Consider the following 123,262-nt stretch of genomic DNA (forward strand, 5'->3'; position numbering starts at 1 on the left):
CGTTTTGTACTCATGAAGTCTAAATTCAATGATTCCAGAGGATCTTCTAGTTTTGTGGTCCCATTTTATGCAAAAGCTTCCAGTGTTTGAAGGGAGGTGAGAGAAATCACAAAGGTATTTCAGGAAAAAATTACAATACTAAGCAATAAATGATAGTATCAAGGATTCCTAAATAGAGGAACCATATAACAAGTTTTCATAACGCTGAGCATAACCCTATAAACTAGTGGGAATCAAAGGTACTCAGTACCTGAGCAAACAAAGAGAAACTGCTCAGTGTTTTGAAGATTATCATCTTCTAAATAAGTTATTTCTCTTTCCAGTTCAGTCTTGGCCTGTTGACATAAAAGGCAATGTTTTCACTGATGTCAGCAACATAGGAACAGGACAAGTTTTTAGAAGAACTATGTACCTAATGAATCAAGAGGTTTGTTCCTATCATTCATTATGATTTTAAGCCACATGCAATGTTTCTTTAAAAAAAAAAAAATTCTTCTGTGATAAATGTCTACTTTTAAACACTGAAATTTCATGAAAAGCTTTGGAGTTTTGTTTTTAATCTTCTTTGATCTTATTTCTTTAATCTTTCACTGAGAACAAAAGATCTGAATTCTTGTTTTGACTTTTTTTTTTTTTTGTCACTGAACATACTCAGATTAATAATCTTCAGGAACATTCCACACTATAATAAAATGTGTCCCGTGTGTCCTACTTCCCCCTTGCTTTTCCACCTTTACAAGGGGAAAAAACCATATTTTATTATGTTATTTTTTGTAAATTGAGTGCTTTTCATAGAAAGGCAATTTTATTGTCATTCAGTCTGGATTACAGACAAACCTTGAGCATGTGCGTAGTTGCTCCAGGCTGCACAAATACCTGTTTTTCCTCAGAAGACCCCAGCGTATCTAGAAAGTCCTACTGCAAATAACATTTTTTGAGATTTAAGACCTCAGAAAATATTTTGGTTGTGCTAGACACACCTATACACATAATTTCCTTCTCTTCCATTTGGACATGCTCAGTATGAATGGTGAAATGATGAAGGGCAGCCTCTCACGTTCTCAATCACTTAAATATTCATTACCCCAAGGAAAAGCCTACCAATTATTAATGAATTGGAAAGACAGACAATCATTAAGGTAGCCATACAAACATTTAGTTATTTGCTAAATTACTCTTAATTAATTCAGTTACTCCTACCTTGAGTATTGCATGCTGCTAATAAAGAAATGTAACCAGTATCCAAAGGCCTGAACTTCAAGAGCCTGGTACAGTAAAGCATCCTTAAAATTAAGATCCTTTGTGTTGAGAATTTTGGTTCAAGTTCCTCTCTGCTCGTCAGGCTCATTACTGTACTCAGAATGAAGGCTCCTGAGAACTGAAATCAGGCAAGAATAGGCTTAGCGGAAACAGGAGAAGTGCTGCACTGGTATCAGTCTGAAATGGATTTCCTTTTCATCCCAAAAGGAAAAAAAAAATACCAAAATAGTGCAGGCTGGGGGTATTGGAAGTTACTAAGAATTACAGAGAATATTTCTGGCTTGCTTGCCTCAAGCTAGTTAGATATTCTAATAGGAGCTTATGCTGTTTCAAGCAACACCAATATTTTAATAAGACCTTTTACACGTTTAATGATTAATAAGGTTATATTAAACACCCTGGAGGCAGAGTTTTCTTTTTGAAAAATGATAAACCATTTCGCGAACAATACCTGTAAAATACTAAAGGCTGTGAGTAGAACAAAGTTCTATACATTCATTCAAAGGAATAAAGATTGTGTTCATATGACAATGGTAATTTATAACATGGGCCAAAGGGGAAGGAATATCTGAAAGCCATAGGAAATTTATTTTTAAAACCTATTAATCATTTTAATTGTTTCTAAATGTTTTAAAAGGAGAACAATGTTTTCCAAACTGATGTTTTCAGCAGTTTCTGCTCATTCTGGAATGATCTGTATTTTATCCTTGGAAATTCCACAAGACTCAAGTATTTTCTATATGAACGGATAGAAGGACAGAAAACTCTTTTTGTGATAATAAAGGTAAATACACAAGTTTGTCTCACCTGAGAGTCTTATTGATTTAATTCTCAAAAATACAATCTTAGAATATTGAACCTACATGTCACAGAAACTATGATATTTTATAAGGCAATATGTTCCTGGCACAGTCTGATTAAGACACACAGAATGTATGAGACTCTGCACTTGAGACATCAAGATTTGTTCCAGTGTGTTGCTTTGGCATCTTTAACCTTCTTCCTTCCTGCAGCAGGAAGGCTCTCTTCTCCTCCCCTCTCCTCTCCTGGGTTGGTGTACTTTAAGAAGTATCCTAGTCCTCCTCCTCTTGCAGAATGAGACCTCCTTTAAAAGTAGTTAGATAGTCAAACACATTCTCCCATATCTGTCTTACCTCTGAAATATGTTGCAGCCTAAACAGCATCATACATCCCCATCTTTCCTAGGGTTTCCTCAACCTTCTTGTAATACCCCTCAACACCTCTATCTTCATATTTCCAGCTGTCCAGGTTTTAACATCTCTCCCAAGATGTTAACACATTTGTAGTCTCTTTCCTCTAGTCTCTTTATAGCTGCACCTACTTTAAAAACTTACAGCATTTCTCAGTCATGTGCTCTATTTGGATATTACAACACCCATAGAAAATTAGCTTCAGTTATAACCTCCATAAAAAGCAAAAGAACAGAAAGAAATATGGGTTACAAGCCCAGAAGTCATCATTATATCACCCGCATAACCCACACCTTACCAGCCTCACTCAGTAACTCATGAAATTACCTACTAATTACTAGTTTAGCAAGAGTGCAACTTCTAGAAGGCTTGGGGCTGCCTTTCAGAACTGCAGTTTCCCTCTCCCACAGAGTCTTTCCTTATAATCAGTATAGAGTCATGAATAAAATTGGTTCATTTCAAATATATATAGACACATTGGTCCCATAAAGGAGAGCACATCAAAATGTTTTTTAACAAATATAATAGCACAATTGCATTTCTAAGAGGAAAAAAAAAAAAAAAAAAAAAAAAAAAAAAAAAAAGGAAAGAAAGAAAAGCCACATTCTTTTCTTGTCTATAATAATTCTGAACTTTGACTTCTGTTAGACTTACCTCCTGATTTATTGGGAAAAGAATTCATTCCAGTAATGAATTGAAGTATTCATAAGTGCACTGGGATCCTTCAGGCTGAAAGACATTTCCATAAATATAATACATACGATCCTAACAAGACAAGCTTCTTGGATATATCCAACTACGAGCACATAGATTTAGATGCAAAACAAAATCTATTATATAAACTATTTAGTAAGCTCCTGTAAGTTAAAAAACAATCCTTGTCTTCTAAACAGAGTTTATATTGGCATTTTTTCAGTAAAAGGAAAATTACCTTCTGAATTTGTCAAGAACAAGAACAGCATTTTTCCAAGGAAGTGGTCATCCTGACTGACTCATTCATCTGAGTAAACTGCTCTGTTCTAAATATTCTTTTTTCTCCTTTTCCAGCAAGGCTAGGAATCAGCTTTAGGTTGATATGCTCTTAAGCTATTGACAGTACATACGTAAGCAATTTGACTATGCTAAGGGTTACCCAGCTCAATAGACACGAGCACAATGTTGGAGACAGCACTAGAAAAGTCACTGGGTGTAAGTAGCCTCTAGAAAGTAGTTTACAAATCATAGAATGGCTTGGTTTGGAAAGGACCTTAAAGATCATCTAACTCCAACCCATGCCATAGGCAGGGATGCCACCCACTAGATCATGTTGGCCGAGACCCCATCCAGCCTGGCCTTGAACACCTCCATGAATGGGGCATCCAAAATTTCTCTTGACAACCTGTTCCAGTGCCTCACTACCCTTACAGTGAAGAATTTCCTTTTAATGTCTCATCTAAATCTATCCTTTTTTTTTAGTTTAAAACAATTCCCCCTTGCCCTATCATTACCTACCTGAGTAAAGAGTCCTCTTCCATCCTTTTTATAAGAACCCTATAGGTATTGAAATTATCCTTTCTAATAGCATAATAGTTTATAACATTGAGTATTGGGGTACTAATTGTGTTCCTGTTAAAAAATAAAAATAAAAAAATAGCATGAATGAAAATCACATTATGGGAAAACTAGAAAATTATATTATCATTAATTTTAACAAAAAAAAAAAATAAAAAACAACTTTTGTGGCTGCCACAACCTGTGACTGCATTAGACAAAATCTTGTCCCTCCATGAAGTTGTTTGTTGAATCACAGCTTAATAGCCGCACAATAAAGACTAAAATTAAGATTTAACTTATAAAGTAAACTATTTATAAAGTATGTGTCTGCAAAGAATAGTTCAGAAACTGAATAAGCAATCAGAAACATAAAACTCATGTAAGACCCATATGAAATACTCCCCCACTTTAAGGAACACAACTTGATGAGGTACAGAACTGTTTTCCACTGCATAAATAAAATAATGCAATTAGAGTTAAAGATGTGAACTGATTGTGAGTAATAGCTTTACTACAAGTCCAAGTATAAGCAAGGCAAAGAAGTGGTAGCATTGGAAAGAAAAAAAAAAAAAAAAAAAAGAAAGAAAAAAAAAAAGAAACCCCTCTTAAAATGCTATTAAGAAGTGATAAGGAGAAAACTTTAAACTAGTACCTCTCTGTATTTTTCCCATTCATCATATGGGCCAGGCAGGAAAACTCCACTGACAACATTATCCAGAACCGTCACAATGTTTGCAAAGACAAGTTACATACAAGAAAACATGCTTACGTTAATGTGTTTTAACAAAGCATTGGAATTATAAATTAGTTCCTTGAAGTAGTCTATTTATTCCTATTCCTGTGTTCTCTACAGTAGCTGGTCAAATAAGGTTCTTCTCCTGATTAAGCTTGTGTGATATATACCTATTTACTAAATATACCTATTTGCAAGGTGTTTGTTTGTTTGTTTTTTGTTGTGTTTTTTGTTTGTTTGTTTGTTTGTTTGTTTTTAAAAGATACTAATGATGAAAACTAGAGTAGAGAATGAATTTTGCTATTTCAGGCTCAGCTCAGCCCCCAAAAACTCACCACAGGAACTTTGCTTTTCTGTTTCTTACAAGCCTTGCATGGGACCAATTAGCTTAAAGCACGTTACCCTGCACAACACAATTCAAATAGTACAAAATATTGAAGCTGAAAGTTAACTTGCCTTTCAAAAGACATATGCCAAAACCTCATGGTTAAATTCCCATCATTTTTTTCCCTGTGTGAGAAGGTGTGCTGCATGAAGTTGTGTTCAGAAAGAGCATTTTTAATAAAGTTTATAGAACCATACAGAATAGAAGTAGCAAAGAATACACTTTCAGTAATAAACCAGACACGTTCAGGGCACACAGTTAATATAAGAGACAAAATATAAATGAAATTGTATTCACATAATTCAGACAGAGATAATACAGGACTGTGCTCATCCAAAGGAAAAAATTAGAAATCTCACGTAGAGAAATATTCTTCAAATTCTACATTGTACATTGTTAGGACATCTGGAGATTCTTTGTTCTTTGCAATTCCCACTTCTCCTAAACATCATTATTAAATTGTCTAATAAAAACTGCTGGCAAGCCCTAAGTATTTCATAACGGATTTGGCTATCTTATAAGATAATAACTTGTTAGGGTGTGAGGCAACAAGAAAACAATACGTGAAAAAACTTTCAAGTCAGAGGAGTCAATACAAAGCAGAATAATAATAGGAAAGTACTCTCTTTACTCAGTTGTAGCATCTAGACAAGTTCACATCACCCAAAGGAAATGGCAGGAGCCTCCTTGTGCTAAACAAAGCAGCAAAGAATACACTGAGAAAAGAACAATCATGAACTGAAGGCAAGATAAACAGACACTAAAGGAAAGGAAAAAAAAAAAAAAAAAAAAAGTCCAGACCTTAGTTTCTGTCTCTTAGGCCAACTCCTGAAATATGAGCACCCATGCCTTGAGGAAGGGAGGGATAAAGGGGAGGCTGCCAATCAATTTTCCAGATTTGTTAATTTTTTTTTAAATGGTCTATGGATTTCAGCTGCTATATCTCATTTGCTGGGCCTTTAAATCATTTTGACACCAGCATGACTCTGTTAAAACCAGCAGGGTTACGTCATAACAGAGTGGAGAGTTAGGCCCGCTAGTGTGATCGTTGGTTGCTAGACTGAAGGAAAAAAAAAAAAAAAAAAAAAAAAACTTTGTTTGCACTTCACATAAGATCTTTTAACCACTACATGGGCTAAACTAATCCAAGAGACATCAGGCAATTCCTGTGTTTGGAGGACATCAAGGAAGCTCCATTTCTGGTTTCCTAATCTGGGACGTTACTGAACAAATAGTCTGGACATCATAGCTCTCAGAAGACACTTCTAATCCCACAGATGTGATCAGCAAACTAATAGAATGTGAAGCCAGAAAGAGCCATCAGGTCATCTAGTCTGCCCTTTCATCCTGGGCCAAAAAATTTCATCCATGTCATCCCAGAATTAAGTAGTTTGCTACAGCTGCTGGCAATCATTTGCAGGAACAGCCAGGCCTGAGAGATAATTAAGTCTGCAGAAATACCAGTCTAGGACCCTTCTTCAACATTAAAATCTGGTGTAGAGGTCACATCATTACATTGTTTGAGTCAACTGCTTTTTTAAAATTAGCATTTACTGTGCTGTTAAACCTATTATTTCTCCCTATGTATCTAAAGACAGTAGGTTGTTCCCATTTACACAGTGACAACGGATTTTTGTACTTCTTGCTTTTTCCAGGCACTCTGACTTGAGATGGCGGAAAGTGCAGCTAAAGACAGTAAGATTATTTAATTGCTGATATACTTCCAATGCCCTGCAGGTTATGTGAAGGATTTTTGTTTCAATTTTTTTGTCTTTTTTTTTTTTCCTTTAGGCTAGAAACTGAAAAAAGCGTTTATCTGCTTGACAGAACTGTTTTCATTTCATAAACTCAGATATAGAGAAACTGTATTGCTAACAAGGAATATATGATAGAACAACAGGAAATCATCACCCTTTCCACTTGATCTGAACACTATTACTGAATACAGGCAGACCTCTCTTCTTTAGCTTCCTTTTAGTTATTGTGTAAAATATCGTGGGAATGGTGACAAGTGGCTTAATGGGACTCATATCATTCAACTGCTTTAGCAAATCCCACTTCTCAAATTTATACAAAAGTCAGGTTAAGGTTTTGCCAGGCTTAAAGAAAAAAAAATAAATTCGACAAAGACCTAAGTAACCAACGTGTACAGCACTTTGTAGGGACTGTGCAACACATTAACTTAAAATGCCTTTTAAAAAAAAAAAAAAAAAAAACTTTAAATTTGCCACATTTACCTTCTATAAATAGAGTGGGTTTAGGAAGGTCCTGAGAAAAAATGCCACAAAAAAAAGCAGCTCAGATTATATTTGTATTTCACAAACCATTTTAGTGGTGGTGTGTGTACTTAGTTTTGATGCCTCCAGTGGGGTGATGGGAGCAGACACAGATCTCCTACAACATCAGGCTTAAAAGATGGGCCCTAGCTTGTTAACACTGGAGACAAATCTGACCTGTATGGCCACTGTCAGGTTTTCCCATAAGACAAGGAAGGAGTCAGAAGTGGCTGCCACTATAGGGTCCAGACCTTTATATTTGGCAGATCTGGGAATGGAGAAGGCCTTCATGATCTTTTCCTGCTCTCCCCTGGTGGCTCAGATGTGGAAACAGCTATAGCTGAAAAAGTAAGGCTGTAACCCTGGGAGATGGTTAATCTCAGTGTCTTTTGGAAACCAATTATGAAGGAATTGATGACATTTTTAAACACCTCCCATATTACAATTTGTGTCCATTCCCCCTTGTCCTGACATTGGGCACCTCTGAAAAGAGCCTGGCTCTGTCCTCTTTGCACCCTCCCTTCAGATATTTATACACAATGATGAGCCTACACATTGATTAGATCCCCCCTCAGCCTTCTTTTCTCCAGTCTGAACAGTCCCAGCTCTCAGAGCCTCTCCTCCTCACAAAGGAGAGGTGCTCCACTCCCTTCATCATCTTGGTGTCCCGTCTTTGGATTCATTCACCAGTATGCCCATGTCTCTCTTTCACCGGGGAACCCAGCACTGGACACAGCACTTCAGTTGTGGTGTCACCAACACTGAGTAGAGGGGAAGGATTCCTTGGCCTGTTGGCAACTCTCTTTCTAATGCAGGATGAGGAAGGAAATGCCAAGGGGCCTTATCTTCACATGCACAGAAACACATATGGATGAGCACAATGTTGTTCAACAATCTTCTAGATTCTTCCTGTGCATTTCAGCACCTATTTTGGCAAAATATCTTGCAAAAGACCATAGTCAAGGGCCTAAACTTCACAAAGCCAAGGCACCTTTTATGTTCAAAAGACAACTCACTCCTCAATATTAGCAACATGAGTTTACTTTACTGATAGTTTACTGGCTCACATGGCTGATAGTATCATCTTTCCCTGGTTATGCCACCGTACAATACAGTTGGATTTTTTTATTATTATTATTTTTAACAACTATGAAAAAAGTCCTCCTCCCATAAGTCTTGGAGAACCTCTGTTCTGTTTTTGGACAGTGAGCCAGTTTATAATTTTGAAATATAACACATTTTTTCTGTTTATCAAGACTTCTAGAGAAGAAGTGACATTTAAGCACCTTTCTAAAACTATATAGCTATATAACAAAATTTTAGCTGTTGATATCATTATACTGTCACCTGATGATAACCAGACATATTTGACTAAAGTTTCTTGATAAAATCATCATCATAATAATTGTAATCCACGTTATTCTCTAAAGGATGCTTTTATCTTTGCCCACTGATTAACAGTAGGAGATTAGTGACTAATCATATTCAAAATGAAATCAATATTCCTCAGTTTACAAAACAGACTCTGAAAGTTTTGTGGGGTTTCAATTAATAAATGTTTTGTAAAGGAAAAGTAAGAGCATCTGATAAAGAGAGGGACCTGAGGCCCTTCTCACTGGCATGATAACTTAAAAAAAAGTATCATTATCAGATCAGATTTCTTGAGATCATCCCAGTATACTGATTTTCTAAGTTAAAATAAGCTCAGATTGGAATCTCAAAAATAAACAAATTTGTAGAAGGCTAGGTGAATATGTTTGCACTGTTTCCTGTAATATATGTTACATTTTATACCAAAGATTAGAAAGAAACCACAGACAGCTCTTCAGATCGTGTCATGTGTAGTATCAGTTCACAGCAGGAACTTAAGATGAAAATCTCTAAAGTCAAAGTTCATAAGGAGCTCTAAGAACCCTTCCAGGTGTTTTCAAGGAAATTGATGCAATAGAGCATAGAGATGAAAGAGCAAATATATATTATTTTAAATCATAGCTTCAGGGTTTAAAGCTAAGCTCAGCAGGTACTAGGAGACCCAGCATGGATTTCAAAGCAAATGTACATCTAAAGAAAGCAATTTTTCATTACAGTCATATTTGACATTGTATTAACTTTTTTCTTTTCTTTTTATTTTTTTTTTTTCTCACAGTTTTCTCTTCCTACACTATCACAATCTTTTGTTCCAATACTTCATTAAAAAAAAAAAAAAAACTCAGAAAATCATTTCTGTTTGTCTTTGTGAACTCTTCATTAATTGTTTCCTGACCATGTGCAGAGTTCAGATATAATTCAGTTTAGAACTGGGTATGCCAACAGGTCATGCTCTCCATTTAAAAAATAATAATAATAATAGTGCTATAACAATAACAACTAATGTAAAATTTCCTATGTCAGATGTGTGTTATGAAAAAGAAAATGAAGAGACAAGTACCATTTATACTTCAGACCTGCCATGACATTCTAGAGCAAATAGGATTCTGAAAGCACCAGTTCTATGGTGATATGAATGCAAGACTGTCATGATATTCTGATAGGCACATATGCAAAACTAATACATTCATCTGGATTTTTGAAAGGAAAACATTTCATCTTTTATACACAGTCTTGCTCCTTACTGTCTACAAAAAAAAGGCAGCAGAATATGAGAGCTGCTTGCACCATTTCTCATACCTCTAGACAGACGAACAAATTTATTATACATGCAAAACTCTTCAAATGCACAATATGCACTTTACATGGCTAGAGAGATAACTCTCACATTTAGGTTGGTAAACTCTTGTTTGTGTGTGCAGATGAGGATTTTATAGACAAATATCTGGAAAAATGGTGGTAATTACGGTTCAATTTGATTTCAGAGAGCACTTTATTGATACTTTTGGATAACCCACTGATATCTTAGATCATTATGAAGACTTCCAAGATGCTTGATGGTTTTCATATGGATGGATAGTATGTGTATATAGTTATGGACCTTTGTATTACATAGAAGAGACATACAGCCTCTAATATCATTTACAAATAAAAAATAAGTGTGTAAAGTGGGTTGTTTGTTTTTTTGTTGTTGCTTTTCCCCTAATATTAGCTCTTTCTTTTTCTGTTATCAAAAATGAAACAAATAACAGTCATTTCACATGAATAGCTTAACACAATCCAGTCCTTTGTTCAGTTACCAGCAAAACCACTTTACAACAGCTCCTTGGAATTTATAGATTTTTCCATTCGCAAATAAACTTTTTAAAAGTTAAAAAAAAAAAAAAAAAAAACTTTAAATAATTAGGAATTGAATGCCTAAGAGAAAAAGTTCTTTGAAAACACACTGAAGACAGAAACTATGATTTTATCACACTTTCCCCTGGGTTTCTGCTACCCTGGATGCCAGAACTACAGCCACAGAAACACTAATATCAGGAAACATCAACTTTGCAACAGGGAACATAGAGCAGTTCTTTTGAATTCCTCTTTTATATGAGTTGAGCACCAATATGGGGAATTCACCCATAGGACACAACACAGAAATAACTTTTTGTGCTCTAGTTGAATGCCAAGTGTACTTCCACTACCATATTCTGCTTCAAATAATTGCAAAGCCATGATGTACATAAAAGATTATTTGGACATAAGCAAAGAAGTATACAGAAACACATTGATTGCTCCCAGATGGATGCATACTGTGTTGTGGCAGACCATAATACTGCAGAGTGTTTAGCAAATGCATCTATCTGCCCAGTAAATTCCATACAGGACTATATGAGATATTGTAGATTAAAAGTAGAATGCATTCTTTACTTCTAAGAGCAATAGAGCTAGTGACATTTTGGATGATGGGGAGCTAAACAGATATGGAGAAGAAGGGAAAACGGAAGAGAGGAAAATATGAAAATGATTTTGTTTAGGCTGAGAAAGCAAGAAATCAGAAACATATACAAGCATGAACTAGATATTTATCATCATTATTACTGCACAGTATAATGCTTCAAATTTCTTAAAACCTTTCAACCAAAGACTCTGAAGCATTAGCAGCCTTTTAGGAATTAATGAAGGTGAAAGACAAGGCCATTGGAAGGAAAATTGAGTTGTACAACAGCTATGGGATTTATCAAAGGTCAGACATTGAATTGGTGACATGAGGAAATAAAAGCATGAAGTTTCCATTCCAGCACCCTCATCTCACAGCAATACTTCATATAAAAGTTTTGCTACTTCTCACGGACATTCTGGCAGAAGCTGAAGGACTTAATAGCCAAAGCAGTACAACTTTCTAGGTTTTCTGAAAACTTATTTGCCTGCCTCAACATGTCCATTTTTTTAGGAAACAAGATTGAGTAAAACTCCCTGTAAAGATCTTCTTGCTTCAGTGCCAGCTGGACAACTATTTACTGTGGATTCTTTAGCCATGCTATCAGTATGACCAAGTAAAATAGAATCTACCCAAAATAAGAGGTATACAAAACCACCTTTTTTTTTTCCTCCGTGAAATTAACTTCACAATACGTATCTGTAAACTTAGGAACAGATGCACGTAGACATAGATGTGTTTTTAATTTCAATATTAGTTAAATTATCTTCTGTCTCCCTCTCACTATGTCTCACTCTCCCATTAATGATCCTCTTTATTGTTCTGATGTGAATTTAAAAGAGGAACAAGTCTAAGTCACACAAACTGAGGCTACTAGAGATGCCAAGTAACATGAGCACTGTTGCAGCCACGTTTAACACAATAAATAAGGTTTGTTCAGATGTAGTGCTGAGCAATCCAACCACATTAGCCATTTCTGCTGACTGCTGCTGACAGGGAGCATTGGACCACAGAGTTACCCCATGAATCTCTCTATGAGCAAGAGAAGTTGCATTCAGAATAGTGAATTGCTGCAGCTGACAGGACAAGGATCAGTGTCAAGGTTTGGGAATAGGAACCTCAAAATGCACCACATATCTTGAAGGTTTACAGAATCATCATAACTTTTTCATGATTAAGTGAGCCAGATCAATTCCTTAACTGTCTGTGGTTTGTCTGTCATCATTTTCACATGTGCCATGATTACTCTGTAAAAAGCTACTCATTTGAAAAGCTAACCCCTCTATTAGGGGGCAAGCCTGCACCACATATTATAAAAGCACATGGAACAAACAGAATCAATTTTCAGCTTTTAAATGAAGTCTAAATGGCCTTCCCCTTTCAAACTGTTCATGTTAAACAACAAGCACAAGGGACTGATATTTTCTCTTTGTATGCTGCCAGGGCAATCTCCAGAAATTTTCTGCAGTATATCAAAGACCTATGTTGCATGTACTAAAGTGTATCTGTTCAAAAAAGGAAGGAAGGAAGGAAGGAAGGAAGGAAGGAAGGAAGGAAGGAAGGAAGGAAGGAAGGAAGGAAGGAAGGAAGGAAGGAAGGAAGGAAGGAAGGAAGGAAGGAAGGAAGGAAGGAAGAGAGAGAAAGAAAGAGAGAAAGAAAGAGAGAAAGAAAGGAAGGAAGGAAGGAAGGAAGGAAGGAAGGAAGGAAGGAAGGAAGGAAGGAAGGAAGGAAGGAAGGAAGGAAGGAAGGAAGGAAGGAAGGAAGGTTGGTTAACTATCTTCAAGACTAATGTATGGTGGGTCTCCATCACAAGGTATCCCACAAGCATGAAAGATAATATTGATTGCATTTGCCACACCTAGGACTCTGGATGAATCTAATTTGTTTTGTTCTCCTAAAACATTAAACTGCTAAACTATTGTGAGAGACTAACTGGCATACGTATTAGGTGTATCATGAGCAGTCTTGCTTTCAGCCACTGGTAATGTGCATCAGCAGACTACATATACTCAGCCTAGTGTGGCTTATTGCTATTTAAATGGGTCTCATATGTGTAGTTATAATGCTTAACTGCCTTCATAAAGTGTTTGGAGATCTACAGGAGGAAAGGCCGTGCAACTTCAGGACTGCTTTCCACAAACAAAAGACCCATTTCATGGCCACCCATGACTGCAGGGTCTGGGTTCTGTGACCCAAAGGATTGCTGGGACTTCTACAAACTTCTGATAAAACATAATCTCTGCTCAGCTTCTCCAGGGAATCTGGGGATCCTGTTACTAAAAGGTAATGTAAAGCAGTGGTGGGTGGTTTAGACACAGTCCTAGATTTTTAGAATATGTAGTTAATGCTTTAAAATTATGTTTCAGAAATCAACAATGGTTAGGCAGCCAAACTCTGATCTCACTGATAATCCAAGTAACTTCAGTGAAGTAATGAATTTACACTTGTCGCAGCAAATGAGATCAGCGTTGGCCCATTTAACAGAGCAGAACCCCACCCAGTGTTATTGTCTTAGCTCTGTAATTATCATCATTGGTTGCTGTTCTGACTGCCTGTAGCTTTAGTCATAAGTCTAAGGTGTTGACAACTCTTTACTGTCCAAATAATTTAGCTGATCAAGACAAACTATCAATCCACTCATACTCTTCTTTACTACTTCTTAGGAAGCTGTGTTTGCTTAGACTGGTGAGTGTAAATCAGTGACATATCCCTATCTGTGACATCACTGCTGATGTCACTATTTACACCAGCGAGGGATGTGTGTGGTGTGCACACAGCAGCAAAAACCAGCTTCTTACAAAAGCACATCTTTACCTCATCCCTTTTCTCACTAGGATTTTCAAGTCAAAATGATAGAACTTCACACAATTGGGAATATTTACTGTGGTTTGTCATCCCTGCAAGCTTACAGACAAGGTGTTCTGCTTCAAAAAAATATTTATTTTGGTTACTTGGATTACTGCCTGGACAGGAAACAATGAAACAGATGTCAGGGAGCTGGATGAGTAATAGAATAATTTTGAAGAGTGATTTGAGCTGCTAAGAAGATGACACTTAAGAGGTCAGAAGCACAAAACATTTTCCACTTTCTTTCCTTCTGAACTCAAAGCTTGAAGGATAGGCTGTGTGTAATTCAGCCTTGTCAAGCTGGTGTGGTCCATGCAGCTATTGTTTAGATCTGTTTAGCCATTGTGAAGGTCTTCAACAGTGCCATTTCAGAAAATAAAATTTAAGGAAAAAAAAAGAAAAAAAAAAAAGCAGAGAGATGTGTTACAGATAACACAACAGTGCATGGAATATTTTCTCTATTACAGACAAATTTACCAGAGAGGCTGGAAAACTCTCGGCTACCCAGCGTGTCCCCAGCAGCACAGCTTTCACTAGCACAGCTGTGCAAGCTCTCCCCTCCCTCCCATTTGGAGAGAAGCCGCAGTTGGGGCTGTCCTAGTGCTAAGTGGATGATGAATCATTATTTATTTTACAGTGATAATGATAAGCTTTCTCTGTCTGGATGAGGAACTTTCCCTCTTGGTGCTAGTACCTGGCCCAATGACAGAGACTTACTTCCTGGCCTCAGTCTACAGCCTAGACTGGCAGGACAGAAGAAAGGTGTGTGGCAGACAGTGCTGTTCTCTCTCCTTCTGAACTGGGGAAGTGGGACACCCAGAGGTGAAGGAAGTGGCCTGAATAACCAAGGGAAGGTCATGACAGGATGGGGAGCCACTGAAGTCCCAATCCCCAGGCACTTTGATCACAGAACCATCTTGGAGCAGAAGTTTGTGAAACTGACAGCTCTTTACCCTTGTGTAATAGGTCTAGGTAATAACTCTACCCAGGTTAAACTTGCTTTTCTGATGTTCACACATTGTGCATGATGACTCTGCAGGAACAGCTACATGTGCCTCTATTTCAGAGTGTTGGGGCCCCATCCAGATCTTTACACTTCCAACATGCTGAGCAGCCAAAACTCAAGGAGCACTGAAGGGCACAGCACAGCAAGAAGAGCACCTCAAATTTGTGTAGGGCCATCGCAGCAGGCATCTTATAACAGAGTACCAGGGAAACTGGTAGCTGCAGTCAAGGGACTTCTGTGACAGTATTACCATGCAAAATGTAAATAGCATATTATTCAGTGTCTCTACTTTTATCACTGTACATTGCAAGTTATCTTCAGACAACTATTAACAAACTTTTAGGGATGTTGTATCTCACAGTGAAACCTCGTTGCTCCAGAAAGTAAACACAGAAGTACATCTCTTTGCGTAGCTAAAAGTTTCTAATGTAGAGAACCTAGAAAATATAGTGATCAGTCTACAACATAACCGAAGACTGAAACTTTCTATTGAAGAAAGTTGCTGCCACCTTCAGACGAAACAGGATTAGCAGAACACCCATGGAGATAAAATACATGTATATTCTGAAAAACTGGAAGTCCAGGGAAAAGACAAGTAGCAATAAATCTCTCAATGCTGTGTCATTAATAGTTACAGGTTTCTATGATAAAACATTTATCCTTGTACTGTAAGAGGTCGGAATAAGTGATGACCATGCCTCCTTTAGCTCTTAACACCTATTAGGTTTGGGTGTTTTTTTCTGTTCTGTACAATGCTTTTTTATTTTAATTTTTTTTCCTTATAAATAAAGGGTTATAAGATGCTTTAAGATACATACATGTAGTTTCTGTGTATTGCTGCTCACCATTGAGAAGAAAGACACTTGAAATGAGATAAGGAATTGTAGATAACTATTTGTTCAGATCAGATTTGGGCTAAAACATGGAGCTCAGAATGTTTTCTTGACCATTACAAAGACAGGATGGATTTCTTAATAGCTATAACTTGAATGAGCAAGACCAAGGAGGAGAAAAACGTATTTTTTTCCAAACGATGGGACATTCGGAATAAATGAAGGGAAAAAAGGCAGCCTGATGATTTTTTTCTTTTCATCCTTACTTCAGAGAAACTCCAAGGATTCCTCTAGTATTTGTAGACATTTTAGAGATCTGGTGGACACTCAAAACTATCAAAGTTCAAAAAGGAAAATGCTGGGTGCTGCTCAGCTTTGAGGCTACAGTGTCCCTTAATGACAGCTTCTTGACAGTGTGACTCCACTGGAGTCAGAATCTCAGCATCTCACTAGCCAAAATCTTACAGAGCCATCTGTAAGATGAGCTTCTAAAAAGTGGAGAAGGCAAGCAGCAAACTTAATGAAGTCTCAGGCTATATTTACTTTGTCAAGTATTTGTGCAGAGCTGTATCTATACACTCTTTAAAGGATAGCCCAGAGAATTTTGACTTTCTGTCCGGGACAACAGGAGACTGGTCATATCATAGCTAAGGCTGTCACCCAGTGAAAATCACTCAAAAAAAAAAAAAAAAAAAAGGGGGCAATAAAAATTGTTTTGGTGGTGTAGATCAACAGAACCCAGCTGAAAGCCACGGGTGATCAGCACCTCAGAGTCCACAAGATGGTACTCACAGCACTGTCCAGAAAGGACCTGCCGCAAAAATCCCAAACACTGCTCCCAACAAACTTCAGGTATTTACTTAGTTTTAAGATCAAAGCAGACAGTTCTGTGGCAACAGTGCAGGGAGCAATCTTCCCAAGAAATATAGCCAAGCACCAATACTGGATTTGTTTCTGAAAATCAGAAATATATCTGCAGCCTCACATGCAAGGCTTTGCAAAAATACTTTTTATGCAGACAAATACTTTTAAGAAATAGAAAAAATCTTGTTATCAGGATTTTTAATGATGATTTTAACTTGTTCTCTGACTTCAGTTATGCTGAAAAAAAAGTTAGCATAGCAAAGATCAGGCTGCATGAAAAGTCTCCGCCAGTCTTTTTATGTACAGGAATACATCAAAGGGCTTCAAGGGGTTTAGTAATGGAACTATGACAGCCCAAAGAATAAACAGAATTTGAGTGGACAGTTGCACAGGACTTAGAGCTTAATCTAGGGAGTCTGCAACTTGCTGAAAGGAGCCAATATTAAAGTAATTATGCATTTAAAACAATTACTATTTATTCTTCAAAGAGTCATACTCGAAAGAAGTAACCCATTTTAAATTATTTCTGGTAATTGCATTGCATCCCCAGATTATATGTCTACATTCTCTTTGAACTAGACTTAAAAAAAAAAAAAAAAAAGTATTTTTGTTTAAAAACTACCCCCCTCTTGAATACTTCTGCTCTAACTTATCATTTCCTACAACTGTAATACAGGGTGTTAAGCCTGAGTAAATACCACTAATTTTAGTTTCTATAACTAGAACAGAAACCAGTTTAATAATGAACAACTGCAAATACCCTGATTGCTCACTTACCATTGACTTTTGATAACCTGGGAGATTCTATAAATGTGTCAGCACATTACTATTAAAATTGTGGTAGTTCACCAGCACTTAGTAAAACGACTGAACACAAACTTAGGAGGAAACATTGTTTTGCTTCAGATAGCATAAAATAGCTTTCCATTTACAAAATTTTCTACATACAAAATCTGATTTAAAGTAATTTCCAATGTCTGCCAGCTCTCCTGAGACATGATCACGTTATGCTTGTGTAGAAGAACCCAAAGAGCATACTCTGTATCTTCTTACTAGCTAGGATGGTAGGGTAATTTTTACTTCAAAGTCTATTTAACAAAGTTAATGATCAGTTTGTGGGGAGATTTCCAGGGCTACATTTAAGAATATATCTTGCTCAGATACACATGCAGAGGTTAATTTTAAACTAGCTGGCTGTTATGTTGCTGGGAGCATAGCAGCCGCAGAACAGGCTCTGTACAGACTCCCCTCCATGGAACTGGGTCATTTGAGGCAGTTGATCTATGCCCACATCCAGCTCACAGCTACCTGCAGTGTGAGCAGTACCCACCCATAGCCAGTTTACAGTTGGTTTATGAGAGTCTAACTGAGCTGCAGTCCCACTCGGAGTTTCATATTTGCAGTGAATGCAGAGCTGATTCAAAATGAAATGATTTGGCTTTCTGTAGATATGACACTCTTTCCAGTCTGCCTTGAGTCCACCAGCTCTTCTCATTCTATACGAAGAATAATTCCTCTCCATCTTCATGCCTTGTTAAACTTTCCATCCTCTTTTGTTCCATTGTACTAAGGCTAGGTTTTTCTCACACAGCTATATGCAAGCTAAGCTAGTTGTCTGTTCTAGCTCTATCTTCTACCATATCAAAAAAGAAAGACCAGCATCTTTCTGAAGGGAGTGTTACCTCTACCTCAGACCCTGTCTAAGGGGAAGGAGCATTGAAGAGTAGCTTCCACAACACAGAAAGTCTTTGAAGCAAGATTAAAGAGACTTGTTTTTGTATCATTTTCATTATTGTTTTCTAAAGCAGAGACAGAATTCCCCTGCCTATAGACAAGCCACAGATGAGCTGCTTAGACTAGTTCTCTGAAGCTGAATTCAGTTGCCTAAACATTGGCATCTAGTGAGATATGAGTTGCCGCAAGGTGTTTAATGTATGCTATGGCTTTGGCAGATATGACAGAGGATGTATAAGAAGCCCACTCCTTTCTAGTGTGGCAGCCAGCAGCCACAGTGGATACCCTATAGCATGCAAACCAGACAGATGCTTGCATTTAAGCAACTGAATTGAATCCCTGATGCTTAAGCATTTAGAGTTCTTTACGACTGTTCCTATGCTTATTTTCTAAGAGCAGATATTCACTATTGGAAGAGTGTGTGATTTCCATTTTCAGGGTAAGTAAAACCTGTGAACTATCCTACACAGTAAAAGCACAGTGAGAAGTGAGCACTTCCATTTTACTATGGGTAAGCCTCCTGATGACAGTAGGAGGACCTAAGGATAACACTAGAGTTACTGGCTCTTGCTCGTTGTAATCTATTGTTGGTTAACACATTGTATTTACACTAGGTAAAATCCTGGAAGTGAGATAAGGCTATCTATTGGACAACTTACAAGATTTTTATATGTTAGTTCTTGATCTATTACAGAATCTCACTGACATGGGCATAAAATATAAATATCTGAAGCCCTGATAAAATGTAGACTTCTTTGGGAGCTATCATGCTCTCATTTGAATTCATTTCTGTAAGTAATTTCCTATTTTAAAATACTTCTAGATCACCCCAGTTCCTTAAAATTTCCTTCAAAAATGTTCTGGGTGCTGTCTCAATTTATCTATTTATTTATTTATTTTTAAGTAAAGCAGGTTTAAGCAATCTGTTACTGCATTCCATAGTACTTTTAGCAATGTGATATCTAGAAGCCTTTTCTACAAATAAGGAAATAAGATATTTCTACATTTCTCAACAGTCTCCTACACTGGTTCACTCTTCCTCTTGAAAGTATTTGGTGTCACCACTGCCTTTATCCTGAGGTAAAAATATTTGATTCATGCTGCCTGAGGAGTTATGCATGGGGCAGATGGCTCTGTAAAGCAGGCTCCTTCTCTTGGTCACCAGGTTTTCTCTCCAGAAGCAGTCTCCCACCTTCCACATCTTTTCTGGGTCAAAAAGCTTGACCTGTCTAATTGCTGGCTGCTCCTGCAGGCACTCCAAGGGTGGGTGGTCACCAGCACCCCCTCCAGGACCCAGGGAACTCCTGAGCATCCTGGTGGCCTGTTCCAGCTCCAGGCATCCAGGGAGATCAGTGGATCGTGCTGGCAGACATGTCTTCCTGCCTGAGGTCACCGCTGATCCTAGAACATCTCTACTCTTCCAGCACTTCAGGCTAGCTGGCTGTGTCTCTGCAGTTCTTTATAATACAAATTCCTCTCTCTCAACAACTCCTTGAGCTGATCTTTCCTGTGCTGTTTATAATTCTTTTTTTTTTTTCCACTCTGCCTTCTGGAAGAAGACGCAAGAAAACAAACATTTCTCACTTGTTTTTTCTTTCAACAATACTGTTTTTTATTAGCAACATTTTTTTTTCCATTAGTCAGACAGTACCCGTTAAAAAAAACAACTCTACTTTCATTTCACAGTGAGAAGAGTTTCATGTGGAGTTCAGAGCTAACCTCCCCTGTGAAAAAGGTGTGAAGCATTTTTTGGGGCCCTGAAAGCACCTAGGTCTTCCCCAGGAGCCCATTTCAGCACAAAGCAGTGCTGATCTCCAGCCATGTGCCCACCAGCAGGCCAGGCCACACCACCCTTCTTTTGGGGGATGAAGGTGAGATGTGAGTGTCTTGGAGGAGTGGGTGGGCACAGGTGAGGGCATCAGTAAATGACTTCCAGACAAGCAGTGTAAGCAAGTCTGCTGCTTCTCCCTTCATACCATGTTGCTTTGCATTTTGTCCATACTTTCCAGCTTTTGGCTGACTGAATAAGAAATAAGACAACTTTCCCTTACTTAACTTCTATCATTAACATGCTCTGGGCAATCAGAGCCCATCACATAGGCTGTTATTTAAGGAGACATTTGAGATGTGCACAGTCAGCTGTATCTCAAACAAACGTGACACTATTGGTCTACCTAGACAAAGGCCAATGTAGTTCAGTGTCCCACCTCTAACTGATCAGTGATGATATCTAGGAAAACAGTACAAGGACGAAGGTAAGTATACAGAGGTAATTAAACTTTCAGCTTGCAGAAACATGTATTTTAAGGCATCATAAGCCAGATATCATAAGCCAGATGAGTATCCTCATCTTTGTATTTATTAGATCTAGGTGAATTTTCCTTCATGAATTGATACAGCGGTTTTCTGAACCCATTTCCGAATCCATTCTGCTGCATTCCCAGATAAAGCTGTATGTTGAAAGTATTGTCTTCTGCTTTTAAACTTCTGTCTAGTGGTTCTCTGTAGTCCTCAGAATTCACAGAAAGGTAGTACTTATTTAACAGTACAGGTGGGAAGTCATAGCTGGATGCAAACTGCCTCTGGCTTGGTCTACATCAAGGAGAGAGGCCATTTCTGCTGTGTTTGTGAGACTCAGCAGCTAACACAACACATTTCAGAGGAACTCTTTTCTTTCTAAAGCAAGAAATACTGAATTTCTTTTGATTAAGCACTCTTTGGGTTCATTTACATAATTGTCTAACAAGACCTCTGTGTGGGTATCAATACCACACCAAGTAAAAAGACTAAAAGTCACAGAATCACAGATTTGTCTAGGTTGAAAGAGACCTCAAGATCATCGAGTCCAACCTCTGACCTAACACTAACCAGTCCTCCGCTAAACCATAGTATTAAGTTCAACATCTAAACATCTTTTAAATACCTCCAGGGATGGTGACTCCACCACTATCCTGGGCAGCCCATTCCAATGCCTAACAACCCTCTCAGTAAAGAATTTCTTCCTAATATCCAACCTAAAACACCCCTGGTGCAACTTTAGCCCATTCCCCCTCGTCCTGTCACCAGGCACGTGGGAGAATAGTCCAACCCCCACCTCCCTATAGCCTCCTTTAATGTACTTATGAAGAGCGATAAGGTGGCCCCTGAGCCTCCTTTTCTCCAGCCTGAACAAACCCAGCTCCCTCAGCCTCTCCTCGTAGGACTTGTTCTCCAGACCCCTCACCAGCTTCGTTGCCCTTCTCTGGACTCTTTCGAGCACCTCGGTGTCCTTCTTGTAGTGAGGGGCCCAAAACTGAACACAGTACTCGAGGTGCAGCCTCACCAGAGCCTAGTACAGGGGGACAATCACTTCCCTAGCCCTGCTGGCCACACTGCTTCTTATGCAAGCCAGGATGCCGTTGGCCTTCTTGGCCACCTGGGCACACTGCTGACTCATATTCAGCTGACTATCCACCAATACTCCCAGGTCCTTCTCTGCCTGGCAGCTTTCCAACCACTCATCTCCCAGCCTGTAGCTCTGCTTGGGGTTATTGCGCCCCAGGTGCAGGACCTGGCACTTGGCCTTGTTGAACTTCATGCAGTTGACCTCAGCCCATCGGTCCAGCCTATTCAGATCCCCCTGCAGAGCCTTCCTACCCTCGAGCAGATTGACACACACACCTAACTTGGTGTCATCTGCGAACTTACTGAGGCTGCACTCAGTCATTGCAGAACATATCAACACTTTACAGACAACCAGGAAACCTATATCGTACTGTCAGCTGAACTGAATAACATGTTTTTTGCAGACTTCTCTCCCTGTCCACAGAAAAACAAAGTCAAAACTGAATTTATGAGTGCTGAGTTGCACAGTTCAGCATTTCTGCTAATATCGAGCTGTCTCAACAAGAAGTTTGCAAAAGGGTTCAGCCAAGCTTATTTCCTATGTAAAGTGAGGTTCAGAACAATCCATGGCCAAAAAGTTTTGCTCTAAGGTCAGTAAGCAATGTAGTTCACTTGCCATCAGTGGATCAAAAGCCTTTTAAATAAAGCCGAGTAATATTCCTACTCTGTGAATCTCGTAACAAAATCTTCATTTGTCTGAGAGCCACAAGACATATACCACATCTTTTGAAGTGGTGAGAAGGGCGGGGGGGGAACTCTCAGAATAGCTTGTAATTGGGACAGAGTAATAGTTCTTCTGGGTACATCCTTCCCTACTAAGATTAGGTTGGGAGGCTGGAAGTGCCCACATAATGTTTGTTGAATAGCATTTGATGACTCATTTCCTCCTTCAGTAAAAACAGAGATGCCCTGGAGAAGCACCTGAAGTATGTGTGAAACGTGCTTGTGCTCAAAAAAATGCAAAGTGAAAACTCCTATTTTAAAGTAAGGGAAAGATTGGATTTTCAAGTCAGCTTTTTCAATGCTTAGGAAATTCTTTTAAAAGTTTAGCTATAAGCAACTTGGAACACAGAGATTCCTCCTTCAAATAATTTTTAAAATCTTAACGGTCTCAATTTGCATTTAATAAGGTTATTTTTTCTGAAAAGTTCTTCTTAAAACCATATTTTAATGGATATATATTTAAGGGACAAAAAATACGCATTCTAGTCAATTTATAGTCAGCTTTCAGAAAAGGTAACTTTCATGTCTTTATAAGCACAGACTTTTTGAAACTAATAAGGTATGATGAGATTATGAGTGAAATACGGTTATATCAGTTGCACAAAGTGTCTTTTGAAAGGTGCTTTCACCAGAAGGCTCCTGTTCACCACAGTGAGTGATCTTCCTTTGCCTGAATTTATAAGGCAGATGAATGAGAACAATTTATGAAGTTTGCCTAGCCTTGCCTTGCCTTGCCTTGCCTTGCCTTCCCTTCCCATCCCTTCCCTTCCCTTCCCCTCTGTGTTGGGTCTGTCTGATCAACAAAATAAGTTATGTCTCCACAAACCATCAAAAAAGAAACACAAGCTTTCCTAGGCCTTGTGGGATTTTGGAGAATGCACGTGCCAGGCTATAGTCAGTTTGTGAGTCCTCTATATCAAGTGACTTGAAAGAGGAACTCTTTCGAGTGGGGCCCCGAGCAACAACAGGCCTTTGAAAAACTCAAACAAGAAATAGCTCATGCAGTAGCCCTTGGGCCTGTCCGTACCGGACCAGCTGTGCAAAACATCCCTTACACTGCAGCTGGGGAGCATGGGCTCACATGGAGCCTCTGGCAGAAGACCCCAGGAGAAACTCAAGGCTGACCTCTGGGGTTCTGGAGCCAGGGCTATTGAAGATCAGAAGCCAGTTACACCCCAACTGAAAAGGAAATATTAACAGCATATGAGGGGATTTGAGCCACTTCAGAAGTTGTTGGTACAGAGGCACAACTCCTCTTGGCCCCACGGCTACCTGTGTTACATTGGATGTTCAAAGGGAAAATTCCCACTACACACCATGCAACCAATGCTACGTGGAGTAAGTGGGTAGCGTTAATTACACAGCGGGCTCGAATGGGGAAACCCAACCGCCCGGGAATCCTGGAAGAGATTAAGGACTGGCCGGAGCGCAGGGATTTCGGAGTGCTGACAGAAGATGTAACCCGTGCTGAAGAGGCACCACCATACAATGAGTTGCCGGAAGACAGAAAGCAGTATGTGTTGTTCACTGACTGATCCTGCCGTGTGGTAGGGAGCCATTGGAAGTGGAAAGCTGCTGTGTGGAGTCCCACACGACAAGTTGTAGAGGCCATGTAAGGGGAAGGTGAGTCGAGTCAGTATGCAGAAGTGAAAGCTATACAACTGGCCCTAGAAATGGCTGAAAGAGAAAAATGGCCAGTACTGTATCTCTACACTGACTCATGGATGGTGGCAAATGCTCTGTGGGGGTGGCTGCGACAATGGAAACAGAACAACTGGCAGCACAGAGGTAAACCTATCTGGGCTGCTACCCTGTGGTGAGATATTACTGCACAGGTAGAAGACCTGGCTGTAAAGGTACGTCATGTAGATGCCCACATGCCTAAGAATCGTGCCACTGAAGAACATCAGAACAACAAAGAAGAAGATTGAGCTTCGAAAATTGAAGTACCTCAGGTGGACCTGGACTGGGGACGCAAGGGTGAGCTGTTTGTAGCTTGATGGGCCCATGAAACATCAGGACATCTAGGGAGGGATGCCACATACAGATGGGCTCGTGATTGAGGGGTGGACCTGACCATTGAGGCCATCACAGAGGTTACCCATCAGTGTGAGACCTGTGCTGCAATCAAACGAGCCATGAGGGTAAAGTCTCCCTGGAATAGGGGGAGATGGCTTGGATTTCGATATGGTGAGGCCTGGCAGATTGACTACATTGGACCACTCCCACAAACCCACCAAGGTAAATGTTACATACGTACCATGGTAGAAGCAACTACTGGGTGGCTGGAAACATATCCAGTAAACCAGAGGCCACTTGGAAGTTAACAGGGGGTCTGACAGCCGTCCTGGTCCTGCTGAAACAAAACCCCTACACACTGTGGGAGAAGCTAAAGTCCCTGTAGTGCATGTGGGAAAGTGGATGGGAAGGGCAGTGTGGGTTGCCCCTGCCATGGGAAAAGGCAAACCCACTCGTGGGATTGTCTTCACCCAAGGACCAGGGTATACCTGGTGGGTAATGCAGAAAGGTTGGGATATCAAGTGTGTGCCTCAAGGAGATTTAACACTGGGAGAAAATTAATCTGTAATCCACGTTATGTGTTGTAGGAGGACACTGCGGAACCAATGACAGGTCAATTTTGCAAGGAACCGGGCAAGTGCAACAGTGATGTGAGCTAAGCTGATGCTGGTGTCAAGAAAACCAACTTTGCCTGCCCTGAGTGACCACTTTGACATATGAAGCTGAAACCATCAACAGTTTTTATGAACATTTTGGGAAAAGACCTATGGAATGAAAGACTTATACAATACTTCAGACATATAAATACAGACATATAAATACTTCAATAGAAAGAGAACAATGGTGATGAGAGCATCTATATACTAAACAGTGTGGTACGTGATTGTGACATAAATGTTATGGAATAAGGGGTGCAGGTTGTGTTGTGTCTGTCTAGGAAAGAGTCACCTTTTCCCTGCAGCAGCCCACACAGTGCTGTGCTCTGCACTCGTAGCTGGAACAGCAGTGATATCACTCAAGTGTTCTGTCTATTGCTGCATAGTGCTGGCCCAGCATCAGGACTCCTTCCAAGGCCCCAGGAGCCAGCAGGCTAGGGGTGGGCAAGTGATGTGGAGGGGACATTGCCAGGGCAGCTGACCTAAACCAACCAAAGGGATATTCCATAACACCTGATGTCACACTCAGCAATAAAAAGGAGGGCTCTCGTGGGGGAGGGGGATGTTCCTCCTGAACAACCACTACACGTTTTGAGGCCCTGCTTCCCAGGACGTGGCCGAACATCAATCGCTGATGGGAAGTAGAGAATACTTTTTTCCCTTCTCTCTGTGCTTCCACGCGGACTTACTGTTTCTGTGGTTTCTTTTTCTCTCCATTCCCTTTCCCTTTAATTAAACCTTTCTCATCTCAAACCTCGAGTTCTCTGTGTTGTATTTTCTCACCCTTCCTCTTTGAGGAGAGGGGGAGTGAGAGAGTGTTTGTGGTGGAGCTCAGCTGCCCACCTAAGGACTGGGCAAATCAACAGCCCTGATGGTTTAAATCCCAGCAGAAGGAAGATATACACCTTAGAGATTTGGAAAGAGGTAACTCTCGCTGTGATTTCAGTTTGAGTAAGTTGGGACAAAGTGCACCGGATCTGCCTGGGTGCCCTTGAATGAAATATTTGGATAAACTGCTAAAACCTTGGAGGCACCATTTAGTACTTTGCCTGTAAAAACACTCCACATGCTGAAGGAGAAGTAGTCAGTGATGCCACATTTCTCTGGGCCTCTGCTTAAGAAGTTCTTGTCAGTGAAAAACACAAGGTTGTTTTTATGCACAGTAGCTACACTGCAAGCATGTTCCAATCTCCTGTCAGTGACACTGCCTTCACAGCCGCTATGAACAGCAGTAATGTTGAGAATTTGAGTTTGTTATGGTTGTGAAATTAAACTAAAGATGAATAAAACAGTCCTTCAGCCATGTGGCCAGTTGTTACACATATGTAACAACTTACACATATGTAAGAATACTGAAATCACAACTACCAGGAGTTTGGCAAAATCCCCCCCCCCCAAAAAAAAAAAAAAAAAAAAAAAAAAAAAAAGACAAGTAAAAAATCAACTAGTTAAAGGTCTTCTAAACTATCCAATCGTTCCATAAAACTTTTTAATTGTATTTTGAACTATAGAACAAAATTTAGGAAACATCTTAATTTTTTCCTTGCAGTTTGCTTTCTGAGAACATATTGTAGCACATACGCTTTACAAAATTACTCAAGCAATTTCAGAATAAGAATGAATATTAACACTGCCAGGACCAGTATTTATTTTTTGTCTGTAGTCACATAGTGAGCATATTAATTATAGGCTGTTATTATGTTCTTATCTCAGCTGAACAGATCGGAGTTCAGCCCATGAGTATATATCTACTACCCAGATAGATAAACAGAGCTACTGAAAGCACATTCTATATCAATGACTTTGATCAATGATCCAAAAACTGAGTAATTAAATCATTTAACTACCTGAAGCTGCAGTCATACAGCAGTCTGAGAGAGCAATCTCATCACTGTAAGAGTCATCAGCAAGGAAACAGCTACAGATGGTAACTCTGGATCCCTTTCAACACCTGGATCAAAACATTCCACTCAGAGGCACTGGTTTCACTTAAATTTATCTCACACACTCAGAATTTAAGTAATACACACAGCAATTAGAATTAGAGTCCTTGCAAGTTATATGCGTTTCATGATTGCTCTAACAGTTATTTCTTTTTTTTCTGACAAACAACTGACTTTCCAAGTGGATTCTCAGTTTTTCCTCCATTTCTTAAAACAAATTAATAAAATCACTTACAAGTTAACATATATCCATATTGTCCTTTGTTTAACTTGCTGTATTTTAATTGCTCCAAGCAAAAGGATATTTTGATTTTTTTTCAACCCAACCCAGCAAAATTCAATATTAACCTCCACTGGTTTCTTTTGCTTTCACCAACTTTAACCCTGTAGACAATACGTACTTTAAAAAGTTAAATAGGTGGGACAGATGCCTTCTTCCAAACACTTTTTAAGAGCTCTACACACTAAAGTTATAGGACTTCAGACGAATGTTCCTTTAAAGCTTTTGTTCTGAATCTGTAACACTGCACAGCAATGGCTCATTTCCAGCAACTATCATATTCCATTCTGACAGTCATTTTCCAGCTATATCTACAGCTAGGATCTATGACTTGAACAAGAGGGAAGGAAAAAAAAGATGCTAGAAGATTAATGATCTTTGGAACTATATCACCACAATCCCAGCTTCAGTCACCATAAACAGAAACACATGAACAAAATCAATATATCATGTTGTCCCAGTCACTGAATATGCTTCCTATAAACTTCAGAAGAATAGCATTAGGCTAACATGGGCCTCTAAGCACTACCCTGAAAATCAAGTACAGAATACCCAAGAATCTTCTCAGAAATGCCCCCTTATGATGCAGAACTTCCTCTCCAGATATTTTTTCCCACAAAGAGTAAATGTTCTTCACTTGAACAAAGAATCATTGCAAACTTGGTTTTACTAGTGTGACATCAAAAGATGCACATTTTCCCCATTTTCCATACATCCTAGCCTCACAGAGAAGCTGTAGGTGTGCAGTATCTGATAATACTGGATATCTGGAGCACCTCTAATAAGTCCAAGAACTATCCAGATCTCTACATTGACCTCAACCCCTGTGCTTTAAGATGTCTAATAAGTACTCAAGTTACAGCACAATGTGGACCAATAAATACATGAACCAAAGCTTTTCTTTATTGTAAAGTCAGATTTTAATCTGCTGCATTCTTGGCAGTTCATGCTGTAGGTGAAAATTTTGTCCCACCTGGTGCTTCATCTGTTCCCTCATCTTGAAACAGGGAGCCCAGCATGAAGGATTCAGTGAGTGGTGCCAAAATTTTTGCTCTGTCCAGACCCAAGTATGTGAGGAGCATGTATCAGCCTGGGCTTGAGGATTTGAGAAGGACCTCAACTTTCATCCAGAGTAGTCTGAAGAGAACATGGTCCTTACATACGACAGCTTCGTAGGTAGCAATGCACCCATCTAAGGAGTCTGAAGCCTTTTTCCTTTTCTGATCTGTTTTCCTCTTCCCTTCCTCTGCTCCTAGTCATAAAGACCCAGTGTCTCGTACCCACACTGTGGTATCCACTGGACCGCTTCCATGATTTGATTTAAATCATTAAGACAGATGGACATTTTTATCTGCAACGTTAATGAGGTAAGCTGTCTCATATAGAGCTACATATGTCTCATATAGAGCTACAGGCTGGGAGATGAGTGGTTTGAGAGCTGCCAGGCAGAGAAGGACCTGGGAGTGATGGTGGATAGTCGGCTGAATATGAGCCAGCAGTGTGCTCAGGTGGCCAAGAAGGCCAACGGCATCCTGGCTTGTATCAGAAACAGTGTGACCAGCAGGGCTAGGGAGGTGATCGTCCCCCTGTACGCAGCTCTGGTGAGGCCGCACCTCGAGTACTGTGTTCAGTTTCAGGCCCCTCACTACAAGAAGGACATCGAGGTGCTCGAAAGAGTCCAGAGAAGGGCAACGAAGCTGGTGAGGGGTCTGGAGAACAAGTCCTACGAGGAGCGGCTGAGGGAGCTGGGCTTGTTCAGGCTGGAGAAGAGGAGGCTCAGGGGTGACCTTATTGCTCTCTACAGATACCTTAAAGGAGGCTGTAGTGAGGTGGGGGTTGGCTTGTTCTCCCACTTGCCTGGTGACAGGACAAGGGGGAATAGGCTAAAGTTGCGCCAGGGGAGTTTTAGGTTAGATGTTAGGAAGAACTTCTTTACCGAAAGGATTGTTAGACACTGGAACAGGCTGCCCAGGGAAGTGGTGGAGTCACCATCCCTGGAAGTCTTTAAAAGACGTTTAGATGTAGAGCTTAGGGATATGGTTTAGTGGGGACTGTTAGTGTTAGGTCAGAGGTTGGACTCAATGATCTTGAGGTCTCTTCCAACCTAGAAATTCTGTGATTCTGTGATATGAGTCCCAGAGCTGGAACAAAATAAGCAATCAGAGCCTAAAACAGAAAGCTAAAAAGAAGTGCATTAGGAGGAGAAGCAGAGCTTTCCTATTTCAGTGGCACTGAGCTGGCAAATGGGTATACCCCATAGAGATGTAGCCACTAAGTCCAAGACTGGGGGCACAAAGGGTGAGTCCGAACTTGCAGCTAAAATACAATTTTTTCTCCAAATTTCTGGTCTCTTGGGCTAAGAGGTATGAATAGTAATGGAAACCCATTTATTAACATCTAACACTAAAAGACTACCCTGGTAAGCCATTTCTGTGCTTGATAACTAGCCATGTGAGTACACCAGGAATAAAGCAGGTCTCATCCTGTAACTCCAGGAAACAAGCCAGTGGGGATTATAGCATTTCTATTTCTGAGGCAGTTTAAATACAAAACCATACATATTATGAAATACCCAAACTTCACCCTCATCTTGGGGAAAAAAACGTGAGAAATTAAGACTTAGTAAGCGTGTTCAACAACCTAAATCAGTCAAACCTGCACCACAAATTCATAGGCATCAGAGCTCATATTTAAAATTCGAACTATACAAGTTGAAAGGAAGCTTTATGCTCCTCACTGGTATGTAATACCTTTGAAAATAGTAATGTTACATGGTAAATACTGTGCCGTGTAGCTGCTCAAATCCAAGCTAAAGACTGTTTCTTAGTAAAAGTGATAAAATTGCATTGCTGGCATGAGCATAATACAAAATCCTGAAGTATGTTTTAACAATCAGAGTTCTTTTTGGTTTTGGTTTTGGTTTTTTTCATATCAAAAATCTCAGACCATGAAAGTATTTTGACATACAAGAGAAATAAATAAATAAATAAATAAATAAATTCTATGGGAAATCAGAATGATAGGTCACCTAATTATTCCCAATTAACTCCTTCCCAGGAACTCACACAAAAAGGTGAACATATGCACACAAACTTGTTTTGTGGATAACTTCTTCTGCTCAAGACAGGGCAAATAACACAAAAGAAGCAGGTGGCATTCTCATTTTGCTATGAACAAAAAATACATATGCTGGATATCCTCCAAACTCCCTCCTTCCTGTGATCCACACTTAATGTTAACTTAAATACTGAAAGCTAAACTTTCTCCCAAAGCTTGGTGGTCCTTATAACTGTCCCATTAACACTTCCTCCAGCACTGTGATATGTCCTCTTTGCCCTTCCACCCCTTTTAGCTCTAAACTGGAGTTACACAAACACAGCCGTCAGTCTGACTTGATTTAGACAAGCACAATTATGGGGCTTTTATGTCAGCACATTCTGGGCAGCTGTAACCTTATCAGATGCTAAGTTGGCATTGTTCAAGATGAAACAAATTGCAAAGTCTTTTTAAATAAAGTTCCTAAGGAGATATTTCAGTCAAGATAAGAAAAATCAATAAGGCCTCACATTTAGCCTTGTAACAGGTCAACTTCTGACCTACCTCCTCCATTTCCACATCTCACTGAAAATGGACTAGTGTACAGCAGGGAGCTGTATTAGCTGGTGTTCTTCACTGCTTAGTCAGAAGGTCCTTATCTTCCAATCCTGGGAATCAGGCATTACTACCAAGTAAAGATCAGGATAACAGAGAATAAAATCCTCCTAAATGTATATTGATATCGTACTTTATACTTCTCCCCCAAATTTTGTAAGTTCTACTTGTTACGCCACCTGAATATTCAACAAGACTTAACAACCTAAAAGACTTAACAACCTAAAACCAAGACTTAACAACCTAAATGGGTGTTTTCTCATGATGCAGGAAAGCTTACCTCATTTCTGCCTGCTACTGCTATTAGTGCAGAAAGAACAAAAGTGGTTTGTGCACACAGTTAACATATTTTAGTTTCACATGGGGAAGACTAAACAAAATGGAATTAAACTAGAGGAAATTTCCATAGGCAAGTCTCTATCCTTGCAAGTGCTATCACTGAGAATACCTGACTGGTATTCAGCTAGACACTGCAGCTAAAATTAGAGTCACAGAGTCATTTCTCAAAATAAATAAATGAATAAATAAATAAATAAATCTAATTACCAAGAACTATAAAAATATTCCTAGAGTTGCTATTAGTCATGTTGCATTTACTTCCAATAACATCCAATGGTTCACAATACCAATATAGTAGGCAGACCACATAAAAGAAACAGTATTCAATTTTCTTTCTAGTTGGATTTAATGCTAAAATATTTTAGTAGTCACTGTGGTTGATCTGAAGTTTAAATATTCTCAGCAATGATAACTTTTATTGAATTCAATTTAGAGGCATATGCAGGTTTTATTGACTGCCCTGCTTCAGGAACGATAGGAGAGATTCATATACTGTTTTTTGGCTTAGTTGCCTGATATGTTGCGTATGTTCTTCTTACCCCAGTGCATCCTGAATCATTGCCTGCTGAGGACATTGTCTGAATCATGCTGTGGGAGACATCACTGGAGAGGATCTGCTGCAAGGAAGTTTTTCACTCTTGTTTATTGACTGGAAAATGAAGAGGGAGACCAGCGATCTAACATCTTCAAGAGACCACTTGCCTTCATTCTACTTTAAAAGAAAATTAGTGTAGTCTGTAATTGACACATACACACAAAACCACAACAGTTTACAATAGAGTTACTGCAGTGATTTTTTACCATTACTGTTAGTTTTCAATATCACTGTAGTGATTTTTAATAAAAGCAAGATCCTTGGGTAAGACTCAAATTACCTCAAATTACATGCAATGGCTTTGGCTTGCCCTTCTCTAGAGACTAGTGAATTTCCTCAAAGCAAAGGAAGGGAAATATTTGGGCAATATGGTAAAAAAAAAAAAAAAAAAAAAAAAAAAGTTAGTGAATGAACTTTAAAAATAAATAATCCTGGCAGCATTACCTGTGTTAAGACTTAAGGAAAAACCACTAATACATACTGTTTGTAGGAACTGTATAGTGCTGTTTTCCTGGGATATAATTATTGTAGGTTTTGTCACTGTTATTGTTTTAAATGATGAAGTATGATGACTATATTTTTTCTGTATATGAAAGGGTCATGGCTTAAAATCTATTAGCTTTTTCCTTTGTAGGCATAGCTTACCCCACTTGTAAAGAAACATTCCTGGATTTCTTGCATGTGGACCAAGAAGTTTTCTTATATCATATTTCAAAGCTGTCACATTTCCAGATATTAATGAATTATTCTGAGTTATATAAAAGGAAGGAGAAGGAGGGTATATTTTTCCCTTCAAACTTTTATATTTCGAGTCACACTAACAAAGACTTTGGTGAAATAAACTGAAACAGCATCTTACAAAAAGTTTACAAACCATTTCAAACATCCCAGCAATTGTGTTCTGGTATCTGTGTGGCATATACAGAGAAAAGGATTTGGGGCAGAATTTATAGGGATTTTTTTAGACTACCTGCTTTAACTCAAATATACATTATTTATTTCCGAGTAAGATTATACTACGTCACAGTGACTAGTACAATCAAAGGTGTACTAAACAGGTACATTGGCTTGGGCTTTTCAGCCTGAAAAAGAGGTGAGGGCGACACAGATATGATAAACATCTGAATTGTCCTGAAGCATGGCAAGAATATAGTGAACATAGAACAATTTTTCAGTATGACTAATATGAGAAGTACTAGTGAACATCAAGCAGCAGGTACAAACAAGTAAAGGAAGATCCTTTCTCTGACAATATATAAAACTGTGAACTTCATTGTCACAAGATATGGTGGTTGGGAAGAAAATCCATCAAGGCCTATTAAACACTAAACCAGAAATCTCCAAGCCAGAGATCAGTAGAACCTGAAAACTGGAAAGGAGGGAGCCTGCATGATATGACTGTGTACTTCGTTATTCTTCCATAGGTGTCTGCTACAGCCATTGTCAAAGGGTAGATGCTGTTTGTCAGGATAGACCAGCCCTCAATCTAAACAAATGCAAACCCCATTATATCATATATGATGTAGGTGAAAAAAAATTATATATCCTGTATCATGATATACTTCTCCTTTCTGTACATATATATATGTGCGTGTGTATATGTATGAATATATGTATACACATTTATGCAAAAGTGATAACCAAGATTTTATTTGGTTCCAGGTACCCTTTTGAAGCAAGTGATAATAGAAATTGCTGTCCTGGGAAAGCTTTACCAACCTACTTGTATGAGGACACTGTAATTTCATATGTATGGTGCCATTGAGCCTCATGTTACAGAGATTCATGTTACACAGACTCCTGAGCTAGTGGAAACTGCAACTTTAATAATGTTTTTTGACAGTTTATTTTTGTGTAATGCCCTAGATTAAAAGAAAAGAAAAACAACACACCACAAACAAAAGCCGAAAAGAAACCAGCCAGAATTCCAGCATGCAGCTCCATAATCAGAGCCACATGTGCGTCCTGAAGGACTGGAACCTTTCTCTTTTCCCCACAGACATCCACCACTAACCAGCTCTTTGAGGCACAATCTGAAGCATCTGTGAAGTTTCTGCTTCAGCTTCCTCAGGTTTCCCAGTTCCTGTCACTTTGCCTTGCTAGTCACAGCCTCTCTGGCTCTAAGACTTGCTTGGTCACCTTGTTCCAAAAAATTTGCCTTCTGGCCTGAAGGTCATCTTTCAGATTTCAGGCTTCCATTTACAGACACCTCTCCCCAGACTCTCAAATCCAGCATCTTCACAAAAATATGCCTCATCTGCTATCTTACTTGCCCTTTTTTCTCTGGCTCCCAGCCAGTCTGAGGCAGTTTTGTTCCTCTCTTCTCATTAATCAGGCTTTTGTCTAGTTCAATCAGTTTTATCTCTTCTCTCTCTCTCCCCTACATAACATTTTTTCCCCTTTTGCATTTAAATCAGGTAATGTCCTTCTGCAGATTTCCCAAGTGTGTCTGCACAGCCACAGTTTCCATCTCCTTGATGTATGAACCAGCTGGGGGAATCCTTTTCTGTCCCAAAGCAAACTTTCGTTTAATGAAGAAATATTTATACAATATAATTAAGAACATTAGTACGTAGTGTTTTTATGCCCTAACAGTGAACCTCTTGGTAGGGTATAGGTTTTTGTTCCTTTTCTCTCTGTTTTTTTGTCTCAGACTGTTTTTGTGCTTGTTTTGTTTGTGTCACCAAACATGTGTCTTCTTGGGACACTACTCAAGAGACTTGAGCTTTCTGCCTTGTAAAATTTCGTGCTGTTGCAGGAGGAGATAACAGCCAAGGCTACAGCAATGGATTTGGAGACTACATGTACCTTGGAAAGTTTGAAATTATTTCTCCCAAGACCTTCACCATGTGAAGTTGAACCTATTCCAGCCTCTGCTCATCCAGACACATCAACAACTCCTATTCATCCTTCCTGTGCAGACAACAGGCCTTGATCTTTGCCATAGTGGTAGAAGGAGCAAGGCTCCAAGCATAAGAGCAGAAACCATGTGAGAGCAGGATCCCTTGTAAGGCTGGGTTCACTTTCTCAAGCCCAGGCTGTCAGACTTTGAGACATACTCAAAGCACCATACTCTTTGCCCCAACAAGCAAAGAGATGCAGTCAGTGACTACATAAACTTAGAGATTTTGGAGTGCTGCATATCTGAACAGAGGGTAAGCAGAGACTTTTTTCACTTCATTAAATGTCTTTTCCCCAACCATATTCTCAATAGTAGTAAAATATTTTGATGGCATTTTCTACACATGCATACACATCTTCAGACTGACATGTAGTCTAAGAAAATTTTCCAAGTGCCAGAGTCTTATCTGATGGGCAGTTGATGACTTTAGCAGTTGCATCTGTAGCAAAAATTATCTGCCAAATATTTTTTTCCTTTTTTTTTTTTTTTTTTTTTCAGAAGGTGTGCAATCTGTCATCTATCAGTCCTGCACATCTAATTAGCCATTGAGAAATCATCACCTTAGACAAAAGCAAAGTGGACCTTCATAAGATAGCAAAGGTGAAGGCTTCCTGCATTGTCCTGCAGGTCATACATGCATTAAACCTTCCTATCATGAGATATTTAGGGTTAATATCTATACTTTCTCTGCCAGCTGCACACCTAAAAGAGGCCATGCTTCCATACTTTATCTGCAGGTCTTCCCCATATAGGGAAAGGACGGGAGAGGCCAAGAGGAGGAGGTAGTGATATACAAGTAGGTCTAGGAATACAGCTGGGACTGGGAGAATGCACGTTATTCCTTTTCCTGTTCTGGGAGCTTCCCAGAATAGAAAGATGCTCTATGACTCCAGAACGGACTTTTCAGCTAAATGAGCATCTAAAGTTGGCTCGGCTGAGAGGACTGACACATACCACAGGCTGCCAAAACTCCCACAGCGGACTCTCCACTGTAGAGACAGCAATTCACTATCCAAATATATTTCAGAAAAAAAAAAAAAAAAAAAAAAAAAGATATATATTTTTTTGGGGGGGTGGGAGTGGGGAAGGAGAAGGTTGTTATGAATACTGAATGAATATTCTTAGTGACCAAATTTCACCACTGGTCTCCATCACCGTGGTTTTAATCTAATGAAAAGTAAATCAAGGGTTAATCTTCACATTACTTTATAGTTCAGATTTGCTAAAGGTCATGAACTATGCACAGCTAAAACACTTCACTGCAACAGAAAACATCATCACAGATATTTCACAATAAATTGGTGGATTTTTCTTGTTCTTTAACTTATTTTTTTTCCTGTTACTCCAGGTATTAGAAAATAGGAAGCTGTTAAGAGGAATGTAGTAACAGCAGCCATGACATTCTGTTCACTCAGTCTTTGATCTTTCTCCTGTAATGCGACTGTGATAACTGATATCAACTATTTTCAAAATTCTGCTTGCAATTCTGTATGTATTGATCAGATAGATCTAGTCTGCAGGAATATCAAATAACACTGTCTTTGATAAACTCCAAGGTAGAAATTCTTCTTTATCATCTTCTTAAGCATTTATGTTCTTGGGTAATAGGCAATTTAAAAGCACTGTGAAAAAAAAGTAAAGTCCAGTCCAGAGAACCAGAATGACACATAATAAAATGAACAAGTAAAATGTATTAATTGAATCAATCAGAGAAACATTGAATTATCACTTCCAGACTGGAATTATGGAGTTCCTGAGTGGCTTGCAGGTATATAATTGCAACACCTGCAAAAATGTTCTCAGATTGTGTCCCATATCACTGCTGCTAAGCTTTTACTTACATAGAAGACCAGTAAAAATTGTTTCCATAATTTTCTATAAGATTAACAACTTGCCTAAGTGAATTGTCTTTGAAATATTTAACAGACTGCAACAATTAGAAAACATTAAGAGGACACAACAAAGAACACAAAAGATGTAAAATCAAAGTTAATGTTGAATATGTCCTTAATCATGTTACTTATGCATTGTGTTCATATTTTTAATTACAAGAGCACACAGTGATATATATGTGTCGCACTCTCTTGCAATTAGCCACACATGGATAATCTATTTCAGTATGCATATTGCTTTGTATATGCCATGCTAGACCACAAAAGCTATTTATATGAAATATAAGTATAAATTGAATTTACACAATATGCAACAAATTACGGATAACAATAAGAAAAAGTAGTAAATATCTGCTAGCATATTTGGCCAACAGAATAGTCAGCCAAGAGTTGTCTACATGGAAAGTTTTATGCTTTTATTTAAGTTTTGCATTTAATTTAGTTAAACTGATACAAAAGGCAATGCAAACACTCATTTCAGTTTACATAAGGCTTGCCTCTTTTTGACTTCTATCATTTAGGAATGAGCTTAAGCCTAAAGAATTTGAGCTTAAGTGAGAGTTTAGCCCTTACCTTGTTCACTCCCTTATTTCAGAAAGTAAGCTCTGTGTAATGAGCTTTATAGCCAACCTCCTCATTCTACAAATAACATTGAAAAGCTTTTGCTACACAGTGTGTTATATACTTGAAAGAAGACCAGAAAAAAAAAAAAAAAAAAAAAAAAAAAAAAAAAAAAGCATGTTATAATTACTGTCCAGTTAATACAGAGTGAGGAATGCAAAAAAAAAAAAAAAAAAAAAAAAAAGATACACAAGAGGCACAGATCCTAAAGAATTCATCAGATTTTAAAACTGCAGCACAGTTCACAATCCAAATTATTCTTTGTAACATGGGTACAAGTTAAAAAAAATTTCTTCATTTTTTTTTCTTCTAAAAAATGTAGATCACCAGATGACTGCAAAGTACTCTCTGTAATTCACTGTCATTTTCAACTACCTCAGATTTTAAAGTGGTGTATTGAAACAATACATTTTAAAATATAATATTTTGAAATATACTAAACTACTGAGAAAATAAGTGAAAGAGCTTAAACTTGTCTAAAATATGAACAGATCATGACAGATTCTTACATTCATAGCTATTTACATTTCAAAATGGTTATCGTTATTAATATAGATAAATATACACCATACACACATATAGCATGACAGAAGAATTCAAAAGGATGCTGTACAAATTTCCATCTACATACAAAAAGGGGGAGAATTGTGCAAAGTTAAAACCTCCTTAAGTAGCTAGCATATTTTAAATGAAGGGTTAAGCACAGTTAATCCTTATCCATAAAATTTCTTTTGCCTGTTAAACAAATTACTGACATCATATAATTTTATTTGCTATCCTTTTGAAAACCCCAGCTTCCAGTTGAGATTTCCAGAGAGAAAGTAGAAAAGGTGTAATAGAATGGGGCTGATTTAGAAACTCTTGCAAATATTCTGATTTATTGCTCTGTTAAGCATGCAAATACACTGCCTAAAGCCTTCCCCTTCCAGTCCTGGCCCTCCTAGGAAAACATGTAGAGTCAAATATGTGCAGGCTAGCACAATTTGAAGATATATTTCCTAAGGGCCTTTCCCACCTGCCAAGTACTGCATAGCATTTTCTTAGGAAGAAACTTGTCGCCTTGTCTGGAGAAAATTAAAAAAAAAAAAAAAATGGGGGGGAGGGAGGGAAATGACACTATATATTTCCAAAGCAAATATATTTGCCTCTTATGAACACAAGATATTCGTTCACATACTTGCACACCAAGCCTACCCAGTTGGAGAGCTTTACAACCCTTGCTTTGTGGCATTCTTGGTAAGATTCAAAGCAAATCTTATGTCACACAGCTGAAAATCAAAACTTTACTCAAGATCTACCATAAAAAGTCCACTGCTGGAGAGCCTTCAGTCTCATCTCATTCAGTGCACCCTCAGAGGGTGCACTGCTATGATAATGATGGGAATGGTTTGATATTTAACAGGTCTTTCCAGCCTCACAGCTATGCTATAAGACTTGGCCACCGTCACTGAGCTCTCATTCAGATTCAGGTCTGAATCCAGAAAACCCACAGGTTCAGCATTAATAGTACTGAATGCTCAAGTTTTCCCACTGCTTAGTTCTGAGATACAAAGTGGATATCTAAATAAGGATCTCGGCAGAAATCTCAGTCTGTAGCTACAAAACAGTCAAATAAAGGTGTAATTGCAACGCAGGTGCAATGAGCTCACCTTTTAAACATGAGAAAATTAAATGGGAAAAAAAAAAAAAAAAAAAGTAGTTATAAAAAACAGTGGCCATATTAGCTCGGATATTTTTCTTATCAGATCTCAGAACTGAAATAGGACAGTCAAAGGAAACATTGGTGAAATCTTTGCATTCTTTTCTTACATACTAGAGAAACTAAGAATGTGCTTTTCAAGCAAAGGGCTGCCTAGAGGATGAGGCACAGAACTGAAACGATTTTTGATAGTGCCCTTAAAAATGTCTCACTGCATAGACATCAAACCTAGTACCCTGGCAAAATTCAAATTTGGATGACTGATATTATGTATTCCTAAATTTTGTTTCCTTCACAATAGTATTGTGGAATAGCTATCCTAAAATGCTGCACAGTGTTGTTCTAGGTCCTTAAACATTTCTTTGGTAGTACCTTCACTTTAATGATGTATAGACTACACCCAAAAATGTTAATACTTCTGTTAATATTATGCAAGCATTTTCTTATAAACTGCATCATTCAGTCACCTCCCCACAACACCAAAATCTATGATAAAAATTCCTTCGAGCCCTGGGAAATCTGTTCATGAAAATACAACACAAGGTTGGCACTGGAATTCTCCAAGTATCTTGTGATATCATATAATCCTCCTAGATGATAGGCACTATATACAGCATAATTTGCTCTGTGGGACTTGGATTTCATTATATGCCACAAACTATAGGCTCCATTTCCTTTATTTTTACCTTTGATAGTAGTGGCAGGAGTGCAGACGTTTCCTGTCGCAGAAAGAATAAACTTTTACTGGTGCTGTTTTAGAGGAGAGGGTCTTAAAAATATCCATGGCATGGGCAGTCAGCCTGTGCTGCTGATTTCATTCTCACTGCCACCCACAGAGCTGCTCAGGCTGTTGCATTACTAGGAGAGCAGGAATAACTGAGAAGATAGCACAGGCAAACTTCTGCCAGATCCAAAACCAACCACAAACTGTGATAAGCATTCAGTCAGGATTTTAGTGTTTGCATTGTATTTTCCTTCTACTACGCTGTTGAGGGATAATTGTGTTTGTATTTGTCCTAATTATGTGATTATGGGTTGCATGTGCCCTTTTCATGTGATATGGAAGGAGCTAATGGCATCCCCTTAGGATTAAACAAAACAGTGAGCAAATCTCAAACCAATGTGGCTACTTCTCTGGGAATAAATGTATCCAAAAGAGATGGGTAAATGCAAAAAGCCAGGCTTCCTATTACCACTATAAGAAATAACTGGATTTTACGCATGTAAGGTGGACTTTTGACACTGGAGATGTTCAAATTTTATCTACATATTTAAAAAAAAAAAAAAAACTATTTTATATGTTTATTTGGATAAATTAGATAAATTAATAAATAAAAAATAATAATAAAATAGTAATGTTTTGAAAAATCGTCAATTTTTAATTTTAATAACTGTAATGGCAAATCCTTAAAAGTTTATTATGTATTTTCATTGGAGAAAGCACTATATAAAAAACAAAAATCTTCCTTAGCTTGGGAGTCTTAAAATCAAATCAAACTCTGCACAGAGCTAATAAAATTGACTTGATTCTCTAATTTCTTTCCCAGATCAAGTGAATTGGACTCTATATTTTTATAATAAAGGATAATAGGAGAGCCAATTAAGAGGATTTTCATTGGCTTGCCTTCACATCAAGGAAATACTGCATAACTGAAAGGATTCACGATTGAAGGTTCGGGGTTTTTTTTAATTAATGGCTATTCTTTTTTTTTTTATTATTTTTTCAAGTGAACGGAAATTGACCTTCATTGTCTCTTTAGTCAATCCAGCTCAAAATCAAAGAGCAAGTTAATTATAACCATTTAAAACTTAACAGTTGAAGCCTTTTGATGTAATATCACATTCATTTCTAATTAACTGTACATATGTCTTGCTGATTTATCCAATAACTCTTGAGATCTGTCAGCATAAAACTTTAATAAAAGCACTAACACTTCAGGATGAAGATTAGACAATCCTTATATAAGAAGGAACAGAAGGTGACAGGGAACAAGACTGAATATAGGAAGAAATCCCTGTCTAACTGCTTTCCCTAATGTTCTTTAATACACAGCTGCTGCTGTTGCTGCTGCATAGTTGTTCAGTGTCCTGAGAGTCTGGACTGGCATTTTTAGTTTTATGAGTAAGAACAGAATACAAGTAGCTTTATATTTCAGCCTTTTCAATGACCCATTGTGTAAAGTTTTAATTCAGTCAAGCATAAACATTTTCTTTCTGTGGCTATTTACATCTCCTGACATAGAACCTGGTCACAGAAATCAGTGAAAGTTTCCCCAGTAGCCTAATAGAATAAGCTGAATAAACTAGAAAAAGTCAAGTAGACCCTGACACCACACATAGTGATTGCATGGACAACCCTCTCCCCATGAAACTGTTCTCTCCAGTGACCAGATTGACCAGGTGTAGAGTTTGAGTTGTGTTGTGGGGTTTGCAATAAAGGACCCAGCAATGCACTAGGAGGGTATGGGATCTTATTTTTATTTCTCTAATAATGACGCTTCACTGTTTCTTAGTTCACCACATTTATCATCATCATCATTGTTCTTACTTAACACCCTTACTCCTGCATCTTGCAAAAAGACTTCAGAAAAATGGTCCTAAATGTGATTTTCATCCCACATAGCTCTTAAAAGGGCAGTGATCTAAATAGCAGAGCTCAGAAAAAGAACACAAGTCACAGTGTGCCTGCTTTTTCAGAGCTGCTTCTATAACCCAGGTGATAGACTTGTTGGTTTGTTGGTGGTTGTTTTTGTTGTTGGTAGGTTTTGTTGTTGTTGTTACTGCTTCTTCAGTTTTGAACCTTGTACTGGATCAGGTGAGCCAGAATGAAACCAAACCAAGCACTGTCCTCAGAGCTCTGTTAACCCCACCATGCACAACTGTCCATGGCTGAGAAATATCAGACAAAGTGCAATTTCTCTGTTCACAGTAGGGACAATCCACAAATAAAGGTCATCTTTGCCAACAGTGGCAACCATGAATCAGGTTAAGAGTGATCTTCATGTGGGGGAGTATAGAAACCAGAACCAAATGGCTGGAAACCCTTTTAGAAGGATGCTTGAAAGACCAAACTATGGAGATCCAGGGGCAAAGAAACTGTGGATTTTTGTTGTTGTTAATTATAATTTAAATGCTGTTTGGAGATTACTGTGAGAGAAAAGTTTACTACAAATAGCCCTGACAAAGGTCCAGAAAAACTGAAAGAAGCTGTCAATCTTATTTTGAGGGATATAATTTATTATGGGTTATTGTTACCTTGGGAAGGAGGAAAATGAGTTACTTACTGGATAATTAGAGGAGTCAGGAAAAGAAGCAAGACTGGGAAGACAGTAGGTACTGTTGGAAGAAATCTGTATATTACAACTTTTTCTTGTACGAAAGTGTGACACACCATGAGTCACACTATTGCACACTGATCTGCTAAACTCCATTGAAGTCAGTGAAGAGACAGAGCAAAGAAATATGAATCACACACAAAGCATGTTTTTCCATATTTTGCCCCAAGAAGGAGGGTTTCTTTATTTTATTTATTGATAATCCACTGTACTCAGTATATAAGTACAGCATTTTGTTTTCACTTCGCTAGATTTTTTTGCCCCTCTGAAAATTTGTAACCAGTAAGCTTGTTCTTGCCAAGGTCTGGGAAGAATCAGACAGAATGACTTCTGTATCCAGTTAGACTTAAAATAAAAGCATATAATTGACCGCAAAAATTAGTTTTGTCCTCATAAAATCTTTCCAAAAAATACTGAAAGGAAATTATGTCACTGAGAGTACTTTGTATTCAAATGTTTTTGTTTAGCTTCTCATCACAGCCAACTAGCTGTCATGAAAGTACTTTTATATTTACAATGTTCCTCAGCGTGAATGATCCCTTTTTTTTATTATTTTTTTTTCAAATGGGAAAATATTCAGCAATGAAATGCAGCCCTTTTGGCTTGGAAGGAGGCAGACAGCTAAACAAATGGGATTTGAAAAGGCCATGTAGCTCTAAAATGAAGTAAATTATGGCCAGTGCTTACAAAGTAAAGCTATGCACCATAAAAGAGTGACCAGAACGATTTTAACATCAATACACTGTTTCTATGTTGAGGGTTTCCTCTGAGTGAGGTCTACACTCCGAAACAAAACTCAGTAGGTATTCACCTGAGAAATTATAATTTGTTGGTCTAGGGTTCTGGGATATATGAAACCTAATTTATCAACCATTAAGTTCTTCCTGTTATTGACCTAAACAAATGCAAGTCAAACTTGGGATAAATTGAAACATAATTCTGCATCTTCTACTACTCATAGTGCAAGAAATTAGTATAATTTAGCAGAATATTGGCCATTTCCTCTGTGTAGCTATACTAAGGATCTGGCAAATGGATGAAATAATTTAGCTTTCCTGGATCTAAGTGAGTATACTAATGCCTCAGTCTTCAGGACTTTTAGGTTGTTTCCACTCTTTCAGCTCTGACAACAGCAGCCAAAATACTAACTCTTCACATATGACTTTCAAAGACATAGCTAGGTTTACTTTGTTCTTGCTTCTGACACATTTAAGTTGCCACTGGAAGCAGTCTTCTCAATATGAGTAGGAAAGCAGTTTCTATGGTTTATAACAGCCAGGTTTAGCCCAGTCTACCTCAGAGGATTGGCTAGAGGCACACCAATATGCAGTGAAATGTGATGGTCAGTTTATTGAGCAACCAAAAGCTGCATCTTGTAAACACTACATGAAATCCCATTCAGGGCTTCACAGCCCAAACCAAGCAAAGGTCATCAGCTTGCATGATCAGGAACTTTCTGCACAAAAACAAGTTCTACACAGAAATTCCACAACTACTCATTAAGAAAACCTAAAAGAGCATGATGACAGAACTGAAAATTCAAAACAAAATAAACTTGTATTGGAAAGGAGTTATCCAGACAGTCTTTATATTAATTGAATGTGAAAACTTCAGTTTATGCAAAAAGAGATTTGGGATGCTCTTTTAACTCCTAGTCTTTTTAAGACAGTAAAAGACAAAGCTGGGAAAGGAACCCCTAGGGTCCAAACATCTGCTATTGCACTCTGCGATATTTTTCTTTTCAGAAATGCAATCTGAAGCAGTGTGGCTTTTTGTCTGCATTACTTGTACTACCAGGTTATTGCAGAGCATCAGGCTCTGACGGTTGAAGGCCTCCTTCTCAATTCCTCACTGAGTGTATTTGTGGCTGATTAACACTTACATGCTTCACCACAAACTTTAACACTTATCTTACACATTTCTTCCCCCCTTCTTAATATTTACTGCCCTGGTGCCTTTACGGCCAACACAAGCATCCTCTCTCACCCTTTCTCCTCCTGAGCAAAGTGATCCTAACTTATTGCATATGAACAGAGCTAAACCAATGAAGGTCACAATGCCCTCCATGAAAACAACAAAACCACAATACTTCAAAACTGAGTGGAAAACCAAGTCTCTCTAAAAACTCTGTGTAGTAGGATTTTTCAGAACAATGCCGTGAACTCAACCCAAAGAGGTACAATTGCCTGAAATGGGTGTTGCTGAAAGCAGAAAAGAGCTTCTGTGAAAAGACACTTCACTATGTGGGACAGTGTTGAACTCACTGAGCTGTATACAGTTGCATTGTCAGATGGGTTCATCAGGGTATAATTTACCATATTGGGTGTAGGTGTTAAGGTTCAGATAGTGGGGTGGCCACAGCACTAGTCTCTGTGAGAAAAGTCCAGAGGCTGCCTGTGCTGGACTCAGCCAGTTTCAGGTGGTTCCAATGGATCTACCACAGGACACAGCTGAACCCATCAGCCAAGCTGGTGGCACCTCTAGGAAAACAGTATTTTGAAAAGAGCAGAAAATACTGGAGAAGAATGAGGGAACACAGTGAGAATGGGGGAACCAAAAGATGTGGAAGGGAGTGGGGGAAACAGCACATGGAGCAGGTCAGGAGGGGAGAAGGAAAAAGACAAGGTGCTCCATGGCAGAGCAGATACTACTGAAGCAACTGCAGCCCATAGGAGACCCATGTCTGAGTGTAGGAAAAGTATAAGAAGGAAGGAGCAGAAGAGAGAAACCACTATGTCCTGACATCAGATGCCTCCTGCACTGCCTATTGCCTCACTGAAGCAGTAACAGAGGGGAGGAGAGCAGTGACTGAAGGAGAAACTGAGAATGGGGCAGGATGGGTATTTTAAGTGTCTTTCTTTTCTGTCTGTGTTTCTCAATACCCAAATAAATACTCAAAATATATATTTTAACTGGTAAATGATTTTCCTGCCTTTATATCTCATTCTCTCATTATTGCTATTTGCTCCCTGCTGTCCTGCTGCCAGCACAGTGAATGACTAAAGCCACCATATATAATCAAGATGCTCTCATGAAGTAAAATAAATTTCTCCAATCCTCTCTCAGAAAGACCAGCTGAAAATCTAAACATTTCTTCTTCAGATTCTCATTTGCATGTGCATGTAAACAGCCTGAAAGAGATGAGTTTCTGCTTTCTACAAAAGTAAATGTGGAGGACCCCCAGCAACAAGGACTCATTAAAGTCTCTGTTATGGGCACTGAACAGTAAACCTCTAGCAAGACAGACTCTTAACTCAGAAGCTTATAAATAGGCAGTAGAAACAAAGGAAATGTCAGAAAACTGAAGAATGTAAAGGTAATATTTCTCATTTGAAATTGTAAGAAGAAAATGTCAAGGTTAGCAATACCGCTCGAGAATGACTCCTGATGAAGTCTGTATCAGATCAAAGACATCACAGATCAAAAAGATCTGGTAGATAAGGCAAGAAAAGGCAAAGCTTACAATCCCCAGAATAAGAAATAGGAAGAAAAAAAAAAAAAAAAAGGAGGGGGGGGGAAGGGGTGGAGGATAGCTTCAAAATAATGTTAATGTAAGTTAGATGTTTTCAGATCTGCTTGGCCTTAACAGAGTTTATTCTAAAATGCCAGCAGAGGAGACTGTTGCAGTATGATATTAGTTATGCCCAAGAACTTCTGGAGGCATGGGGAGGCATCAGAAGCTTAGAAAATAAAAAATAGTGCCTAAAGTGTGAAGCTAACTTAACTTCCGTTCTGTTTCATGAACAAAAAATATTATTAATAATAATAATTAAAAAAATAAATAAATAAAAGATCATTTATAATTCAAAACCTATAAAAAAAGGAGAGCAGGAGTTTGTTAAGAACATGTTGTTTCAACCCATTCTAATTTCCTTTTAGGGTGTTGTGGTTTAACCCAGCAGGCAGACAAAACCAGGACACAGGGAAATGTAATAACTGACTTCAGCAAAGGCTCTGTTTCGTACTTGTTCTTACCAAACATAATCTAGATGAAATGTCTATAGAATGGAAAAGCATCAGCAGATAACCATTCATATATATTTTCTAGTGGGACACTATGAAACTAGAAAGATGTAATGGCTGAAGTTCTACAAGGGTCTTCCAGGGATGCAGTAGGTCCAGCTTTTAAATTAACCATCTGAATGACGGAATATAGAGTATAGCTACTGCAAATACCAACAACACAAAGCTGGAAGGGATTGCAGTCATATTAGATGACAAAAAGCAATTAAAATGATCAAACAGCAAAAATAATATTTTTGTGAAAAAGAAAATAGTAGGTCAGTGGCTAAGTAGAAGTCCTGCTGAAACTAGCTATAAGGTTTTAAAGAATTGCAAGCTAAACATGAATTAACAACATTGTGCTTTTGCAGAAAGAAAGAAAGAAAGAAAGAAAGAAAGAAAGAAAGAAAGAAAGAAAGAAAGAAAGAAAGAAAGAAAGAAAGAGAGAAAGAGAGAGAGAAAGAGAGAAAGAGAGAAAGAGAGAAAGAGAGAGAGAGAGAGAGAGAGAGAGAGAGAGAGAGAGAGAGAGAAAGAAAGAAAGAAAGAAAGAAAGAAAAAAGAAGAAAGAAAGAAAGAAAGAAAGAAAGAAAGAAAGAAAGAAAGAAAAAGAAAGAAAAAGAAAGAAAAAGAGAAGGAAGGAAGGAAGGAAGGAAGGAAGGAAGGAAGGAAGGAAGGAAGGAAGGAAGGAAGGAAGGAAGGAAGGAAGGAAGGAAGGAAGGAAGGAAAGAAGGAAGGAAAGGAGGGAGGGAGAAAGAGAAAGAAAGAGGAAAACAGCACACTAGACTTCTAAGGTGAATTTCAGATTGTAAAATTTATAAAGGCATCCTTCTGTTCTGTCCAACATCAGTAAGAGCTCTGGTATAAAGTATATCTCTCAGCCATAATTCAGGGAAGATGCAGAACCAGGCAAGTGTAAAGCAGAACAAAAACAATGAGAGGAAGAGAAAACACCCTTGGCTAGGGAAGATGAACAAAATTAGAAGAGAAACTGATGGTAGACATATTAAATCTTTCAAAAGCAGAATAAACTGAAATAAAAATGAAAGGATTATTTTATTTTCTAGAGTCATTTTAGATGCCTTAATGGATCCCACTTGGCCTCAGCTGTCTTTCCAGAATAGCATCCTGTAGGATTCGATCCATACCTGCCATGCCTCCAGAGATGGCATAGGGCATCTAAAATGTTACTAGGCACCTTTGACAACAATCTCTCCTATGTGAGAGAAGATGGCAGGCATATTAGATTATGCCATGGGCAGTAGACCTCAAGGCTAAGTTAGTACTGGGCAGTGTGCTAACTCCACTCACTTTTCAGAATGACTCCTTTCATCCAGAAGTCTTATGCCTGAAATAAATTAGATGACTTGAACTTTAGAAGTGTTTATTTCCTTCCATTTTCCACAAGGGGAGAGTGACTAAGGCAGGTGTAGCTGTGTGTATTGTATATATATAAAATTATATGCAATGAATTTCACCCCATTGTACAAATATTAACTCCCAGGTTATCCAATACTTTCACTCCATCACAAATAATGGTGTTGATGTAGGAAATACAGATTGAAGTTCTATGACCTATGCTAAAAAGAAGGTCAGACCATAAATCCCATTTATTCTTATAGCCTACTCTGTATGAGCAACCCCTATCCCCCTGTACAGTGTTCCACAAAACTTCCTGAACCCTGATAAGAATCACCATTACACACTACATAGGTCATAAATCATGAAAATAGCATGCCTGCTGTGAAAGTAATATAATTTCTCAAAAACAAAGAAAGGGAAATTTTAGCTGGTTATTCATTCAACACAGAAGTCAACAACTGCACTGTAATATGGTTATGCTTGGTATTTTATCTCTATATTGTGTTTTAAGGCTCATTGTGAAAAGCATTCAAGAAGGTCAAATGAAGACCATATTTCAGTAAAAGGCAAAAATGTTTTCCATTTCTGAAAATGGACAAATTCATCCACAGTAATTGGCCATCCACCTAGCAAGAAATAATCCAAACTATTCCCAATTGGTAACTTTCACCTTTGTCTTTGATTTGATGGAGGGAGGAGAATATAGAAAAGAAAGCAAACCATTGTTTCTCTGCAGAAATTTGTTTTCAGCTTTCCCATCTCTCCTGTTTGCTTTGTGTTTGCTTTGTGTCAGACAGTGTGCAAAGGAAAGAATGGTGAGACCCTTGCTCTGACTTTTTTATCATTTTCTGGTAATTCAAGAAAATAACTAGTTTACCCTGTGAATGCAAGCTGCTACAAGCAACAACTTCTTCAAAGTTCTCAAAGTAGTCTATATAAAAATCTAATAATCTGTAACCCTGACTTGTGTAAGCAGGTCTCTGGTGGTAAAATAATCACCTTTATTTTCAGGAAGCTTTTACTGTCATTTAGCAGCACAATGCAAAGCATCTCTAGAACTGCCTGCACTACAGACTTGCCCTGGGTGAAGAAGCTGTATACATCTGCAAACTATCAAATGGCTTCATTCCCTACCCTTTGATTCCTTGAGTCTTCAGTAGACTTACTTACGAAAGAAATAAATTGCTGCTTAAGTTTCTGCTGCTTCCATTTCTGACATGTTAAATGGTGAAGTTTACAATATTTTTGGACAATCCTTGCAGCATAAATAGGATAAAAAGGATACAAGCAAAGAAGTTCAGTGAAACTGAAAGGATTATGCGTGCAATCCCCTACCAAGTGTGTAGTAAAAAGATTTAGGATTCTCTAGGTCTTCAGAACGTAACTTGTATTTTGTACTTCTACTCTCTACCTGAGCTGCTTCAGCACCATCCTTTATGCAATGTGGGATTCAAAGATAACTGTGTCTAAACCAGAGAATAGCTGAAATATTCACACTATTGTTTACAAAGTTTGTGTCATATGATGGAAAAATTCACACACGAATAACTGTGCATACTAGTTTCTGCCCTTTATTTATATCTCTTGGCTACCTATGGATCTGAGCACAGCTTTGAACTAGGTACTTTTTGCGATATTCAGGCTGCACATAACTCAGTGTGAAACTACAATAGAAAATGGTGATTTAAACTGAGCTGATTTCACTCACATGGATTCTTACACTCACACGTTCATGTCTCCAAGTAGTCTGGCCTAGGTCACTTCAGTGGCAAGGAGGACAAGGGGCACTGCCTACTGAGTATTCGTCACATCACTTTTCTTAGATTGCCAACCATGTGCTGTTTTTTTGCTATGTCTTTTGTACCTTTTAGGACTTGACAAGAATGGTGGTACTTTGTTTTTCCCACCCTTAACACCTCTGTAAGTTGTCAGGTAACACAGCTGATTTCCTCACTGTTCTCTTGACTCCCTTTCTGCATGTAGCCTGTCCTTTATTTTAGTTTGTTCTTAGCCTGTCTTACAACTGGCGAAGTGGATTATATGAATTTCCCTACTCCTACACATCAGATCAATAGCCATTTTCAAAGACAGCAAACCAACAATGAACAAATGGTCTACTATAAACTAATAAATCTTATGAGGCTTTGAGGCTTTGCCCTTTAGTCCATTTACCCTTTCTGAAATGAGCATTTGTGTTATTAGTTATTAGTTACAGTACACGTATTATTCCAGAGTCTAAAAATCTTTACAGTCTGTGATTTAAGGGAAATAATGTTTGATGGTTTGTTTTTGTTTTTTTGTTTTTTGTTTTTTGTTTTTTTTTTCAAAAAACAACTATTTTTCAAGCAGTGACATGTCTGAGATAATTATGCCACCTATTTCATAAGCCCAAAAGTGGAGGGTTCAAACGAACTCTTACTGAATTTCAGTGGGCTGAAATGAAGAGAGGAGAGGAGAGGAGAGGAGAGGAGAGGAGAGGAGAGGAGAGGAGAGGAGAGGAGAGGAGAGGAGAGGAGAGGAGAGGAGAGGAGAGGAGAGGAGAGGAGAGGAGAGGAGAGGAGAGGAGAGGAGAGGAGAGGAGAGGAGAGGAGAGGAGAGGAGAGGAGAGGAGAGGAGAGGAGAGGAGAGGAGAGGAGAGGAGAGGAGAGGAGAGGAGAGGAGAGGAGAGACCATACTCAACTGTAGCAGTCAACTACAGAAAATGAGTTTATGAACAGGCTTATAGACATAAGCTTATGGATGTTCTCAGTGTTTATAGCAAGTAGCAAAGTGTTTACATAACATAGAAGATTCATGTTAGACATTAAGGAGAAATAAAAAAAGTCACAACACAGTGAAACACTGAAATATTTTGCCAGGGGAGCCAATACATTTCCATCATTCAAAGCCCATCAGGTATGACACAGATGTATGACACACATCTTGAGGAAGAATGGTCTTGATGATTAGAGGTGGTCTGAATCCCCTCATGCCTTTTGCTGGCTCCTCCTTCTTTCTATTAAAATGCTAGAAAACTGGACTAGAGAGTGTTTTGTATAGGATCAGTCAAGGAGAAAAGGTGGCAATTCTCAGAAAGTAAGGGAAAAGGTCTGCTGAGTTATGGCATCCTTCATCATAAAAATCTATCGGGAGGCTCGTTGCAGCTGTGTATATCCCAGCAGAAACAAGAAAGATTGTTACAATGCAGAGAAACCTACCTTCACTCAGGGTAAGGGAGAAAAAGTCCAAGAAAGCCCAGAACCACTGTAAACTGCTGTCTCCACTGTAATGTGAAGTCCTAAGAAAACAGGACCCAACTGCCCAAACAGCCTCCAGGATACTAGTACCCAGGGACATGGTGTAGCTCTTGGTATAGCTATACAGCTTTCTTGATCATTCAGAAGATTAAAATCATAGTGTCCATTGTTTGTTTTTTTTGCTTCCATTATGTACCAAGAGCATGCCAACACATTCCCATGTGGGAGGTTACCCTTTGTAGAATACTAAGACCAAAATAGGGAATCTAAAACTTGAATCAGCAACAGGTACCAGACACAATCTCTTTGCAGTCTTTATTCCTTGTATAGGTGGGTATCTCTGGTTACGTGAAATGACAGCTGGCATTCATGTGGAAGGAAGGAGTTTCATTTTTCACTACTACCTCATGGTATACACAAAAACGTTGTTCTGGGATATGATGTGACTTGACATAAAGTGAGGCAACAGTAAAAAGAATTTTTAAAGGTTTCTTTCAGGTTGGGTGATTCTTGTCAATTTATGAAACCACCACAGAGCAAAATGTTTTATGAATAATTAGCAGGTTAATTACCCATAAGCAGTAAGTAATTTGTATTACCTATGTGGTTAGTTTGCCACATTGAAACCCATGCTGATCGCACGTCTGTGTTGCCTTACAAATTAAACAATTGGCTCTGCAAGGCACTGTCTGTCCTCAAATCCTACTGTTGCTCCAACAGTGCACAACATCTAATCCAAAAGATATTTCTAAGGGATGACAAATGTTTGATGAATAAATTAGGACAATGTACTTTAGAAAATAATTTAAAAAAAAAAAAAAAAAGCAAAGAGAGAAAAACAAACAAACAAACAAACAAAAAGCAATTGAGCCCCACCAGAGCAAAATTAATATCTGTTGTTATGCATGCCTGGAAGGGAATGGGTGCTCAGCCTTGTCCCTGCTGCCCTTGACCAGGCAGAGTACAGAGGACAAAGTGCCTCCTGGGATGCTAGATGTGGTAAGCTCAAGGCCCATTCTTATCATTCAGCTGCCTCCTATCTCAGCAGGCTATGCAGCCCACTCATGCCATACATGAGCCACTGCTATGTATATATTTCCTTCTAATTTAATAAAGCACTGAGGTGAGCTACAGGACAACCTATCTCTGGGCTTTGTCTCAACTGGAAATTAAAATGTGAAAAAGAAAGGCACTAACAATGACTCAGAAGTGTTTTCCATTTTTTATATCCAAAACCTATTAGTGAGTATCAGAATGCTGAGCAACCTAGGCTGCCAAGTCAGTCTGTACAAATGAGGCAGGAGGAAGAAAAAGTATCCTGAACTACAGTTCAAAGGAAAAATGGCTGGATGAACCTTTTATTATGACAGAACGTATATTGTTTTAAAATAAGCATCAAATAATGTCAGTTCCTATTCTCTGCAAACTGTGCACACATCTCTATTAGTAGAAAGCTTTGGTTGGTTTTCTTTCTCATATTTATATATATCAGTTAAAGGCTCGAAAGTGCTTGCTTTCACAAAGGCCCAGAGAACTGTTGGCAGGCAGAGCTATGACTCCAGTGCTATGGAGCCTACATGAAAATTACTATATGCTAGACACATGTAAAATAAAACTTGCAAGCCATAGTATCTTTTGAAAATAAACTCAGTCATTAGATTAGTGGTTGTGTAAGACAGTTCTCCAAACAGTGAGCAAACTAATATCCAACATGCCACAATTCTTTGATTCAGCATTTACTTAAAGATGTTTTGTCAAGCCCATTTCTGAAATGATTAGCTTCTGCAGGTGCAAACAAGACCTTTAAATGTTATTTGAACATAGATTTATGGGTGATTCATTTACCAGAAATTGTGTGATTTTTTCTAAGTTGCAAATTATCAATATGTTGAATAAATATGACTCCCTCTACTTAAAAGCTGTGCACAAAATGTTTTCACTGCTATCTGAAGCGTTTCTAAAAACTGCGATTTCGAACACCGGAATAACATTAGCACCACCTAGAGGCATACATTAAAACGACGCTTATCCAGAATGAAATTGAAAATGCCTGGTTCATATCTCTTTAGTTTCAGAAAGTTCCCTTTAGCCTATGGTTTTGAGGTTTATTTCGAATAGAAAGTTGCACTCCAATGTCTTCATTAAACATGAGATTTTTAATGCAAAATAAAAATGTTGTATTTGCTTATAAGCAGCCTCAAACAAAACCTAAGAAGAAAAAAACAATGGGGGGGGAGGGGGGGGGGCAGTGTCGAAAAAAAATTGTCCAAATTTTTGTTAAATTAAAATGGACAAAATTTCCTCTCCAGTGAAAGAACAGACCAACAGCACCATTTGCTGCTGCTTTACTATTTAAAAAGAATTAATGAATTTCTATTAAAACTGTTATCTTAGTATTCCTCAGTTGGAACACAGCTAAGCAGATCTCTCCGTGAAGTGAACTCTTTCTCTTGAGGACATTCCCACAAATAACCAGTATCAGGATCTCTCTGAGGCTTAGAAATACTTAGCCTGATTGTCTCTGCCTTTTTTTTTGCCCTAAATCATGCCAGTGACTCCCAGTCATCCTGTGTTTGTCTAGTATATTTAGGTCCTTTATTTCCTACAAATGACTTTCAATTTTCCAAAAATGTTTTGCAGTTGATGCGCAATACATAACCTTCTGTTTCATGCTATTGTATTTTTCCTCGTTTCTTTTCTCCATTGTCAAGCCTATCTAATCTTTCTAGCACAGTACTTCAACTCTTCACCCTCTTTAAAAAGTTTTGAAACTTATTTTGTCAAAAATGTCACTAACAGATGACTAACAGGTTTACATTTTCCTCTCCAAACAGTTTGCTACCTTTCTCAAAATGTACCCATTTGAAGATAAGACCTTAAATACTTGGCAGTTTCTAATTATACTTTATGCTAGCCAACTAAATTCTTAGTTACTATACATGTATTCAGCTTTTCTATAGTGTTGTAACTGTTTATTAAAAACTTTTTCACAAAATATATTATTCTTCTCAGCTCAGAGACTATTTCATGAAAAAAAAAATGTTAAATTTCATACTTCAGCTTTCACTAGGAACACTGGCTCACCACTACCAGTATAATTTGCTCTTCAGCCCATACTGGGAAATTAAATCCAGTCATCATGACAAACCACTTCACAGAATTTATCTTTCTAATATTAGGTAGTCAGATCACCCCTAACCAAACAAAATGAGACTCAAAGCTTTCCATAGGTACCTACCATGATATAATAAACCTTTGAGATTTTTCTACAAAGACATATTGAACCTACTCAGTTCTTTTAAGGTCTGTATCTTACTGCAATTATTTCTAGTCATAGAATCACAGAATATCCCGAGTTGTAAGGGACCCACAAGGATCATCGAGTCCAACCGCTGGCTCCACACAGGTCTACCCAAAAATTCATACCATAGGACTAAGAGCACAATCCAAACACTTCTTAAACTCTGACAGGTTTGGTGCCATGACTACTGGTGCCATGACTGGAGAGCCTGTTCCAGTGCACAACCAACCTCTTGGTAAAGAACCTCTTCCTGATATCCAGCCTGAACCTCCCCTGTTGCAGCTTGACACCATTCCCTTGGGTCCTATCACTGATCACTAAAGAGAATAGGTCAGTGCCTGCCCCTCCACTCCACCTCGTGAGGAACATGCAGACCGCAATGACTGTGATTCAGCCTCCTCTTCTCCAGGCTGCACATATCAAGTGACCTCAGCCACTCTTCATACATCTTCCCCTCTAGGCTCTTCACCGTCTTCGTCACCCCCCTCTCGACACTCTCCAACAGTTTCACGTCCTTTTTGTACTGTGGTGCCCAGAACTGCACACAGTACTTGAGGTGAGGCTGCACCAGTGGAGCGGGACAATCACTTCCCTTGACTGACTAGCAATGCCATCTTTTGCTTTAGGATCAAAACCCTTTTGGTATTTTTTTTCTAATCTCATCCAACATCCTCATATTAGATTAGGTATAAATTCCTTTTCTACACATACTCCAACAGCTATCAGTGTTGTTTTCTTTTTCCATGTTACCTTGCTCTTTCTAATAGATACTTACAAGCATATAGATAACTAGTGATAGGACTAGAGGGAATGGACTCAAGTTGTGCCAGGGGAGGTTTAGGTTAGAAATTAGGAGACATTTCTTCTCAGAAATAGTAGTCAGGCAATGGAACGGATTGCCCAGGGAAGTGGTGGCATCACTGTCCCTGGGGTTGTTCAAGGAAAGGTTGGACTTGATGCTTAGGGACATGGTCTAGTGGATGATATTAGTAGTAGGGTGATAGCTGAACCAGATGATCTTAAGGGCTCTTCCATCCTTAATGATTCTATGATTCTATGTAGCTTAAGTCTACCATGTATCTTTTTTGACACATGAATGCCTCACATAGTCACATAAGACAGGTATTACTCAAACCCCTCTGTTTCTGCCTACATGCATTAGTGTTTTTCTGAACTGGCTGAGGCAGGTAAACACATATTTGATAGCTAAGTATTTGTTGCAGGATCCTGGAAATACATATATATATATTACTTAAACAAATATGGGAATGTGATAGCTGAGTTCCTGATCCTGAGAAAACTAATTCATAGCAGAATGGAGGTCATCCAGTCGCACCTCTAACCTCTCCTTCACCATCACCATCATCACCACCACATCTGCTGGCTCAGCTCCGTATAAAGACAACGGGGTGCATCCCTATTTCTAGATAAAGCTTAAGGATTTTAAGTCCTGATTGCTACATGCAGGTGACTTATTCTGCAATCTATAAATGTTTAAATTTATGAAAATGGTGTCATTCAGGATATACAGTTTTCTCACTGGCTTGATTGGGTAGTCCTTTTCTTAGCACAGAAGTTATGACACCATCACTCACCACGTTTAATTCTAAACACAACCTCAACAGGTGACTATTAGTGTCACCACATGGCAGGATGCGGAAAGGTGACAGCACCAAGACCATTTGTCCACTGCTGGGCACAGCACAAGATGAAGGAAAGACAATGCACTTCCCCACACCTCTCCTAGCATACACAGCGTCCTGAGCACTGGAGGCTGAGGCTCATCAGAAGCCTCACTGGCCCCATCAGCAATGTGTGTCCCGGTGGGTGAGCAGTGGAGACCTTCTCCCAGTGTGCCCGGCTGGCTGAGGACTCCCTCAACATGTTCGCGTGCCTCAGGTCACCCCATGTTCATGTGTCCCTTCATCAGTCAAGGCTGGGGCGCAGCCTCCAGCTGAAAATGCATGGGGAAGCACTGTCTATGTCCTGCAGTGGGTTTCCCTGTGTTAGTCAGAAAGTGACCAGTGATAGGACCCACAGGAATGGTGTCAAGCTGCGGCAGGAGGGGTTCAGGCTAGACATCAGGAAGAGGTTCTTCACTGAGAGGGATGTTGCACACTGGAACAATCTCCCCAGGGAAGTAGTCACTACACCAAGCCTGTTAGAGTTTAAGAAGCACCTGGACTGTGCACTTAGTCACATGGTCTGAATTTTTCGGTTGACCTGTGTGGTGCCAGGAGTTGGACTCGATGAACCGTGTGGGTCCCCCCCAACTTGGGATATTCTATGATTCTATGATTTGCCAGAGCAAATGCAGGGATGTTTATACTCTCTGAGATGCTGGGGTGGCATGAGCCACGCAGGTTGTGTGTACAGACAGGCAGAAAGCAGAGCATATGCTAAGAGGATAGTAAGGCGGTGAGGCCATGATCACAAGAGACACATAGGAAGAGCACGGTATCAATTTAAAATAAAGGGCCAGTGGGAGCAAAACACTAAGGACTTCTTTAAAGAAATGGGATGCTGAGGATATTTGAGCAATTGCACTCAGCTGGGGGCACGCAGCGAAGGCCTAATAACCACTCATGGACGCTCTGGCAGACCCCTTCCCCTCTCCCCGCCCCCCCCTCCCCCCGCCATCTTGGTTAAGGGCAAGACCTTCGCTCGAGCATGCGGGAGGAGGCCGGTGACGGGCATTTCCGCCCCAGCCCAAGATGTCTGCCACGCCCCCCCCATTCCACCTCCCTCCACGAGTGCGGGGCGGGGCGGGGATGGCGGCGCCCTGCCCTTGGTGGGTCCCCGGTGAGGGTCGTGCAGGCGGCCGGGCTTCGGGGACGGGTGTGTGTGCCCCCGAGGGGCCGGAACCGGAGCCGGAGCGTGTGTTTCCAAGCCAAGGAGGAGTCGGTTTGGGAGAAGGCTGCGCGAGGGTACCGCGGTGCGGTGCGGGTAACGGCTGCCTTCAGGTAACAGCGCACCCGCTGGGGCCCCGTGTGCCTGGCACAGCCTCACAGAACCCCCCCTGAGGCAGGGCGTGTGCTGCCAGCTCTCCGTGAGCTTACTCTGCTCTTAAAAGAGTATTAAAGGAAAGAAATGACTACTGTTCTTCTGTGTATCGCTGTATAAATCTGATACAGAAACAAGTCTTCTGTCAGCCTCTGTAGAGAGGTGGAGCCGCTGCTCAGCTTTGGGTGAGATGCCAGTTTAGCTACGAATGCCCCGTTTGACCAGCAATATGGACAGCTGTTATGGCTTGTCAGTTTTGCTGGCATTCGTGGACCACAGCTAATGTGTAATGGTCCTCTGCCTTCATGAAGTCTTCTTAACGCATGTTTTCACTCCGAGGTCACCTGGAAAGGGATGAGGTCCTTCAAATCGTATAAAACAGGGGGTCCTGGTGGAGGAGAGCAGTACAGTTTACTTGTAGCTCCCCAGGAAATAATTCAGCTTCTTAGGCATTGTTGCAGGCAGTACTCAGTTGGGTGGTCATGGCAAGCCCCCTGGCCAGGTCTCCAGCATCCTTTTAGTCCACCATCCACCTTTGAGTCAGGAGCAGCACACCTTGACTGTAGCACAGGTGAGTAGGTAAGAGGAAGAGGAGATTGGGGGAGGAATTTTGGCAAAGGAAAGGGGATGGAGGAAGAGTAGAAAGTGGCAGAGAAGTTCCTTGTAAGAATCCTTGCCAAGGAAAATGGGTGTGTGATAGAATGGGGAGCCTTGGCCGAGGGTCCATTTGGGAATGCAGGACTCATGCAGGAGTCTTATTTATTTGAAGCCTGTGACTTACAGCCTTATGGTCAGGCTGTTAAGTGATCAGCTGACAGCTGTGGCCAAGAGCAGTTTATTAATCCATGCCTGGTGGGATTGTGACAAATATATCAATAAATAGATATCATGGTGATTTATCATTGTTTTGTTAATGCATTACATTGGGTGTATGCATTATTATTTCAGGATAATACTGAATTTAGGGCTCACTGAGCAAGACTTCACACAGAGGACTCGCTGCTTATACTCTAAGGAGCTTGCTGGCTGCTCATGAGGCTTTTTTTTCATGTTTTAGACATTGTGGTTTGAGACTTTTTTCTTTTATTTAGGGAAAAAAAAGAATCATAAAGAATCATACTGACAGGTGTTATTTGGATGTCTCAGAGACAGAGTGAGGAGAGGATCTTGATTTATACAGTTTGACTGTGTGGCTTTTATTTTATTTGGTAATTTTCAGGATTTCCAATGAACTAGCAAGTCAGGCTGGCTAACTTTAGCCCTTGTTCTTTAATTATTGACTTCCTTTCTTATTTTTGTTTATAGGATTTTGTATGCTAGTTGGGGGAAAGGAGTTAAATCCTTCCCTGTTCCTTCTTTTCCCGTGATGGAGTCTTTTCTGACCAAAGAACACTTCACTGAATGCTTCTGTAGAGTTAGTCAGATTCCAGAAACCACAGCACTGATGGCAAAAATATTGTGTAGGTTTGAATAATATCAAATGTTCAATTAAATCAAGTGAAACCAGACATTTCAATTCCAAAAAAGTTGTGAAAAACAATTTGTCATTCATTACTAAAATGCTAGGGTTGTGAAATCCTGAAAGTCATTAAAATATTTTAAGCTTCTAAAATGTTATTTTTGTGGCTTATTCTATAACTGAAATGTATTTGTGTTCCTCAATGTGTCTTTTAAAAAAGATGTCTGTTACGTATTAGTGGTGTTTACAGGCTCTTGTCTGATGTGGTGGTGTGGTAGTCTCAGTGCAACATGTAAATACGCAGCTAATATGACAAGTATTGAACATTATGATCCATAACAGATACACTGGATAAATGTGAATCTTCTCTTTAAAGAGAACATGGTGAACTTGCCTACAATGTCCTTTTTGTATTGACATCTATCGGAATCTTTTTTTCCTTCACTTCCTCTTTCTCTTTCATGTGTGAATTGTTGTTTTTGTTGTTGTTTGTTTTTTTTTTTGATGGTTTTCCTTTATTTATTTTTCTTTTCTTGAATAACAGTGTCTCCCCTAAATTACCGTCAGGGACCAGAGTTAACTTTCCTCTTACGTTTGTAACGAAGATCAGTTTAAGCTTTGTCTCTTAACCTGCTGCTAAAGCCTTGTCTCCTAACCTAACCTGCTTGGCTCCTCCTAGTGGCGGTACGAGTGCCTGAGAGCACACTGACCTGCAGCAGTTGCTGTTAATGAGAAGCAGGCAGGTGAGCTGAATTGATGTCTATTTTCCTGCCCCTGCACTGCCTCCGAGGGTGTCCCAGCTGTGCAGGGAAGAGATCTGGGTTGACACTCACTCTTTGGTTGAGTTATCTTTCTTGAAATAAATATTCTGCTGTAAGAATGCACTTAAACGCATAACGTTTGTTTGTTTGTTTTTTAATACCCATTGCAGTAAATGTATCTGTGAAGGTTTGTAACTGAATTAAAATCAAGATTTTTTGTACTGAAGTTCATACAGAAGCCTTGACTGGTAGGTTTTACTGACATGATTTGCTCTTAAAGTACATTCATCATGACTCCTGGTTTCATTAGTGATTAAGTTTAAAAGATAAATCTTTCATTTCTTAAGCTGCCTACACTCTTTGTATAAGTTCATAGAACAGACCAAGACTGACAGCATCTATTAGTATTTATTGATTGAGAGCACCATTTAGTACTGTTACTGTTAAGTTATTCTGGTTGAAAACATTGTCTCACAGCTTCTGTGTTCCTAAGTATTTGCAATGTGGTACAAGAACAGCTTAATACAATATCATAAGTCTTTTGACATTTTTAACTAAAAAAGCACACATTGTACTGCCTCAAAAGACACAGTTGCACATGATCCTGAAATACTGACAATTCTTGCAAATATAGCATCTGTGTCTAAAGAGTTGTATAAACAACATTCTCATTTTGGAATTTAGGACGTGTCCCTATTAATGTTTTAGAAGTGTGTGGGATTGTTCTGGTTGTTCAACCTCATTTTCTTTTTCCTACATATGCTTCCCTCCTTTTCATGAACCTTTTGAGAATGTGAGGAGGATGCTAAGTGAAAGGACTTAAGCAGACGTTTTTTCTTTCTAATTCTCACTACTTTTATTCAGTATTCTGTTTTGTTTTAGGTGCCTTTACCTTGTATAGGAAATGTAACCTTGATCCATAGAAGATTGACAAGGTATTAGCAGTTCTTCATCCAGTGCAAGGAAGATGGGACGTAATGGACTCTGCACTTGAATCATTAAATAGGTGTGCTGAATCCTTCTAAAGCTGGTATTTATCAAAACACTGTCTTTTTTTCCTCTCAGTTTGTGGTAGGAGGTTTCTTGTTTTGTTTCCTGTACCACCATCTCTAGCAGTCAATATCTTTGCTTGTTTAGGTACAGTTGGTAAATTCCAGTTTTTCTTTTGATTATGAAAAATTGTTCTGTAATTAAACCATACATCTGTCCATTGCTTCAGGGTCCTGCTCCAAGGGGTTGGATTTATCTGATAATAAAATGTGGTAGGAACTGCCTACATATTGCATCTCCTATGTTGTTCCACTGCATCCATGTTACATAAAGCATTGTCATTTTTTAAAGTGTTGAACTTTAAAGTGTTGACATTCCCAAACGATGTCTTTGGGATCCCAGTACTCACCGAATTAGTAATAATTGCCTCTGTGTTCACAGAATCACAAATTGGGTTGGAAGGGACCTCTGAAGATCATGTAATCCACACCCCCATACTGAGCAGGGTCACCTAAAGCACATTGCACAGGATGGCATCCAGGTGGGTTTTGAATATCTCCAGAGAAGGAGACTCCACAGCCCCTCTGGGCAACCTGTGCCAGTCTCTCTCATGGTAAAGTGTTCTCTGTATATTACTTATGGTCATGTATCTGCTATACTAGTGTCCAGCTGGGAGAGTTTTGTAGTTTGCCATGCTCTTCTATTTCCTGGAAACATCGCTCTGGCAGGGTAGACAATTGAAGAAATAATCTATCTGCTAAGCTGAGGAATGCTACTCTGAAAGTTGGATTTATTAAATCTAGTCACTTTTTTCTAGGACAAGATAAATTTCCCGTTTAGATATGCTTTGCATTCCAAATCTGGAGCAAGTATCTTAGACTTCGTGTTTTTAGATGGCTGCAATGTAGCATGCCCAGAGTGTCTAATGCTTGTTGGAAAATTGTCTGATGTGCACTTGTATTATAAGAATGTGACCTAAGCAGACGCTTAAACCCTTTAATGTAAAAGAAACCCGGAAAACTTAAAATGCCTAACATGTTCTAGTATGACTTGAGGCTTTTCTGAGAGAGGTCTTGGTAGTGACAGCCAAGGAAACAATGTTTTGGGTTGTTTTTTTTTTTTTTTTTTGGTACCTCACAGATGTTCAGGGCATTTGAGTAATTCCTCAAAGAGATGACCTTTAAAGCTAAGTTAACTCAGGGTGCTGACAAGATGACTACCCTGAACTTGTGTAATCTGTTTCTCCAAGTGAAGTATCATCTCTTTCCATCTTCTCAGAATGGACTGCTAATTCATTTACGTTGGCTCTTTGTCTCTAAGCAAAACACAGCTCTTGTAATACAGGAACCTCTTTTAATGAATACTACTGTGATAATTTTAGTTTGTTTTGTTTTCCCTGTTCTCATGGATTGAATTTCTTCCTGCCACCCTTTTCCTTAGCATTGCATTGCAGACTTTAAACAAGCAGGTAGTATGCTGTTTCTTAGATCTAGGTAACTCCCTGAAAGTATTCTTGCACTATATGAGAGGACTTCTTGTTTGTTTGGCATAGCTTTGCTGCTGCTTGTAATATTTTGAGGGAGCACTGCAACTGTTTTGAGAGACTGGATATCATGATGAAAAGTGTTCACTGTACGTGATTTACTAAACCAGCACCCTGATCTTCACTATCATCTCTTTCCAGAGACTGCACGTGGTATAATATGTATTAGACAAGGTCTGTGAAGGGAGGTAATCTTCTTTTATTAGACTATCTTATAATGGGATAAGGTGCCAGGCAAGCTTTAGGTCACACAGTGACCTCAAGAGCTTATGTGCCTAGATGCACATCATGTCTTTTTTCCAGCTATATCAGTTAGCCTAATAAAAGGTATTACATCTCTGTAGGAACATTGCCAGACTCACAGTCATTGTGGTATAAGGCTGCAACAACATGGCAACTGTCATCAAAGCTGACCAATGTGTTATTCTGTGTACTGTTTGCAGTTCCCTTCCTCTGGCTTGTCATTTGCACTTTTTTCAGTTCTAGGGTTTTCTATATTCAAGATGTGATGAAGTCTGCTTTAATCAATGTGATCTTTTCATTAAGTAAATTTGGAAACCAAATTTAATTTGACTGCATTGAAATGGGGACTCTCACTTTGGAATACCTCTGCTATGTTTCATCATCGCTTTGGTGGATGTTTTAATAAATGAGACCCAGGTTAATAACTCTGGGAGCCTAAAGGTCACTCATGCTTTATGTATAAGCATGTATAATTTATCAGTATACTTGTCACACTTGTTTTGCTTTGCTTTAACTTACTGGTGTTCACAAGCAGCAGAATGCTTCATGGGATCACCTTTATTGTTGCCCTTCATTTACTAAGTGAGGGATACTAGAAACTTGTTCATGATGGCTATTTTATGCAGGATGTATTTCCTGCTTGAGATGTGTAACTAAGAGCAGCTTAACTGGTACAGTGCTAGGATGTGTCAAAATAATTATCCCTTAGCTTTCAGTGTTCTCTCTAGATCTTTTCTGTTTTGAGGAAAATATATTTTTCTTCATGGAAGTGAAGTTTTAAATTATCATTTTGAGGACCTCGGTATTATTTACAAAACACTTTCTTTTTCTGTCAATGTTAGGCTGTTGTAAGAGCTACTGAAATATTTCCTTTAAGCTGTCAGGGGAAAAAAAAAGCTTTGGAAGGAAGTTCTTGATACTGAACAGAAACAAATGAGGCATGGCATCAACAGGTCTGAGGCAGTGACTAGCTGGAGCTGCTGAGCAATGCTAAAGGAAAACTAATTTAAAATGGGTGTGATTATGTTCAGCTTCTTTGACATTGGTATCAGCTTGCAGTTGCGTACTGTATGTTTTTATAAGAAATATTCTGTTTTAAATGAATAAGAATATCAATTCTTATATGTATTCCTTGCTTATACCCTTAATGTCCTTCCTCTTCTCATAAATGTGTGTGCATCTTGTATCAGTATGACATCTGTCTAGGCAGCTAAAATGATCAAGTTGAAGCCAGCAGGACTTGTTTGCCATGATGGTTTTTATACTGCTATTCCCTACAGTACATCTGTTCCATTAGCAATATAAAGTTTTGTGCTGGCAGTGTAATGGCTAATGGCTTTCTAGTACATAACTTGATTTTTATATTGACTGTGATCTAATTAGTGAGAAATGACAGAAAAATGCTGCTTATTTTAAGAACGGAAAATATAGCCATAGTGTCCCAAAATGTTTAAATTCTCCCAAGCTTTGTGCTCTTACTGTTTTCTAATAAAAGACACAAGCATTACCCAAGTCTTCTAATGATTTGTCTGAAGAAATAGTCAAATTTTTGTATGCTTTCAACATTACTGAAGTTACTAATGTGACTAATAGAAGATTGGGGAAAGTATTTCAAATTCCTTTAGCTGTGGCCTTCAAATTGTTTTTCTGTATTACTTATGTATCACTTCTTATGGCACATCAAAAATAGATTTTGGTCAGACTTGGTAGATTATTCTTACCTTCACTGGACATCAGTACTAATACTCTTCTTCATAACATTTTCAAGTTAATTTTTGTTTTTGAAAGCTAGAACATCTTTAATCTTATGAAAGAAGAATTTAACACAGTTGGTGCCACATCATGGTTCTGAGATTTTGTTCTATAATTTGTGAGATTTTTGTTCTATAATTACTGACAATAACTCTAGCATGTTACTGGTCTTGATTGTGAAAGGAGATGTAGGAAGGATCATAGAATCACAGAATGGTTTGGGTTGGAAGGGACCTTAAAGACCATCCAGTTCCAGACCCCCTGCCACCAGACCAGGTTACCCAAAGCCCTATCCAGCCTGGGCTTGAATACTTCCAGGGATGGGGCATCCACAGTTTCTCTGGGAAACCTGTGCCCGTGCCTCACTATTTCTTCCTAATATCTAATCTAATCTCCCCTCTTTTAGTTTAAAGCCATTCCCCCTTGTCCTATCACTACACCCCACTGACAGAGTCCCTCCCCAGCTTTCCTGTAGGCCTCCTTTAGGCACTGAAAGGCTGCTATAAGGTCTCTGTGGGAGCGAAAAACTATTGCTACTCCTGTTTTCACTTCTAATAAAGAGGATGTTGTTCACCAGTACCGGAATATGCTTTTTAAAAAAAAAAAAAAAATCTTTAAACATCTGATGTTTTATTTTTAGTTTGGACCTGAACTAACTGTTTGGGTTTGGGCAAAATGGGTATCAAAGAGGAAAAATAAAGAAAATGAAATGGGTATGATAGCTATAAACTTTAAATTATACCAGTGCAAGCAAATAACATATCCTCTCTAATGAAGTCTAGGTATGTGTACCAAGAAAGGGAAGAAGATAACAAAATTAGGAGTTCTGCTGTGAAAATCCTTGCACTCAAAGGAAAGGGAGGTTGCTATTATTCTTTGTTATAATACATAGCTTTGGGTAGGTGCTGATCTCTTCTTGTGTGCATGGGCTGTAGTTCAATGGTGTTGTGGTTTTTTTTACCATCAGAAAGTAAAGGCAGATCTTGGTAAGCTAAAATATCAATTTTAGTAGAAAATTGATCAGTAGAAAAATTAAGCTGCTACAAGTAGCTGTGGTTCTTCTAAACCTGACATTTATTGCATTTTTGAATATTAATATTTATGTCACTCCTTGTAATGCTTTGTTGCCTGACTTGTGAGAAAAGCTGGCATTGTAGATGCTTTCAGTGATCTATTCTGGCTTCCAGATAGCCTAGGAGAGGTTGCAGTCAGCAGTATGCTCAAGAGCTACTTGCAGTGAGCCAGGGTAAACCATTAACTTTTACTCATAGTTCTTCTCTAGAGCAACTGGTGTAGTTCAGCGCATACTGTTTTGGCTGGAGCTGCAATCAGTCTATCCTTGAAATCATAGCTTAGGTAAGATGTTATGTAGCATGATAATGAGCACAGTAGTTAATTAGTCAGTACTGCTCAGCACTTCCCAAGGGAACTCTCTCGATGCGCTTAGACTTTTCATTTTCCCTTGAGCTCTCATTCTCACTAGTTTTTACCTTGGTAATCATCACCACTTGTTATAGTCTTAAAACAATACTGCTGTAGATAATGAAACTCCTAGTGTGTTTGTTTTTCGTATTACCAATGTGAGATATCAATCTTACATGCAAACAGCAAGGAATGTATGCAGCTGACAAGTCTGTAATAACTTCTGGGACTTCACCGTAAGAGTGCTCTTGTCCTGTTGTGCATAGTACGGAGTTGCAGTTTTGAGGTATTCTTAACATTTAAAAATAATAATAATAATTGATTACATGGATCGTATTTGTCATGTTCTGTTGTATTTTTTTGGATCAAATAAACTGAAAAAAATGTTTTTCATGGCATTCTCAAATTGTCTTGTTTGACAGTAACTGTTACTACCTACATAGTCACTTTAAATTGATGGTCCTAAGAAGTCTGTTTATTTTCTAAGCATTCAAATTAATATCTCAAGAAACAATTTTTATTTCTATTTTTTACAGTGAGAGCAATTAATCAGAGGAGTGACTTCCCCAGGGATGTGATAAAATCCCTGTCACCAGAGGCTTTCAAGACAGGACTGGACAGGGTTCTGGATAATACCATCTAAGTTCCTGTTTAGCCTGAAAAGTTGGTCTAAATGATTATTCAAGGTCCATTCTGACCTGGGCTATTTTATGACTCATTTATCATTTAGCATTGAAATGGCATTTCTCAAGACAAAACTTCTAAGTATTAGAAAAATAGTAGTCACACTACACTATTAGCACAGTAATGTTAACACGCAGAGATGGTGCAGTTGGCTTTTTTTTTAGAGTTCTTTGGAGAATATTCACTTCCTGAAATACGGAGTTACATTAAGTATTTAATGCTACTATTTAATGCTTTACCTGACATACTGAGGAAGAATGCTGCATAAATTGGGTTTAATCTTTTATGTAATAGGTGCATGGGGCAATAATTTAGCAATCAAGGATAGAATGTACTTAAAAGAAAACTTGATTTTGATATTCTTGGGATTTCTACCTGGAATCATTCGGTTGTTTACTGAATTTTAAAGTGTTAGATCTGTTTTCTGGATTAATTTGTATAGTTTTACTTATTGAAAACTCATAGCACAATTAAAATGTATTGATGAAAATGAGGTTTGGAGCTTTCAGTGAAAGGCTGATGAAAGGAGTTTCTGAGGGGCTGTAGAAAAATAGTGTCTTGATATAAGAGTAGAAAAATACCTCGGTGGCCTCGTAGCTCTAGTCATCAGAGGACCACATTCTTTTCAGTAACAGAAATTAAGCTATTGTCTTCTGCTCAAGCTATTGATAGTTCGCATGCAAATATTCCCAAACAATTGCTAAACAGTTCAGGACAAAAATTGATTTAATTGTAGGGATTATGATCAAAAGTCAAAAAAAAAATTTCTTTTGAATTGGAATTCTCATAAATCACATGTATTGAATTTCTGAATCTGAAAATACAGTATTTGAAGACCTATTCTTAGTCCTTATTAATGCTAATCATTTTTGATGTTGACCAACAAGTTTTTATCAATGACTGAAGTACAAAATCCTCATGTACTGTGTAATATTTACAATGAGAGCAAGCAAACTACAGATCCATCCATTATGCTGTCATGTTAGCAATATAGAGGCAAGGGCATGTTAGAGCTTATTATTTATTGCCATTACGTATCCTCATTTCCCTGATTGTGCCTGTAGCAGTCTCTTCCTCACATTATTTGAATAACCGAAAATAACTTGGATATTTCTTGTGTAATAAATCAAATAATGTTGAACAAGTTGCGGAGTTGCTTCATGTTATGTTTTTTTTCCAGGCTTTGGAATAATCACTGTGATGGGACAGGAAGCAGAAACAAACGTGAAGCTGGAGGCAGGGACCTTGAAGGAGATCATTGAAGACTTTGAGCAGACACGTTTCAGACATGGGAGAGGATGGCTGAAGAGTAAGAACAGTGGGCCCAACTTTATGGGGAGAACAGTACCAAAACTCTTAGACCTGTCTTAAGCAAGGAAAACTGATCTGTGGGAGTTGAGTATTGTTGGTGTCTGTCACAAGACACCTTTGAAGCAAGCAAATCAAACTAATATTCTTCACTTTTACCTGTTTGCTTTCTCTTGTGACTGAAGTTGTTCTGGTTCATGGCAGTTGGCTCAGCATGTTCTATCTCATGGTCATAACTAGTTTGCAGTAGCTGTTTTTGAACTAAAAAATGCGGGTAGGAGTATGTGTTGGGAAGGGTTAGCATGTTTGAATGTGGTAAAACAGGGATATGAAGTCTTGAAAAAGCATACATGCCCTTCCTTGTGTGGCTTACTCTGCTCTTGAAATAAGATAAGTAGAGCTTCTAGGAAAAAGGGATACATGAGAGGGCTGGGAAACAGTGCCCCTTTTTGAGGGGAATAAAGATGAGAAAAGGAATCCCTTTTCTTTCTATGGAGACTTCTTCCTTATGGACCTGATGCTTCTCAGGGTGTTCCTTTCACTTGGCAAGTTAGGAGTTGAGAAGTGAGGTGGTAGGTGGCTCAGCACCCTTAGTGACTGTAACTTCCCTCCTCAGAAGGAAGGGGTAAGAATTTTTTTTTGGGGGGGGGAGAAGGAAGCTCAAAGGTTGAGATAAGGACAGGGAGGTCACTCACCAATTACTGTCATAGGCTAAACAAAACCAACGTAAGGGAGATGAATATAATTTATTGCCTATCGCTAGCAGACTAGAGCACTGATATTTAAAGCTAACTAAAAATGCATTTGCCCTACCATCCACCCTGAAGCTGGCTCTGATCATCAGGTGGAGCTGGCTCTGATCTGACATAGGGCAGCTTTTGGGTTCTGCTCACAGAGGCCACCCCTGCAGCCTCCACCCTGCTACCAAAACATTGCCACATAAACCCAGTACAAACACAGAGACACACATTCAACTGTTTGCTGTTGAATGTAAGTGGAGTTCTGCCATGTGTAAAAGGAGTAATAGCTTGGGTTCAGTGTTGGTCTGAGGTGGAAATGTTCTTTCTATTTCAGCACCTTTTCTGGCTAGAGGGAAAATGCTAATTCTTAGTGCAGCTCCTCTGTTGCATTAGGAACAAGTGTTTCATGGCTAGTTATGTTTTTAAAATGGAATTTAAATAGTACATAGCACATGGGTGTACCAGAATGAACATACTCTGTGGACTCTGAAACTTCTGTTTGAGTTGCTCATGGGATGTATCTTCTGGAACAAAGGCAGACACTGTCGTCATTTGCTGCTTTGAGTCAATGTCCAAATAGTCCATTAGAATTTGAGGCCTGTCAGGTAAAATTTAAGCAACCTAAACCACAGGCCTTTCTGTTTTAAGCTTACCTTTCCATAATATAAGTCATAAATGAAGACACTCTTAAGAATGTTTTTGCTGATGTCAGGTCACCTCACAGGCTAAGCTGCAGAATGGTGATTTACTGAAGCTTTTTAATATGGGTTAAATCCATTGCATTTCCTTCACTGTTTTCTGTTGGGCTAGAGGGAGAGCTGTTGAGCAAATGTGTCCTGTTTTTATTCTGTGCTTCAGCTACTTTGCTACAAAGGAGAAGTCTAAACTCTTTGTTTTGACACCAAGAAAACAGAAGGAAAAGCTTTGGAAAACATAGTTCTTACCTTCACGTATATACTTCTGTAATTGGAGTTGGTTACCCTAATAATATGAGTGAGCACTTCAGCAAGGCTGAGACTGAGAAGTCTGCTGTTAGTCCTGAAAATTTCAGACTGTGAGCAATTACATGATTTTACATCTCTGCTGCAGGTATGAGAAGCTACAACCATTTTGTAAACTGGAAGTGAAAATTAGAACAGGTTAAGATTTGCCCAAGGGTGTGGTGTCATTAGATGATGAGTCCTTCACCCAGTGCTATGTTACTGTCCATTCTGTGGCAGTTCGAAGTGTTTTCTTTTGCCAGAAAGATTTACTTCCTCTAAGACACTTCAGCCTTCTTGCTGGTCAAATTATTAACTGACACATTCTAAGAAATAATCCAGTTGTGATTGCTATCTTCAGTTTGAAAGCACGAAAAAAAGATTTTGTTGAATATTCACTGTGTGCACACACTATTCTCTTACACGAGTGGCATTTGTAGTTTCCAAAATGTCAAAGTTACTTGAGCATTTCCCGAGTTGAAATTACTTTTTGTGATAGGATTTCACTTACAAGAAAATACTTCATGGAAGAGCTCCCTTTTGTTTGCTGCTTTTCTCACACCACTTGAAAGAGAACATATTAACACTACTATGCAGATGCACAGAGGCTAAAACAGAACTTACTGCATAGGAAGATACTAAGACTGTGGTGCAAGACAAGTCAGTCTTTTAAGTCATGGTCTGTGTACAAGCCAAAATTTGTTTTACCAGTGGTATTACAACTGTTTTCTGGCATGGCTAGTAACTTTGGTCACAAGGAAAACTCATTAGCTAGATATGTTATCCTAAGGTTTGTGTAAAATGAAAACTAAAAGTCCCCTTTTTTTTTTAGTAGATCTGAACTTTTGCCATCTTTAGCTTTGTTTTATTGGAACATTTCTAAATAATGCCATTAGCTGTTGTACAGCATATGGTGTGTTAATACTTTCTTTTTATTTTTAGTTTGCCAGAACTACACGTTCCTCCTTACAACATCAGCTGGCTTTCCTCGTTCACATTCCTTGCAGTCCATCTGTCTATAAATGTTTTCAGGAGTACGTAGAATGATGATGTTATGCTACTGATGTGTTAAGTCATTAACAATAAAAAACAAACATTTTGTGATGTTTTTAGCCCAAGTGCATTCCACCACTGTGTCCAAAATAAGTAACTTTCAATTTTTAGCTAAAATCTTAATGGAAGCTTTTAATGTAAAGTGAGCATTTGTCGTATACATTGAAAGCATTTCTAAGAGCAAATCTGAAATTTTCTCCTGTGGAATGCCTAATGTTTTGTGGAGAGAAAATACCAAAAGATTTTTTGAGATTAGGGCAGGAAGTGCAGAAGTCCTCTCCAATTTAGGGAGAATCTGAGTTTGTGTTCTGTTTTGTTTTTACAAGTCACTGTGAAATGACAGAGCCTAGAAAATGATGTATGCCTGTTTTAACTTACTAGCTGAATTATGTCTATATTTTGAGAGGTCGGTGGCTTTGTGTATAATCCTGGACCAAAATGAAGCTATTATTGTGGGAGGTCATGGAATAAAGCAGTTCATGTTCAGGAAGCAGCGGAGGCTTTCCTTGCTTTACCTCGGTGGTTACTGATCTAAAAATATTAACAAATGTAGAGGTATCTGTAGTTCTGTCTATATCCATCATTGGTGAGGCCACACCTGGAAGACTCTGTCCAGATCTGGGCCCCCCAGTCCTTGAGAGATGTGGACATACTGGAGAGAGTCTAGTGTAGGGCCACCAAGATAATGAAGGGCCTGGAGCACCTCTCCTGTGAGAAGAGGCTGTGAAAGCTGGGACTGTTCAGCCTGGACAAGGCTGATATTAATGTCTATAAATATCTCAAGGGAGGGTGCAAAGAGGACAGAGCCATGCTATTTTCAGTGGTGCCCAGTGCCAGGACAAGAAGCAACGGGCACAAACTGGACCACACGAGGTTCCAGCTGAACATCAGGAAGCACTTCTTTGCTGTGCAAGTGACACAGCACTGGCACAGGCTGTCCAGAGAGGTTGTGGAGCCTCCATCCTTTGGAGGTCTTCAGAAGTTGGCAGGACATGATCCTGGGCAACCTGCTCAACCTTGCTTGAGGAAAGCTGGGGAGGGGGTGCAGAACAGATGACCTCTGGAGCTTGTAGTGTAGATCCTTGTGCCTAACTGATCCTTCATTCATGTATGCAGCAACAATTTATTTCTTAAAAAAAGAGCTTTTCTGTTGTCAGTATGTAGCATGCTTCGTTTAATAATACTGTTGTTAACTTGGCAGACAACACTTACTTATACATATAATTTAAAAAAAAAAAATCTTGTGTAAACAATTGACTCATAGTGGTATCTCTGTAGTCTTTACCAGTTCCAGATTACTATCTGAATAGTAGACCAGCATACACCCATAATCTTCTATGTGGCAATACTTCTGCAGTTAATCTGTGTTTTCTAAGTCAGTATTCTTCTCAGGGTAGAAAAGTTTTTGAGGTTAGAATTCTGTGCTGCATTTGTCAGTATTGACAGCCTTAAACTTGTAAATGGGTATTTTGTTCTCATCAACGCCTGCTGAAGGATGAGCAGAAACTACCTTATCACTAGCACAAACTTAGATGCCATCAAGAAAGAAGAAATAGGCAGTACCAACGCTGCTTCTAAATGGATCTGGATTACCACAGCAGGTGTTAGTCAGAACCCTTCCATGCTCAAATGAGTACTGTATATGGGTTTAGATCTTCTTTGGTAGAATGCTCAGGAAAGTAAGTCTTAAATATCTGTGAATAACATGTCATTCTGGCATATCCATATTGAAGATTGGTTAATCCACTATTTTTTTTTTTGTAAAAACATGTGTCTTACTCCCTTTTATACACCTTTCCTCTGTAATGCAGCCTTTTCTTCAAACCTTCATGGTAGTCAATAAACACAGCACTGCCAAGCTTATGTGAGTTATCTCAAATAGCCATTTAAAAGATTAGGGTCTAATTAAAATCCCACCAGTTCTATGCTATAGGGAGCAGGGTGACTCAAAATGCCTGTGTCATATGTCTTTAACCTCTCCAGCTGTCCTGTTAGTGACCATGAGTCACAAGCTGGAGTTCTACCACTATCAGTCACTAAATCTGGAAGGTTAAACTGGTAGGGTAACTGATTTAGCAACTTAGGGGTAGGATGTGGACTAGTGCATTACTGAGGTGACAGCAGCCTTTCTGCAGTACTGCCTCATTTCTCAGAGAAGGGAGAGTCTCGTTGTCCTTTGTTTTTTCTCTACACAGACTGTGAAAGCAATATTTTCTCGGAGAACTGAGCTGACTGTTGGCTGATAGTGTTTTAAAAAAAGTTCATGGGAATTTCTCAGGCTGGTTCTTTGTGTGAGCATTTTGTACGCTTCCTATGCAAAAACAGTAAATGAGCACCTTCCCCTAAATGCCAGAGCTTATAGCACCTGACACAGGAGGAGGATAATTAGTCTACAGTCCCCCTGAGTCTGGAAGAAGGTAGGTGGCTGGTCCAGTCAGGAAGGTCAGATGTATAATAAGTGAAATTGTTCCACTTCTGTGAAGGGGTAGTGTTTATTTGGTAGATGATCGTGGTGCCCACCTACAGAACATTTTAGCAGACTGTGCCAAATCTGCTGTAAAAGCTCTTGAGAACTCTTGCCTTGAAGGAGCTGATGGGACAGGTCCACTTTCTGCCAGCTTTGTTTCCAAAACCAAACTACTATGGGATTGCAGCCATTTGACCAGCTCTCTCTCTGGTTCAGGGCTGTTCTGTAGTGTTTCATATTGGAATTATTTTTTTTAATGTAACAGAACATGTCTTTACCAGGGACCTCATATTTGTCCTTGTATTTGTTTGTTGTTTTGTGTTCTTTTTCCCATTGAACCTATGGTCAGCTTCTTGTTTCATCCCTTGTCAACTTTTCTAAGTTTTACTTGGACTTTTCTGTTTAAGACAGTTCCTGATCTTTGCTATACCTGATCTAGGTACTTCCACATGTGTCACAATGAAACAGATCTTTCCCTGAGGGAGGTAGAGATTATCCTTTTGATTTAAAAAAAATCTCCTTATGCTCTTCAATGCTTTCACAGAATGTTTAGAGTGGAGCACAACTCCACCCATAGATTATTAAAATGGGTTTCACAATATGGAACAGGGGTGGGGAGGATCTTCTGGGTCATGTTTGACCTGCTCCATTGAGGCCTGGGGATCCTTACAGTTCAGTGAAGATGTATACAGCATATACATAAACTGCATTCATGTGTTCAATCCTGATGTTTCTACACGAGATGCTGGTTTTGGTACTGCTGTCCAGTAGATAAGTAGAACACCTCTTGTCACAATGAGGTTAAAAAAGACTTTGCAGAACTAGTCCTTCTGTACAAACTGCAGTTAGAGCCTGTATGTCTTTTTATTTTTTGTGGCCTTTCTTGCCTTTGAATGTTTGAAAGGAGAGCTCTGCACTTAGTGGTCACCTAGAGACAGTGTACACAATACAAGGGAGTGATTTTTCTCTTGAATTTCAAGCTATGACAACTTGGTTTAGTTATAGTTATAAACAGCTATTAAGTGTCAGGTTAGATTAACTTTTTCCTTTTCCTGGAGAAAATCCACAGATCTAACAGCAAGCTTTGATAAATTGAAAACAAAATATCAATAGACTTGACCTCTTGCAATGTTACATCTGTAGGCACAGGGGAAAAAAAAAAAAGCATTTCTCTATTTCATTGCTGGTTACCTTGGCTGCATTTGAGAGCATTTGTGTTTTGGTTTGGTTTTAAGCATTGCGTAGTGTTAAAACTATTACACAAACAATGTTTTCATTTTACTTCCATGCTAACTCCTACAGGCTTCAATAGAAATGCATACAAGAAGCAGGATTTAGTCCTAGCTTTACAACATTCTTATTGTCCTTTTAAACCTACAGCTTTTACAACAGTAGCCAGGAGGTTTTCAACTGTTTCAGAAGATTTCTGAAGCTAGCAGGATTTGGAGTACTGCACTGAATAGTTGTAAAAAGAAATTGGTCTGTATAATCAAGTTATGAGGTCAGGGTGAGAATAAAACAAACTGCAATAAAAATGTACAGGCTCATTAACTAAGAAAGTGTATCTTGACAAACCAAGCTTTTGGAGAGTTAAGGGAAGTTAGCAAGCTAAAAGAATAGAAAATCTTGGAGGGTAAATGCTCTCTGAAGAGTTGATTTATGGAATTGGGTGAATCTCTTAAACTAATCTCCTTTTCTGGCCTCAAAACAGATTCAACTTCACTGGAAATGCTCAGAGGAGAGGCATGCCTCTCTTCACCAGATAGGCATGTAAGACATTGAGTAAGGCAGCACACCAGTGGCATTTTAAGATTGGGCAAAGGTGTATGCTATAGAAAGTAGTCTTAATGTTTTCTGCAACTTAAGGTGTTTTCTAACACTAGTGTGGCAGAGTTGCTGTGTGTTTTATCGTTATTTTATTAATTATTGTTTGGTTTTTAATGTTGGAAAAAATCTGTCTAAAATGGTCAAAGTGTTTTCTCCATGCCTGAACCTATGCATTGTGTTATCGCGCATAAACCTGTGTTATCAGGTTTACATTCTTTTTCTAGAATATATACATCCAATATAGAGTGTGTCATCAGACATAATAGTAAGAAACTGAACTTCTAGTAAGAAAGAAGAAACTGAACATCTAGTAAGAAACTGAACTTCTGCCTGTTACTTATTTACATTAAGAGATTTCTTCTAACCTAAGCCTATGTTGTTTCTAACACCTCTGTCTCTTGTTGACACACAGTGTTTTCATGCTTATCTTCATTGATCAGAAAAATATTAAGCACCTGGAAAATCACTTAACCTAGCCTTCATATTATGACTTAAAGCATAAACTAAGAGGGGGGGAAAAATAAGTCTAGCTTTTTTTTGTAGTCTGACAAGGTATAATTTGCCTTACCTCATGCTTCCTTAGCTGCTCACTTTCACTCCTGGACCTTTCTCTTGGTTGGGATAATGAAACTGCTTTTGCATCTGAATTATCTGAACTGTGTTACAGAACTGATACAGGTTAAAAATTTATTCCCTTCCCCAAGGTGTTTAAGGAATTTAAGGAATTGATCGTTTATATTTTGTATTCCAGTTTGTCTTGATCTAGTAGTTATCACAGCATACTGTAGGAGATGGTACACTGGAGATGGTGGAAGGGACTGAATACCATGGCACTGTTGAAGGGATAGAGAGGACAAAATGCCTATCAGACCTAATCTGACCTACAGTCTTCTGTGTCCTGAGGTGGTTCAGTGTAATCTTCATATATTTTTGAAGGAGCAGCACCTAGCTCAAGAGAACTAGAAAACAGCTGTTTCTGAAGAGGAACATGGAGAAATGTTTGTGTTTTGTTTTGTTTCCCTAGAGGTATGGGGGAAGATGACTATGTTTATGGGCCTCTTTAGTAATATAACTAGTAAACTTGCAAGTGGAATGCCCTTGTCATCTGTGTGTATGTGACTGGCTTGTTTGTTTTCTTATTTTATGAATGAAAAATCTGTACTTCAAAAAAAAAAAATTGTCACAAATACAGAGCACTACATCCTGAGATTTGTTCCTCAGCAATGAGTGGAGAACCTTAATAATCAATAGGGAAATTAATGAAATCTCAATCTGTTTCTAAAGTCCCTAAAGAAGGTAGGTGACTGAGACCTGATTGCATCTCCTATCTAGAGGCAGGGATAGGAGGAAGTGATGTGTTGCTGAGACTCCATTAAAGTTTCAGGATAAGGCACCAAATGTGCAAACCACAGACAGCATCTGCCAAAACTGTGAAGTCAAGATTCTCTGTGTGTATTTAGTTCTTACATCTGCAAGATATAGAAAACTAATGGTTGCTGCCTTGTCCTGTTTTTTAACATATAATCTCAACATGATAGCCAATTTGGGAGCAAGAAGAATATACGGCCTAGCAAGAAAACACGTTGATAGCAAATCCAAAATAACTTGATTATATTTTACTAACTAAACAAAGACGATTACAGCTGCAGTTGCAGCATAGCTGGCATTTCAGTTTGATTTGAACAGCGGTGTGTGGTTGCTTAAGCTGTAGTTTTAACCAAACTGGAAAGGACATAGTAGAATCCTGTGGAAACTGCAGCAAGTCATTACTTTCTCTAGTGTCTCTTACAATACTAGTATTTGGGTCGTGTTCTTGGACATCAAGTAATTTTTTTCCCTTAAAATTACAGAAATTTGAACAATGAAAAACAGTGGATTAGACACAGATGCAGAAGATTACTGTTCTACCTGTTCAGATTCAGGTAAATCAGACTGAGATTAACCAGTTTGGTTTGTTATATTTTCAGTCTGGGGGGGGGTTCTCAGTTTAAACAGGCTGAAGAGGGTTGTTTGATAGCCATCAGCAGGGTGAGGTGGGAATGATAAACAACAGACTCCACAATCACAGAACAGGTGGTTGTTGTGCGTTCAGATCATCTCTGAATGACCTTTAAGAGGTGGACTAATTTAATATCACTTATTCCTGAGAATAAATTTAATTTTATAACTTAATTAGAACACATATTTTTACATGTCAAATATGTGGTTAAAATTGCTTGTTGATACTTCGTGAAGAGTTTCTATTCACTTTGTGCTTTTGGTAAGAGGAAAAACCAAATGGAAGGGATGTTCTTTGAAAGCTTCCAAAAGCTTCAATAAAGATGAATTTTGCAGAAAGCCCTGAAGATCTGATAATCTGGCCTGATATTGGAACTTGTTCTTACAATGGCTTAAGAACTGGCTTTAGGTTCATATTTTTGGTCTCATTTTCAAACTTTCTTTAATGGCGTCAAGCATTTTAAGACTGGATGTTGTTTTTTAAAGAAACTGATTGCATTTAATTGGTTGCTGTCTTAGCTTGTTTAAAACATCTTTTCCCAGTGTGCAACATTTCCTTGTAATAAAATCAAAATAGTCTTTTAAGGTGCATTGAACAGTATCATAGAGTTTAGAAGTTCGTGTCTAATTGGGAAAGGCCTGAAACAAGTATTCCTTATACCTAAGCAAATAAAAAAAAAAAAGCGATATAATTCCTGTGCCAAGCAAATAAATAAAAAAAAAAAGATATAATTCCTGTGCCATTTTCATAGCAAGATATCTTGAAGGGTTAGTAATAAATATGAATGGGAGTATGAAATTTCCTTTTTTTTTTAAAAAAAAAAAAAAAGCCATCAATCGTGAATGGAAATAGATTTCATACTTAGGTATCATAATTTTAAAACTTACTACCATTCTTTATTTTGTCATTGACCACAAGGTACCCTGTGTGCTGACGGTGCCATCTGCTTTTCTTGCAGATTTTGTGGAGAAGGAAAATGAATTGGTTGGTTATTCAAAAAAAATAAACACTACTTGAATCAGATGGACAGCATGAAACAGAGGATATTCATTTTAGAAGAATAACTGCTTCAGAAGCTCTCTGAAATTTTGTCTACCTTGTCTACTCTAACCAGTTGCATTATGAAGACAAATTTCAAAAGCTGCCCCAAGTTCAAGGAGGATTAACTCAAAGCTAGGCCTTTTGGGGACACTTTTAAGGAGATGCTAATATGTGCAGTGTTTGGACTCCCAGGAGAACACTCTTTAGTTAATTAAATGGCATAATATACTTTTTCCTTTTTTTAAGGGGGAAGGCTTGGATCAAATTTGGCTGTGAAGTGCTACGCGCAGCATTTGATACTACGGGCATTCCAGGACAGTTAACTTGTGTGTAACGTATTTGTTCCAGGGGCAACATATGTGCAAGCTCAGTGACTGCTTTGTCTTTTGCCTTCACAGTGATCAATATAGGCAAATCAATAAAGATAAGTGGATCTGAAACGTGTCATAGTATGCCTGAGAGTTACAGGACCACTGCGTCTGTCTCTGTTACCTTATCATAGCAACAACCTTCAAATGCTTCGTACTGCAGTCAGGATAAATAATGGTCACAAAAAGAAGAGAGCACTACCTTGAAATCTGTCACCTTACCTTTGACTCCCTTGTCATTTTCAGTTGCTTGTTTTGCATCATGCTGTTTGTCTTAAGGAAAATCCGTAGGCTGGTATCCCTTGGGGAGTTGACTTAGGCTTTACTTGGAGTCTGACATAACAGGAATTTATAAAGACTGCACTTCAGACTCAAAAGAGCCATAGCAACAGCCTGTGAGAAAAGCTTGGCTGTTGACCCTTGCTGTGTATTCCACTGCGGTGAAAGAACAGAATTAAGAGGAGATAGATGAAGTTCATAATAGAAAAGCATTGTTACATGAGGGCTGTTCCTTGTGACCTCTCTTTGTAAGAATATCTGTAAGTAAGCTATAGCACAGAGTCCATTTCAAATAACTTACCTTAAACCACATCAAAACAGGGCTGTCTGTGGCCTAAGCTCATATAAGGGAGAATGGGACTACTATGTGGCTAGCGTGCTGCTCTGCCAGAAGTGGGAGAGATTAGTGGTGGTGTGATTCTAAGCATATGTGATGTCAAAGTAAATAGGTAATGATATGAATAGATGCCTAGCTTTGTTCTGTTGGCTTCCTGCCCAGATTTGCAATGCTGCTACTTACATAGCTTCTGTGAAAGATGTAAGAGAGGTGTCTGTGCAACTGTCCCTGTTGGCAGTGCACTCTCAGTCCCCAAAGCACAAGGTCTTAGGTTGGAACATGGAAGTTCTAAGTCCTCCATAGGACTTTGGGCCCTAGGGAGGGGACATGAGGCTGGGGAGGAATAGCAAAATATCCTGTCTGCTGATACCTGAGGGATATGGGAAGAATTAAAGGATAATGGGAGGAATTTTTTTTCAGAACTCCCAAATTTTCACAATACCTGTAGAGTTTTGAAGTGTTCAAATGCTTCTTCTGGTGAAGCGAAGGTGGGAATAGTATTGTGGAAGATTTAATTAGCTTGAGCTGTCTCAGAATGGATAATTACCGTATTTCTGCAAGATGAATGGAGGAAAATTTTACTTCAAGGTGGAAAAAGAAGATTGATAGCACTGCTTATGAAGATACTGGGAAGTAAAATAGCTATGGGTAAAGCTGGAGAGATCTACAGTCACTGACTCGTAAGGTAACAGGAAGTTTCATGAACATAGGTAAGAAATTACCTTGTTCAGACCTTCTAAGACAATAAACTAATTGAAGGGTTACTTGAGCAGTATGTTAAGTATTAAATTAATAACTTTGAGTTCTTATGCCTTAAGGCCTCAGAAGAAAATTCCTCTTTATTTTTTTCCCCTAAACTGAGGTCCAACAGGAAAAGTTTGACTTCCCTCAACCATGAGAGGTTAGGAACCAAATTATATAAAAGTCTTTGTCACCAAGATGATGATGTAAACAGAAAACATAAGATGGAGAACAAAACTGTGTCCAGATTAAATCATAATTATATTTGCTCTGCTTATCTGGCATTTCTAGCTACATAAATGGAAACTAGTAGGAATTTGCATACATGTTAGGATGAAAAAATTGCTCTGACAATTATTACAAATGTTTTTAATAGGTTTTAAGGCATTTATTTTTAGTTTCTCAGGATTGGTATTTGGAATAAACTCAGTAGTTCTGATTTCTTTCAGTCATGACATAGTGAACATGAGTGAATTAGCTTGTTAAAGGTTATTGTAACCAGCTAATGCTATGAGAAAGAAGTTAGTTGATATGTAGCTTGAATACAAAATACTTAAATTCATCTTCCTGTGAACTATTAAGCTAAAAGTTCTTAAGGTGTTTTTCTTTTCTATTACATTGTGCTGTTCCCACTACAGATTGAAGCAGATCAGGTTGACCTTGTTTTGTTGTGTGTTTTTTTTTTTTTATTGAGACTTTTCAGATTTGATTTGCTGTTTTATGATGGTACTTAACAAACTGAAACACCAGTAACACTGTCAGTGACTGACAATTTGTTATAAAGATAGTCGCTTTAGTGCTGTAGAGGAGCTGCTTAATCAGACTTCACTGCAAATATTTTTTATCAAAATGGTTGGAGTTTGGAAGGAAATGAATTTTACTGCATTTTTGCTATTCACTAGGCTATTTTCCTTCTATGTTTTTGATTTAAATCAATCTCTTTTCAGAGGCTATGTAGTCAGTACATCTGAAGTTTAAATACTTGGAAGGAGGTATCCTTAGGGAATGATAGACATCTTCGCTAGAGAGTTAGCTTGGGTGTGTTGTGCATATGCTTATTACGTGTTTTCTCAGATCATCTATATAATAAATTAGCATGCTCTGTAAACTCATGTTTCCACCTGAGTAGCTACTTCCTGACCGTTCTACTAGACTACAGAGCCTTCTGAAGACTAAGGATTGGGTAAGAAGGGCATGTTCTCAGCACCTGTGCCAGCCAGGTGACACCAGAAGTGACTGCTTCAGCTGGCTTTGGAGAGGAGGACAGTTTTGTGAGTTATTGTAACTGGAAACTCTGAAAAATCAGCATTTTTATTTATTTATCCTTGCAAGCAGTAAGTAGAGCAAGCACCAGCGGCCGTGGCCATCTTCAGGAGGTTCATGGCAGGGCCTGGCGGCAGTTGCCCACCACACACCGAGCCCCGTCCCCTCAGCGCACCTGGTCCCGCCCCCTGCGAGCAGGCGCGCCCCCCATTGGCTCCCGCCGCCTGCCACTTGCACGCGCGGGCGGAGCTGTTGTGGCACGTGAGGGCGGCGCACGTGGGCCCGTTACATAAAAGCGGCGCGCAGGCGCGCGCATGCGCGGGCGGCGGCCGGGAGGGGCGGGGCCGGCAGCGGGGCTGCACCGCGCCGCTTCTTCTCCTCCTCCTCCTCCAGCTGCCCCTCCCCCGGCCGCGCCGCGCCGCAGCGCCGCGGCTCCCGAGCACGATGAAGCAGCAGCACCCGCAGCAGCCCGCCCAGCAGCAGCAGCAGCAGCAGCAACCGCCGTCGGCCGGCGCGGGCGTGCCGGCCTTCCTCAGCAAGCTGTGGGCGCTGGTGGGCGAGGCGCCCAGCAACCAGCTCATCACCTGGAGCCAGGTGCGGCGCCGACCGTTGGGCCCGCCTCGGGGAGGGGAGGGGGGGTACCCGCGCTGAGGGGGGGGGGCTCGCAGCCGTTTAACGGCTGGAAGGGAAGGCGGCGGGGGTGGGGGGGGGCGAGGCCGGGCCGCAGGCGGCGGCCACGTGGGGATGGCGGTGCGGGAGCCCCCCCCCACAACGCCGCCACCCCTTTGTTCGCGGCTGGCCCCGGGGGGCACCGCGGTGGGTGCGGAGGGGCCCCCCTGGGGATATGGGGGGGGGGGGGGGGGGGAAAGGTGCGCCGTGAGCCCATCGGGCGTGTCTGGCTGGGCTTGGTCGTCCCTCAGAAATAAATATGTAAAAAATAAATAAATAAATAAATAAATAATAAAAAGGGAAACGGGCCCCGGGTGGCCTTCCTCTCGGATCCTTTGTGGGCAAGTGCCAGGCTGCGAAATCCGCGGGTGCCTGAAAATACCGTAAAGCAGGACGCGCCCGCCTCCTTGCAGCCCGGCGGGGCGGTGCGGGAGGCGCGGGGCTGGGCGGCGGGGGCTCTCCCGCAGCGCCGCGCGGATTGTTGCACCATAACGTCATGCCTCTCTCTATCTTAAACGGTGTCCCAGCGGCGTGTGTAAAAGGGCCTGTTCTCAAACCGCCTTGGCATCTTCGGGTGGTGCTGAGATGGCTGCTCTCAGCTCGGTTTATTTTAAATATTCAGGCAACCATCAAGGGTTGCCTGCGCTTGCCATCGCTGCACTGATACCAGGTTACCGGTGACTTCAACCTGAACGTTTTGGAGAGGGAAACTCGTGGATTCTGCCTGGACCACAGCAGCTTTCCATCTGCTTGTTTCCTTTGGAAGAGAGATGCTGAGGGCTGCTTACCTTACCTGCCATTTTTGCCACCTTATGGACATTTCCCAAATGTATTTATGTATTTATCTTAAGTAAATGTACCAAGGCTGCTACTAGATATCTTTGTATTATTTTCTTAATTAAAAATCAAGGCCAAATTGTTAGAGATTCTGCAAGGCAATTTGTGGAAGGAAGATCTACTGATCGTGGTTCGTGTTAGCAGCATTTAGCAGCATTTAGCAGCATTTAGCAGTTCTTGGGTGGCAGAGGATATTGGCAGCCCTTGGTATGCAAGTGTTTGCCTGTTTTAAAAATACACTATGTCAGGTGTAATAGTGGAGAAAAAGTGCTATAACTCTAACATTTCACTTTTTTCTGTACAAGTCGATGTCTCTACACTGGGAGGATAGACACTGAAGAACAACCATGTTGTCTCTCCATATACCTATCTCAGTGGAGGCTGGGGTGACATTGAAACACATACAGGGAATGACAGATTAAATACTTGGACGATTGTTGTATGCTGCTGTTAGTAAGAATAAGACTGTATTCAGCTATGTAGTAAGGCTTCGCTGAGTTAAAGTCAGGCCTTAACCTAACGTCTGTTTACATCAGTGTAGATGATTGTCAAGGCAACAAGGACTAGTAGAACTATCTCCCAAATTGTTCTGCTGTAGGTCTGAAAATTCTCAAAGTACCAGTGAAGTCAGGTGCTGTGTGAAAGCTGTCTTTTGGTGTTACAGGTCACTAGCACCAGTTGAATACCTTCAGCTGGTGAGTTACGTTAATGCATTAGCTAAAGTCATCTGTTCGTGCTGTTTTGCTTCCCATTTTCTTTATGCTGGCTGATTCTCAGCAGGAGATAGGTATACATTACTGGGAAGTTGGGAACCTTTCATCTTCCTACTGTTCTCAGATTTGTGCTTGTAACACATCTAATGGCATTCCATTTATAAATCGTGCTTCTGGTGATCCTTGCTTGCTTGTCAGAAACAAGTTCTTAGGCAAAGGTCTTCACATAGTCTCGTGGCTGGTTTTTCAAGCTGGTTAGGGAATGTACAGCTGCTGGCATTGCGGGGGGGGGAGGGTAAGAAACAAGTGGGGAGCCCTGTGAACTAAAGGGCTTCTGAGCAGATGGAGTATCAGTGATGGCATTTGTCAAAGATGGTAGGCTTCTCCGTAGGTGCAAAGTGAGAGTACTGTGGGTAGACCACAGAGAAACCTGTACCATTTTGAAGCATCTGATTTGCATCCTGCCAATTACTTGTCCTTTAGTTAATGGAGCAATATCATTGAAGAACAAAGAGCAGAGCCTTCTTTCTATTTTAATCTCAGCCCGTGGATGAAATTTGAGGACCAGTTCAGTGGGGAAAAGATCAGTCCTCCCTCACAGTTGGCATCACAGGGAGAGAGGTATTGTCTTGAGTGCTGTTTGGTAACTGAAATCCAGTGGACACCCTCAGCTTTTCACAGTTTCACCTTCTCTACAGGTCTTACCAAACTAGTCATGCTTTTATGATGAGAAGCGGAAGGGACTTAAGCTGTGTTTTGTTGTGTTGCGGTGGCTTTTTTGTTTTTTACCTTGCACAATCTCTTTGCTTTGTTCCTTCCCAAGACTGTGAAGCTACATACAACATCGACAGTATTCTGCTGTAGTGGCACTGATACTTGTTGGTAAACTGGTCGTTAATTCATTTCTCTTGAGGAAGTGAAGAGTAACAATAGAAATGTTTCCCTTTAGATATGGATAGCAATGTAAATTAGGAATTCTCTGTTGCTTTGCAGCTGCAGGGTTTGTACACTTTTGTTGTGGAAAACTGTAGGCAAGCAGATCAGTTTTGTGCTGCATGCACAAAGGAAGCATTCCTATGCGGTGATTAATTCTAAAAGCCCAGAGTGTTTTCTACAATAGTCTTTAAGAAGCTTAATGTCTCTCTCGTTTTAGAATGGCCAGAGTTTCTTGGTGTTGGATGAACAGAGATTCGCAAAAGAGATTCTTCCCAAATACTTCAAGCACAACAACATGGCAAGCTTTGTCAGACAGTTAAACATGTGTAAGTTCTTGGGTTTTTTTTGGTTTCTGGCATAGTTCACGATCCTGCATGTGTTTAGTTATAGAGTATTTCCTTTGAGCATTTCTGCTGCGTTCTCTGCTACTAGGTTGCTGTCGCATTCTTAAAACTGATAAAAGGACAGTCGGAGCAATATAGTTTGTTTTCCTTAACGTGGGCTTTGAGAGATTTTTTTTTTCTTTTTTTTTTTTATTAAAGATGGTTTCCGTAAAGTTGTCCATGTTGATTCGGGGATTGTCAAACTGGAGCGAGATGGTCCAGTAGAGTTTCAGCACCCGTATTTTAAGCAGGGTCGGGAGGACTTGTTGGAACACATTAAAAGGAAGGTTAGTGAAAACTCAATATGTAAAAAAGCTATACCAGTAAGTATAAATGAATAGCAAATTATATGTTATGTTTAATTGCAAGATTGTGAGTACAAATGAGCGTGGTGGAGTCTGGAGAAGTAAATAAACTGTGCTGCTCTCATTCATACACATAAGATCTATTTAAAGGCATTTGGGGGTTTTGACTATTTGACTAGGCTCCTCTAAGTATTTCCCTGTCGTAGTTTGACAGGCAGCAAAAATTAGGTGTGTAAATAGAACATTTAGCAAACATCTACTAGGAGTGCAACACGTGCTTAGACTGTACCGTCACTAAACAGTCTGTTTATGTAGCTTGTTTCAGAGCGCAGCTACCGCAAGTAGTAAAGTTTCCACCAAGGAGGAGGAAAAACATAAAAACACACATATTTCTGAAATTTGCTCTGTTGTTATTCTAAATAGAGTGAATAAGAACATTGTTATGAAACAAATACACATTAAACTGTGGTGGGAGACACTTTTTAGCGTGGGTTAGTTTGAAGCAGTTATGATACAGAGCACTGGGTACAATGCCTGGAAAATCTGAATGAATACAAATGTGATAACTAAAACTAATATGGTGTCTGTTGTAAGGAGTTTCTGTATTATAGTATTTGATGTTTGTTTTATTACTAACTCATAGTATCAACACTAGACAAAATATACTTGATCTACAAAATAAAATAATAAAAATAAGTAAAGCGTTGCTTCTGGATTCTCATCTTTTAAAGGTTTCTTCTTCAAGACCTGAAGAAAACAAGATACGCCAGGAGGATCTCTCCAAAATAATAAGTAGTGCTCAAAAGGTGCAAATTAAACAAGAGACTATTGAATCTCGATTGTCTGCTCTGAAAAGGTAAATGTCCCATCAGCAACTCAGCTCTGAAATTGAGTAATTCTGACAATAGATATTGGAGAACAAATCTGACTTAAGTGTGAGACACAGTTTTAAGGATTTCTGAGTGTCCAACTGTAACTATTGCTTTGGGAAGAGAAATTTCAGTAAAAGAATTGCATTTAAAATGGAATGTTTTGATATGACTTAAAGTAATAAGCAAAGTTGGTGCTTGAAGAACTGTCTAGTAGTAGGCAATTAAACACTATGTTTAATTTTAGTTCCATAATGGTGCCAAGGCTGAATATTAAGTAAGTTCTTAGAGTAGAGTATGCTGAGAATGAGTGACTTCAAGTATGAAATAGTTACTGTGTTTAGTCTGAGGCAGAGTTTGGTTTGTGCAAATTGCTTGTGATACCTTCATACTATAATTAATGTTTTTGCTCATTACTTTTTTATTTTCCTTGTATTGTCTTCATTCCCTCACTGCTGAAATTGCAGAACAATTAATACTTATAAAAATCTGATTAGAAATCTAATTTGGATATTCATTAGTTACCTCAGCCACAAAGATATAGAATCAAAAATCAAAATATAAATATTTTTAGAACGGTATATCTTGTGTAGTTATTATTCTCAACAATATGAGAGATGTGTGTCACAAATGTATGAGTGTGTAGATGCAGACAGGATAATACAGGGATAAGCTCTTGCACTGTAAGTCAGAGCACCTCCATGGTAACTCTTCCTCAGGACTCTGAATTAACAAAATAAATGACTGCTCGTCTCTGCAGCAGAGGTGAGCAGTATGTTCAAGTTTTGAGAATGACATAGTGTCATTCAGTTGGTGTTTTCAGTTCTAAGTACTTGTGTGATAGAGTATTCAAATGTGAACATTTTGGCCAGGAAGGGTCTTTATTAGAAACTGGTCAGTCTAAATTAAAATGCTCACATTCATCCTTTTGAATCATAGATGAATTCAGGTTGGAAGGCAGCTCAGGAGGCCATAAGGTTCAAAGCCCTGCTCAGAGCAGGGCTGACTGGTTAAAATGACATTTGGTTGCTAACAACCTGACAGTTTGTAGAGATAAGAAGACAGAGGGGTCGGTGTTTGATACCCATCTTGTTCCACGAGTTTAAAATGATTTAAGTAGAAACAAGCTAAATCAGAAGACCTGGTCCTACAAAAACATGTTCATAAAGCTGGTGGAAAGGTTGAGAAAGTTCAGAATCCCTGACTGCAGTTACTAAATTTGTGATGAAACTGTGCCTTTAAATTGTGTGTTAGACATTAATCCTCAGACTGCTGCTAATCTTCATCATACTGCCTATCAGCAGCTGTTTGTGAAAAATAAGCTTAAGGTTTCCTAAAAACATGAAACACCAATGGAGAGATTTTCTTCCCGTTTTGGCATTCATCTGTGTTGAAAACTAAACAACGAAACAGAGGAGGGTGGTATGTTGTCTTATCCACTGAAGCTTTTGGTGTTCTTTATCTACTGATTAATATGCTTTATGCTGTTGGAAACAATAAGGTTCATGGATACGATGGCAAGGGTCACTCTACAGCACTTTTTATAGTATCTCTGTTCTGGACTCTTGTGAGAACTGCAACAACCAAGGTTTGTGAAATGGCAGTGTTCCCTGAAAGCTGCCAGCTCTGCTGTGCTCCTATTTTTCAGCACCTAATATGTGCCCCTTTACTGAAGCTAATAAAGGCAACTGTTATAACCTACAGCTGCTTGTAAGGCTCGTTCTACAAAGGTGCTTTCAAGGTGGATGTAGTTTCTGATAGATGTCTTGCATCTAGCAAGAGGTCTGTGAGGAGGGGCATGCAGGCTTGATGAGAAAACGCAGTATTTACTGGTGAAAGGGCTGTTCCCAAGGGATATTACTTAGCTGTTTAGTCCTTTGCTGCTGCCAGAAACTAGTGGTATGTTTGTTTAATTTTTATTTATTTATTTATTTATGAAAGTGAAGAGAAAGTAAACAAAGGAAACAAAATAGTAAATTTTGAAATGCTGAATGTGTGTGTAATAAGTATTTCTCTGGGAAGAAATATGTTTTAAGGAGGCTGGAAGTTCTCTTCAAGCTATTCGTTGTGTTTGGTTCTCCATTTTGTAGTTAGTTATTTGTGAAGTTTGTTGACTTTGTGATTTTTTTTCACTGAAACCTAAAAACACATTTCAAAGAGGTTTAATGAAACTAACTAATCTTTAACAAAAAATATTCCTGTGAATATTTCAAACATTTGATTTTTTAAATTTTGATTTTTAAATTATCCTTTTCAAACAGAGAGAATGAATCTCTTTGGAGAGAAGTTGCAGAACTGAGAGCAAAACACTTGCAACAACAGCAAGTTATTAGGAAGGTAAGACTTTGTTCAAACATCAGTATGAGAGCTACTAAGCTAGGATACCCTGTCATGTTACCTTTCTTTGCCGTCACTCTTTTATCATAGCATGGGAAATAACTTCTTAATAAAAGAACAACTGGGTGGTGCATGGTGAGCAAACCTTTATGAAACAAACATTCAGTATATTTCACCCCAAAAGCAAAAGTTAAGGCCAAAACTCTTGTAAACATTTTCAAAGAAAGAATTCCAGTAACATCGTAAATCATTCATTAAGATGCCCTTAAAATGGTCCATTGGTTTTTGATTTCTTCAGGAATCAGATGACTAATAGACTGTACTGACAGATCTCTGGAAAAACTGTATCTTACGACAAGAATTATGAAGTTCAGTATTGGAGATTAATTCCACTTAATACTAACTGTGTATTTCTAATGTTATTGGAAAAATAGGTTATTGAATGCAATGCACTGCTAATATGTTAGCTTAGCTTAGCAGTTTTTTAGATTTATTATCTGCCAAAACCAATGTAAATGCAAAGAGTTTACAGATTCTTATTTTGTTTATGTATCAGAAATAGTAATACTATAAGCAGCCTTATAGCAGAGACTTTTGCTGATCTTTTTTTCAGTTTGTTCAAGCCAGAGACTTTCATTTAGTCCTTAAATTTAAAACATATGTGAAAATAGGCTGAGATTTCAAAGGGAAAAGCAGCTGATGAATACTGTCAACTGTATGTATCTTTTTTTTTTTTAAATCTGTCAAAAAAGCCTTTCATCAGGCCCAGTATTTATAGATACAGGTTATATATATAGTCAACACCCTTACGTGCCTTCTGTCATTAGAATTAGAATTCTTCTGATAGTCTGAGTTACTGGATTTTTTAATATATTCTGAGTGATGTGTAAAAAATGATTACTTGATATGTGGAAAAAAAGCCTTTCTCAAACAAGTGATTAACTCTCTTTTTAGATATTACCAGCCATGTTTTCTGATCTACCTTGATTTATAATTCTTTTGAACAGTTTTGTATAGAAAACACTACACACAAAATAAGTGATGTGCTATTTTGGTATAGATTTGGTTAACAAAGTCTTATGCTATGAGGTATGTTGGTGGTCAGAGAAAAGCAATTACAGGGTAGATTGACTAATGATAGTATTATTTTCCTCATAGATTGTGCAATTTATTGTTACCTTGGTGCAGAATAACCAACTAGTGAGCCTAAAGCGCAAGAGGTAAATATGGCCTTGAAAACTTGCTATCCAGTAAGTATACTGACATGTTTTGTTGAATAAAATGGAAGAATTAGTTCTGAGATGGCTTTCTTCCTTTACTGTGATTTAGGCCTCTTCTTCTGAACACTAACGGACCTACAAAGTCAAATGTATTTCAGCAAATTGTGAAAGAACCAGCTGACAGTAACCATCATGTAAGTTCTTTTTGTTTGTCTTTTTTTATGCGTGCAATTTGTTCTGGTGAAGGAAGGAGAGCAGGAGGAGCAGACAGATCAAGTAACATGTCATATTGGGGGTAGAAACATAACTGTACTGAGAGCTTTCAGCTTCTGGAAGCAGTATACCATGTGTATCCTTCAGAAGCCAAGTGAGTTTATAACTACCATTCATTTTTCAGTATGAACATATGTAAACCACTTACCTGTGTATTAAATACGGCTACATGTGATACTACTGAAAGCAGTGTGCTTTTTACAATAGTGCCTTTAAGCATGTGTATGTTCTGCTGTTGTCTCCTGGAGCTGAGGGCCCCATGCAGGGACAAGAATCCACCCTGTGCTGCTTGAATGTGTCACAGCTCTGAAAGTTACTTTCTCCTGCACAAATAATTGTGGATGGAGAAATCATCAGAATGAGTGCTCTAGCAAGTACTACTTAAATGGCAGGTCAAGGCTAGTAGTCACTTTTTTTAGTGTTTGTACTTCTCATGTAGTCCTGTCTTTGTATCTTTTTTGTTGCTTTTGCTAGTATATTTTTATTTCTATGCCTGTATTACTTGCCAAGCACTTGTTTGCTGTAGCAGCTCTTCTCCAGTTTGTTCATTTATTTATTCATGTCTTTTTTCTGTTAAACTTGGATCCATACAAACCCCTTGTAATCTCCAATGTGTTGGGAAATTCTTCTACTGTTTTAAATTGCAACATTGTAAGATGCAGTGATAACTGAACAGAATGCTGAAGCTAATTGTCCTTTTGTCCCCTGACTCTTTTTAAAATAATTCTCAGGTACCTCTCAACAGAACTGAAGGGTTAAAACAAAGGGACCAAATTTCAGATGACATCATTATTTATGATGTTACTGAGGATGTGGCGGATGAGGACAATACCATGGTTGATGAAAATCCTCCTGTTACACCAGAGGCAAATGAAGACAGCACTTCAGATTCTTCCAAGTAAGAGGTCTCTAGAATTCTGTATAGGTATTTGGCTGTCAATGCTGTGTATTATGAAATAATTCAGATGTCTTAGATACTGTTTAAAGCGGTAAGAAAACTCCATGTATAGGAGCGTCATCTGTGAATTCGCGCTAGGTTTCCTCTGAATTCCAACCAGTTAACTGGCTGTCAGAGTTTTAATATATTGAAGATAGAAACTAGTGAGAAGTAATCTGTATTATTGTGCTTTGTTAAGTGTGCTACTTGTCGAAAGACAGAATAATTGATGTCTTCTTACTTCTGGTTGTGAATACAGACAGGAATGGCATCCCTTCTTTTTAAATTTATTTTTTTTGTGGAGATTAACTTGCATGTGCTGTTTATCAAGTGTTGATGTGGTCTTTGAACATTACTATGCTGGGGAATTTTGGTGTGGTTTTTTTTTTGGTGTTTTTTTTTTTTTTTCAGTCCAAAGTGGTTTGAGACTACATTTCTTCTTTCTGTACTTAGCATTATAGAAGTAGTTCCTCATTTGCATGGTATTGATAGGACCTGTATTATGCCCCAAGGAATACAATTTAGAGATTCGTAGTTTATGCTTGAACTATGTCGTTTATGCTAGTACTGTTATGTTTGTTGAACTGATGTCTGGAAATGCATTCTCTGATAGAAAAGCTTAATGAAGGTAAGACAGTACAACTACTTAAGGGTTAAGAAAACCACCAGCATACAGAGGAAAGCCAGTTATTTAAGACTTTTTTTCCTGGTTGTTTTGGTTGCCTTTCTGGTGTACAAAGCAAGCTTAATTAACTGTAACACAGTTGACTGAGATCCTTCATGTTACGACTAATCCAGAGTTGAATTTTGTCCCACCAGAAAGATGGAAAGTACACATAGTCTGTCTTGTTTGGCAGCCTCATATGCTTTGGCCTCCTTCATAGCTACTTCACATTTATATGAAAGCTTTTCTTGTTCTAACGCAAAAACACCACTGTTTTTCTATGTTTGTAATAGTTGCTAATGTGGTCTAGCAGAACAGTGTCTACTAGCTGAACTTCATTAAAAAAGTAACTAGGTGTATGGAATAGTGTACCAATTTGTGTATGGAATACCTTAATTCATTTGCCTTGTTTTACAGCTGCAGTCATTCTCCTGATATAGTAATTGTGGAAGATGATAATGAGGAAGAATACGCTCCTGTAATTCAAGGGGATAAAAGCACAGAATCAGTTGCTGTCCCAGCTAATGATCCCCTCAGCCCTGTCAGTGACAGTACAAGTCCGCTCATGTCAAGTGCTGTACAGCTGAACAGCCAGTCAACTTTAACTGCAGAAGATCCAGTCTCAATGATGGATTCCATACTCAATGAGAGTGGAGTAATTTCACAGAATATAAATCTTCTTGGAAAGTGAGTAGCCTGATGTTTTTACATATTAGAACTGATTGAAATTCAAAGGACTGAACTGGTAATGTTGTATTAAGGCATATATATTATGCTGGTAATGTTCTAGTCTGTAAAGATCCTTCCATTTTAGGTATTTTACCATGGGACCCCCTCTGATTTTCATCATGAAGGGAGTGAATTGGAGTACATAATCTGACAGTGTAATGTTGTAAATAACGCTGTTTAAACTGATGATGCTGTCAAGATCTATATGCAGGATTCTTGCAGGCAGATTGGACTTCATTAGGACTAGTAAGAGGCAGGAGTTCTGTCTCTGCTGATGATAATCATAGTCAAGAGATGTGATTTCTCTTTTGGAGCACCTGTCTGCTTTACTTGGCTTCTTCTCTAAAAAGTAGGGTTGAAAGTTGTCAGTCTTTTCGAGAAGTTAAGTTAATGAAAAAGTCAAAATAGTGCTGGTAAAGATTTTTAGATGACGTAGTACATCTGTATAAAACTTATGTGTTTTTTTTTTCTTTCTTCTGTTAGTGGATACAGTAATACAATACTGGTTTTTTCTTCTAGAGTTGAACTTCTGGATTATCTTGACAGTATTGACTGCAGTTTAGAGGACTTCCAGGCCATGTTATCAGGACGACAGTTCAGCATAGATCCAGATCTACTGGTTGATGTAATTTTCTCTGTTTATTTCAATATTTCTAGCATTTTGGTAATACACTCAAGAAAATATTTGTGTGGACTGTTACTGTTTAAAATGCTCAAGATTGTATTTTGCTCTTCCTTTCAAAAAGGACAGTTATAAATATTTGTGAATATGTGTTTCTGGGGCACTGGTATAACTGTACTACACCACTGCCCAAGTGCATGCTGTGGTGATGACAGTGATGTAAATTTTTGATCAAAGAATGGCTTTTAGTGAAATAACGTTTTTATTTGTTGCTACATGAACTCAGACACCAACTAGATTAATACTTTTGCTTTGAAATGGCCTAGCACGGAATCTGTTGTCATCTCAATGAACTTGGGTTAAAAAGGCTCTTGGCATTTATTTTAGGTTTTCTGATGTTTCAAGTTATTTCTTGGGAGTTATGTGTATGTTCTCAATTTCTCTTCAGGTTCACATCTATCAGAATGATCTAGGTTGGAAGGGGTCTATGCAGGCCATCTAGTCCAACCTCCTCACTCAAGGGCCAACTTGAAAGTTAGATCATGTTGCTTGGGCCTTGTCCACTCAAATTCTGCAGTCTCCAAAGGGAGTTTCCATGGCCTCCCTGAGTGCCTGCTTCAGTGCTTTGCTCTCTGTGAAGAACTTCCTTCTGTCAGTCCAAATTCTCCCTACTACAGCATGTCATTCTTGCATCTTGTCCTCTATCCACCTCTGTGGAGTTTGTCTTCCCTGCATCACCTCTTTACCAGTAGTGGAAGGGTGCAGTTAGTGCCCTTGTCTGCCCTCTACAGACAAGATAAGCCATGTTTTCTCAGCCCATTTTATGTCTCATGCCCCCTAACCATCTGTGGCCCTTTGGACTCTGTGTAGTTTGAGAATTCTCATACTGGGAAGCTTAAAACCAATCGCTCCCTGCAGCACAATCATACTGCTGGTTTACATGGGGTGTTGTCTCCCAGGTCCGTTTCCAAGGAGCTGTTCCCTGTCCGTTCGGTCACTAACCTAGGCTGGTGCATGAAGTGGTTGTGTCCTAGATACATTTGTTTGTTGAACTCAATGGAGTACTTTTTGGGCCTCTTCCCCAGCTTGCTAAGATCCCTCTTAACAGCTCTGCTCCCTATATATTGTTGACTCCTTCCAGTTCAGTGTCACTTGAAAACTTCTTCAGGGTATGTTCCTCCTTATTGTACACACAATTCTCCATGGAGCAAAGTAATAATGAATTGGTGATTCTCAGACTGCAGTGAACCATGTTACTCTGAGTTAGACATGCTTACAGTTGTTTCCTTTGTGAGTGAAGTTCATGCGATTCCAAAATATGCTCCGAAAATTTTCTTTGCAGAAGTGGTAACTATCTGTAAATAAACTCTAATCCTAACTGAGAGCAAAAACACTGCAGGGATTACTGAGGGCAAAAACACTGCAGGGATTATTCTCACACATGCAGATGTGACGTTCTTGTATTCTTAATAGGAACATCGAGATACTTAAAGCTTGATGTGTTTTGTCTTATTCAGCTTTTTACAAGCTCCGTGCAGATGAATCCCACAGATCATATCACTAATGCCAAAGTAAGTTTCAAACCCATCATTGCTCAATGTACACACAGTAGTGAGAGATTCAAACTTTTTTCATCCTGTCCTGTTTTCTTTACTGGTATAATAGCACTTTTTTCATGCTCTTGCTTTTAAGTCTTCCATGAGTATAGGAAGGCTGCAGTTGAATTCATCCTGTTAGGCTTGAAATAGGAAGGGGGAAAACACTCTAATTAGCAACGTATAATGTCATTTGAAACTGTGAAACCAGAACTTTTGTTACCAGCCTCTTTTGTAAAGATTTTTGTATCTTCTGTCCCAAGTTTTAGTACTTACAAACATACTTTGTCAAAATGTTTCCGTCTGTGCTGTCTGGTGGGCAAGGAAACATTAGAATAAGCAGTAGAGCAACATACTAGCTCTTTGAGTTTGTCCTGTTTGTAAGCATTAGTTTTTGGTTTTGCTTGAATAAATCCGTGTTTCCATTTCACATTTTCTCAGCCATGATCCGTTAGCGTGAGTAACTAATACCAGTGCATCCCTTCACAAATATTTTTTTAAATGGTTGGTCAGCTAAGTTCTAACATCATTGCCGTTGCATTGAAAGAAGCTTTGAGGAGTATGTATTTTAGATTTTATTTTGTTTTCCAGATGGAGACAAAGGGAATAGAAACTACAAAGAATAATGCTGGTCCAGCTGCTTCACAGGAAACGCAAGTTTTTAAGCCCAAATCAGGTTAGTTGTAATAAGTGTTTTGTTGAAATGTTTTAAGAGTTGAGCAAGCATTGTTCTAAAAACTGTCTCAATTATTTGCTTGTCTAGGTTTGTATGATGCTGATAAGCAAATAACCAAAACAAAATATTTATTATATTTGCTTTTTAAGTTTTTGGCACTATACCAGCCATAGAGAATCTGATGTTCTGCAGGAGAATCTGGATAAATAACTTTATGTAGGGATGTAATGAATGTAGTAACTCTAATAATTCAAAACAAGCACATAGAACTTTTCATTATTAATCATTTTTAAAATAAGTTACATGGGGTGTTGTTTTTTTTGTTGCTTTTTCTCTTTGTCTTTCTACGTGTAGGATGGCATGTGAACTGATAATCTTTTGGGAATTTTTTCCTTTAGATAAGCAACTCATACAGTATACTGCATTTCCACTGCTTGCATTCCTTGATGGGAACCCAGGTTCCAATGTTGAGAGTGGGAGCTCCACCACCGAAACTCCTTCCTCTGTGGACAAACCGCTGGAAGTGGACGAGCTCCTGGAGAGCAGCCTGGATCCCGAACCAACTCAGAGCAAGCTGGTGCGGCTGGAGCCGCTGACAGAGGCAGAAGCAAGTGAAGCCACACTGTTCTATTTATGTGAACTTGCCCCAGCACCCATGGACACAGACATGCCGTTCTTGGATAACTAATGCAGTGGGGACTCTGTATATAGTCATGAAGATGAACTATTTATTTAGAATATTGTTTGGTATATGAGTTTTTTGTAAATCACTGTTTTATGTAACCAGATAATGTGGAATTCAAAATATCTTTCCTATCTTCCTTCAAGCAATTGTTTAACTACGCTGTGTAGTACTGTGTACACAGCGTACTATTAGGCACCATTGGCAATACCAAGTCAGACTGTTACTATACTGCTGTCAAACACTTGGTATACTACACATATCTCTAAATATCCAAGGTAACTGAACACTTGTTAAGAATAAGCTTTGATTTATGGTTTCTTCCACTTCTGGTCTTACATATGATAACGTAAAATAGTAGTGTATGGTTAGGGAGCACTGACTTTCTGTATCGTTTTTTTTTTCTATTTTTTACAACATTTTGTTTAATAAACATGAAGCTTTTTTGGGGTGGGGGGGAACCAGGACCCGATGTAGGCTTTTTTTTTTCCCTGCTTGAACTGGGAACAAAGTGCCTGTACCTTGCTAAATCTTGGTTCTGCCTTACTTTCACTTCAGTGGAAGTGCTTATACATAGCACAAACTGGGGAAAAGTTCTTTACAGCCACCAGGCCCCTTGACTGCATGAGTACTTTTAACTTGGACCATCTACTCTGACAAAATAAATGTTACTTAAGTGTGATAATTGGGAAGAGTTGGTCTCTTATTCCATGTGCCAAATGAATATTAATTCAACAGACTTGGTATTTAATACCTTATTCAAAATTTGTCTTCCTATGCATATTTTTTAGAAAGTAATTTCATCCGCAAGTTTTGAGGTTTATATATAAAACACCAACAGTAGTAAAAAAAAAAAAAAGTGGCTAATACAGCAAATTAATTTCTTTCAGCAGTACACTAAATAATTTTACTTTTTCTTTCTGATAGCTGCTGCAGAGTCCACTACTTCCTTTTAGTGGAAAAGTTCTATCCTTACTCCAAAGGTGTGTGTGTTTACTGTCAGTCAGGCTTCTGTGCTCATTCAAGAGCTGAATAGCAGAGGAGTTAGATGGCTGTGGTAGGTGACAAGCAACAGATCTGTGACTTAGCGTATGCTAAATCCATAAACATAGAGCTTTGTCCTCAAAGCTGTAGCTACAGTGCTTTGTAAGAAACTTCAGGGTAGGATGGCCCTGTAGGTAGAGGAACTGGAATTTAGTACTAATTTCTCAGACATGTAAGAGGAAAATATCTTCTACAATAGTGTAAGTGTATTACAAGTGACTGTTGACAGTGGGGTTTTTGTTTGATTTTAAAGGTATTGTCTAGCCACTTCCACAAATAGCAGACTATGCACCTTCCCCTTTCAGGGAAGGACCAGTTACTTGTTACAGGACTCAGGAACTACGCTATTAAGATAGGTGAAACACCTGAATGTGAATGCTAAAGCTTAAAAAAAAAAGTATATAAAAAAAAAATATGAAGCAGCTCAAATTATGTTTCATTCCCTACTTCATGATGAAGTAGGACATGCAGCTAAAACACTAACAAGATTTACACATGTGAGAGATGACTACAAGGGGCAGAGAGAACTGGGAAAAGTTCACACAGACTTATACATGATTTAAAGGACCAGGAACTGTCAGAGGTGTACTCTTGTCAGAGAAGTAAATATTTTGAAGTGTGCACAGAACATAAGATTAGAATATAATGCAAAACTGTATACCATCCACATGTTCAGCAATGAGACATGAGAAGTCATTACACAGTTTCATCCAAATTTATTTATTAATAAGGTAACCACATATTCCAAATTACTACAAGCCTTACTAATCCTTTCATTACCATCTCAAACTTGACTGACATGTCATTTCTGCAATAAGTGTCAGTGTCTGGGAGTAAATTTAAAATAAAAGCTTAGAGAAGAATTAGCAACAGGAAGTAACTGTATAAACACCACAGTAACAGGTAATTGTGACATCTGCTAAAGGCTTTAGGGTAACCCCCAATCAGACTGCTCAAATCTCAGCTTGTAGCAAGTAACAGAAATATATAAATAATGCAGCTTACGTACTTCAATTACAAAGCAGCAAGCACAAAAGCATTTAAGATTTCATAACTGCACAATAATAGTATTTTAATCAAACATCTAATGTTTTACCTTTTGTCTAGAACTACTTTGTAGGCTCAAGTCCATCTCCAGCAATGGACAGCAAAACAAAAAAAAACACAATACATTAGAAGAGATCAAAATTTAGAGCCCCAAACATATTAAGAAACACTTCTGTCGAAGTCTCATTTAATGCAAGCCTCCGCTAGTTACTGCCATTGCAGTGCTCCTTTTCCTCTGCTTCTATTTTAATCACTATACCACAGAAATTCCTCTGAAGGGCCTACAGTTTTCATCGTTCGACTCCCTGCAAACCCTCCGATTGTAACTTAGCCAAGAAAGAAGATGGCACACACAACAGCAATAAGTTACAGCACAGCTATTCAGTTTAAACTACTTTTTAAAAATGTGTAGATGCGTATTGTAAACAGGTGCCTTAAAAACATGCATCTGAGCATCTGCTACCAGGATGTTTCCTTCCCCCAGTCTGTCCATCCTTATGTCTGCAATGGATCCAATCATTCCCAGGAAGATATTAGCCTCTCCACAACCTTCAGGTGCAAGTTTCCCCAATTCATATTTGTGCTAAAGGTACTGCTGCCTTTACAAGAAAAGGTCAGGCTTTTATTGCCAACATGATGCAACGTGTCCCATAAGCTCTAACTTGCAATTTTGAGTCTAACAATTCTTACTCAAGACTTACTTTGGATTCAAGGCAACGCGGATTATCAAAGGCAGCCCCCCCCCTTTTCTTGCAAAGCTTGATCTAATAGTTTTGTTTATCTAATTAACACTTGCACATTTTTTCTCTAAAACTAACGCAATTGAGGAGTGGGGAAAAAGACCTGCTTCCCCAAGGCTTTGATCTATCTAATGCTTCCAACACACTAGAACTAGGGCAATCCTAAGAAAACCATCATCGTAGCAATTGTCACTAAGCTCAGTTAGAAAAAGTCGTTTGGTGAAATGACGAAAATACACGATTCGAAGTGATCATGCAGAATAAAGCAGGATATACTACATGGATAGTACGTGTGCGCACATATTTACAGCTACACTATAACCTGGAATACTGTTTGTTTCAAAGACACGATGAAGCTAATGCAATGCTTGCTTAGTCAAAGTCACGATTTGTGAGAACCAGCGGAGCAACCAGAGTCCACACGTACAACACAATGCCGATCCAGCTGGAAGATATCTTCACCCAGACAGACGGCCATTTGCTGGTCATTGTCTCATAAGAAGAATCCGGACTGTGAAAGAAAGAAAATAGAAGTTTGCTTTTCTGTTTTAATATGACGTAGTAGTATAGTAAGCTACTCTTCAACATTTTCAAAGAACACCTCTTCTACCCTTCTTCCAGTCAGTTCACACCAATCTGTATGAAAATGCCATTTGTAAGTTGATGTCATAGGAGATTGGAAAGCAACAGATGCTCAGAATGTACTTAATAAGAGAATCTGACAAGAAGCAGAAAAAAATTATGCAAATCTGTGGCAAGAGGAATTGGACAGTATTTACATATACTAGTAATGCAATTTACATTGTGCAAAGACAACCCCTGAAACTTAATAATATTCTTATAATATTGGCCCAAGAAGGGCCACAAATCAAATCCAGAACATAACTATATTAAGAGTTACTCTAAAAGAAAACCTTTATAGTTCTGTTACTTTGGTACAAAGAGTTCATTAACAAATTATTAGAGACCTTTAATTTTTGTTTTGAATTCTGAGTAACATCTGCTCAAGCTGTTACACATCTGTTTGTGTATTAGCAAGTGTACATAGCAGAAAGACTACCCAAATAACACACTGAATTCACATCTAGGAGTACTTTTATTGGGTGTATGTTTCAGCAAGCAGGCAACTTAGTTTGCTTCCACTACAGAGCCCACCTTAGAACAGATGATGTTAGAAAGGACCTCTGGAGGTCATATGCTCCAACCTCCCTCCTCAAGCAGAGACATCTAGAGCAGGTTGCTCAGTACCATATCAAGGTGGCTTTTGTGTATCACCAAGGAGGGACACTTCACAACCTTTCTTGGGCAATCTGTGCTAGTGTCCCTGGTAACCCTCACAGCGAAAAAAGCATTACTGATGTTCAGACAGGCTCTTGTGTTCCAGTTTGTGTCCATTGCCTTTTGTCCTGTCACCAGACACCAGTGGAAGAGTCTGACTGTCCTCTTTGCACCCTCCCTTGAGGTATTTATACACATAGATGAAGTTCCACCTGAGTCTGTTCTCCAAGATGAACAGTCCCAACTCTCTCAGCCTCTCCTCACAGGAGATGCTCCAGTACCTTCATCATCTTTGTAGGACTCTATCCGTTACATCCAGGTCTCTCTTGTACTGGGGAGACCAGAGATGGACCCAACATTCCAAGCATGGTTTCACCAGTGCTGACTAGGTGGGAAGGAACACCTCCCTCAACCTGCTGGCAATTACCATGTCCTTCCTCTTTTTTCTAGCTCTGCCAGTAAACACCTGGTCTGTCCTTGTTATTTTTAGCTGTTATAAAACTTAATCCTGTTCACTTCAACAGGACATATTTTAGCAGTCCAGTGAATCATGAGAATTACTTTAGAAAAGACAATTGGTGCTTGTGAGAGAGGTTGACTACTGCAATTTTTAAATACAATTAATTTAATATGGATCAAACAGCAAACTTCCCTCAAGAAGTCCCAGTCAGAGCCCACATTCCTCACAGCACACCAGTTGTGAGCCATTGATCAGCTAAATGTAGCTTCTTGTATGCAGAGTATTAGCATACTGTATTATCAAGTGTAGATACCTGTACCAGTTGGTAAGTGTCATCATGATATACAGTGAAGCGAGGAAAAGCATGAAATGAAAGAAGGAGTAACTGTAAGTAACTCCATCCCTTTCATTATCTATGGCTCGGTGCACATCCTCTCCATCATCAAGGGAGCCATCATTCCTGGGCATTCCATCCTCAATCAGAGTTGATTCATCACTGGTCAGCATCAGCTTGTTAACTTGGCTGTTATTGGATGTTCGGATGCTGTATTTGACAGGAAAGGATGCAATACTGTTACCCAAGTGAATACAATTTAGTATCTAACAAACAGAAATTATACAAGCTATAGTAATACAAGCTAATAGGATTATTTTTTTTTAAAGCAAACTTACCTTGAATAGAGGACACACAGCAAAAACAAAATCAGTCCTACAATTCCTTGTGCATCCCACCACTGCACTACTTGACCTTGGGTTGGAATGGTGGTGGTATTGTAACCAATGATGCTCAGCAAACTTGGGTTACAGCGCCTATCTGTGAAGGAAATTACTTCAGAACTTACATACACGTTTAAATATTTGTTCTGTTCTTGTTTTATTTCTACAGTGAATGCAGAGTAATACAAAGAAACTTTGTGACCAAAGTCCTGGATGATAAAAGCTCCACCTGTAATTGTAGCCTATAGAATCTCTAAAGCAGACAAATGACAGTATGTTACATAAAACTCTTGTACAAGTTTTAAATCTTTTATCTGCTCTATGTATCAAGTGCTTTACTGTTGCATCTCATAATTAGATTCAACAAAGTAAAGGTGCTCTGCATATTAAATGTAAGAAATTCCACTGCTAGAAACCAAGTTTGACAACTACATAGTCTATAGATTGGGTATCAGAATCATCTCAAAGAGTTAGAAGAGAATGCTACAGCTCTCAGCATCCACAGATAATATGGAAGAAACAGCAGAAAGTATCAGATGATCTTATTTCCCTGTAATACTTCAGTAGTTACACTGACTCACGCCAACGTTGTTACACAGAAGCGTAAGATATTGTCCGCAATTAAGATTAAAGGGCCATTTCAATGCCAGAGGCAATTAAAAGCCCCAAAATCAGTATTTGGGGGTTTATATACATCAATAGAATTACTGATTTATTTATTTTTACAGAGATGTTCAGTTGTTTTCAGACAAGATAAGAAATCTTCCATTAGGAAAAAATACAATCAGTAGAATCTCTGTCACCAGGCAAGAAGTTTCAAACTTAGTACTGAGATGAGCCTTGTACCCAATTTAGCCTACTGCAACCTTGCCAACAGCACGCTGAAATTCTTCTATACAATAAACATAAGAGCAAGTGAAAAACGTGATCTTTGGAAGAACTGTTTTTTCAGTTTTATTACAGAAAGTTGGGGCTGTGGGAGAAACCACAAACTATGCCTGCCTCTAACTTGCATACATTATAACACCTCATTCCAATACTGCTTCACAAATAGGTGAAAATACAGTTTACTGCTAACCTGGCACCCGAAAAGCCATGTACTGCTGCTACACTTACCTGGTTCATTGGTCATGGCTGACCAAGTCAAATACATGGTATAAATTGTGATCACAGAAGACTGCAGCAAACCAGACCTTGGCTGAGATTCCTGTATGAAGTAGTCACGAAACAGCAAAGTTAAGCAATTAAAAGGTCTCACACATGATTGCATAATAGGTTTCTAATACTGAAAAAATAATACAGAAAAATAAGAGAGAACAGAATTAAAGCCATACCTGAATCTTTGGCAGAATTGACATTACAGAAGCACCGATACACAGCAACATATTAACACTGATGAATGTCTTGTTTTCAGAACAGCCTTCTGGATGAGTGTAATAAACATAAAACAAGACAATAGCTACTAGTGACAGCAGATAATTGACAGCCGTAGCTGACAGCAGAGCTGTGAAGAGAAACAAAAAGAGTTGAAATGATTAATAATAAACTAGTAAAACTGAAATAATATTGAATGATGATCATGTTTTGAGTATTTTATACAAAGACAGAATTGGAGAGCAGCTCTGGGCTCTGAAATGTAAATGATATAAGATTCCTGAAATGAAATAGATGTTAAAAAAAAAAAAAAAAAAGTGAGGCCCAAAGCCGTATTTCATTTCCCAGTGCTCTAAGAGCAAACAAGACCACAAAGAATGAAGGAATATAGTTCTACTACATATACTTTGGATAAAGGCTTTAAAAAAACAAAATGAAGAACTACTACTCAAATAGAAAGAAATACAAAACCTATTTCCAAATTCCATCTTATTAAGAATAAGAAAGAATAAACCAAAGCAGCCACTGCACAAGGACAGGTTGAGCTTTCTTTGGAAAGGACTAAATCATCACACCTGAAACTGCTTTATTAAAAATTAACATACTTCTCCAGTGAAATGACTTGTACTTTCCTTCACTATCTCAATTGTTCACTCAGTGTATGCCCACACTGGGTTTACATAGTAAGATTTTGGTATCGGGGGGGCTGCAGGGGTGGCCTCTGTGCGCAGTCCAGAAATTGCCCCATGTCAGAGCAGAGACAGCTTCAAAAGAGACCTGCTGCTGGCCACAGCTGAGCCATGGAGCAACACTGGGTGGGCCTCTGGGAGAGGAGATTGAAGAAAAGGGGGGAAAAAAAAAACTGCTGCACAACTGCAGGAGAGGCCCCTGGTGGAGCAGGCTGTCCCCCTGCAGCCCATGAAGGAGCCCACGTGGAGCAGGTGGATGTGGCCTGGAGGAGGCTGCAGCCCATAGAGAGCCCCCACAGGAGCAGGCCCCAGGCCAGAGCTGCAGCCCATGGAGAGGAGCCCACGCAGGAGCAGGGCATCTGGGGGGAGCTGCCACCCACCCGTGGGGGACCCATGCTGGAGCAGTTTGCTCGTGGGAGATGGACCCCATGGTACTGAGCAGTGTTGGAGCAGTTCTCGAAGAGCTGCTGCCTGTGGAAAGCTCCAGCAGGCGCAGGTGGGGAAGGACAGCATCCTGTCGGAGGGACCCCATGGGCAGCAGGGGCAGAGAGTGACCATGAAGGAGCGGCAGAGACAAAGTGTTAGGGACTGACTGCAGCCCTCATTCTCCTGCGCTGCTTGGGAGGAGGACACAGAAGAGGCAAAGGTGCTTTTAGTTCTCACTGCTCTTGTCTGTGATAGGCAGTGATAGGCAAGAAATTCTATTCATCTCCCCAAGCTGAGTCTGTTTTGTCCATGACAGTAATTGGCAAATGATCTCCCCGTTCCTTTGAGGAAATTGAATGAAAAAGTGGTTGTGGTGGAGTTTAGCTGGCCATCAAGTCGAAACCACCACAGTATCTTAGAGGAATGACAGACAAACATACTGAACTTACGCCTAATATGAACAGTAGTAGACTAGTTTATTTTTAATTGGTGCTAAGGGGTAACAAAGCCTATGACTGGGTGGAAGAAACACACACACAGCAATAGCCACTTCTCTGCTATCATAAATTGATGCCACGTGTCTAGAGATTAGATCTTATTAGTCAGCCATAGATGCTCTTCTCCCACTCCCTACCCTCCACCCTCTCTCTCCATTTTTAACTTGGTACCAAAAGGACAGCTTGACAACTGAGCTGAACTATACCTTCTGAAAAAATGGTATTTATGCTCAAAGTAGACCTTCCACACTCTTGTAAAATACGCTATCGTGGTGAATGATGTATTCAACATAGTTTACAGTGAAATTAATTTATTTTTCAGTTGTAATACAATACCTGCATACCAGCATCTTGAGTTTCCTTCCTCCATTTTTTCAACCCAAGATTCATTCCAGGAGTGGGCAAAGTCAATAAGCAATACCAGCTGAATAAGAATAAAGCAGAATGCTCCAGCCATACCTACATAAAACCACACTATAAAGAGAAATAAAACCAGTTTAGAGCCATTTATAATTTACTGCCCTGTCTCAAACACAGAAAAGGTCTATAGTTATGCAGCTACTGGAAAAAAAAAGCTATCAGCACACACTTAATTTACTTTTAAAACCAGCACGATCCACCGTGATCCAGTAGAAGGCAATATTCTCTTACCAGTAGTAAAAGGTCCCTCTGGGATGAAGAAGGCTCCAACACTAATAGCAAGTGCTGTTGCAAATTTAAAGAACCAGAATCTAAAAGGAAAAAAAAAAAAAAAAAAAGGAAGTCAGGCAACTACTGAAATATGATTTGCTTCACAAAGACTCAGACAACACAAAATGTATTCATAGCAGGCTTGTTTTTTTAATTCATTCCTTAACTCAGATATTTCAAGATAAAAATCTTTTTCCCCCCTCCAGAAAACGATGCTTAAACCATGCTAGACTCATAGTGTTCAATACTTATTTCCCATAAATATCTCCCTGATGTACAAAGCCAGGATGGTACATAGTTGTGAGCTTTTTTTTTTTATCCCCAAAGTTTTTTAGCTAGAGTAATGAGGTTATTGAACTCCATGTATACCTAAGTCATAGGCACAAAAGAAAAAAATAGAAAAGCCTTTACTTGTTAATATTAAAACTAAAAAGGGAGATGGATTTGGTTGGTGCCTACAATGAGAAAAAGCTTATGCTCGAATTCCCTACCAGTCTCAAATCGATTCTTACACAGATGTATAAAAACCTTGATTTTTCCCATATAACTTTAGACTTTAGGCTGACACCTGATAAGGATTTATCACAGCAACAAAAACAAAGGATTTATCCTTGACAGAAAGCAAACAAGTAAATTGAAAGCCCTTGTTCAAAACCAGCAGCATTGCACTTTTTCCAATAAAACACATGTGCTCCTGGATAAACAGTTCAGTTGTCTCTTTCATATGAGACAGGGAAGTCTTTTAGTATTTTCCAATGATTCGCCATACACATACCAAATGAAGACTGTTCAAATACCCTGCATAGGGAACTTCAAATTGAAAAATTACCCCCAACATAACTATAAGATGGTAAAGACTTCCTGATCAGAATGACACAGCTCCTAATATGGGCACAATACCAACTACATGTACTTCAAAACTCAATATAGCACAAAGACATGTACCACACCCTCACAATGTCAAACAGCTGCATGGTCTTCAAGTTTTCTAACCCTTCCCATCTTTTTCCATACTTCAGTCACCATCCCCGATCAGAACAGCCCAAAGATGAGATTAGACATCTTCGGATAAGATCTCTTGAGAGAATTTCAATTGCGTGGAAAAGAACTATGTAAGATGAAAGAAGTACAGAATATGGGAAAAATGAATTCACTGTGATATAAAGTGATCAAACCCAATATTAAAGTTGAATTAACATTGGAAAAATATTGTATAATAAATTTAAAAAATTACCCCCAAAACCCACCAAAAAAAACACCACCAAAACCCTAACCCCAAACCACTACCCACAAAAACTAGTTATTGAAACCACATGTGGTTTTTTAAGCAAATGTCATTATCAGGTATAGAAATAAGAACCGTTTCAATTTTGTGTAATTATTCTCTAATTCCAGATCTTTTAAAAGGATTTTAATGCTTTATCCACATACAGCTTGCATGACAGCTGAAAAGACAACTTCTCTGAAATAACACCTACAGCTGCCATGTATTCTGTACAAGTTAGCAATAATCCTCTGAATACATTATAACTATTTTAACTGTTTTTTTCCCCCCTATTATTTTTGCTACCCTGAGATAAGAAGCCTGCTGTTACAAATACAAAGGAAGTGAACACTGACACTGGATCAAATCAACCGCGTTTGACTTACAAGTGTGAAGAAGTATGTAATGCATGGGAAACCTTAATATTCTGAATATTTCAAATGACTGACACAAAGATTACGTTACAAACTATTACCGAAGATACGTACGATTTCAAAATCAAAACCCACTGTTTCATAAGGCTACCTGTAAAGCATATTATTGAAGCAACTACCTGTTACAGAGGTATTAGAAGTTAACATCATTAAATATTTTACTGGTAGCTGTCAAAGAGTATCATTTTTCCTTTTATCCTACTCTTGACACTAGATTGGCTAAGAGTAAATTGCTGTAGGTTGTATACCAAGTACTGAAATTTGCACTGAAGCTCCAGGTAAGTGTTACAAGAAGATCCCAAACACTTGAGAAGTGGTCTTTGGTAAGAAGATTTCATACCACGTAAAATGTTTTTATTGTTAAAAAACACCTCACACACTCAACAACTTAAAGCGTTTATAACAGAACATACTTGATCCATTTCCTTTTTGCTTTTAACAAGTACGTTTTCAGACAGTTACCTATGGTAGTACTGGAAATATTTAGAGGATACTCTCATGAACAAAGTAAGCGGAGAAAAAAAGAAGCTGAACTGAGTCCCTATTGCTAATGCATATTAACAATACCATATCCAGATTTTTTTCTTCAGATCTAAACAAAGAAAAGAACTAAAGCAATATTATGTTCAGTCCTAATTATTTTCTTTCCCTCTACAGATTTAAGAAGTTACACTACAGTAGTTGACCTTGGAAAAAGAGTATCACTTGAGTCAACCTGCAAGCTGAAATTCCACTATTATCTTCATACGAGATGTTACATATCTACATATATCGAGAAGCTCAATAAACATCAAAGTTCGACAGAATGCAACTCCTAGAGGACAAATGAGGATTTTTAAACTTACTACTTATGAAAAAAAAAAAACTCAGTAGAATGAAACCTGTTGCCATTTTTCATTTTTAAATTTTGTTTTCTTTGACAAAAGAAAAGCAGAAACTAATTTTGGGAAACATCTGGACAGATTACCACCTGTCATAGTTAGTTTTCAGAGCCTCAACACCATGTGTATCATTTTCTTTTACAAAAATTAACCTGTTCTAAGAACTCTAACTTTGATTGCCCTCTACTGCAACAATACTCCTCTCACTTTCCAGAATTCTTTGTTTGTGGAACAGCATGCTTTACTGCAGACTTAGTTTTCACAGTAGCTGCATCACACACACAACCACCAACCTCACTTCTCATTTCTGTATCTTACCCATTGTGCACAGCTGCTCTTGGGTCATTGCTGCTCTTCACTTTGATCATCAGTAAGGAGAAGAGAAGAAAGAACATGGCCATACCAAAGCACACACGGTACACTGCTTTGTAACCAACTAACACATCACAATTCACATGGCCGTGCACACCAGGAATGGCTGTTCCAATTCCTCCATCACAAAATCCAGGAATCTGTGATAAACACAAGATACATCAGTGATCTGTAAAAGGTATCCTGTGAGTAAATATACATTATCATTTTGTTAATATACATTTCATTAATATTGTAACTTCACACAACTACAAACTTTGCAGAAAGTGATATTGCAGGGTTGTATAGTTAAAGTCTAAACCAGAATATTAAATGCACTGAATTAAGAACTAAAAGGAAGAACAAAAGCTTGCCTAACAGAAGTTGCTATCAAAAGTAGATATAACTTTGTATAACTAAAACTGTAAAAATCGTCTAAGCACTTCCAACTTCCCTGTGTGAAAAATATCCTACTGTCCTTAGTGAAAAATATATTTGCTACACATTTGCAGACTTAAAATTTTTACTATTACAGCACAATGAAAACTAGAAGACAATGTTAGTCTGTGGTTCTTCTACTCTTTTATACTCTTATTAACATCAAAGAAAATCAATTAAGTGCCAAAAACACAAGCATCTCAATAATCAACAATTTAAACCTCTACAAATATTAATTACAATTTCCTGTTTGAGGAAAGACTTTTCTTTCTTATTCAAGTTATTAAAGAAAAGATACAATTTTATTTCTAAATAGTGCTTTTCATCTATGCAGTGACGCTCCCAAGAGTTCATCATTTACTTGATCTATAATCAAAGTAATAATGATTGTGAAGCACAGGTGGCAGCAAAATATTGTATTCCCAAATTAAACCCATGCTTTCAGGATATCATTTACAATTATCTGTGACATTTGTTCTACCAAACACATTAGCAAAGAAGTAACCCGACCTTTTTCAGCTGCTCTTCCATTCCTGGTATTAACATCACGCAGGCAACGCTCACGCCGATGAGTAAGAAGAACGCATAAATCAGCCTTGTGATGGTGGAGTTGTTTCCACTGGGGCAGCATCGGCACAGCAGACACGGGGCACTTCCACACAAACATGGTATCTGACAGAGACACAGAAGGTAAAAACATGTTTTTTGTTTTGTTTTTTTTTTTTTTTTTTTTTTTTTTTTTTTTTTTTTTTTTTTTTAAGAAAACTTTGCATTCCTTGGTCACAGTCAGGCTGTGTGGATCCCCAGAAGTTAGATGGAAAATGACTCATGCTATGCATCTCATCTCCAGCATAGACTGAGTGGCTGCAACACGTTACAGAGCCTCCTAACAGCCTTGGCAGTGGTTCCTAATGTACCACTGTACAGTACAGTTACTGCCTCATCAAAAGTAATCACTTATCCATTCAAAGGAATGGAAGACTTGTTTCTGGCTTGTTTGTTCTGGTTTTTATATTTTATTTCATCTAATTAAGATTCAAGGATTACTTTTGTTTATCGACTACATCCTCCCATCCACAGCTGCAGAGATGAAACATATCCCACAGAAAAAAAGAGTCTGAGTGCAAGACTAGGTGTGCCTTCAGCACCTACTGGAGCTGGGCTGCAGTCCCTGCTGGGGCAGAGTCATGCATCACAGACAGCAGGTAAAACAGCCTAAAGCCAAGGCTGTAATTTATTGTGTTTTTAACAGCCACTCACACTTAGGTATCATGTAAATCTCTGTTAGCTGGCAACGGTACAGTTACAAAGAGCACAAATAAAGCAAAGCATGCATTATCAGCTCAACCAATTATCAACAGCAAGATCTGGATAGGAATGTTCTACAGTTGTAGGTACTAGGAGGGTCAACTGAGGACAAAAGTAACTTGCATTCAGTGAAATCTTTTCTTTATCAGAAAGCTGTGGGAAGAAGGGAGCAGATTCACTGAAAGCACCTGTACCTCACCCCTTCCCAATTCTCTGTCACTTGCTGCATGACAACTGAGGGAGCAAAAGAAATGCAAGTGCCCACAACTACACATAAGCCAGAAGAGGGAAGATTCAATCAAAATGCATTTTTTTATTGTTTACAAATAAATTTTAGGAAAAAAAATGGGAAATTCCATTGACTGGTTAATAGCTAAGGTTTTGGAGACCACGTATTATCCAGTTTCAGTAAAATCTACCAATGTGAGAATCAAATGCATCCCCTGCTACAGTTGCCACCAGGTCTATTAAGGGACTGCTGCTCCATGTGAATGAACTACAAGCGAACCTGCAACCCACACAGCCCCCACACTGCTGCAAACCTCGCTGCTCTCCCAGCACAAGCTCAGGTACACCTCTGTCTGGCAATAAAAGCCACCCAAACACGGGAGAACAGGAATAGCAACAGGGCCTCATGACCAGTGCGAGTCAACCATCCAGGGTGCAGGCATCTGCCAGAGTTCCTACAAGTTGAGTCACTCGGCAAACAGGGCACCGGCAGCCTGGCACCACCAGCAAGGCCCCGGGGCCAGCAGGAAGACTGTCAGGATGCTCCTGAGAGGCCCTGGGGAAAAGGGACCCATCTTCTCTTCTGACAGGTTCAACCAGACCCGCATGCTGCACCCACAGCCCGGGGCTTTTAAATGATGGCCTTATATTCCTCCCTGTGCTCTTTCTTAAGGACACAAGAGCCGGGAATTTTCACTCCACTATGGTACACAATCATTTTTAAATTAACAAACATCACAATTAAAATCACTTTGCTAAAAAAATAAGCGAATTTAAGCAGATTTTCAGTGTAACTATTCCAGTGCACTCTTTTTGACCTCCTCCTCCTCCTCTATTCAATAACATTGCAACACAAAGTGTAGGAAGATGCTGATTACCAGCAGCTACATTAGGGGTGTTTGTGCTTAGTAAGCAGGAAATGTGTGGCAAATATGACCCAGTCCTGCATCAGGACTTTTTAGAGTGCTAATGTATTTATGGTATTTCCTTCTTCTGAATAAATAACCTCTCTACTGAAGGATATTCCTATTTTCTGCTCAAAACATTAATTTATAGAACTAATTCTGTTAGTATTCATATTTTTAAAGATATTGCTGAAAAAAGGTTGAATTCAGCAGAGCAGGATACAAGCCTAGGTTCAGAGCCTAGGTTTATCTGCTGCGGAGAAGTTGGAGCAAGGACTCTTGGGCATAAAAATAACTCCTCTGGGTTATCCCAGTGTTTAATTGCTTGTTAAGTGCCCAGGTAATCGAGGCAGCTTCCTTCTGAGTGTATCAAAAGGAACACAGATGATTGCACCTAACCTGGATGTTTCTAGAGGGTCACAGGAGCTGAAAGAAAGATCACTGCGTGATCTTTGGGAAACACGTGCCCTAACTGAAGCAACGTGCCTCGCTTGATTTTACAAGTCTGAGCAACATCAGCTCTTAAAACACGTGGCCCCAGACAGCTTATTCTTACAGGCTGTGACCATGCACATCTCTGAGCAAGAGATACCTACTGATACTATTCATACAAGCTGGCTCCTATGGGAAGCCACATTACAGTCCCTTTCTTCCAGCAAGATAAATATACACCACTCCTATAAAACAATATTATACTATCAAATAATATTATTATACTATCATCAAAACCACTGCTAATGAGTAGTAGCCTTCAAATAGAAGGGGGAACAAAAAGGAACCTGCCCATGGAATGCAGTTCATAGGAGATAAGGACAGTCTCCGTCAATTTCTTTCCTCCCAAAATCAGAGCTCTGGTCCTACAGAAAACTCCACAGCACAAACAGCAAGCTACTATTACACACATCAAAGCTTAAAATCAACTCAAGTTCAACTTCAGGTGAAATTCAGCTTAGTCACAGATGCAGACAAAGAGCTACTCTGCAATTAGCTTTTAGCTCATTTTCATAAGGAAGCTAGGGCAACAATAACAAAAATCCATTGCCATCCAGCAACTCTTGAACCTACTGACCAACATATGTTCCTGCACATTTTTTAGAAAAGAAGCAGTTCAGTGGTGTTCACGGATGCACAATAAGAACACACCTATTCCAGGAGCAGCCAGCCGGACAGACAAGCTAATTCATGCTTGCCAAACTCATCACTTCCTTTTCTAGGAAATTACAGGAGGATCACACAAGATAATGTTGCAGGACACAGGAGAAAGAAAACCCCATAAGTCTACTGAAAGTCAATCGTTACTACTACTGATGTGCACCAAATAAGCTTTTGATATCAAATGTAATCTTCTTACTGGGATAAAGTCTAAATGATTATGCACTGCATTCAATGTCTGCACAAACACTAAGCCCCTACTGGGCCTAGTTAGGTCTTAGCTACATCATCCCTACCCATATGCTTAAAGCAACCAATTCAATCAAGATGTTTGTTTTGACAGAGAGTATTAAAGCACTAGAAGCAGCAGACAAGCTGTTTCAGAGAGCACTGCAATACAAGCAAGCCCCAGTAAAACCATCAGGACTGACTGACTGATCCAGGCCACTGCAATCAGAAACCTTTCGGAGAGATGACAATGCTCTTTAAGGCTTCTCCCCATCCCCTGTCTCTCACAGGCTCTTCTTTGCTCTTAAAGACTGCCAGATCAGCACAGTCCAGCAGAGTGCAGTCATAACCAGAAGTACCACCACACACACAAAAAAAAAAAAAAAAATCGAGAAGAAATAAAGGCACGAGGTTGGATGCCGAGGTTACTCAGCACAGCTCTGTGTGACACAAAGCACAGCCCCACAAAGCAATGCCAGCAGCACCACCTTCCTAGAGAGACGAGGAGCAGTGATCCCGGCCATGGCACAGCCTGCCCCAGCACAAACTCCACATCTGGCTCCCCCACACACTCCCCCCTCACAGCTGGTTCCTCTTTCAGAGCCATGAGTTATTTACACAGACACATCGTTAGGGGCCACATCCACTCTCGACTCCTATGCTGCATAGGCTCTAAGTGCTGATTAGCTGTGGTTTTAACTGTGGAATGAAAGTCAACACTTCAAAGCCATCAGAAAAAAAAAATGTTTTGCCTAGACACTTTAAAGGAAGGGATGGGAGTTACCCACAGAAAATCAGATTTAGCCGAGATTACATGACTACAGAAGTCATTTTACTTAAAAGACCATTAGCAGCACTTGAAAGCAGTTAGTTGTCTCTAGAGAAAACAACACTCAAAAGCAGAAGCAAGTACACAGGGATTCATCATGCGCTGCAAACACCAGTCAGTCACCAGAAAGGCTGTTTATGCACCTGAAAATGCAGCATGCATTAACTTGAGTATTTTCATTACAACTAGCTATACTGTCACCCAGTATTTGACAACAATTAAAGATGTTAAGGTATCTATATTCAGCTAGCAATTAAACCCTAAGTAGCTTAATCCATTAAGTGGTGTTTAAAACGTTGATTAAAGCAAAACGAACATTGACAGGATCTCTTTAGCAGGATATCATCAGCACTCTGGTAGCTTATTTACACGCCTATCAGCCTGGAAGCTTACTTCATACTCAGTGTCTCTATGGTCCTTCTATTAATTTTGCACAGCAGATTAAGGAGTTATGTTATCATCACTCTCAATAATATCATTCTACTAGGAAAAAATGAAGTTTTATCTATTGGTGTATTATACTGTTGAGATAGGAGCTTGAATCTAGCTTTAGTAGACTATAATTGCCTACTAAAAGGCTATACAGCCTTATAAAAGGCTGTATGAGCTCCTGTTTAAATGGATATAACTTCATTTTATCTAAGCACGACGAACGCGATATTTTAGGCATGGAAATGCAGGCTTCCACAGTCCCGCTGACATTTTCATCCCAAATATCTGAGGATTCACCACCCGCGTGACTGTGAGTTATTCACACAGGGCCTAGCTTTAGAAAGACACCGGCGAGACAAAGCTGACACAGAGGGCGGAGCTGCCCGGACAAAGCCGCAAGGCAGGAGCAGCCCTGAACCGGCAGCGGGGCGCCGCGGCCGCGCTGCTCCCCCGAGCCCAGCACCAGCCCGACCCGCGCAGACAGCCGGTACGGCCGTTAGGGACCGAGGGAGGGGGGCTGGACGCCTCCCACCCGCTAACGCAGCCTCGGAGGCGCCCGGCGGGGCGACGCCCTGCGAGGGGAGGGGAGGGGAGCGCCCGGGGGCCGCCTTACCCAGCTGGCGACGGAGCAGAGCCCCAGCACGCTGCCCATGGCCGCGCCGCGCCGCGCCGGGAGGGGCTGCACAAGATGGACGCGGCGCCGCCGCGCGATCCGGCGGGGGCTGTTTACGGCTCGCCCGAAGCTTCCGGCTCCTGGGATGGCGGCGGCGCCGTCACGTCCGGGGGCGGGGCGGGGCGGGGCCGGCGGTGGTGGCGTCTTCGCCGCCCGCTGCTGGTGCAGTCCCAAAACCAAAAGTGGTTTCCTACAATAATGCTTCACAGCCCCAAAACAAAAGCGGTTTATACAGTAATGGGATGATCAAGGAATAGAAAATGCACGCTTCAATAATTAGGCAACATGAAAGATATGTTTTAGCCTGAAAAAAAAAAAAAAAAAAAAAACATGACCACCTCCTTTGTCCCATGTGTTTTGATATTGAAAAGCTGTTATTTAATAAGTAACAAAAATAATTTTAAAATTAAGCAGTATGGCAGTTCATCTCATACTATGGCAGTAGACAACACATGGCTTCATCTTACAGATTAAGGAAAAGGATTTATGAGGAATGTTTTCGTGCTGCTCACACGTTTACCTTCAAGGCAGGTGCTTCATGCTGAGCTACTGCTCAGCCTGGTCTTTCATGCTGAGCCTGATGTTATTTATGAATATTGCTGAATCTGTCATCTATAATTGATTTTAAAGATAGCTGTATTTTCAAAATAAAACGTGAAAAGAAAAAACTGCAAAGGAACTTTTGTGATCTGATGGTAATTGTGATTGTTGTCCAGCAATAAAAAAAAAAGGAATGGGAATAATTAACATAGTGGTTATACCTATTAATTTGAAAGGTAAGCACATAGAATTAGTGGACACTGAATGCTGAACTGAAATAAAATCCAACCTTCCTGTCCTAAGCAATCAGTTAAAAGAGGTTTTGAAATTTATCTAGAGTAAAATTTTGCTAAATTGAGACGCTCGATGGTGGGGGACAGAATGGACTGTTAGCTAGGATACATCTGCTCCTTCACTGAAGACTACTTGCCAGTGGCCACCAGGCTCTCTTTAGCCTATTACAATTAAATATCTCTTAGTCCTGCACAAACACAAGAATTTGGGTGCAGATAATCTCCGATGTGTATGTGAGGCCTGAACCATCTTCCCTACAATCTTTCTAGATGGGATGATATATTGTTATATAATTGATATATTGTTATATAATGGGACCTTTATCTGAATTAAGTAGCGTAATGGAAGTGAAATTGTAGTGTGCAACAAGGAAGAGAAAAGATACGGGGAGACAAAGGCAGTAAGCACTGCTTTTTCTCGTACTAGAGCCCAAGCCTGGGTCCTATAGGTGAGGTAGGTGCTATACCCTCCGTACATCTGCTCCCAGGGGGGCAGCGGAAGGGTAGGGATGGGGAATAAAAATAAAGCCTGTTCAGCTAGGCCTGTAAAGCCACAACAGTAATCCTTAATGATCACTTTTGTTTGTGTGCAATTTTGAGCCAGTAAAGTGTGCTTTGTTCATCTTCTACATAGTACTACCGCAGTAGACAGAAGATCCTGCAGGCCCAACATCACCTTACAGACAACAATGTGGCTAGCTTCATCTAATGAATTGAGTTCCTTTTTAACCTCTCAGAATGGTAGTACTTTCCTCCCTTTCCTTCAGGAAGGTTTAATTTTTTTTTTTTTCTGGAGTCTCCAAATGTGTGTCTATAATGGTTTCACAACAATGGGCAGCTCAGCTCCGCAATTGCTCATTTACTTTCTTTCCTTAACAGAACAGGGGGAGAAAATACAATGAAAAAAGGCTCAAGGGTTGAGATAAGGACAGGAAGATCACTCATCAGTTACTGTCATGAACCAGTCTCAGCAAAGGGAGATGACTATAATTTATTGCCTATCACTAGCAGACTAGAGCAGTGAGAAACTAAAAGCAAGCTAAAATCAACCTCCTGCCATCCACCCTCTTCTATATCCTCCCTCATGGGCTGCAGTCGGACAGCCTGCTCCACCAGGGGCCTCTCCACAGGCCGCAGGGGAACTTCTGCTCTGGTACCTGGAGCACCTCCTGCTGCACTGATCTTGGGGTCTGCAGGGCTGGTTCTCACTCCTCACTCCCACCTGCTGTTGCGCAGCAGTTGTTTATTTTTTTTCCCCCCCTTTCTTAAATCTGCTTTCACAGTGGGACAAATAACATCACTTATTGGCTCAGCTCTGGCCAGCAGCAGGTCCCTTTGGAGACGGCTGTGATCTGATATGGGGCAGCTTCTGGACTCTGTTCATAGAGGCCACCCCTGCAGAACCTCTGCTACCAAGTCCTTGCCATGTAAGCCTAACACAGAATCAATAATTAATGTGTTTTATTTACTGCTTCAGTATTCTTGTGATCTTCATAGTCTACTCTTTCTCATTACAAAAACCTCTGATAGCCAAGACAGACTGTTTCTACCCAGAGCAACCTGATCTCTTTTATTTCAACACATTAAATCGCATCATTGTTCTCTGATTAGGTAATAATTTCTGCTGTCTTATTTGTAGTATCTGCTGTGGAAAGATACTGAAGCATTATGTACACTTCACTGAACCAAGTCCTCCTCCTCCATCACATATTTTCCAAGAAATTACGTGAGAGAAGATCTGCTACAGGAATTTATCTGCTGAAATTTTATTTCACTTTCAAGTGAAATACAGCTTGCCTGCCATCTATTAATTATACTCTGAGATGTTGGTTGTGTCGATACAGTTTCTCAAAATTATTCTTCAGGAATTTGAAGTTCCGCTTTGGCTGTTCATATTCTGCTATGGAAATACTTAGGACTTTGTTTACCTTCAGCAATGGTGGTAAATGCTTTCCTTTGTACTGGAGTTTCTTTTAACTAGTTGTTGTCAGTCCACCTGCCACTAGAAAACCCTCTTGTAGCTTTGCTAGATTTGAGCCACTTTATTGAGTTACTTTATAAAACTCATTGCAGTGCTTGAGTTTTATTCAGTTTGAAGAGGGATAGAACCCCTTCACACACAGAAATCTGCCTCAGATTGCTTTCCAAAAGTGATCTGCTGTTTCCCTGTGAACTTCTTGAGCTTGTATACATATGAGAACCATAGATGTCCATTATTTGAGTAGTTGTCTGAAAATGTTTAGAAAATAACAGGACCAAGGTAGCTTTTCACTTTTTTTCTCTTTTCTCATTTCTGTTAGGGAGCTTATTGCTAGAAACTGTGTTTCTATCAGATGCATATTGGAAAATGAGTTTGTCTTTTCCAAACTAGAGACCACCAATCTATCCCATGGTCTGGATAAGTAACTTCCATCTACCCTTTCAGCGAGCACCAGCTATGTAAAGGGTTCAGAGCTTCTTTATGGAGGGGATCACAACCATGACCACACACACTTTAACCTGTGGAGGAAAGTGTTGGTTACCATTTTGTCTGCTTAGTTCTTGTCCTCAGACTGCTGACAGGAAGGTCAGGCTATACAGAAGATACACTAAAGAGGCGTATTTTAGGCAAGACTTTCCCAAATACATAATTTTATGTTAAAGGCGCTGGAGATCTAGGGACCCCGGGTGCATAATAGCACAAGTGTAATCTAGGACAGGTCAGACAGAAGCTTTGTGATGCTGAACGTGGTGAGTGCATCCAGCATCCAGACAGCATCTGCCCCTCTGCTCCCCTGTTCTTTGCCAAGGGAGTATAGAGAACAAGACCTCCAGAAGGAAAAAAAAAAAAAAAAAAAAGCCTTCTGACCTCAACTGAAGGAGGAAAACGGGGCAGCCTTTTGTTCTACGGCACGGCAACACCCGTGCGGCGAGCATCCCCTAGAGGGCAGCGTAACACAAGAGTGGAAACGGCTCACGGCTGTGCACGGCAATCGGCAATGGAAGGGTGGGGGGTGTTTTTGTCTCAACAGTTAACAGAAAAATAGTCTACAGGCATCTATTCCTACAATAAATCTGTGTACACCGCTACGTGCCATTCTTTTTAAGCTATATTTAAGTGAAATCTATAAAAATCCTTTTTTTTTTTTTTTCCCTCAATCCTTTAAATCAAATTTAATATCACAATAATTTCTGTGATAACAGATTATGATATAAAGGCTTATATCTCTGTTGTCAGAGACACTTCGAGCACAAAAGAATTTACATAATCCAAAAACATAAAACTCTTGTTTCTGGTGGACTGTACAGAGACTGATATGAAAGAGATCTGAAGTGAAATGGAGTTCAGAGGCCATGATTTTTAAGGATTTGAATAGATGTAAATCTAATTCTAATTCCAAGAAACAGCTAGGACTACAAAATAAATATTTCTCTTGGTTTCCTTCTTATGACTTTTGTTGTTGTTGTTCTAACAAGCCCCTTTTATTTTGGTAAAATTAAATGATGTAGTGGATTCAAATGGTGGAGCATTACTATATATTTTTATAAAATTACATTGTCATCTTCAAAAATATAGTGCTGAGCAGATAAGCAACATAATTTTTAAATAAATATGTATTGATTTAATCAATCTTTAGAAAACATTGAATAATTTGAAATGTTTTTTACAGTACTGTAAAAAATAAAAATAAAAAAATATATTAAAAAAAGACTTTTAACTGCCATGAAGCAAAGAACAGAGCAAAAAATCATCAGATTGTGACAACTGCTGTCATTCCATTCTTGGCAACAGAAGGTAAAATGAAGGTTGGGTCAGGGCTGTTATTAACATTCCTGCTAAGCCTCATCACAGGCATTGTAAGTGAGGGAGTAAAGCTAATTTCTACCTCTGTCACTGCTATTGTCTGCTTGGAAAAAAATATCTCCAAAAGTAAAATAACAAGACAGTTCCACATCTCGACATAATGCTTTATCTTCTTAACAGGAAAAGACAGAAACATTTGTAATAAAACACCTTCAATTTATACGATCCAATGTTTTTAAATAATGGGCATCTTGTACACTGCTGCTAGCATTGTGCCTTTCATCAGTGTGTGACGACAACAATTTCCTTAAAACCCAATATTGACAACTTAGTCTATTCCCATCTTTCTTGGTGGTCCAAAGGTGGGAAGCTTTGTGTTTGTATTATTCATCTCGGGGAAAATTTTAAAGAAATCTCTGGAATTCATCAATGATTTTTTTCCCATTATTTTTTTGTCAGTCAGTGAGATTTTAGAAGACCAGGATCCATTTGTGTTGTCCAAAATCACCCTATCATGTCTACTAGAGAACTCCAACAACTATCTGAGAGGATGTAAGGACACATAAGGGGCATCACACTTGGCTGGCCCTGCTCTCAAGCCTCTGTGACTGGAGACATGGTCTCACTGAATCCACTGGAGGCAGCTTGCAGCACAAAGTGGATCGAGGCTTGCCTGAATCCACGCTGGCAGGCTGCAGTTTCTCTGGTACCCTGCTCCCTGCCTATGAACAAACACTAATCAACATCGTAACAGGAACAGAGAGAGCAAATGCTCTGAAAGCTCCCACACACATCTTTCATGTATCACAAGAGATGCTGTTTTTGGCAAATAGATGCCGTCAGCAGGAAGCTTTATTTGAAATATATCTCACAGAGTAGCAACAATGGCTTCTCCTTTGGTGGAGCATCAGACTGTTCTGCCCCCATCAAATCCCCAGCATCAGGTTGTATCTGCCCCATAATGCTGTCCACTCTCCCTGCTGGGAAGTGCTCAGCCAGTGAGTGGTACTCTGCCCAAGTCCTCCTCCTTCCCCTACGCTCAGGAAAGTAAATATGACCTTTCAGTTAGGAACCAAACCAGCTCCTCCATGCTCCATAACACTGTCTATGATTTTTAGTGAAAGTGAGCAACCACCAGCCGTAGTGACAGTGCTGAGGAACTGGTACATCCTCTGTTGTGCAGCTGTGTGTGAAGTACCAGAATTGATGGTTCTCTTCAAACACCTTACAGCCAACTGGGAGAACAGTAGATGTCTCCAGGATACTTGAGTAACTGAGGAGTAACTTGGGAGTGGATGGTAACATGCTTCTCTTCACTGAGATTTCACTGAGAAACTTTTTTTTTTCTTTAGAAGGTTTCCTCAGCTTTTACTCTGAGCAGATTTAATAAAATGATCTTAGCAAAGATCTTAAAGCTGTGCTGTCACCACCTATGTGTGTGTGTATAAATTATCCTAATAGGTGTGGATACATGCAGTTTTTGTTGTTTTTCATTTTCCATGTAGATGTGCATATATATATGTATGTGTTCATTTACATATCTGCATGTTGCACATTGATGTACATATACACATACACAAATACACGTACACATATGTACCTTTTTGCATTAAGATATTACTTGAAATGATCTGCCATACCAGCACTTCAGATGAATTTCTTGGCACCTCACTTTTTATTTCCACATTATATGCACACATCCATTTGGTTTTTACTTACTTCTGTTAGTAATGGCTAATTTGGAGGCAAATTCTTTTCCTTTTTTTTTTTATAAATACCTCTCAAATTGTGAGTGAAATCTACATCTGGGCCAAAACCTTAACTGGCACAGGGTCACCTGTCTCCATTGAATTTAATGGACATATGTGTCCCAATCTTAATTTAAAAGGTGATTATTTTTCTATATATAGTAAGCAGCACATATAATTATTCAAGCAGTAACATTTGTTAATTGCATCTCTTTTGAAAAATACAAGTAACTACTGTCTCATCTAAAAATAAGTCAAGAAATTTGGATATTTTTAGCTCAGGATTAATAGGCAAGACTTAAATGAGACAATTTAATTCTAAATGGCCTCAGACTTTTATACCTCATAGTTAAGGCCTAGGCTAGAGGAGGATAGTGGTCTAGGCAACATCTGCTTAATCTCTTTTCTGGACAGCAGTGTCTGGAGCAGTCAATTATTTCAGTAATTTTTTTTCAGTAACCCATAAAATACATACTTAAATATAAAAAGCCAAACTGTTACAGAAAGCTGAAACTTTTTCAGATATTATTATTATTATTATTATGAGAATAAAAATGTTGTTTTTGCAGAGTTACATTGTTTAAAGGTAAGGAATGTGGTATTGAGATATGCTTGAAGTGATAAGAAAACTTAGCAGGAGACCTTGTAAAATGCAGACAACCAAACTCCTTAGAACAATCAGGTGAAAATCATGGTGTCAAGTCAAGTCAGATAAGTGAAGAAACATTACCACTTGAAACTGTAAAAAAGTCAAAAGAAATTAGAAATTTAACAGGCCAGCAACTGAAGGTAATGTATTGTCTGTGAAGCATCAGATAGGTTGTGAACCTGGATTTCCCAGTCAATGGGGAAACAGGGGAGGGTCCCTGTCATTGAGAAATAAAGTATATAAACAGTACTGTGTGACTAGTAGGTGCACTCCTGCTTGTGGGATGCCTGCCATTGCAATTGCAAATAAATTACTACTTCACTGAGATCCTCGCCTGAGCCTGAGTTATTGGCTACAGAGTGTTTCTCACATTATTAGATGACACCAAGTTAGGTGCGTGTGTCGATGCTTGAGGGTAGGAAGGCTCTGCAGGAGGATCTGGACAGGCTGCACCGATGGGCTGAGGTCAACTGCATGAAGTTCAACAAGGCCAAGTGCCGGGTCCTGCACCTGGGGCGCAATAACCCCAAGCAGAACTACGGGCTGGGAGATGAGTGGTTAGAGAGCTGCCTGGCAGAGAAGGACCTGGGAGTATTGGTGGATAGTCAGCTGAATATGAGTCAGCAGTGTGCCCAGGTGGCCAAGAAGGCCAACAGCATCCTGGCTTGCATAAGAAACAGTGTGGCCAGCAGGGCTAGGGAAGTGATTGTCCCCCTGTACTAGGCTCTGGTGAGGCTGCACCTCGAGTACTGTGTTCAGTTTTGGGCCCCTCACTACAAGAAGGACACCGAGGTGCTTGAAAGAGTCCAGAGAAGGGCGACGAAGCTGGTGAGGGGTCTGGAGAACAAGTCCTACGAGGAGAGGCTGAGGGAGCTGGGTTTGTTCAGGCTGGAGAAAAGGAGGCTCAGAGGCCACCTTATCGCTCTTCATAAGTACATTAAAGGAGGCTATAGGGAGGTGGGGGTTGGACTATTCTCCCACGTGCCTGGTGACAGGACGAGGGGTAACGGGCTAAAGTTGCACCAGGGGTGTTTTAGGTTGGGTATTAGGAAGAAATTCTTTACTGAGAGGGTTGTTAGGCATTGGAATGGGCTGCCCAGGATAGTGGTGGAGTCACCATCCCTGGAGGTATTTAAAAGATGTTTAGATGTTGAACTTAATGCTATGGTTTAGCGGAGGACTGGTTAGTGTTAGGTCAGAGGTTGGACTCGATGATCTTGAGGTCTCTTTCAACCTAGATAAATCTGTGATTCTGTGGTTATTATTATTATTATTATCATCATCATCATCATCAATGGTTGTTCTGTATCTGCAGGGATTTTACTGGAGCTATGCTGATATACACCAGTTGTTACTAGTTGTCTATCATTGACCTTCTCTTCATTTTCAAAGGCAATGAAGAGATATTTCCCTCAATTATGTGTTCTTGCTAAACATAGTTTGCCAGTCATGAGTGGCAATACTCTAACCTGAAAATATAATTATGAGATGAAACTGTAGGATTTTAATATTTGCTCCATAGAAACACTTACCTGTTGCAGTAACAAGAAAGGAACAGCTGAGGATCGTTTTGCTTTTAGGACTAATATCTCAAGCAGTATGGCTAATTTCGAATAAATTAATAACATTGTTGGGATCAGATGTTGTTCACTGGCTATTTTAAACAAATTAAATGACGAATTTGCTGAACCCCTAAGTATTATTTAAGTGGTTCTGGCAATTCTCCCAGAAGACAGAGGACAACCAATGTGATACCAATTTTTCCAAAGGCTCCAGGGACACCTGCACAGCTCAGCCTATGGGGAACACATGCTTCACAAACCTAATAGTACTCTTTAGAAAAGTTAGTGAGCATATGAATAAGGGTGATTTGGCTTGTACAGTGTACCTGGATTTTTAAAAAGCCTTACACAAGGTTCTCAGGAAGAGCTTTCAAAGAAACTAATCAGTCATGAAATGACAAAAGAGGCTCCCTTTTCGATTAATAGCTGCTAGCAAGATCCATCAAGGGCTATTAAACATAATTGTCCAGTTGCAGCCTGTATTCAGGAAATCCTTAAAATGGTAATTGCTACAACTAGGATGGCAAAGCCATCATCACCTGCTCGTCCTTCACTTACACTCTTTCCTGAAGTATTTGCTCCTGTCTGTCAGGCACATAATGCTAGGCAAGGAGACTTACTCTGACCTAAAGCAGCCTTTCTGATATTCTTAGCTAAGTATAGAATTATACACTAAGGGATAAAAAGTATCTACATTTTTCTCTTTTTAATGATAAAAGATATCTTCCTCGTGAAACATAATAATTTTATATAAAAATAGAATAACAATTTCCACATCAATAGCTCCTTTTATGAAGAAAATCAAACTTACAAAATTGTCCTTTTCTGTCCAAAATTAACCCTTATTGCCCCTCCTCCCTCCCCCCCTTTTTTTTTTTTTTAAATTGTCTCGGTACAATGTAGGGGGCAATGCAGAAATACATAATTTGTTTAGGTTATAGAAGATTTTTGAGGAAGGAACATAATTTCTGCAGTGTGATGAGTTATGGTGAGAGGCCTCCACTGCAGAGCTCTGGGAGGCTGCTGGGAACAGGGGCCAGCCAGAAGCACTTGTGTGCTTGGCAGGGCTAGGCTTGGATAAAGTCCTGAAGTACTGAATACGAGGAAAGGTTGGATGACAACATGGGCTCTGCATCGGTAACAACTTGTATAAGAGAGTGTGAGAGTATAAGAGACAGCAGAACTCTTCCAGTCAACTTTTGTGCATGTAAGCATTCTCCCCTAGATGCAAGTAGACCTATCCCCTAAACAAAACTGTTAGTAGGAAAGATTTCTGTCTGTGTTCTAAACAGAACTGCTCTCTCAGTCTGTTGAGCTCTCAGAATGATCTCCTGGCAAGCCATAATGGTTTGCTGCTATTTTTTGGAGTTGTACAAATTGCCTATGTGTAAATATAACCCAACAGTAAAAGGCACCATGTATACTGATCAACGCATTCAAGAAAGCAAACTGGTGTTTATTTTCATAATCCTTTGACTTCAT

General features: G+C 39.2%; 2 protein-coding genes and 1 long non-coding RNA gene across 6 annotated transcripts; 2 read left to right on the forward strand and 1 right to left on the reverse strand.

The window, feature by feature from the left end:
- Positions 1-57,157: 57,157 nt before the first annotated feature.
- LOC309876958 lies at positions 57,158-78,203 on the forward strand. 3 transcript variants are annotated; one of them, XR_014317294.1, is made up of 7 exons: positions 57,158-57,375; positions 59,554-59,617; positions 60,518-60,641; positions 61,067-61,166; positions 67,450-67,578; positions 76,495-76,566; positions 77,602-78,203. It is a non-coding gene; the product is annotated as an uncharacterized lncRNA (long non-coding RNA). The 3 variants fall into 3 exon arrangements; XR_014317295.1 differs by lacking the exon at positions 59,554-59,617 and having other exon boundaries at positions 77,602-78,201; XR_014317296.1 differs by lacking the exons at positions 57,158-57,375; positions 59,554-59,617 and adding an exon at positions 59,864-59,883.
- A 2,858-nt stretch (positions 78,204-81,061) lies between these two features.
- On the forward strand, positions 81,062-95,798 carry HSF2 (heat shock transcription factor 2). 2 transcript variants are annotated; one of them, XM_082756655.1, is made up of 13 exons: positions 81,063-81,266; positions 84,045-84,153; positions 84,370-84,497; positions 85,247-85,371; positions 87,646-87,721; positions 88,880-88,941; positions 89,051-89,135; positions 89,946-90,112; positions 91,233-91,502; positions 92,064-92,169; positions 93,684-93,737; positions 94,353-94,437; positions 94,836-95,798. In XM_082756655.1, exons 1-13 carry the CDS (start codon positions 81,117-81,119, stop codon positions 95,123-95,125), a joined length of 1,707 nt encoding a protein of 568 aa, XP_082612781.1. In that variant the 5' UTR covers positions 81,063-81,116; the 3' UTR covers positions 95,126-95,798. The 2 variants fall into 2 exon arrangements, with proteins under 2 accessions (XP_082612782.1, XP_082612781.1); XM_082756656.1 differs by lacking the exon at positions 93,684-93,737 and having other exon boundaries at positions 81,062-81,266.
- A 1,066-nt stretch (positions 95,799-96,864) lies between these two features.
- SERINC1 (serine incorporator 1) lies at positions 96,865-113,292 on the reverse strand. The gene is made up of 10 exons (XM_082757242.1): positions 113,145-113,292; positions 107,960-108,121; positions 106,979-107,172; positions 104,043-104,122; positions 103,728-103,865; positions 101,740-101,909; positions 101,522-101,612; positions 100,361-100,502; positions 100,002-100,232; positions 96,865-98,461 (listed from the first exon to the last, which is right to left on the reverse strand). Exons 1-10 carry the CDS (start codon positions 113,181-113,183, stop codon positions 98,323-98,325), a joined length of 1,386 nt encoding a protein of 461 aa, XP_082613368.1. The 5' UTR covers positions 113,184-113,292; the 3' UTR covers positions 96,865-98,322.
- Positions 113,293-123,262: the final 9,970 nt, after the last annotated feature.

This window comes from Aythya marila (assembly GCF_965140915.1).
Source record: "Aythya marila genome assembly, chromosome: 3".
Lineage (NCBI taxonomy): Eukaryota > Metazoa > Chordata > Aves > Anseriformes > Anatidae > Aythya > Aythya marila.

Bases quoted from the DNA above. Each gene is read 5' to 3' on its own strand.
- HSF2 (XM_082756655.1), top strand. From the start codon at position 81,117: ATGAAGCAGCAGCACCCGCAGCAGCCCGCCCAGCAGCAGCAGCAGCAG. The intron at 81,267-84,044 runs GTGCGGCGCCGA...CTCTCGTTTTAG, and splicing joins AGCTCATCACCTGGAGCCAG to AATGGCCAGAGTTTCTTGGT. The intron at 87,722-88,879 runs GTAAGACTTTGT...TTTTCCTCATAG, and splicing joins AACAGCAAGTTATTAGGAAG to ATTGTGCAATTTATTGTTAC.
- SERINC1 (XM_082757242.1), bottom strand. From the start codon at position 113,183: ATGGGCAGCGTGCTGGGGCTCTGCTCCGTCGCCAGCTGG. The intron at 107,173-107,959 runs GTCGGGTTACTT...TGTTTATCACAG, and splicing joins TGGAAGAGCAGCTGAAAAAG to ATTCCTGGATTTTGTGATGG. The intron at 100,233-100,360 runs GTAAGTTTGCTT...TGTCAAATACAG, and splicing joins CTGTGTGTCCTCTATTCAAG to CATCCGAACATCCAATAACA.